Raw genomic sequence first — 109,685 nt, 5'->3', positions numbered from 1 at the left:
TAATATATCAGAATGTGATTAAAATTTGTCAATATAGATACTGACACCGAAACCTACTCAACACCAAGATCGAGCATTCAGCAGAATAAAAACTATTGAACCAAATTCATACTTTGTGCCTAAACACTCATTTCCCCTCCTTAAAATTACCACCATTTCATAATATAAGCGTTCTCATGCTTGTAGCCAGGGGGCTTTTTAAATGTAGTTATTTTAAAAAGTGGTTTGTTTAACCCAGGCACAGAGGCTAATATCGACAATGCAATAATGAATATCAGAACTTTGAAAGAGTGAGAATGGAGAGATCCAGAGAGGAGAGCACAGTGTGAGGCTCATGAGCTTAAAGGATGAATAATGCTGATGTAGAACTTAATAGAAAGAAAATGTTGCCATTTTTTCCAGTACAGTGAATTTTGCATATATTACAGCATATGGACAAAAGTTTGTAGACACTGGACAGTAGGAATTGTATGTTCTTTTTTTTTTCTTCTTCTCCATCATCCCATTCGCTGTTATAATATCCTCCACTTTTCTGGTAAGATGTTCTAGATTTTGGAGTGTGCTTGTGTACCTTTGTGCTGATTCAGCCACAGATTTGTTGGAAGTTAGGCACTGAAAAGGTGTTCAGTAGGATTGCGGTCAAAGCTCTAAAGCAGTCCAATCAGGATCTTACACTACAAACCATGTAACCCATATCCTCATGGTGCTGGCTTTGGACACAGGGGTATTGTCAAGGTTTTGGTCTACTAGTTAAAGTGAATGGATGCTGAAGCATTCCATTTCCCCATATGTTCAATACAATTGTGCCTTCAACTTTATGGTAACAGTTTGAGGAGGAACCAAAAATCGCAGATAAAGTGAGGTTTCCCATTTCTTTTGTCTATAGTATACATGTTGTATAACAGAAAAGTTAGAATGAAAGGTTGGGATATTGCTTTAATTGTTGATTAATCCTGAACTCTGTTGACACTTGCCTTCACAATCTTTCCATAATGAGATCATGGTTTCCCAGTGTTGCTCTTGAGGACAGGATATGCCAAAATTGTGTTTCAATACTTAAAAATCCAGCAAATATAATTAATCATTATGCAATTTAAAAATCAACCAAATTGCAAAAGCAAAAGATTGGCTTCATTAAGAAACATCACCGTATCTTCATTACAGGGGCAGCAGATGCAGATTCCTCCTGACATGTCTTAATCAGGTATGGATTAGTGTCCTGGAACAAAGTGGCAGGCAGATCTTAAAGAACCTTAAAGTCAATCAATAACCTGTTTTGGTCTTAAAACCTGAGATTATAAAGAACACAATACTGTCAAAGTAGAATCTATGGGTAAAAAAAAAAAAAAATCTGCATTTTTATAGTAGAGGACAAATTACTGAGATAACTAAAATGACTTTTTTAGTCATTTAGTCAAAATTACATTTTATTTCAATTATAAACTACATTAGAAACACACACAAATACTCAGTCAGCACACTCCGACTCAAACCAGTGGTAAAATCTCAAGCATTTTTTTATTAGGTTGGAACAGTTCCTTACTTAGAAAGGACATTTTAGCATTATATAATTATATATAATTTTTTTCATTATATATATAATTATATACACATATATTCAAAATTTTTAATAACACTATAAAAACAGATGCAAATTAAAAATAAGATTTTGAGAACAATAATACCAAACTTTTTTTTTTTTAAATGGAAAAAAATTCTAATACTTTCAAAAAAAACAAAATGAAGAAAAAAAAAAAAAAATGGTCCAAGTATAGTTTATTATACAACTGTATAAGAATCAAAAGAATAAGCAAGACAGCAGAAAAAGGAATGAAATATAAATAAGTTTATGTACAGAAGGGAACGTTTAGGATGATGAAAGTAAAGGAAACAAGACGTACACAAGATGGAGAGGCGACAAAGGCTCACATTAAAATGGGGATCGAATTTACAATGTGACCCAATCAAGGAAACAGAAGGGAGGAGAAAGGAGTGGAGGCGTAAAGACACTTAGGAATGGATGAAGAGCATGAGACGTGAAAAACAAGGACATGAGTGGAAGAGGGATTTCTCTGTTCTGCATTAGTTTCTCTTCCTGCAGGTTTTTTATTCTCATTTTTACAGACAGATGCTGATTTCCAAAAGTACTGGAAAATTCTGCAGTAGTGACCCCCAACTAGAACTAGCAGAATCTGAAAGTCAGGTGGTTTGATGGTTTGTATGTAGTTTAACAAGCAACCGTTGATGACAAATATCTTAATCTTATGGGAGGTCTCGTAGCGGGAAACCAAAAACGAACAAGAAACCAATTTCAACAGATTCAACTCACATCGGCTTAACCGAAGAATTTCCTGAAGAGGCATTAAGTCCAAAATGTTACCACTGAGAAGTTATAAAACAGTAAAAGCTGAGGCTCATCTAGCACATAGCAAATACACACATATAGCAGTGAAGTTAGTACATAGGCACTTGCTCAGTGATCCACACCTCCAGAAAGGCAGGACTAAAGGGGCAGAGCTTGCTAACAGGGGGTAAAAAGGCTTGGGTGGAGTTTCTTTGCTCAGAGTGTGTATTGGCACAGTGTTTCATTCAGAGAAAGAAAGAAAACAAAAAAAAAACGATAAAAGAAATACTCCAGCGTTTTACAATGCGATTGCCTCATCCGTTTTGTACGAGCGAGGTTTGTCATTTTTAACTCCAGGTTATGGAGTCATGACCGTTTTTTTTTAACCTCAGTCAAGGGAAATGTCTTGCTAGTGCAGGTACATTTTTGTAAAACAAAAATGGAATCTGCCAGAGTTCCTTTACATAAGGAAATTTGGCCTAACCCTGTTTTCTTAAGCAAGAAACAAAAACATTCAGACTGATGTTTCCAGGAGGAGTCTGATCTCTCAGGGCTCACTTTTCTCATCATCAGATACAGCGCTGATTTTAAACATTCACCCAAAAACACTGATAAGTCGCTGTGTAAGAGTTGAACTAGTAATTCCATGTGTTGTTGGCTATGAAGTTTGAAGCTATTGATTTATTTAAGAATTGGCTTTTGACCCTTCACAAAGAGAAAAAGAAAAATAAATCCTAATACTAGGCATTGTGGCACAGTTTAGTTTCCCTTGATCAAGTGTTTCCACTTTCCTCTTACACCTCAGAAGCCATGTAAACAAATGAACAGTGATAAATAAACAAAAAAAATAATAAAAAAATGAAAAGGTTCTTGGAAATGTTCCATTTGACTGGCTCAGTGGAGTGTTAAAAGACTGCGTCACTCGAAAGTGCTAATAATGGAATAAAGTAAGATGGGCCAGACAATAAAATGCAAACAGAACCATTCAAAAATGTGTAGCTCCACAAATCAGATAATGCTAAATCAACAATAACTAGCTTTCTTTTCTTTAAATCGGTTGCACCCCTGCACAGGCGTAGAAATGATCACTTGTTGTACATGTGATAAATGTTTTAATCTTGTAAACAGCCCAAGACTGAAGGTACAATCTTTCTGGGCTAAACGTTTCTAAATTTAAATGTTTGCTCTCAGAACTGAGAAGGGCAAATATTTCCTGTACATTCTCTGATCACACGTTCAAAAACCAACATCTCACTTCAATGATCACAGCAACGATTTTGTGCTATTTTTGTTTTGTAAGAAAGGAAGCACCTGTTCTGAAAGCCATAGGAGCCTAAACATACTGAAAAGTAGTTGTACTACATAAAAATAGCGCCCAGGTGCTGTAACAGTGTCCCAAACAGTCTTATTGTGCTACTTGAGTGAGTGTGTTTGCATCAGTTTCAATCCTCCATGAGAAACTGGAATGTACCTCATCCAATACATGCTGATTTTTCTTTACTTTTATTTTTTTCTCTTTTTTTTATATTTTTTTTTCGAAGGAGGATTAAATCAGCCCGGATTCTCCAGCGTAGACCTGCTCAATGCTCTGAATATTTAAAAAAAGAAAATGCAAAGGTAAAGAGGCTGTGTATTTGTGAGACAGGTCTGAGGGGTCAGGCCTCCATTACTCAGCTGCACAAAGAGAGGAAAAAAGGAAAATCACCCCACGGTCCAGCTGTTCAACTCAAAACCAATTTAGAGTCATATAACTCTGTTTATACTCATATACCTGTAAACTACATTAGGGCGGGAAAAAAAGGTCACTAAAACTTGCATTTAAAAACAAATAAACGATAGGGGTAGTATATTTACATTGGAATAATAATAAAGAGGAACATATTACAAGACAATACACGAAATTACAAAATACTCAAGAAGGCATCTTTTTTGGGTCCTTGTCCGAACAAAAATGCCATCGCTCGTCCTCTTCTGTTCTTGTTCCCTTTTCTGTGATTGCGGCCAGTCCAGTGCTGAGTTTGCGTGTGTAACTGTGTATGTGTGAATGTGTGTGTGAGAGAGAGGCTGAGTCGCTCACTCAGTAGGGTCCCTACTTAAAGTTTGCATAGTCGGAAAAGGCATCGATGTACTCCTGGACCACTTTGTAGCAAAATTCATACTGCTCCTGCATTGAAACAGATAGAGAAACTTCAGCCATGTGTGTGTGTTTATTAAAATATGCCACAAATAATAAAGAAAAAAACAGACTGCTTTTTCTCTGGGATGTTTTTACACTTACAGTTACTTGTCAAAAAGAACAAAAATGTTTTTCCCAAACTAAACAATATATACAATGTGGTATGTAGCTACAGTAATTTCCGGACTATAAAGCGCACCCATATATAAGCCCCACCCACTGAATTTTACAAATATTTTTATTTTGAACATAAATAAGCCGCATCTGTCTATAAGCCTGTCTATATGTCTACACTAATGTACTTTACACAGGCTTTAACGAAAGACACGTTACACACGGTGTAACGGGTGAAATATGTTGCGCTTCCTTTTGGAGCATAGCGGTATTTTGGGAATAGCACGCCAGAAGCGAGCTCTTTCTTTACTCTGACTCAACGCGTTACAACGGCTTGTATCTAAACAGTAGCCAACCAAGAAAGTCATTGTTCACCGTCTTCCTCCTTCCTTTCACAACTATTTCTCTCAGGAGTTTATCTTTTGGCATCGTCGTGCGTTTAAAAATCACCCGATGAAAGTTTTTTCTCCGGATGCCGTGCAGCTCAGAACACAGGTGAGGTGGTTTTTTCGTTTCCGTTTGGAAATTTAATTGGTCTAATGTTATGGGGTTCAGTTTTTTGGCTTGAAGTTTGTGAAACGGGGGAAAACCCATAAATTAGCCGCTTCGTTGTTTAAGCCACGGGGTTCAAAACGTGGGAAAAAAGTAGCGGCTTATAGTCCGAAAAATACGGTATGTTTAAACAATGTGCTTAATGGTGGTGCTATGTGTTATATATACAGCTATCTGTTTCATCTGAAAAGTTGGCCAAAGTTTGCTGACTTGTCATCAAGGTCACAAATGACTACAAAAGAAAAGCTATTAAAGAGCATAAGGGTGAAATTTCAGTCAAAATTTTCAGTTCTAAAATGAATAAAAAAATAAAAACATCTTCAGAGTTTGAGTCACAAAAAATCAGCAGTTTTGATAATTACAAAAACTAAGAAATGGAAATTGATTCTTTTAGTTCGAACTTTCGAATAAATCATTGTTACCTGGACACGACATAAGAGTTCGAAAGAATTAAATGAATGTGTGTTTGTGTTCTCACCAGTGTCTGCACCATGTGTGGTCTCTGCAGTCGCAGGCTCTTTACTGTTTGAAAGACGTCTAGAATGCCCTCTGCCTTCACACGCTCTAGAACCGTGCTCAAAGCGCAAAATGTGCCCGTACGACCTGCGCCGGCGCTGAGGAACACGAGCACATATACACACACGTTTTAACACTTCCTCGGATAGTTAACACAGCTTCAAATAGTCATGTACATCAAGTTATTAACTACACTTACCATAAATGTTTTACCTTTTTGAGACACATACATGTTCCTTTTGTTTATATGCACAAAACCAGGTAAAAGACACAAATAACACACAAATCTGGACAGTGAATGAAAGAAATCTCTGTTGACACAACAGTCCAATTTTAACATTTTTGGCTCTAACAAGAGAATTAACACAAGACAGAGAACAAGAGAGTTGATGTTAGCAGACTGCCTCACACCAAAGGTCATACATGGAGGTGGAAGCTTAATGGTTTGGGGATGTTTCGAAGCGAGGAAGGCTGGAGACTTATTCCAGAGGTAAGGAATGCTGAATCAACATGACTACCATTTCCATACTTTAACACCATGCAATTCTAATGGAACTGTGGCTAATTGGAACCAAATTTAACAAATCTTCATACTGTTAAATTACATAGTTGTTGCATATAAACAAATGGAATATGGATGTGTGTCTCAAAAATGATGAGACTCCAAACCATTTCCAAACTTTAGACTGGCACGGTATCCTGTAGTCAAAACCGAAACTTATACAGGATAAATTGTGAGAGGAAAAATATTTCCAATCTTTTGAATGAATCGTGTTCCACTGATGGGTGAAAGAGAGGCAGTGGACAGAATGTTTACCACATGCTGCAGTCATAACTGTTTTACTGTTCTATTTGGTGTACACAAGTTAGTGAAGTTTCATGGTAGCAGTGTTCTAACAGTTGCAGTGTGTGTGTGTGTGTGTGTGTGTGTGTGTGTGTGTGTGTGTGTGTGTGTGTGTGTGTGTGTGTGTGCATGCAGTCTAAGGCTTTTTGGTGATTGGTGGAGTAATGAGGTCAGAGCTCACCTGCAGTGCACTGTGATTGGGTGGTTTCCAGACTGCTGCTGCTGTTTCTGCACGGCAGCAATGATGTTGATCATGCCTTTACCGTCGGTAGGGATCCCCACCTCAGGCCAGCCGTGAAAGTGAAACTGACGCACAGCACGAGATTTATTCTCCTGAACGGAAGAACAGAAAGAGAGAGAGAGAGAGAGAGAGAGAGAGAGAGAGAGAGAGAGAGAAAGAGAGAGAAAGAAACACGATGGCACACAGTGTTTAACTGAATCTAAATGTTATTAGCAGTCTGATCAAGTATCTGTCTGTCTACTGTTACAAAATAGCATCTACCCCAGTGTCTCCTGAACATGTCACTATGCTAGTACAACTATTCATACAAGCATTGCATGATTAATTAATAAAAAGTGTACATTTTTAAAAACAATTATCAGTCAGTCCCAATGGGCAAAATCGAATATTTCAGAGAATAGCTAATAGCTCTAGTGAAAATGCTTTTGTTTCTTTTTCTCCAGTGTAATAACTGTAAACGATTACCAGCAATGACAGGTGAAAAGAACCTTAGTGTTGTGCCTATCGCTGGTTTGCTTTAATGATTCGTGTTGGTATGGAAATGGAATCCAAAAATTTCTGTAAAACTTGAAAATTCACGTTAAATCCAGATTAAATTCCGAACTTATCAGAAAGTTACTGTAGTGTTCAAACTTTCACCCTAGCGTCATGTGCTAGAAGATGGTAGAAATGTTTTTATTCAATTCGGCATGCCACCCTCCTTGCATTTCCTGTGTGGTGACACAACAATCATATTTCTCATAGCAGTCGTTTAATGACTGAGTAACATAAAACAACACTTTTCTTTTGTAAGTAAAGCAATAGTATTAGGACACCTGAATCCCAGCCATGTTACCAAACTGTTACCACAAAGCTGAAGGCACAAGATTGTATAGGATGTCCTTGGATGTGATATTGTTCAATTTCCCCTTCACTTCAACTAGAAGACCCAAACCTGTTCCAGCATGACAGTGCCCCTGTGCACAAAGTGAGGTCCATGAAGATATGATTTATGTGGTTCGGAGCTGAAAGTCTTTAGTGACCTTCTATAGAGCTCTGACCTTAACCCTACTGAAAACCTTTGGGAGGAATTGGAACGCTGACTGCTCTCCTGACCCTAAATCACTAACACACTTGTGGTTGAATGAGCAAAAATAAAAAAATCAACAAAGATTGATTGAAATTAATAAAAAATAACATTAAAATAAACAAATATATCTATGTGAATGTTATTAAACACAACGTTTATATCATGTATGTGACATTCAGCTGAAAGGAAAAAGATATCGCAGCGAGCTAAGCTGCTGTCCAAATTTACAATACAGCTAAAATATTACAACACTTTCCATGGTGCATGATACTCTTTTCACAAAACACAATGCAAACAATGATAAATTAGTGTTGGTAATGCTGCAAAAGACAGGATGCAATGGTTAAACAGTAACAGCTGTACCACTGCAGAATGTGGGCACATGCATGTGTACGTGTGTGCATGTAGACACTCACTCTCGTGTTGGTGACAAGCAAATCTCTGACAGTGTAGCTTTCACATTCCTCCTCTCTCTTCAGCTCAATGGACATATCACCACATGTCATCACTCCATCAAGAGGCCAGTACTGACCACACTTCTCCTACAGAGAGAGAGACGGAGCGAGACACAGAAATTAAACACACTAATTAATTTCAATACACAGGCATCTCCTTTATATTCTTTTTTTTTTACCTGCACATCAGTAAGTCTGCACATTAAACACCCCATTTCTACACCCCCTCTCCCCCTTCTCTACCTGTCCTCTCTCCTCCAGTTCAGTAAGCATCACAATAGAGCAGCTCCTCCACTCCCAGATCATTCTCCAGAAGTCCTCAATGGTGTGCTGCAATGGGCCCTGACTGGCCATGTAGGAGTCCTTCTGCCTGTATCCCTACACACAAAAATATTATAGTCAGAAAACAATGTGCAATACAAAATAGTGTTATTTGATGAAACAATAACATTATTCTGCTTTTTAGATGGCAAAAGCCATTAAACACAAAACCTACTGTTTCACAAAAATAGTATAGTTTTTACAAATTTAGAATACATTCATATTAATTTGGACTTTTTCTATTTCTTGTTTTATACATGTTAAATTCAAGATCTTTCAAGACATATATACGCACTAGATCTGCAACAACTAATCGATAAAATCCATAATGAAACTCGTAGTCAACGAACGCCGTTACCGAGTAGTCGGGCCGCAAGTTAAGAGTTAGCGTAACACAGCCCCCGAAAAAGGGTTAACCTGCAGGGTTAACCTGCTGCAGGAAAAAGTGTGTGTCCCGAGTCATTCTAAGCATGGAAACATTTTATATTAAGCGCAACAAATAAAACTGTACCTGGACGTTATGCAAAGCTGAGCTTGTGTGGCATGGAAGTACCACAGTGATGAGCGAGCGAGCAAAAAGAAAACACACGTGTGTCATGGATGAAGGCGAAACATCAGCACGGTACAACCGAAATAATCGCTGGTTGCAGCCCAGATATAATTACAAAACCTGACCTTACAATGTAAAACTATTACAATCCAAATATGGTGTTAATAACAAAAACAAACAAAAAACTTATTTTAATAAAACTTAAAGAATTAATGATAATTATTGTTATTTTCATTACTTGTACTATTATGATGATTATTATTCTTGGTAACACAATAGGAATAGCCTACAGTTATTCAATTTACAGCATACATTCAGATACTGTTGATATTAAAACTCAAAATGAATGCATGTCTGATAAACACTGATAAACCCATATGCATGGTTTTTATTGTGGGATTGTCACCAAGCACACAAAACAAGAATGGCAGAGAACATTCAGACAACAGAAACAAAAGACAAATCAATTCTTTTCTCCAAACCACAAATGCTTTCATATTCCTATTCTGCCACTGTCTAAACAGTTGGTGAAATTGCTTTAGCATTGAAAGCTGCTCTTGGTGTCACAAGAGGAAGGCACTCACATCGATGAAGGAGGCATTGACGTAGTCTGTGCTTTCCTCACCACGCTTTACAGGAATGATCACTCGGTTAAACTCGTCTGAAGAGCGGAAGAAAGTGAGAAAATGAGGGGCCGAGAATAACTTAATACGTTCATCAGGCATTGTTTTTTTAATCTTTTGTATACACAGCTTACATGGAATGATCTGCAGCACACGGTTCTTCTTCATGTTGGCTGGAAGGTTCCCTGTTCTCATTTTATCATTCTGGATCTTTATAGAAGTGAGTTTCTACAGATATTTAGACAGATACAGAAATAAAGAAGCACATAAATTGATATATATTTTAATTAATCATTCAATAAATCATCAATAATTAAAATCATTTCATATAAAAATAATAAATCTTCTGCTTGACCTGAACTCATGGAGCAGAACTCATGTGATGTTTACAGAAGAAACCAAAATTCTGGAACTCACCTTGAACTCCGCCTCCAGCCCACTACAACCTGCTCCAGGAAAAGGATTATACAGTTTGTTCAGATGAGTCTCTAGAGAGGTGACCTCCAGCTCTGTGTCTCCATACAGGTAGTGCTCTAACAGAGCCTGGAAAATAAATACGTACTGCATCTGCGGAGAAAAAAAAGGCACAAAAGAAAAAATGATAAATCGGCACAGATTGGTGCTGGTACTATTGGCTATCGGCAAATATACGTAGCGATAGTTTTTCCTGCTTCCGGTCCGCTGTCACCGCGAGTGCGGCCTCTAGAGGCCAATCACTGATGACATATGCGGTTTTGTTTTTACAAAAAAACTGGCATGCTGCATGGAGAGCACTAAATTATTTTAATTATTTATAATTGATTAATTATATGACTATATTTATTTATAAATATATATTCCTTTTATTTGGCACATTTTCAGAGATTAAATGCTGTTTTTTTTATGTTTGTAAAAAAGTTCACTACCATGTAACATGAAGTGCTATGTTTGTTTGTTTCTAATCGGATGATTAATCAGCTATCAGCAAGTACAATCCAACCAATCTATCGGAAAAGAACCCGCATTATCAGCTGACCTCTAAATAAGAGTTTTGACACCCTTTATTTTCTTGCATGATGAAAACCTAGATCCAAAAGATTCCTGATACATTTGCAGTTTTTTGAGGCAGAATTACTTACAGCAAACACACGCTTCTCATTAGAATGACAGGATTGTGAGAACTGCATGATTTCAGTTTGTACACTATAAGACAGTCATTGAACTAAATTATAAAAAAAAAAAAAAAAAATAAAGAAAGGAGGAGTTATTATTTGAGACAGATCTTTGACTGAAGCATTCTAGATCATTTGTCCAGGAATTTATATAGAATAGTGTAGGTTTATGAGAGTAAAAGCTACTAAGTTAGCAAGACAGGTTATACTCAAAGTATGAGGTTTAGGTACCGGTACACTCAAGGCATGGACAAGGGATGAGTCACATGACATTAAATTAAAAGTCTTTGTTCTAAGCCATCTTTACTTATGCCACCTCGACCTCCAAATGTATATCAGATCTTTAGGGACCTTGTGTACAAATGTGAAGTTCAGCTGCTCTGGGTTAATAAAATGTGAATAAAGCGAGATAGCTCAAGCTTTACACAGTTACAGTATGGAATCACAAAGAACTGAACTAACATCGGTCTGGACCATTTGGCACCGCTGGGCTCGTATTCTCGTGACAAAGCCGAACACATCCACCTTCCTCTCGGCACCCATCATATCCAACATTGCATCGATTACAATGAAGGTGCCGGTCCTCCCAACACCCGCACTGAGAGAGAGAGAGAGAGAGAGAGAGAGAGAGAGAGAGAGAGAGAGTGAGACAGAATATAAGAGAAATATCACAAAATACTAAATAATAAACCAGTATTAATAGTAAAATGACAGTAAATTCAATCACAAACTATGAAAATAAATCTATGAATGCTTTATTATAATTTATTTCACATTGAACATTAAGAGTGTTTGACTTGTTAGTATTTAACATTCAGGCAATGAAAGGGGTAAAATAACAATCCTTCAAAAGTCCTAGATGAATTCAATCTATTTCAAAAGGAACTGTTTCTAAAGCACTATATATCCTCTGCAGTCTGTTGAAAAGATGTGTTTACACACAGGTTACTTACAAGTAATACAAACTAAAATTATATGAGTGTTTGGCATATAGCAACCTTTTGGTGTTTGTAAGATCTTACACAGAGGGCAATTATTTATTTATTTATGTTTTACGTGCAACTGTGTTTCCATACAAACAGATTCCATTTGAATAGGTATTACAATTAAATACCAAAAATTAACAAATAATAAAAAAAAGATTTACACCGCTGTTAAATGGTTAATGTTTAATTAAGGATTAACAGCCTTGTTGGTTCAAATTAAACTGGACTGAAAAGGAATACAATTTAATATTAAAGTTCTCTTTTGTTCTTTCTCACATATGTAAATCTGAATTTACTATAGCTTCATTCATTTTACAGCTGCTAATGTTTCTCTTATGAAGACTTTTCATTACAGTACTGTATTAAAAGTCTGTCCTGTGAAAGTATATGTTGTTGAAATAAGATAAGATAAAAAAGCACCTGCAGTGCACCACTATAGGCCCAGCGTACTGCGGGTTGCACGCTTTAACCTTTTTAAGGAATTTGAGCATGCCGATAGGTGTAAAGGGCACGCCAAAATCTGGCCAGCTGGTGAAATGAAACTGAGTCACCAGCCTCTGGGGCTTCTTCCCTGATACATCCCCCACCTACAAACACAGAAACAAGACAGGACAAAGGTTTCAGGTTAACAAAGTATATTGGTCAATCAATTTACTTAAACAGCAGAATGATAGCACTTTTATTTTTTGGTTTCTCAAATCATAGCGTTTTGGAACCGGAATGGACCGAAGGCATTCATTGTATAATACCTGCTGAATGCAGAACTTGCGTACGGTGTAATCCACCAGCACGGTCATATCCTCAACAGACACACGGATGTTCCCGTACGTCCAGCAGCCCTGATCCGGCCAGTACTGAGCACACTTACACTGAAACATACCAGCCACATGTTCATCACTACAGGCATTAACATTATAAAAATAATCATAATTAATAATCATTAATAATCTTTTTAATAGAGCCTAAATACAAACTCTAAATAAAAACAGTTTATGACCTGAAACATTTCTAAACAGGTCTAACTTCAGTAACCTACATTAGTGGTCCCCAACCTTTTTTGCACCACGAACCAGATTAATGTCAGACAATATTTTCACGGACCGGCCTTTAAGGTATGGCGGATAAATACAACAAAATAAAATGATATTTTTTTAAATATAATAATAAACGTGACTCCACTGTGTTGTTTTTTGATCATTTTGCTCGCTTGGGGGTTTCGATTTAGTGGTAATGTATTGTGTTAGCGGCCGGAGCAGCACCTTTAAGAAGGTAGCGGATGGAGGTAAGACATGAATCAAGAGTGAGTCATAGACAGATGTGGTGGAGGAAATCCGGTAATTTTCCAAAGTAAAACATCATTCAGAATCAGATAATAAATAACACAGAATTAAAGTTATGTATACTTTCTGTGTGGCTCGGTACCAATTGACCCACGGACCAGTGCCGGTCCGCGGCCCGTGGGTTGGGGACCACTGACCTAAATCACAAATAATTTATACCATAAAATACTGTCCTTTTTTTTTTATTAAATAGTTTATTTAAGCAGTTGGTTCAGTGGTTTAAACACACTGTTAGTCTGCCAACACTAAATATTACTTTGACAAATTTGCATTTCTATCAAGATGTATGAAGAATGACACTGCACTCATATGCAAATTTTATTTGACTACTTACACTATATTACCAAAAGTATTCGCTCGTCTGCCTTCACATGCAAATGAACTTGAGTAACATCCAATTCTAAACCTATTGGGTTTAATATGATGTTTGCCCTTTGCAGCTATAACAGCTTCAACTCTTCTGGGAAGGCTTTCCACAATGTTTAAGAGTGTGTTCATGGGAATTTTTCTTCCAGAAGCAGCTGCTCGTCCATGGAAACAAATTCCATGAAGCTCTCTACGCACTGTTCTTGTGCTAATCTGAAGGCCACATGAAGTTTGGAGGTCTGTAGGCAGAAAGTCGGAGCAGAAACCTCTGTGCACTACGTGTCTCAGCATCTGCTGAACCGCTCTGTGATTTTACCTGGTCTAACACTTTGTGGCTAAGTTGCTGCCGTTCCCAATCGCTTCCACTTTGTTAGAATACCACTAACAATTGACTGTGGAGTTTTTATGTTTTTGCATAGTCTTACAATACAAATGCCTTTTAGAGGTTATCAGTTAGGCCATGGACACCCACTTACATCTCTATTAGTCACTTATCCCCAAACTGGTCAGATCAAAGGGTCTACCACTAATAATTCATTTATTCTTAGGGTTTTTTTCACTCTGCATTAGAGAAACAAGATCATACAAATATGCATGGTTTTAAAATTATTTCCCTGTGGGATCAATAAAGACCACAACTGTACCTCCTTCCGCTCTTTCAGGTTGGTCACCATGACAATGGTGGCAGTGTTCTGCTCCCAGATCATTCTCCAGAAGTCATTCACCGTCTCCTCTTTTGGCCCTGAGACATACGTGCACACAATCTTTTATTTATGGACTACACCATAATATATATATATATATTATACCTTTATTATATATTTAGAAATAAAGATATAATAAAGGTTATTCTGATCTTTTCAATGTATTTCCTCAATTCTTTTTATTTACCTTGGGCAGCTATAAACTTGTTCTTCTCCTGATAACCCTGTTCAGAAAAAAATATTTTATGAATTTTCCTTTTTTTTTTAAATTACAGACGGAGTATGTAAACATTATGCTATGACTCACATTAATGTAAGAGGCATTGATGAAATCTGAGTCTGGGACGCCCTCTAGAGGGGAGAGATGTACCCTGGAGTGATCGTCTGAGAGTGACAGAATAAAGATACAGGGGAGAGGCGAGAGAGAGAGAGAGAGAGAGAGAGAGAGTCAGAGTCTATATTATTCTCAGAAGTGGAAATAACAGCAACTACGGCACTGTTTGTATTGCAAAACTGTGCTTTATGTGCAATTATTTCAGTACAATTAACTTCTTTCCCTGCACGCAGATAAGAACAGAAACCTTGCTGAGTGGATAAATCTCACAATAGTCAGCAGTCAATATGTTTATATGAAACATTTCTGTAAAAACACCTAGGTGAATTTTTTTTTTTTTATGTTTGCAAGTTTTATAAGGTGTCTATAGTACAAGAAATCCTGGTTGCAACTGTATTATTCCAGGATTAAAATAACATTTGTTAAAAACTTTCACTTGTCACCAAAAGAGCTGTACTGTTGCAGTGTAAGATTTTGGAATTTATATTATATAAATGACATGTTTTGAAGGTTTGTTGCCTTAATTTAGCATCTTCCTATAAACTTATATTTTATAGGCATTTAGAATAAAAAAAATAAAAAAGTTCTTCCTGAGGTGATATCAAATATTTTGCTACACAAGTGCACTGCAAAAGTGATTATGCACTGAAAACAATCAGGTTGAAGCAAAACTAAAGTGTTTAGTATGTATTATTAATTGTAAAATGTTTTAAAACCATGCACTGAACAGAAAGAGAGCTGCATTGTGAGAGTATTTACAGAATAAGAAACACACATTAGGAACTTCTCTTGTATGATTGTGTACATGTATATCATCCAGACTCACAGGGCAGAATGTTGACGTATCGGTTCTTCTCCTTGTTCTCTTCCTTGGAGGCGGCATCGCATGAGGCCTGGATGGGGCAAACTGGCAGAGCCTGCAGAGAAGACGGACAGAAAGCCCATCAATCAGACGTCATGGGTGGACAAGGACCATGTACTAAGAACCAATTTTTTTTGCACATTGTTATACACTTAAGTAATTAGTATAAAATAAAAAATAAAAAATTAATTAAAAATATTACAGCACATGCACTTGCTTATGAGACCAAAAGTCACTCAAATGGCACTGGCCTGTGGGTTTTATACTAGGAAATAGGAAGACATTTATTTATAATAAAAGTTGCCATTCTTATATAGTCAATGAAGTGATTGAAGCTGACTAACTCAATAACGATTACATACTGAAACAAGGGTGTGTTGTAATCCGTGACCATATTTGGTATGTGCTCTTCTGTTGCAGTGAATCAGAAGTGACTGATTCACACTTATAATTGCTGACAGTTAAGAAAACAAATCGAAAGCCAACTGCCCAACAAACATCTGTTTGTACATCCTGCTTTAAACTCCGCTAAAGCATCCAGAAATGTTTCCACAGTTTTCAGATGAATAAAGCAACATCAACTGATTCATCTAATTTATGAGTCCCATCCTGTCTCACTGCACTATGAGAGTGTGATGCGTGTGGTGTGTTTACGTTGAATTCCTCCCGAAAGAGTTTATTGTCATCGGCCATGCGACGGTTCATCTCCTCCTCGAGTTTGTCTACTGGAAGGGGTGGGTACTTCCTGTTAGTGCTGGGCGACCGGGCTAACAGCGGCACGCTCTGAAGCTCTGTCAGGTCCGGGATGAAAAAAGGGAAAGGAAGAGCAGGAAACAGAAAAAGAAGATCAGAATGTTTCTCTGGACTAATAAATCATCCATTGACAACAATGTGTGTAAAAAAATCGCATTCATTATTATATCAAAATACAGCAGGCATAAAAAAATAAATAAATAAACTTTTTGCAATTCTTGCAATCACAGCTAACACATTGGCCAGTAGTGGGCACTACAGCCCAGTTTTAAAAAAGGTGGCCACATTAGGCAAGTCAGGCACAAGCATTAACACCTAAAGGCAATCAAGCCTGGACAATCCACCAACAGGCATGTTTCTGGAAGTTAGGAGGAAACCAGAGAACCCAAATAAATCCAGAGTAAAACATTCAAAATACCACAGGGTGAGTGTCTCTTTTAACCCCCAACTGTGTTAATATACTGCATATGTTTGATCTCTTTTGAAAGTAAAAGTGTATGGGTGCAAGGATTATATACACCAGGAACATCAGATAACCCACAGCATGTAACGAGTCCAATAAATATACCTAAATCATTTAACTGTCACCCTGCAGTAATTTGCTATTTGCTCCCTGCTGATATTTTATTTTGTGTTCGGGTTTGAGGAAAATCTTAAACTCAGAGTTTAAACGTGGATAATTTCACCTATGGGCTTTGGGTTATAAAATCAAAGCAATGACAAATGACCAGTTTCTATGCTGGACCATCTCAGACATCCTACCAAAATGCAACACTGCATGACAACTTATATACGTGTACTAAACTGGTATAGCATTTTTATTCGAAATCAACAGCCTATGGCAAGGATTTCCAAATATTTTGGGCAAATGGCTTTTTCAGTAGGGCTGAAGGCTACATAAAAGCGTGTTAAATGAAACCAGTGTGTGTTAGTATTCAGTACCAGTCTAGATGAGTTAACTAAGCAATTTGGGGCACAACGGTAATTTATTAGCAGAGGTAGTGGGAGATGAGCAGGAAAATGGTGCAATTTATTGTTAATTCTTACATTACTACTGCAGGTCAGGATAGTGAAAAAGATTAAGATGTAAACTCTTCACTACAACGAGGTGGTATCAAAATGTTTCGAGACTAGTTTTGTAACATGCCGACAGATGGCAGCACAAGGCCGCAAGCACAGTCACAGGGAGCACGGACCTTTATAAGTCAGTGTCCAAAAAGGCATCATTCTGTCCTGTGTGACTGGTGCTATTCTGACCACGAGTTACTATGTCGGCGATTTCTTCATGGACAGTAAGTAAAAACAAAGAGAAAACGTGTTCCTGGGCAAATCTGCCATCGAGACGTTTGACATGATTCGGCAAGTTTACAACGATGCTGCAATGAGCCGTTCTAGGTGTTTTGAGTGGCATGCGTGCTTTAAAAGCGGAAGAACACTGAAAGATGACGAGAGATCAGGAAAACCTTCAACAAGCCAAACCCCTGAAAATGTTGAAACCATTCGGCAACCTGGGCATGACAATCGTTGGAGAACTATCCATAAGATTCCTGCTATTGTCGGTGTGTAATACGGAACAGTCCAGACAATTCTCACGTGTGGTCTGAACATGCAGTGTTGCTGCCAAGTACGCCCCCAGGCTGCTGACCCAGGAACACTGCGTCAAAATGTCCACCAAGAACAAGCGTGCCGTAGATGAAAAGGCCTTCAAGTCGAGGATCATTACCCGAGTGTACAGGTATGACCCTGAGAAGAAGCAACAGGCTTTACATGGAAGAGCCCATTACCGGGGCAGCAAGTCCGAAGCTAAACCAAGTACATATTCATCGTCTTTTTCTACACTCACTCCATTGTGCATTTAGAATTTGTCCCCAGGGGCTAGAACGCCAACAGCGAGTTCTACTAGCAGGTTTTAAGGCGTCTGATGGAGGACATTCGCCAAAAGCGACAAAGCTAGAACAGAGCTAGTCTCAAAATCCATCACTTCTAAGAATCCAGACATCTTTCTCTCTCTCTCTCTCGCACACACACCTGTGTCATCAGTCCTGCCATTGGTCAGCCTGAAGGAATTCGAATGGCTTCCTGACTGCTTGTACTTCTTAAACCTGTCACAACACAGAGATACAAACAGGAACAAATAAATACAAATTTTCTCATGTACAACAGAAAGAAAATATGATATAAAGTATATAAAATTGCAGGAGACAGAATGATGCAGGTAATCATCTCTAATGAAGGAAAGGTTGTCAAGAGTTTAGCCATGAGGAATGCAAGATCCTTATCTCTCAACTGTGCAGCTCTATAAATATTATTTTGGCTGAAAAGCAATTTGTGAGTGTCGGTCACCTGACCTGAGCATGTAGAGTACGATGATGATAAAGATGATGACCAGCAGGGACGATAAAGCAACAGTCACGGCGATGATTGCCGTGTCTTTGTTTGAGAAAGGTCGAGTTTTGTATGGAGGTCCAACAGGTGGTGCAGGGAAGAAAAGCAAATAAGAAACCCATGAGTCAGTTGGACTGTTTATAAATATGCGATATGTGCTACATAAAACTAGAACTTGCATATACAGTATAATTCTATAGAGTATATAAAATGTTGGGGTTTTTTTTGTATTTGCTGATAGGCATATCATCAAAGAGTGAATCATAAATGCTAATTAAAGAACATCCACTATATGCATCTGTCAATTCAAATGAATCAAATCAAATCAAAAGATGCCATCAGATTTTAATTCCAGCAAAATATCAAAACCATTTATACACACATTTTTCCACCATTTTTCTTTTTTAGATTACACATTATTGGTTTAAGCACAGTTATATATATATATATATATATATATATATATATATATATATATATATATATATATATATATATATATATATATATTTTTTTTTTATTAAAGTCTATGCATTAAAGTATATTTAAAGTAACAATCATTTTTGAAGGAAAAAAAAGGACATAAATAAAAAATACATTGAAGTTTACCTTCACCACCTCCACCTCCACCTGTGTGTGGGGGAAAGAGCTCATATTTATATCTCAATTACAAACAATCAAAAATATTTGTTCAAAATAAATATTTAAATAATTGTGGCTGGGGTGATATGTAGGCTCTAAAATCTCCTATACTGCTTTTCGATGGATATTAACAATGAATAACTAACAATTGTACTATCACACATGGTCAAGAACCCAAACAGTCAACACACTCACCTGGAGGACTGCTGATGTATGGTGTGGTGATTTCAGGTGGTTCTGTCATGCCAGATGTAACATTATTATTATTGTCAACAGGGTCAAGATCAGGATCAGGTTGAATGGGATGGGTCAAATTAGAACCCTCAGTTGTGGAAGGAGGGGGCAGAGTTGTGGGATGAGGAGAGGTGATTTTCTTCTCCGTCTCTCCTCCTATAACGGTGGTTGTCCCTGGGGGTGGAGCATCAGTGTGATTAGTGTTACTGGAGCCTGGAGGCACAGCTGGAGCAGGAGCGGAAGGAGTCATGGGAACCCCTGGAGCTTGTGTCGCTCCTGTTACTTTCGAGGTGGCATTATTTGCAGAATGCTCGTTGGACGTGGTTGTGGTTGTGGGGTCGTGGTCATCAGTAAGGGGGACTGCTGTGAGAGGAGTAGTTGTGGGTTTGGGTGTGACTGTGATCGAACTCTGATCTGAGAGAGCGAGAGATGAAAAGCGGTGAGAGTCGTCCTCGAAATGAAATGAGCCAGGACAAACAATAAACACAGCATTGTTCGAATGAATTGCTTGCTTCGATTATTAAATGACACCAAAATAACACAATGGATGGCTGAATTAATATTAAACATTTAATCGCTCATATTTGTTTCACAGACTTATTGAGGAATGTGTTGCTTCTACAATTATAATAATATAATGCTACTAGAGGTTATGTGGTTTAAATGAATACAAATTATAGTTTAAACATTAAATGTTAAAATCCTAAATGTATATACATGTTAACCACCTCATATTTCCTTTTTACAACTATAAACTTTGGGATATATCATTCAGATGATCTTTCTGCATGTTTGATTAAACTACACTGAAGTCTAGTGTCCCAATAATAAAGATATTTGATGTGGTTTGTCTGAAACAAACCTGAGCATCACATAAAGGATATATTTATTACCACACTACGTCAAGAAGTCAGAAACTGTGTCTGGTGATGAATTCAGAACTGTGGACGTTACACATTAATAGTACAAATGCTGATCATTTGCATTAGTTTACCATTTTTGAACCTTTGTGCTAAACAATGCTATCTTTTGATTAAAAGTCTTAAAATGTTCTTTCCTGCTGGCTGCAGTATCTTTAAGTCTGGGATCAGATTTGCCTTTTGCACTGGAGTGCATACACACTTTTGTGCGCTGGTTTCCGATTTGAAGACTGAGACACAGGTAAGCATTTTCGGGCAAGCTAATCTGGATCTCTTAATGTTCGGTTGTAAACAGTTAATGGCGTATTAGTCATTCAGATAAAGCAATACAGAAGCAGAGGCTTTAAAGTGATTTGTCTTTGGTGTATAAATGAATGTATTTATTGCAGGAAGATTAATCACCAGCCAGCGTTTGCAGAAAACACACCTGTGTGATTGCTTTACCAGTGGAATTTTAATGGTGTCCATGCCAATAGTTCACACTAGTGTGCTTATATAGTGTGAATAATTCAACCATACTAAAGCATGTACATATCATATTATTATATGTTAATAATCAAAAGGCTGCAAATATTAGTTCAATAGTATAAAAACAGATCTTACTTTGGAGGTTGGGTGTTTCCTGGGCCAATCCAAAGGCCAAGGCAAACAACAGGAGCAGGGGACACAACCCCATACTGCCCTGAGAGAGAGAAAAAAGAGAGAGAGAGAGAAAGAGAGAGAGAGAGAGAGAGAGAGATCTGTCAATTCCATTTCCCTATATCCAAATTCATGTTAAAGCTAAGCATCCAATCATCAGGCTTCTTATGAAGCCTTTTTCCTCATCTTGACACTGATAATTAATCCCTTATCATAAACTAATACACTCAGATGCACATTAAACTCAATCTAAATATCAAAAGTTATATTAACGATTATCATGAATCCTGTTGTAACGGAAACAGGAAAAGGGTGTCTGGGTTGATCCACTAAAGCCAAAAATAACCAATAAAAAGGATGCCCTCATCATCACCTAATATATTATACTACTTGGCTATAAAGCTACCAGGCTCTGAATAGTACCAACATTACTAGAGCACTGGTTTAGTCTGGATATAATAAAGAATGGAATTAGGCTGCTCTTATTGGTTTATAGAAAATCAGCTCCAAAACACGAGGTTTAAAACCCACAGCACTTTGCAATACTATAAATGGTGCAATTGCTTTTGCCTTAACCACTGTGGTAACCGCTAACATAAGCTAGGCTGAGCTAGCTGTGCCCAAAACATATCTAATACAGCTTAACTTAACACGGTTAGCCGGGGAGCAAGATCTCCTGGTTGAGCTGCTTTAGCCAGAGTACAACAGATTCAGACAAGAAACAAGAGCTCATTAGGTAACTCAATCATCATTAAGATTTACTGTGTGTTCTGTTTAGAAAGCAGACCATGGCATGTGTTTAAAACAGCAACTTTGAAAGGATAAAATGTCTATATAGAAAAGTCACAGTTCTTTATAATTAAAAGAACACCATAAAATTGATTCTATACTGCCATCATAAGTACCAGAAAACCAAAGGAGACATGATCCTGCCTGGGGGGGAGGGGTTTGTTGGGGGAAGAGATCATATCATTTATAACTTCAATTATCTGAAATGCATGATCACATACAGTTTTTCTTCCCTTGTCATTTACAAAGCTTTCTGTATCAGAATCGAGCTACAAAGGATTTTAAAAGTTTGACAGACGGTTTAGGCCAGTAGCAGATGGCTGGGATGAACTAATAAACATTACATGTGAAACCCATTAACTAAAAAGTATAGCAACCGTTTATTCAATTACAGTGGGAACGATGGTGTTGGTCATCCTTTTTTGCCAATGCATAGAAGTTTGGTGTCGGTCTAGTTGGGGCAAATCTCAGGACAAATCTCAGGTGATTGTCAGTTAACTGGGATCTGTAGAGTGCTTTGTTGATGTTCACTGCTGAACAGCTGCTCACACTCGTTAATTTGTCTGAAACTGGCCTTGGTGCTTGGATCCTGAATAGTTGTCGAAAAAAAAGAAAAAATATTTAGCTGAGCCTGTAAATTGGCTGCTAACCTCTGAGCAGTAGTCCCACTTTCTTGCATTGACTGGTTGCTAGCAGAGATGACAAAAATACACGCATCCCTGACTTCAGTAGAAGTACAGATACTTATGGTTTAAAAGACTCCGGTAAAAGTTGAAATTTTACTTTTTTCTTTATTTTACACGCTGAAAATTATTCTTTTAATATTCCTTTCTTTGGAGATGTTATGTTTTCATAGTCCATAGTTATATGTTACCTTTTTTTTTTTTTACTGGTTGTTTTAATTGTTAAATATGGTACGTGGCTCCTTTAAGAATTATGTTCCTGTTGCTTTCCCTCAGTTTGTGATAAGAGCAGCTGTAGAAAAGTCAATGCTGAAATTGTCTGGGAAGGCGATGTTTAGTGATTAAATATTATTTTACGGTGGTTTATTTATTTATTTTTTATATACCAGTAAAGCAAAGGCATCGTGAATAAATTTGTGTTGCGTTGAAGGTTTTAATTCCACCTCTTTAATATTGAAATATATATATATATATATATATATATATATATATATATATATATATATATATATATATATATATATATATATATATACACACTATATATAAATGGTCAAACAGAAATGCATGTTGCGTTAAGAAAATTAGTTTGCATTAACGTGTTAATTATGACAGCCCCAATCAATACGACTTTCAAATTTTGTTACCTAATGAATGTATCCAGACTGAACATCCACCATATAGAACACAAGCAGAAAAAAGATGATGATGATCAGGTGATCAGAAATGTCTCTAAACTAACAAGTCTGTTATAAAAAATATTAAAAGTACAGATATACAGATAAAGTACAGATATTTGTGTAATAGATGTAATGAGTAAAAGTAAAAAGTGGTCTGAAAAATAAATAGTGAAGAGAAGTACTGATACCAGAAAAATCTACTTAAGTACAGTAACAAAGAATCTGTACTTCGTTACTTCCCACCTTTGGTTGCTAGCGTAGTGGAAAAGTGGCTGATATCCTATTCTTTGAAAACCGCAACAGTTTCTTGGCAAATAAGACACACGGCTTTTGTTTGGACTTCGGTGAAAAAATATTTTCATGTCCACTCAATAAAAAAATCGTCACTTACTATCAAATTTTCATTTCTTTGTTCTATTCATTTTAATGTAGGGTTTAATGCAATGGGCAAACATGAAGCATAAATACTATAAAAAAATAGACTCGGTTTTGGCTATGAAATCTCTACTGAAAGGGGAAATGAATGCGGTCATTAAAACAATTTAGTAAAACCAAATTACAAAATACAACGTTTGACAAAGACAGGAACAGGAGGTGGAGCTGGAAGTAGCAGAGCTGAAGATGTTGAGGTTTTTGTTGGGAGTGATGAGGATGGACAGGATTAGAAATTAGTTTATTAGAAGGACATCACATGTAGGACGTTCTGAAGACAAGGTGAGGTAGGAGAATGCTGAGGATGGAGCCACCAGGAAGGAGGAAAAGAGGAAGACCAAGGAGGAGGTTTATGGATGTGGTGAGGGAAGACATGCAGGTAGTTGGTTTGAAAGAGGCAGATGTAGAGGACAGGGGGGGTATGGAGACGGATGATCTGCTGTGGCGACCCCTAATGGGAGAAGCCGAAAGAAGAAGAAGAAGAATTACAGAATACAGCGCGGGCCGTAGTTTGCTCTCCACTGCCCTAGAGCCAAATATATCATTCGGAACGGAGGTGATACACAAAAAATAATCATTCATTAAAGTTAGGCGTGTGATATTTTCATTCCATTCTGCAGCAATGCGCAGTTATAAATAAATCGACACAGTCAACATTGACTTTATTAAAACATTCCATCGCTGTTTATCATCATAAACTGATACAAACTGTATACTTGTCTTTGTTGAGCAAAACATACACCGGATGACTTACACATTAATGATCTAAAATCCTTCTCCCCTTACAGGAAGCGAGTTTATCTATTAGCCAGGCCAGTGTGTGTTTTGCATGAAGGTTCTGCCGACTTACCTGCAAAAAAGTGCTCTGCATCACTCACTCATTCGCACAATGATTGCCTAGAGAGAAAGAGAGAGAGAGAGAGAGGGAGAGAGGGAGAGGGAGAGAGGGAGAGGGAAAGAGGGGGTGAATAGTATAAAAACGCAAGCAAACACATTCTCTCATTTGCTCAAGGCATACCATGCTAACACACGCATTTTCTTACTAATACGGTGTTATTGGCATGTGCAAGCTTGTCAACTCTTAAAAAAAAAAAACTTTATGGAAACGTATGGGCCGAGAATGTGCTGTCAGCATTTGTGCTGATTCTGAATTGTAAAGGGAAATCAGAACGCAAGCTCTGGATCTTTAGAACGGCACCCCGATAGTTCTAAATGATTGCCTTTTTTCCATGTGGCTTTATCAGAAAGATGATGTGATCGAGCGGGAGATGGAAACTAGATTAAAGAATAAGCGATGACGCAGCGCACACGTGTTGCAGTCCCTTCGTGACTGAGAGTTTGGCATACGCCATTTTGGTGATATCATCTTATCACTTCTGTTCAGTATGTTCAGCAAGACAGAGCTTTATTGTAGCACAAAGGCATTTAAAATTCTACAGCTGACTTCTCAGACGTCTGCAATCTCTAAAGGGCTCAGAAGCCCCCCCCCCTTTTTATTGAACAAACCTGTTAAATAAATATCTGTTAGACAAACCTGTTTAGTGAAAGCAAGTTCGTTAAATACGTTAACATGAACTACGCAATATAAAGCCGTGGGCAAATTCCAGAGAAAAGGATATGTGCATACCAACACAACACAATACCAGGTTTATATTGTCCTTCATTCATCACGCCATTGCCCAAAATGACCATGATGCCGTGTTCTAACAGAGTTTCAAGGAAAAGCACAGAAGTGCATGGACCAGCTTGCACTGGGATTCTGCGGTGCGTGTTCTGGCTTAAGCAGTGAGGCCCGTTTAGAGGTTTTTCCTCTTTCTTCTGGTTAGATTTTGGTGCACCTACTTGTGCAATAGCCAAATATGATTATGAGAGTCTATAACCTCACCAGCCACTTGTAAAGACTCACTCATGCAATTATCCTGTCAGCCAATCATACAACAGCTGCACAATACAGAAATTCACGCTGATGCAAATCTGCTTGAATTTATTAGCACTATGTTTTGGGGTACACTTTAAAAAAAGAGCATCAGCTACACCATATCGAAAACAGGACATTTTCCTTCATGTATCAGAGCAGGTGAACGGTGGACTGGAATGATACACTGTGCTGAATCAGTGCGAATATCACAAATACATCCACACATCTACACTGACATCAGCCTCCTGTGTCGGTCAGTAGAACTAGACATGTGCACGTACACCACTTTGCTGCATTCTAACAGCATTTCCCAGCTGATTCATTTCCGGGATAAAGTAATCATCGGAAACGACCGGGTCATGTTCTTATTCGGTATTGAAGATAGCAGGAGGCAAGAATGCACCACAGTGAGTCGGAGAGATACTGCTTTAATTACAGGTTGCATTTTGATGCATTCTTACACAGGTTTTGTTTGGTTGCATGCAGCTAATAGTTTAAACAATTCACAGAAACATGGTCATGCAATTATTGTACTGTTTGCATTGTTGGATGATTTGATGAATTGAAAAGGCACCTTTTTAAATCAATGCTTATATCTGCTGTATTAAAAACGTGTTGTATCAAGTCAGCACTGTGTGTGTGTGTGTGTGTGTGTGTGTGTGTGTATGTGTATATATATATAAAAATTGGATTTAGTATTTTGTGCATCACCACCATACATAAAATATATATTTCATAATAATTTAATGATATATGCATAAATTAAATATACGAACTACGAAAACGGGCATTTGAACGTAGTAAAGTCGCAGTAAATCACGTTTGAAAACATAAGTTAAGGTTGTAATTGACAAACGCTATAAAAAGAGAATTGAATGGTGTACAAATGAATAATCATTAGCTTAAATCCACAACAGTGACTAAAAATAGAATCGTTTACTGCTGCTGTTATTTGCTGCTTTTAGATTTAGTGTTTGTTCGCACCGTTTTATTTGAACCCATCACTATGTCGTGAGCGAGCTGATCGCGATCACGCCAGAACAGATCCAGTGCGACTGTACCGAAATTAGAAAAAAAAAACAGTTTACACAATAGCACTACATTAAACTACACCTTTTTTACATGATGAGGATGAACTGTATCACAGTTTTTGCTCACCGTGCTGTTCCACCTTTATCCGTGACACCAGTGCGTTTTCTTTTTGCACTCTGGACCACACAAGCGCAGCTTTGCATAACCTCCAAGTACAGTTTTCTTTGTTGCGTTTAATATAAAACGCTCCTATGCCTTGGGGACACACTTTTTCCTGCTGCCGGTTGACCCTGTACTGTCTGCCAGCTCTGTAATCTTTCAGTCATGCTAATCCGTAATTTCAACAGCCTAATTGATAACGGTGTTCGTTGACACCAAATTTCATTATCGACTTTAATGCAGCCCTAAAAATATATCGTGTAAGGCTCTTATCCAAGTAAAACGTAATAAATAATAACATCCATTTCTAAACTTCTAAGCTTCACCCATGTAATTTATTTAGTTATTCCATAGATGGAGTGTATACCCTCAACGGCCACTTTAATAGAAACACCTACACATTCATGCAATTATCTTGTCAGCCAATCACTAAACAGCAAACATGAGAATGTGGGGAAAAAAATCCCAGTGAGAATGAACGTGGAATTTTTTGTACTGGATTATTTCAAGAAATGCTGGAAAAATAAATAAATAAATAAATAATCGAGCTGAAATGATTCCTCGTGTAACTTGAGTAATTCGAATACAAATTATTTAGTTTAGACGGTTTAGCTACACTTTTTGCACTTTTTACCACACGGACCATTATTACTGAAGCCTTTCGCTAAAGTCTGGACAGGGAAACACAGAAGAGGCTGCAGAAGGAAAAATAGAGGAATGGGGAGAAAATAGTGAGAGGTGATGAGAAGATTCATGCCAAAGAAATTACAAAGTTTGGGATCATTTCAAACTAAAACAAAGAGAAAACGGGACAGTGCGTTTACCCTTTTTTAAAAGGGTAAACATTTGAAATTGATTTTTATATTTTCATTTATGGTTTTTTATTTATATATTTGTATTTTTATGTAATATGGCCATTAAATGCAATAAATATAAATGCGCGCGCGCACACACACACACACCACCTCACACTTTGAGTGAATTGTTTTTAATTATTATAATTAAACTTGAATACATGCAAGGGGTATAAAAAAAAAATACCATAAATAATATTTGTTTTATCCTAAAAATTCCACATATTGAGGGACTGAATAAATGAAAGATGGAAAGAATGAAGACATTTGTTAAAGTATGCTGAAATAAGTTGTTAAACAGTTAAGTAGATCATGTCTTTAGAAAATGAAATATTGGATGGAAAACGCACACATGTATGACCCAAATGGGGTCTAACAAACGTAAAACAAATACAAATTTACTACTAATTAAATTTTATTTTATCAATTTAATTTCTGCCAATTTCATTGATCACTCAATTAATTCAATTTAATGAAAATCCTTATTGGATCAATTTGATTCGATTTTATTTTTAAACTATTCAAATGATCACAAATGTTAAGAATAATAAACTGCATTGATAAATGACAAGCAATTTTATCTTGAACCGAAATTGAACCGAACCATGAATTTTGTGTACCGGTATACCCTTAATACTGACAGACAGACAGACAGACAGACTTAAACTAGTCTTAAACTGAAGAACTTGACTTTGTCTTCAACATACTCAAATATGTGACAAGGACAAATTGTCCTCAGTCAGCTGGCCATGCAGTTATAACATCTGAATGAGAAGCTTGTGATTTAATTTAGCAAATGTAATAAAAACAATTGGCCACTTTAGCAAAGTTCACCAATTTTTTGGTCATTCTCCGTCATTACCATCATTGTGCAAAACACATACAATTGCAATTATGATTAAAACAGAGCACAAATAAACTGTTGCTTCCTCTACACATGATCATCAGCAACTCATAGCACCTGACCATCATGCCCCACACACACACACACACACACACACACACACACACACACACACACACACACACACACACACACACACACAAACACACTTTCGTTGTGGTCATGTTTCTTGGAGGGATTGATCGTCTCGGTTTTAGCAGGCAGGATTAGTGTTTGCTTACTAGTGTGAGCTCTAACTGTGATAGCTATATAACAGTATACATAGCCTGTAACCAAAAAAAAAAAAAAAAAGTTTTGGTCTCATGAAACGAGACGTCGCACCAGACAGATGGGTCATTTTCATGAAAAACCTACTTGACTAACCAGAATTTTTCTGGTGATTAATCGCAAACCTGCAAGAGTATCACATTTCAGCAAAACTTCAACGCGATCGTTTTCAATCCATGTAACAATGTAATGAATACATTTAATTAAATCTCTTATTCATTAAGACATCTTTATAGATCTCAGTAAACAAAAACAAACACAAACAAAAAACAGACTTGATGGTGTGAATATAAGCAGCTACAATTTTATCTAATAGGAAGTAACTACAGGTTTTGACCCATTTAAGGAAGTGTTCAGAAATCTGATCCCAATTGGAAACTGCATGATTCTAAAGCTCACTGCCAGAAAAGTCTAAAAGAGACACAAATAGATGTGGGTAGAGAAACATCTTTAAAACTATTTCAGCTTTTCTGACAGCATATCTTCAGCAAATCTTTAGCTATATATATATATATATAAATATTAAAACCATATATAAAATATAAAAAAAAAATTTTTAATTACGTAAAAAAAAAAAGTAACCACAGCGTATGGTGTTTTCTTTGTGTTTTAGTGAAATTATCTAAAATTTTAAAACTTTGTTGTGTTCCTTGGCCTGAATCTTTTCCTCATCTCTCATTGATTCCTTCAAACTTTTTTGTATTCGCTTTACTCGAGGAATCGTTTCAGCCCCAATATAGTTTATATCCAAGTTTAGTTTATTTTTGAAACGACTCTAAAATAAAGTCAATGAAGGGCCAAAAAACGCCAAAAACTTGAAATATTGGTGCTTCATTTTAACTGCACGTTCTGAAAGTCTAAAAAAATAACCAAACGAAAATAAAATTTGGACGTGATTTTCAATATGGCTGATTGGATCATTACGTGCAAGACAAGAACGGGTTTTAAATAGGGCACTGAATCTCTTTCTCTCGCCCCCCCCCTTCGCTAATCAGGGTGAAATCAGCGAGCAGTCACAGGACCAGTGTTTTCCTCTGCTGCATTGTGGATCAGCACAATACACATTACAGCGATTCAGAATCAATTATGAACCTGTCCGACGTTATACAGGTGTCGTGTTCACACACTAAATACATTAGCATTTGTTTCCAAAAGTTTATCACATTTTCGGTTTAAGCAGTTTCCCCTCAGCCATGCCGGAAAAATCTTCGAATGAGAAATATGTCCTGCAGTTCTGAAATACACCCAAGTGGGGGTCAGAGGAAAAGAAAAGGGGCAGTCAGAAGGTAATAAGTAATAAAGGAAAGAAATGCAAAATATAAATGTATTTCTTTTTTACTTTAAATCTGTCATTCATCAAATTCCAAATCTGTTAAGAAAATACTGCACTCTGTATAAAAAAAACATTCGGAGAAACTAATCATAAATAATTCAAGCACAGACAAGTTACAAACAGTCTGAGGCAAAAGATAAGTATTATCACCTGCCATTGCCAACAAGCAACTGATTTCGATTTAAAATATGTTTCCGCTGTATGAAAAACTGTTGTGCGACTCAGGAAATCAGTTTATTTGTCGCTGATTAAGAAGACAGACTGGCGACAGAAAACGTCACAAAAAGCCACAATGTTGTTGAATGTATCGAGACCTCCTTAGAGAGAATCTAGGTACATATTATAATAAAATTCTGCAAACGATATAAAGTTTGTTTTTTTATGCAAATTTCCCGGAGGGAAGAAAGAAAAAAAAAAACCTACATTCCACAAAGCAAAACATGGACACCTCTTCATCAACCTACATGTGCTTGTTGAACAGCCCATTCCAGATTTACTTCCCTGTTTTCATAACTTCCACACTTCTGGAAGAATTTCCACTAGATGTTGGAGAGTGGCTGTGGGGTATATTAGGGAGGTAGATTTCACTGATGCCAAGTGAAAAAGCCTGGGGTGCAGATGACTTTCCAATTCGTGGCAAACTTGAATAAAAGGGATAGTGGTCAGGCATCAGTAAAGGCCACTCCGGTTCCTTTATCCAAAGCAAAAAATTTTTTTTCTTCAAATGGACCTCGTTTTGGGCCTCTTAGTTCCAGTGTAGAGAAATTATAATTCTACGTACAGCAGACAAAAATATTCTATACAACTGTGTGCTTCCAACTTTGCGGAAACAGTTAGGGAGATATAGGTGTGAGGGTGACGTGTCCACAGACATTTAGCCATATATTATTATTATAATATAATATTAATCTAGTCACGTACTGCACTACATGTGGTCTGATGACTACATCCATTCACAGATGACATCTTTGGAGCTATGAATAAGCACTGGCAATTCCTGTGTGTGATGCTCCTGCTGTTAGCAACAGTCACCTTGTGGTTACTGAAGCTGGAGAAAATAAATACGCTCTCCTTAATGCAAAAACACGGTAATGTATTTTGAAACAAGTGTTGGACAGTGTAAATACAGTGGACCCTCAAGACTCGCGACCTCGACACTTGCGACTTCGATAGTTTGTAACTTTATTATTTGGAATCAGAATAAGAGTAACTCGCAGAAAATCTGATAGTTCGCGAGAAACCGCGAGAGGCTCGAAAGTTCGGGGGAACATTTCAAAACAACGTTTGTACTAATAAATTACATCAAAATGTTTGAAAAACTTTTGTACCCATCAAAAAAATGAGTCATATTCTCGCGATTTTTTGTTACTCACGAGGGGATATCGAATGTAACCCCCGCGAGTATCGAGGTTGCACTGTACATACATTTAGGACTGAACTCCATTAATAATAATTCCATTAGAAAAATTCATTTAGTGCATCTAAACACAAAGCATCGTGTTTCCTACGGACCATTATTACTGACGCACTACCCGCAGAGGGGCGAGGAGAAGATTCTGGTCAAAGAAAAACGGCAGAAAGTTTCCAAAGTTTGGGATCGTTTCAAACTAATAACGTAAAGAAAATGTCGTACGTCGTTTTTTAAAAGTAATTTGAAATGGATTTTTAGAGTTTTATTTATGGCAGTGGCGGCGTAGAGCGGGTAGTGGAGCACGTGATTTTAAGCTGGCGATAAACACACGGATTTCATTCGTGAAAGATTTCATGTGGCTTTTCCAGAGACAGGAAAACCACATCGCTGATACTGTGGGCGATTTAACAAATAAATACATGAGCGAGAATAATTATGAGCTTCATTAAACAAATATTTTCCCATAAGGTTCTACACAGCCACTGCGGAGGAACTTTTGAAACTTTTTATATTTGTATTTTGATGTAATGTCTATTAAATGCTATTAACTAAATGGGTTTAGTTTTCAGCTGTATTGCAATTCCAGCAATAAAAAGCAAATTTTTCTAAAAAAAAAAAAGAAATTAGGTTAATTTTAAGAGACCCATCTAATTATTTCTTATCTGATTACCCGATGGAATAATCGTTAGAATACACTATTACTAAAACAATCGATAGCGGCAGTGGCATGCCATTTGAAATCAATATTACATATAAACTATACGAATAGTGACTTTCCCAGCCGTATTTGTTTTTCCCCAAACTGTTACCACAATATTTGGAGGCACGCAATTGCACAGGATGCCTTTGGACGCGCTAGCATTACATTTTCCCGTCACTTGACCCTGTTCCAGTAAGAAATGTTTTCATGAGTTGGAGTGGAAGATCTTCAGTGGCCTGCTATAGAGCTCTGACCTCAAACCTACTGAACACCTTTGGTATGAACTAGAATGTTTTTACTGAACTCCAGGCCTCCTCACTTTACATCAGTATTTGACTTTACTCATAACCTTGTGGCAAAATGAGCACCAATCTCCACGAGCGCACTCTAATATCTAGTGGAATATTTTCTCAGAGGAGTGGAGGATGTCATAACTGCATATGACTCTTACAAGTCAGTCTTAATGTCTTAAATAGAGTAAATCTTTAAATTGTGTTTTATTTCTAATAATAAACTAAGCTATAATGTTTAAAGTTAGCAGAATCCCATGCCGCCTGGGGCCGTTGAAACCGCGGGCACATTCTGGTTACAAAAGAGCGCAAATCTACCAAACTGTCAGCACCATCCGTGTATGCATATGTTACAGTTTCACTTTTCAGCATCCGATTTACTACACAAAATACTCTTCATCCCATACCTAGTGAGCAAGCAGGAGAGACATCATTGGGCACGACTCTGGAAGAGGGCAAATATGCAGTACATTTTGCAACCAGTTCAGTCACTTCTGCATTTTCACCCTTGCCTAATCTCCATGTTTTCTGCTGCCTTCAATGTAAAATATAAAGAATACGTCAATTTCAACATCCAAAATCAGATGCGCTGCATCATGTGTTATTTTATAGCCTGACAACTGACTAATGTGGGTGAAGGACGTGGATTAAGACATTTGCAGTTAGTCTTAATTATATTCAATGTTTTGAAACTCTATTGCAATGGCAAGCAAAGGAAACGGATTCAGCAATGGGTGATGTGAAATTAAATAACGTCTCTATATGCCATTCTCTAACTCTGAATACACACACGTTTATATGTTCACACAGTAAAAAAGAAAAAAATGACGAAAACCATTTCAATAAACATCATTTGTAGGTTGCTGATTAAACCTCAACATGATTCAGTGAATATCCTTAAATCTGACTTTATGCTGATCCTTAAATAATGAAGCACTAAAGAAATAAAGTTTATGTCCTTCACTATCATGTAATTATAATAGTAAACTAATTAATAGAGGAATTATGTTTTTAAATAAATAGGAACTGAACATAAAGGAGCCGAGTCCAACTTGAAAGCAGGACGAGGTCCAATCTCAAGCCAGATGCCAAAGATATGACAATGATAGTTACAGGAAGTCCATGTCTGCAGCGAATGGGCCGAGGTCACAAGTTTAAACCCGGCGGAGCATTTTAACTCCGGAAACGATTCTGAAAATCCTACACCGTGATCCGAAAACCTGATAGCGTGTAACCCTTTTCACATTATTCACAATTATTCAATGCAAACTGCATCCATAACTACAAAGAGCAGATGTTACACCACGCGTGGGCATTAACTCACAGCAAGACAAAACATGCCACAATACAACCAGACATATGCTCTGCATTAAGAGAACGCCTGTCACGCAGCCACAACTCAAACCGTAAGTACACACTTCATATGACCACACTGCAACACTGACCAGTCCCTGGTTTTCGTACGTGGATCGGGTCACAATGAACAACCTTCAAAACAACCACAAACTTGTCAAATCCAAAAAAACTGGTCACCCCAAGTCAAACTGGCTCACTGTAAAGCAAGCTTTGGGCTAGGGGACATTTTCACAGTGTGACATCATCGTCTAAAAATGTCATCCATTTCGCAGTACACATTTGGTGTGTAACACAATCAGCAACTGTTTACTGCTTCGAATATTTGAATGCGTATTCGGAATTAAAACACAAGTGGGCGTGGCCTAAACCGGAAGTTGAAACTAACCCAAGAGCAGAAATGCAGGCATTTCCGGCATGTTATACCTGACCACTGTTTAACCCTGTGTGTCCCAAGAGCTTCGTATAGGAACGTCACGTATCCTCCTTCCTGTCTGACTTCGTCCTTTCAAAGTATCCTGAAAAAACGCTTTTTAATTTAAAAAAAAAAAGAGCTGCTTTACGAACATTTCTAAAGTCATCTTTAAAGAAGTGCACCTCCTATTCATGTCTGTACTTATTTCAGTTCATAACACATTATTTGAACAGAGAAAAATTCCCACTGGAAATAAAATCCAACAGTATGTAAGGAAAAGCAGTGTTCTGGGAAAACAAACAAACAAGCCATTGCCCCCTGCTGCCTGGTGAAAAATTGATAGCCGTTATAATTCAGCTGTAGTCAGAACGGTCATGTTCGTCTAAGTGCTTGATAGCTACAGCATAAGTAATCACAGCCTTTGCTCAATACTTTGTTAAAGCACCTTTAGCACCAGTTACAGCCTCAGGTCTATTTAAGTATGACGCAACAAGCTTGGCACATCTGTTTTTGGCCAGTTTCTCCATTTTTTGCGGAACCCCTCAAGTTTAATCGGGTTGGATGGGGGCCATCGGCGTACAGCCATTTTCAGATCTCTCCAGAGATGTTCGATCGTGTTCGAGTCTGTGCTCTGGCTGGGCCACTCAAGGAGTCCTCCTGAAGCCACTCCTTTGTTATGTTGACTGTGTGCTTAGTCATGTTGTCCTGTTTGGTAGGTGATTTATACTTTTTACATGTACTTTACAGAACAGGGAAATGTTTTCTTCACATATCCCAGTTGAATTAGGAAGCTGGGGACAGAATGCAAGGTCAGCCATGATACAGCGCTGCTGGAACACAGAGGGTTAGGGGTCTTGCTCAAGGGCCTCAAGAGTGGCAGCTTGGCGATACCGGGAGTTAAACCCCACCGTCTGATCAGTAAGCTTCAGTAAGATAGTTCATAATGCTAAAACATTAGTCAGAGAATTAGTAAGAATGAAACATATGCACGCTTAAAATTTCCTCTGGCAGTTAAGTAGAAAAGCTGAAAACACAGACGTTAATTTATATAGTCTTATTGTCTCATCATAATGATTGAGTAATTTGGGTGTACAAAAGTTTTATCTTCAGGCATGTACATTTTTTTCCTAAAAGGTGAGTCAGCATGTAGTCCTCCGCCACACCTGATGCAGAAAGGCAAGGGCTTGAATACAAGCTCATAAATGGAATAAAGATTGACAAAGCAGAAAGAGAAAAAAAGAGAGAGAGAGAGAGAGAGAGAGAGAGAGAGAGAGAGAGAGAGAGAGAGACACTATTTGTTGTTAAGCCCAGTGAAAGCTTCATTATTTTGCCATTCATGGCTTGGCCCATCTTTTCGACACAGGAGTATAGACAGACAGATGTGTACTTTATTGACTGCTTTATTGTACTTGTCTAACAGGAAGATTCAGGTCACAAACAGCACACCAATACACAAGTTTGTGCCTTCTGAGACTGTAAAATGTCTGCTGAGCCTAGAAAATAAGCACACACACACACAAACAAACACACACACACACACACACATTGAGAACCCTTCGAGGACAGAACAGGGTGTTTTCTCCAGATGCCAGACTGAGAGGTGTGTATTTCGTAACCTCTAGGGAGGGCGAGCGCAGACACGAAGAGCCGATCGAGTAGAAGTGGAAGACGATGGAGAGCAGACCTGAGCAATCAAGAGCCTGAACCCTATCGACTGTTTACTATCGGCAAAAACAAAGCGCGTGTTCAATTTTAGTCAAGACAAAGCGTGAATTTAGACATGTGTCTTTTTGGAGATTCCAAATTGGGGCTGAATTCACAGCAAGAGTGGAGAGCGTTCCAATTTTTGTATGATGCCCTAATTTCGAGACGACCTTGACACTTTTGGGAAATGGCATCCTGATAGGTTAATTGCTCTGCGAGTTCCAGCACAGCTCAGTGAATGCGTATGGAAAAAAAGAAAGAAAACGAGAGAGAGAGAGACGGCAAAAGAACTCGGCACTGCAAAGAAGAACGGAAGCTCAGGGACAAGCTTGAGACATGAACCAGCAGGCAAAAAGACACGTTCAGAAAGACCTCGGTTTTCGTTTGGACTCGTTAAAATTGCATCTGCGCTGTTGAAGCAGAATACGGACGCTGAAGAAGAGCTTGGGGATTTAAATCATCAATTTTTACACGTCGCTTGAACAGGAAATAGGCCACGTTTGATCCTGAAGAAAAAAGAATTGGACCCGTTTTTAGTGTTCAATTTCCTAATAATTTTTGTGATGTTTTTATTATATTTTTAGGTACGGTACATTTAATATCATATCTACTTTCAGAAAAAGAGACAAAAATGCTTAAAAACTTGCATTTTAGATGTTTCAGTTTACACCTCATAATAAGCATTAGAAGTATTAACCAACATATAAAGATTATTTTATAAGGTTACAATTGAATAAATGATTAATGAATTCTCAGAATTCTTCCATTTCAGGTGTGTGTCTGTTTTGGACTGATCCCACTGTAAATCCTACATTTTAAACTTTGTAATTCATCAAACTTGAGAGGAAAAATGACCCAAAGAGAAAGCTGCAATGTATCAAAGTGAAAAGTAAAAAATTGTCTACAATGCATTTTTTCCCCCCACTGACAGATAACCAGAAAAATAATCAATAACCAGAGAAAGAAAAACATCTACTCATTGACATTCCGAAAGAACAAAACTGATGTATGTTAAGGAGGCAGTGCTTCAATTATGTGGTATGTCTCGAAATCCCACCGCTTGCTGCATCACACAGATCGACCGAACAGTGATCTGGTTCACAAAACGAGATAATATACAGGGTCAGAGAAAACCCTCATATCCCATGACTCTTTATGCTTGCACAGCGCTCACAACAGTTCATCGTGCTGAGAGCAAAAAAGCCAGGCCTCACAACCGACACTTTCGTCGAGTTAAAACACAGAGTTTAATACTTAGTTATTCTGTATTAACTCATGTAAATCCTAATGTTATTAAATTACATAAGCTACAATGTGTTTGCCTGGTAAGAGGTTTCCACACAACCAAGACATCCAATCACAGGCATTGAGAGCACATGTATGTGGAAGGGATGGGGTGGGGGGTTTCCTGAAGGAACTGTAGGGAGGTGACAGCTCATGGGCTGGGTTACTGATCGCAAATCTGGGGGTTCAATCCCCAGTATTGCCGAGCTGCCCATCTTGGGCCCTTAAGAAAGGCCCTTAAATGCCTTTGCTCCAGGGGCGATGAATCATGGCTGACCCTGCGCTTGCTGGGAAATGCGAAGACAGAATTTCGCTGTGATGTAAGGTACATGTGACAAGTTTAAAAAACAAAAACAAACACCTTATACCCTAAAACATGATACAGCGTCCTATGACACAGCAACTATATAAAAAGATGCGGTTGACTGTTTCACATGTCTTGTAAGAGGCACATGATGGCCTTCACCCATCTGAGATGGTAGCTGTCTTATGGTACAAAGAGCTGGTTTGTCAGTGAGAACTGGCTAAATTATGGAGATAATCTGTAAAAAAAAAACCTCATAAATCAAAACCCAATGATTTGGTCACCCATGACTATAATAAGTAGAGTTGTTAGGGTGTTTGTTGCCTATGGAAATATTCAACACCCAGTGTGTCTGTAGGAAAAACCCTCTCCACTGAGACAGAACTAGTTGGCCTAGAGAGTGTTAATATTCCATATATAGCACTGTTTACACGGGACCATGTTGTTCAGGTGACACACAGACACAATATAAGTCATGTGTTCTGAGGTTCTCTGCTTTTTTACGCTGCATGCTTCAAATGAAACACAGTCTTTCAGTGAGCACTTTATTCAGGTCAGGGTTGCGGTCCAGTTGGCAAGACTACCTGCTTCATTGTCAAGCTGCCTCGGCCAAACGACGCATTTCAAAACCAATTTGATTTTTATTAAAACACACATTATATCTACTACTATTTTGTTACCTCATGGTCTTACTTGGATTCAAGGTAATGTATACAAAAAACAAGATATCCAACATGGGTAAATGAATCTCACCAATCACAAGATTACATTAACTTTTTTAGTCCAAATAAAGCGACTAGTAATATTCATGAACCAGTAAAATCGTAACTTCAGTGATGTGAATTTTATTGTGTGGTAAAATATTGAACTCAGAGGTCTAGTTAAAGTAAAAAATACAAAATTTGGGACACTCTATACAGACAAAAGTATTGGGATACCTGACTTTCCCAGACAGATGTGGTTCTTCCCCAAACTGTTACCACAAAGTTGGAAGCACACAACTGTGTAGGATATCGTAGGATGCCCAAACCTGCTCCAGCATGACGGTGCACCTGTGCACAAAGCCAGCTCCATGAAGATATTGTTTACATGGACTGCAGTGGAAGACATTGAGTGGTCTTTTCTAGAGCTCTGACCTCAACCCTATGGAACACCTCTGGGACAAAGTAAATGCTGAGTGCACCCCAGGCCTCCTCACCCTACATCAGTATTTGACTTGTCTTACGCCCTTGTACTCCAAAATCTAGTGGAACATCTTCCAAGAAGAGTGGAAGTTGTTATAACAGCAAATGGGGACTAAAGATAGAATGAGATGTTTAGGTGACCTTCGGGTAAATACATCAGTCGTTCAGATACAATTCAATACAGTCATCAGGTATTGATTCGTTTTTAATTACAAAAGCTCTGTTAGACATCCCACTTAAAAGGTTTACACAAATGTGCACGTTCAAACACGTTTTGTTTGTTTGTTTCTATAGTAACGACGTCTGTATGCTATGGCCAACTCAACAGAAACTAACAGATTATATACCATCAGTGATTGCGGACATTGTGAGGCTTTGTAAGAAAACATTCACTTAAAACATGTGTGTAAGTGAGTCTTTAGTGTCAGCATTTTATAACAGGAAAAGGGAACACTCTGACTTTCTGAGATGGAAATTCTTCAGGATTTCTTCGCCTGCATTCTATCGTTTCATTGCCTTAAAGAGGCCTCCGGAGCGAAAGACTGTACATTGTGGGTGACATTCATTTCCAACAGGTATGAACTTGTTTTATGTTTGTTATACATCATTATAAACACGAGGACATGAAATGCACACACTTTTTCACATTAGTAAACTGATTTGGGGTTAAAAAGAGAAAAAAGACACCATGTTACACCTTAAAAAAAACAAAAAAACATTTTGGTATGCCAAAAACTGACCCTGCTCTAGGAAACAAATATCTCCTCTTTAGCTCTGAGTAAGTGTCAGACTCGCACACTTGGATCTAGTATTATTTCATCACCTTAGCAGGTACGGGAAAGAGGAGGAGCTGCTATAACAGGAAATATGTCTGGATCAGTATCCAAATTCAAACCCTACTTATACACGTATATGAAGCCAAAAAAAGATCCTCAAAGACCATATTAACTATTATCCTGCCGTTCAAACATGATACAATCCATCGTTTAATATGATGCGCAATACATGCTAATTTCTTTCTAAATACAGAATTCGAACAAATCATCGCACTGCTGCAATATGTGAAGGAGGTCGAACTCCTCCGTTTTGCGGAATAAAACGCGTGTGCGCCACCTGTTTTGGTTTTGTTTCAGGATGTAGGTGGATGCATCATCCCTTACTCACATGGCAGAAACAATATGAAGAGGTGTGATGAACACACTCGACTAGCATTGTTCTCAGTTTCGTGTAGCACATTTGGACGTGCGATATAATGAACGGACGGTTGATATGTGGTCATGAAGGACGTCTGACGAATGTGAAAACGTGAAGAAAGGAGTGTGTAAGTGTAAAAATGTTTGGCCCTGTGCAATACGGAAATGCGATCCCACAGTGCGACTGATGAGATGGTGCTGAAAACGAACGCTCTGATTATTACTGTGTTCATGACTGTATGGACATACAGTATGCAATGTGTTCAGGTAAAGTGAAAAGCAGGACTGTAGGTATCCATTATTTTAGTAATCGAGTATTCTACCGGATATTCCAAAGATTAATCGGACAATACAACATATAGAAGAGAAAATAAGACGTGTTGTGGGCCTGAAGTTTGGAGCTGTTTGTGTATGAACGTGGAGCTCTGGAGCTCTCCTGGAGTCTCCTCCAGAGCTGATCGTTAGACAGATCTCTCTCCAGGGATCAGGGGCTCATTGTTGATACCATGCGATTCTATTGATTGTAACCTATTTCACTTTCAATGTGCCCGATTTCTGGCACTGAGGCTGCCTGATTGGCTTAAAAAAAAAAATAAAATAAAAATAAAAAAATCGGAATTGTGTGAAAAAATCGGAATTTCGAAAGAAAAAACTTGGAATTGCCAATAGTAAAGTTGGGGATGCGATAAGTCAGAGTTGCAAGATTCTCCCAATTCCTCCATTTCTTCATTCTACAGCGTCTTTAGTGTTTACCTGTCCAGAGCGCTCAATCGTTTATCAGGTGGTGCAACAGTAAAAATGCTCCGTGGGGAAACACAGTGCCGTGTGTGTAGTTGAATGGACTAAACGAAGCACAATAATTTGCCTCGATTATTTTTTTGTATTCGAATTACTTGAGGAATCGTTTCAGCCCTACCACCCCTGCATCACAGAGGGTTAAGGGGCTTTCTCAAGGGCCCAAGAGTTGCAGTTTGGCAATACTGGGGCTTTAACCCTCGACTTTTCGATCAGTAACTTAGAGCTTTATCCCTGAGCTAGCACGTCCCTGGATGCTAAAAGGACAGAGTAAAAGGAAGTGTGTAATGTGACTAATATAACCGTGACTAAACATGACAGTGCAGAATGGTGCGGAAGACAATGCACTTGTGTCTAATGGAAGGATGTACTCTATACGCAGAAAACACCTCTGTGCAGATTGTGTCAGTTAAGAATAAAACTGAGTACAACTTTCTACATTCAGAATCATGTCGACTGGCCAAGTGTGTTGACACACACACACAAAAATGGTTCCAGGTTTAGTAGGTTCAGGTTTAATCCAATGTCAGAAAGCAGACTGAAAGTGTGATTTATGTGAAATGGAACTGAATGCAAAAACAGAGGAGAACAAGAGCATAGGATGAGAGTGTGTAGAATCGAACTGTGGAAGATCTGAATGTGTAGCATAGGAGTGTGTAGAATCAAGTGTGTAAAATGAGTTCATAATTAGTGTGTTGAATATGACTGTAGCATCTCTTTATAACAGGAGTGTATGACAGAAGTATATAGAATGTAAGTGTGTGGTTGTGAGTGTCTAGAATAGAAATGTGTGGGTTGTGAGTGCGTAGAACTTAATTAAATAGGATGCGAGTGTTTAGAATGAAAGTGCGTGAGATGTGAGTGTGTAGAATAGAAGTGCGAGTTAGGAGTGTGTAGAAGTGTGAGTTAAGAGTGTGTGGAATATAATAAAAGGGATGAGTGTAGAATAGGTGTGAGTTAAGAGTGTGTAGAATATAATGAAATAGGATGAGTGTGTAGAAGTGTAAGACATGAGTGTGTAGAATAGAAGTGTGAGTTAGGAGTGTAGAATATAATGAAATGGATTGTGTGTAGAAGTGTGAGTTAAGAGTGTGTAGAATATAATAAAAGGGATGAGTGTGTAGAATAGGTGTGAGTTAAGAGTGTGTAGAATATAATGAAATAGGATGTGTGTAGAAGTGTGAGTTAAGAGTGTAGAATATAATGAAATAGGATGAGTGTGTAAAATAGAAGTGTGAGAATAGAATTGTGTAAGATGTGAGTGAGTAGAATATAATGAAATAGGATGAGTGTGTAGAAGTGTGAGACGTGAGTGTGTAGAAGTGTGAGTTAAGAGTGTGTAGAATATAATGAAATAGGATGTGTGTGTAGAAGTGTGAGAGACGTGAGTGTGTAGAATAAGTGTGAGAATAGAATTGTGTAATATGTGAGTGAGTAGAATATAAAGAAATAGGATGTAGTGTACAATAGAAGTGTGTGGAATGTGAGTGTGTAGAATCGAAGCGTGTAGAATATAATGGTTGGTGTGTGTGTGTGTGTGTGTGTGTGTGTGTGTGTGTGTGTGTGTGTGCGCGCTTTGGCCCCGCCCTCCATTAAAATCTACGCCGTGCCTTTCCCCCGTTGCAGCGCGCTTTTATTATTCCACTCACACTGAACACATTTTCAGCTTCATAATTCTAAACTTCAATGAATCCATTTATTATATTTCAGGAAACCCGTGTGTAACTCACCTCACCGCGCTTTTTCACACACTGCACACCGTTATTAGCTGCACCGAAGAGCGAGGGTTTGTGAAGTTGGTATCCAGCACTCGATGTCCCGGCCCCGGACTCCTCCTCACCCCGAGTGCCGAGGTAGCGCTGTACACGGCCCGCTCGGAACCTGCTTCAAAATTACATGTCCAAACCAGTCCTAAAGTGCTCCGTTTATCGCCTTCCGTTCTCTTCACTTCCCCCAGGATCTGGTTTCGTGCTCTCCGGGACGCCGGGTGCCTGTATCCCGCGTTTTACTCGCTGTATCCGGGCGCTGTCGTGCCGCCTCTCCTAGTCCGCCATGTTGCGCCTGGCCGATAGGAATGGGAAAGCAGTGGATTTTCCCAGTGGCAAACCCCGCCTCCTTGCCAGTGCAGACCACGCCCACTTGCGCCCATTCTTTTTTTTTGGGGCTCGTCCCTGTGCTTTCATCAAACCACGCCCCCGTATCGCTCACAGGTGTGTCGCGCACCCTAGTGAGCATACCGCGCATTGCATTAAATAGACTGAGCCGTATCAAAGTGCAAAGCTCTTCAAGCAGGGCCATAAATATTTGGACACTACACATTCTTATATTAGCTGTCTAAGTCGATGGATGGAGTTCTTTATTAATCCCCAAGGACAAACTGCTTTAAGTTACAATCACTAATGACCTGTTTTTAGCTTCAAGGCTACATCTCTCTGTTAGTTTTACTAGATCTTAGTGCTGCATTCGACACTATAGATCATGATCTCCTAGATCGCTTACACTGGCTACCTGTTAAGTTTCAAATCAACTACAAACTACTGCTACTTACTTACAAAACACTAAATAGTTTGGCTCCCATGTATCTATCTGTCACGCCCGAGATCTCAAAACTTTTTACTTCTAGTAGTTCCTATAATAGCAAAGTCCACTAAAGATGGTAGAACATTCTCACATTTAGCTCCTAAACTTTGGTATAATCTTCCTGACAGTGTTCGTGGTTTAGACACACTCTCCCAGTTTAAGTGCAGATTAAAAGCGTATCTTTTTAGCAAAGCCTACACATAACACACATCATAACCTTGTGCTCCATTACATATAATCAAATGCACATTATCAACTTGTGCTGTTAATATGAACAGCAGCTACGCTAATTTCTCTCCACTGCTTCTCTTTCTCTTCCCATCCCAAAGCATCCTGAGGTTGCTCCAGCCCCAGTCACGTCCCACCTCATGAAGTTTGTGGACCTTTAAAGAATTAGATGCCGACCCCGCAAACATCCCGAACTATCTAGAGACGTACCAGCGCCAATTGGATCCCACTTCATGTGGAGTTTGGACACTGGACCTCTTTGAGTGTTTAAAAGCTCTGGCATGGAGAAGCTGGTGTTGGATCTGTGATGATCACAAATGTTGAGCTATTTAATGAGTTGCTCAGTAGCTCCTAGTTTTATAACCACAATGACTTAAAGACTGTAGAAGAACATTACTCATAATCTTACACTCCAGTGCTCATGTTAGTTCTCACTCTCCAGTGTTCTGGATTGTTTAAAGACTATAATCACAGTCTTGATATCACCCAAGTGAGGATGGGTTCCCCTTTTGAGTCTGGTTCCTCTCAAGGTTTCTTCCTCATAACATTTAAGGGAGCTTTTCCTTGCCACACTCACCATGGCTGCTCATCAGGGATAAATACACATCGTTTACCTTGTGTTAAATGCTTAATTGTAAAATGTGTCGAATGTAGTATATTTAAACTGTGCAAAAACAATATTTTACATTTTGTAAGTGCAATTTTAAACTGTGCAATATTGCCTAGTGCAATTTGCTTGAAAGTGTAACTAGTGTATTGTTTGTTTCTTCGCTTTTGTATTTATAGACTGCACTGTATATATTTGTACTGTCTCTGCTTTATATTTGCACATTTTACTGAAAACAAAGGATTAATAATGATAATTATGATTATTATGCATTGGTGTATATCATACCAATCCAAAATGCTGTAGTAATTACAATAATAACAACACAATTCTTAGTGGCAACATTTACATTTATTTGTTAGTTAATAACAAGCAAAACAACTTAATAAGTAGCTCAATTTCAAGTCCAAACAACTTTGTGTCATGCAATTTAGTCTCTACGATAACAGGAAATCGGGTGGGTTAGCAAATGATCCGAACTAGAGGAGACTTGCTACTGAGCAAGCATAAAGACCGAACAATAAAGATAGATCAGTGCCAGAACCATTCACTGAGATCCCCATAAGGATAGCGGAGGTGTGATGAGAAGAGCGCAGCCGATTGGTTAATACCCACGTGGTGATGTCGAGGTGGTTCTGTATGTCCAGCATACTTCAAATTGCTCTTCTCAATTTGCTAACAGCATCCAGATTATGCCACATGACTTGTTTTTGATTTAAAATCCCTTTAAAAAGAGCACTTTACAATTCAGACACCATAACATTGATTAGAATGATTTTATACTGTAAATATCAGCGTATAATTCTCACACATTTATATTATTATTAGATGAGAAGCAGAAACACCAGCATTTACACAACCACGTCGTCGATGACGCATGCTCACGCAGTAAGGTTGGAAATGACCGCTCGTGTGAACTCGTCGCTCGAAGCGTAGCCCCCCAGATCTGCTGTGCGAACCTGTGCCAAAGAAATACACCGTTATTTTTAGGGAAAAACACACAAACCCACACGTTTGGGGAGGAAGCTATTATTCGGGTGGCTTCACAGTCAAATAAAACCTAATTTGATTGTGTATGTAACAAACGTTTATTTGATTCTGAAGCTACCCGATCGACATTTCCAATTCCGACATGCAGCTTTTCTCAAATTTCCTCTTAAAAACACAACAGTAAGTGGAATGAATGTGCTAAAAATCCCACATGTATTTGTCAACGTGTGTGTATTTCTATATATAGTAATCCGACATGGACTTGTGTCTTCCGGCCTTGTTGCCAGGGTTTGCAAGATAGTATCTACTGTAGATTCTCCACAACCCCAACTACGACAAAGCTATGACTAATGCTGAATGAATAAATAAACAATTGTCCAAAACACCCAAAGCAAGACGTTTACTCATCCATGCACGCTTTATCCAAGTAAGGGCCTGAGAACGTGCAAAACTCCACACAGACAGTAATTTGAGCTCAGGATCAATATTCTGGACAACTTCCAGCTCCGGTTGTGTAAAGCATGTGGTATTAAAGGAGGAATTATCACCTTCACCTCAGAAATGATCATATAGCAGCTCCCGCAATCATGTATTTATATATAATATTTTAAATGATAAGAAGATTTATACAAGGACAGATACTTCATTCAATCGAAAGACAATACAGGGGAAAGTGAGGACATCAGAGAAAATCCTCAAGGTCTTTTTTCCCCCTCGATCGTCGACATTTTTTTACAAAACGTTGCATCCACATAGCCAGCAGCTTTGTGGCTAATCTCACACACACACACACACACACACACACACACACACAATCAAAACCACTGAAACTGCACAATTTGCTGCTAAACAACCATTTTGTATTTATTATTTTAGCAATTTATTTGCACACGTCTACTGTACTGGTTGATGTTTCAAGCCATCGTCTCTATTCATTTAATTCAATGTTTGCACAAGTGCACTTCATGTGAGTGTGGTCTATTTATGGCTGAACCGATGATCAAAGCCTGCTCGAGTTAATTCATTCACCATTTAATTGGCCAGTGCGACTTTATCACGGTAGAAATTGTATAATGATTTCCTAGCCATTGAGTTTTGGTTTAAAGCCTCATGCATATTATACTTCCATTTCCCCTGGCTGTAAAAAATAAATAAATAAATAAAAATAAAAATAGCAGCATGTGCATAGCTATTATTTTAAAACAATATCCTACGGTTGTACAGGACCAGACACATTCTGCATTTTGACACGTTCAACAATATTATCTCATTATGTAATATAATAAAAAATCTTGATAAATTGTACAAATGAGCGTTTGGTTTATAAATCACAGCGAAGCCCACGACATACTCCGCACAACACTATTCTCATATCTGGTGCAAGCCATGATGGGTTTCAAAATAAATTGCATGGATATAAGCATAGGAAATGTGCAGGGTGGAGATTTAAAGTGTTACAGCAGTAGCTGCCCAAAGCCCATCTCCCTAAGAGAACGATACACCACCACCCAAAACATGACCATGTAGTTTTTATTTGTCTTTTTTTTGTCTTTATTTTGTCCAGGGTGCAATTTCTTTCTCTCTTCCTTTCTTTAGAAGTATTTATTAGAAAAACACAAGCAATCCAATCAAAAATATGGATTTTCTTGCGATCATATGAAACACTTTTCCCCTTAATTCACATTGAAAAAAAGAAAGAAAAAAAAAAAAGAATGAAATGTTGAGACTTTAGCTTCTTAATCCTTTCCAATACTGTTAAAATGAGTCTAGAACAATAAAACGATTGTTGGTTGAACATTTTGTGGGGTGAGCAGGAAGCTTTGGCTTTTGCTGTAGATCAGAGCAACAGAGCTAAGAAGAAAAAAAATATTGATTTTTTCCAAATTTTGAATGAGCACCAGTTATCTATTAACCTACTTAGGTGCCCTACCAATTGCTCAAACATATGGAAATGAGTTCATGGGGTTTACAGGAAGTCTAAAAACAGTTCCTAATGATCACGCGTATAATACAGAGATTTAAACATGGCAGCATCTTGTACATCGGTTTACATTTAAAGCATTTGGCAGACGCCCATATCCGGAGCGACATACAATTATCTCATTCATACTGAGCAGTTGAGGGTTAAGGGCCTCGTTCAAGGGCCCAGCAGTGGCGGGATAACATTGAGGATCGTGTTGAGACGTGAAATGAAAATTTCTGGTTTATAAAGTGAGCTCACATGGCTGCAGGTCTATCACCAAAGCTTTGATGGTTGTAGGGGAATATTGGGTTGTTATGGCAAAATAAAAAGAATAAAAGAAAAAAGCCAAAAAATTATAACCAGTGGAAGCAAAACAGGCGGTAATATAGGCGAGGTCAACTCGTAGACACAAACAGCAGCAGTGTAAATGACGGAAACACAGGGCAGGAGGAGTGAAAAACAGCCCGCAAGCGGAGTTTTGGGATTGTTAATGGTCCTTAGGATACCGGTCGATGACGAAGATTGGCCACGACAGCACGGACAAAATCACCAGTAGTGCTGTAACCGCCGAGATCTCGTGTCCGCACCTGAGACACACATACACACACACAAACATGAAGAGATTTTGTATCTGAAGTTCGGAAGGGGAAAAAAAATAAAAATTACATGGAGAGCTTTCAGAGCGAGCTCATGTGCAGATCGGATTCAGAGTGAACATGCAAGAAAATGGCAAGGAGCGGTGAGACGTTATAAAGTCATCAGATTAGTAGTTATTAATACGGTTATGTCCAAACGGAATCATTTCTCATGCTTATTCCTATCTGAAGCAGACATCTATTATAGAAATGACGTTCAGTCAAGAAACGACGCTCAGATTTCCGCCCGGCATTGTTTACATTCAGTCGTTAAAGTGAGAAAGCAACTTGTCCTTCAAGTTCCTCCAAATAATTAATGCATGATGCAAGCTATTTAGGACGTAACGGACTAACAAAGAAATCTTCTGAGCAATGTTGTCTTCCTCTTCGTGCTTTGAACAGCTTTTTAAGCTTAAATAGAGGTCCAGTCAGAAGATGATTTTCAGTTTCACAAAGAACTTCCACGCTAATGCCACCGTGCTATTCCTCTCTAAAGTGCACTAATCAGCCATGCGGCTACCATAACTCGGCACCCTAACCATTGTATCTGCATTGCATTTAAATTTATGGCATTTGGCCGACGCCCTTACATTTATCTCATTCATACAACTGAGCGGCTATGGGTTTACGTCGCAGACGTGGCAGCTTGGTGTGGCTAGGATTTGTGGTCACAACCTTTCCCCAAAGTCTAATGTTTAATTACCTCCCATTGTATTGCATTGCTTGATCTTTATGAAGTTTCTACTACTTTTTTGTTGTACTATTGTTAATGTGATCGTGATGCCAACCTCCTGTATGCATGGGGCACAAGCACTTCTGATGGAAACTTTACCAAAAGTAAAAAAAAAAAAAATTAATAAATAAATCCGACACCTAAAAAAATCTCAAAATATTTAAATATAAATAGCATTCCATGTTATAAAAACACAAAATATTCACTAGAATGGAATAAAATAAATAAATAAATAAAGCTTCTTTAAATATACAATCCTCGTACGAAGTTTTAGGCAGGTGTGGAAAAAAATGCTTTCAAGTAAGAACGCTTTTCGAAAACACGTTAATTTATTTCGATCAATTAACAAAAGAGAAATCCAAATTAAATCAATGTTTTACGCCCTGTGAAGCATCAATTCTTCTCGGTACACTTGCATGCAGTTTTTTAAAGGAACTCAGCAGGTAACTTGTTGCAAAAATCGTGAAAAACTAAAATCGCACATCTTGTGTGGATGACATCTGCCTCAAATCCCGCAGTCTCTTCGAGAAATCCCAGACAGACTCAACGATGATGAGATCAGTACTCTGCTGGGGCTAAAACCAACATTTCTAGCACTCCTTGTTGTTCTCTAAGCTGAAGAAACTTCTTAATGACATCAGCTGTATGTTTGGGGTTGTTGTCCTGATGTAGAATACATTTTTAGCCAATCAGACACCTCCCTGATAGTTCTGCATGATGAATAAACATCTGCCTGTATTTCTCAGCAACGAGGACACCATGAATCCTGACCAAATCTCCAATTCCATTTGCAGAAACGCAGTCCCAACCTTTGTACATTTCAGCACATACTTTTATACAAAAGGGAGCACTTTAACTGGAGTAATAACTTATCTAAAGTATCTCTACTTTTACTGAAGTACATGATTTGTGTACTTAGTCCACTACTGGTGCTGGACATCTTCTGACGTTGAAGGGAGTAAGAATGATCCGTCTCTTATCTTCTGCATGAAGTTTCCTCAGCCGAGACCACCTTGTCCCTGGTCCTCAACTATTCCTATTTCTTTGGATTTGTATTTATTTTTTTTTTTTTAAATAGCTTGAACAGCACATCTCGAAACCCCATTCTGCTTTGAGATCTTTGCCATGATACATGACCTGTGACATGAAACAGTCTTTTACATCCTCACCTTAGTAGCATAGTTTGGCTGTTCCTCACAGCTGTTTCTGTTTACGGTAATGACTGTGTTTCATGACATATGAAACTGATGATCATGAGCACCTGCTTGGAATAACTGGTTAATGGTTCGAGTGTACAAAGTGTGAAAACGTAAGAATGCTAAGCCAAAAGGTCACACCAAATATTGATGATTTGGATTTCTCTTGTATTCACTTACGTTCCATTTTGTTTATTGATAAAAATAAATTAAGTCATGTTTAAAAGCACTTACTTTACAGCATTGTTACACAACTGCCTAAAACTTTTGGACAGTACTTTGTACAGTACACACACACACTGCTAGACACCACTAGAAACATTTTACTGCTCATCTGTGCTTATTTTGTTCAACTGACAGCATTATATCATAACAGCTATTCTAAAAGGAAGCTACAAAATGCCAGACGTTAACACTGGAACCATCCGGCTGCATCAATGGCTGCTTTAAAAATCTTGTTCTCCACATGCTAGCTATTTCACCAATAGCCTTTCACAGGAACACGAGGCACAAAGCAAAAATATAACAGGAATGAGATGCTGTGAAATTAGATCTCATTCATACCATGTAAATTCGTACACCAAGCTGAGGACCACCTTTCAATCACGACATGATGTTGCTGATCACTGGGCACAAGGATACGGAACACAACCTGGATGGATTGTCTTTGGTAGAGCATGTGGGGAGTGTGTGTGAGCTTGTGTGTGTGTGAGCGTGTGTGTGTGTAAACCTACTGGTATGTTTTTAGAGAGTTGAAAGAAACCAGAGCACCCAGAGGAAACCCACAGAAACATAGGAAGAACACGTAAAAGGGACAGGACTTTGATCTTAGCAGTGAATCTATTTCTATTTCTATATCTATATCTATATCTATATATATATATATATCTATATATATATATATATATATATATATAAAAAACACCACACTGTGCAACCTGAACTAATCTGTGCAAAATCTGAAATAACGATTGATTTAAAAATTCGGTTTGTTCAAACAGATTAGGAATAAAATGGTGTTATTAAGGAGTTAAAAAACAGAAAATTGCAGGTGAAGCACGTGTGTTAGTTCAACAAGCTGCATACAGGATTATTCAGGTAATAGAGGGATTTCATCATAGCATTCTGTCATTTCTTTTCTGTTACATGCAGACCCACAGACCCAAAACTCTCTCTCACACACACACACACACACACACACACACACACACACACACACACACACACACACACACACACACACACACACACACACACACAATACGCCACAATTCATGCTTATTAGTACTTTTCCAGGCATTGAGTCCACTTCCAAGAGCTGTTTTATTAAATCCAGTTATAAACATCAATTAAATTACATTTCCCAAGCATGACCTAAACCTGAACTAATGGAGTCAGGAATGAATGCTTGAGAGACTAAACAAGTAACAGTATAGATGCAAGTATACATTTTTGAGGCATAAATGTGTTCAGGATAGTTTTAATCCCATTCCCACTGAATGCTAAAGAGATTCTGACCAAGGATTTGTCGGGTTGTTGGATTCCTGTCCTGTCTCCTTTATTACTCCACTTTCCAGAATTTCTATAATGTCAATGTTTATTTATATATTTAATAAACAGGTATATCTTGGAATTGGACGTTAAGACCCTGCTACACACATCTCTCGCTCTCTCTCACACACACACACACACACACACACACACACACACACACACACACACACACACACACACACACACACACACACACACACACACACACACAATACCAAATGCTCCTTACCTTGCCCTGTTTTATAACCTTTTTAACCGCTTCAGACACCATGTTGGAATGATACTCAAGACTGAAACATAGAGAAGAAAACATACATGATTTTCATGCACACTATCTAAATCAAGTTTGTTTACACCTGACCAGAAGATTGCTTTTTGAGCATCCTATTCCACATTTATTTCCCATTTTCTATTACAATAACCTCCACTCAACTGGAAAAATGTTCCACTAGATTGTGGAGATTTGTGTTCACTCAGGCACAATAGTAAAATAAGGTACTGATGCATGGTGAGGAAACCCAGGGTGCAGTAAACATTCCAATTCATCCCACAGGTGCTCAGTAGGGTTGAGGTCAGAGCTCTACAGCAAGCCATTCACAATTCAAACCATGTAAACCATATCTTCATGAAGCTCACATTTTGCACAGGGACATTGTCATGCTGGAACATGTTTGGGTCTTATAGTTTCCATGAAGGGGAAAATTGAATGTTACAACATCCAAAAACATTGTATACAATTGTGTGCCTCCAACGGTGTGGTAACTGTTTGGAGAAGAAACACACATGCCTGCAAAATTCAGGTGCCCCAATATTTTTGTCCAAAATACTGTATTTTCCAAGCTACAGAAAAATCGGTGTCAAATCAACAGAAATGAACAATGAAATGCATCGAAATAAAGCTAGTAAATGTTTATTCGTCTGTACAATGCACACCTTTATGTTTGCATGCTATAGTGCACGTGGTATCGTCCATGTGTGCCGGTGTATCCTCATTCAATGGTACGAGCGCTGATCAAAGACTTGTGTCAGGACACTTCCGACTGATTCTAATCAAATTTGTTTTATATCTACTGGTCATTGTTTTTTGATCTAAAAAAAAAGTTTAAATGTAAATGCACACTATTGATAACAAAAAAAGTTTGATAAAATATCATTCAAATGCATTGTACAATACAGTGTATCAAGTGCAATATTATACAACCAGGGTTTTCAAATCGCTCACAACCAAAATACGCCCCCTCCGAGGCACGTCAAGCCAAACAACTGGATTTTTCCAAACTGCTGCTCAAGCTTAGTCACAGTAAAGCGGAAAACCCTCGATGACAAATAGTCATGTTATTCTTACAGATGACCACAAATGGCCGGGTCGTTTTGATTGACAGAGGGAAAGAGTATGCCATCCCTCCCACTCATGTGGAGTAATCTGAATTCACCTTTTTTCATTTTTGACACAACATTATGACTTCACTGCATTAACTGGAAAAAAGATCTAAAGCCAAATGCATGACACAATATACAACTTGACAAGACCTACAAGTGCTCTAAATAAGACAAAAAACGGCATTAAATTCCCAAGATGTCCGAAAATTGCATTTGTTCCTACAACATTTTTGCCAAGAGTCAGCCTCACTACAAGACTCTCATATAAGCCGGCTTGCTAATCAGTAACAGGTTGAATAGGGTGTAGGCCATAAGTAATAACACCAGTCACCAGTACATGGTGGTGTATAAGGTGTTGCTAATAATGCGTTGGAACTTACTTAAGATGCCTCAGCATGTTAGCGGCACTGAGAAGCATAGCAGTAGGATTTGCAATGTTCCTCCCAACAGCCTGAGCGAAAGGATGCCTTGCCCCCTAATAGAGAGAAACCACGAATTAAACATTTTTACTAACTGAAATTTAATTCATCATCATTTCAACTAGCAACTTTTAGGAATTGCGTTATGCCGTATACGATCTAAAACACTGACCGTCTCAAACACGGCATATTCAGCACTGTAGCTCTCTCCTGGCACCACACCAGCTCCGCCCACCAATCCGGCCGCCAGGTTGTCGATGATGTTGCCATAGAGATTAGGCATCACCAGGACATCAAACTGGTACGGGTTCTGGACCAGCTAACCAACAAAGCAAAGATCACACATTGTAAATGTAAAATTATTTATTTATTTATTTTTACAGGTTTAGTATTTTAATACAATTAAGCTACAGGGTACAAAAATCGATCTCTGCATGAAACTAACCAATGAAAGCAAACTACAAAGTGCAGTTGAAGTTTTTTAAATTATAGTTTAACAAAGGGTTAATTTCAGTACCTGCATGCAGCAGTTGTCAATGATAATGGTCTCGTATTTGATCCTGGGATACAGCTCAGCTACCTCAGCACAGCTCTGCAGGAAGAGCCCATCACCCAACTTCCTGTTCAGGCCAGCAAAAAAAAAATTATTCTCTCATATATACGGACACATACCTGCACACAAACACTTTGGTCGTACTGTTCTTGTGCGAAACCTCGCACCGACATAAGTATTAACACAGGTGATTAACACTATGTCTACACCATAATCTAACCCAAACCTCAACCACAGTAACCAAAAGGAAAGGAAACAGGTTTTTAAATAAAGTGGCCAAAAAAAAAAAAAAAAAGCTGTTCTTGTCATCTGGACCACACAAGGTTAAAAATGACAGATATTCATATGCTTGTGGGCATCTGGTTCCCCTCAGGATATAAGTATATGTTCACAGGCACATACACAAGCATGCAGACTAAACATCCCTGTATCCCAGACTAAGCTTTATCTAGGGAAAAAGTTACAAACGCAAGATTAAAATTTCAACCAAATATGCATTGCTTCATGATTAAGGTCTCTTTATAAAACATGAAATCGAAAAACTAATGTTAACATTATAAGTGAGATTATTAATCATTTCTTTGATAAATCAAATCCACTCTGCTTAATTTATTATACGTGATTAGATAGATAGATAGATAGATAGATAGATAGATAGATAGATAGATAGATAGATAGATAGATAGATAGATGGATAGATAGATAGATAGATAGATGGATGTTAGACCTCTTGCATTTTATATATAATGGCTCACATGATGTTGGCCTTGTGCACAGCTGTAACTTTGCTCCGGCCCTTTTTGGTGGCGTAGTCAAAAGCAAACTTGGCAATGCGGCGCGACTTCTCTCTTGTGATGATCTTTAGACACTCCACCACTCCAGTCACACTCTAAAGCACAAGCAGACAATAAAGAAAGTGAAAAAAAAATTGTAGTAAGAGTAAATAAAATAATTAAGACATTAGTTTCAACCATAAAAACATTCTTTAAAATAGTGGAAATAAATCAAACACAGTGGTCACTGATCTGACCACACCGTGTACTTCACCCGAGCAAATAAGCCCTTTATCATCAGAATAGTTTCAGTTATGACTTGCCACACGTCGACCGATAGTGGATTTTACTGATATCGATAGCTAGTTTGGATCTTACACGCCGATAACCGATAAATCAATCGAGTTTTTAAAATAGATACTGGATAAAAATGAACAAACAGAACACTCCATGTGGAAAAGTTCTGAACTTTATTACAAAAATACAAAAAACAGTAACGATTCATAAAAATGATAATGAATCAGAAAAATTTTAATGTATTGTTTATAATATAAAATATCGAGGAAAATAAAGAAATGCATTCAAACTAAAGCAAAAAGTAACATGCCAAATAAATAAGTACAGTTACATTCTAAATTAATGTTTAAAAAAAAAAAAAAAGCAAAATTCTTTAAAAACAGCACATGGTGTCAGTGTTTCGCCTTTAGAGGTCGCTCTCTTACTGTATATAATGCAACCCGGAAAAACTGTATAAATTCAAACAAACTATGCACAATACGGTGCTCGATAATCGGCTAATTGTATGAAACGACCTCTACACAGCATTCATTGAGTACACTGAAAAGCGCACATCGGGTCAACAAACAGGAGGTGGCAAGCACAAAATGATTAAGAGTGGGTATATGCCTAGTGAATGCCAAATGTCATGTAATAAACTCATGGACTAAAAGTAATGAGCAGAACATTCCAGGCTTCATCTCTCAATAAATATATATCATTTACCTCAATATAAGAAAAATATAGATGAATATTTAACACTCTGTTTGACAGGCTTCTTCAATTAAACTGTGTGTGTGTGTGTGTGTGTGTGTGTGTGTGTGTGTGTGTGTGTGTGTGTGTGTGTGAGAGAGAGAGAGAGAGAGAGAGACAGAAACCTCATGCTCCAGCGAGCTGTATTCGCCCTCAGTCTGCTCCCGAATGATCACCAGGTCTAGGTTGTTATGGCGTGTGTTGTAACCTGGCAGGCTGTTCACGTGAACCACGTTAGCAAACAGGTCCAGCTTTCTCCTGTAATTGTATTTACAAATACACAAACACTCAGCAGCCCCCAAAAATAAATAAATAAATAAAATCAATGCAATGCATCAAACCAACATGTTCACTAATTATCGTTAAAGCTACAATCGCAGTGTTAGATTTGAATATTCGACATTTCCACTTTAGCTCAAAATCAGAGATTTAAAAAAATAAATAAATAAATAAATAAATAAATAAATAAAAAAATCTGCATTATAGTCGATGTAAAATATTTAAATGTCTAACAGAGTAGTACCCTGATAAAGTTTACTTGGATGTCAGTTAAACCCTCTGATAATAAAGCATTTTTAGCATATTCGTCACACTATGGTAAAATGCCAAACTTCTACAAACACCCGTGAAACTTAATATTTCTGTAAAGCGACCTATAGTTCCCTCCATTTATATTGGCACCCTTGCTTAATACGAGTAAGAAGGCTTTTTGTTGTTTATTGCTTAAACTTTTGATCTTTTGTTCAAAGAAATTCACAAAAATACTATGGATATCAAACATTTGCAAACATAACAGTTTTATAAAAAAAAAAAATCACATGTTAAATATTTGTGCACAATTATTAGCACCCCTATGAATTTGTTTGGGTGAAATATATTTGAAGTATATTCCCAGTTATATTTAACAATATTTAGGGTTTTGTATTTTCAATCGAGGACACACATGAGAGTATTTTAGTGAAAACTTCTGAACAAAAGATCAGAAGATTTAACAATAGACAGTTTTTCATGGCCTTTTTTGTTCATATTTAATACATAAAAATAATGCTTTTAAAAGCTGATTTCTATTACAGAGATCATGTTCGAGCAAAATTAAGGTATAACATGAAAGGACTTTTCTCTCACGTAAAAAAAAAAAGGACAACTGGACATGCAGGTCATTTTCTAACATTTCCTCTTACTCCTTGCTATTGATCTGTAGTAACGCTGCAATGTTTAAACAATGTGTATGTTGTGAATGATGTAGGACCTTAGTCTCATCTCATAGGAAGCCAGCTCTCCTTTGTACTCCATTGGTGTGTGGATCTTTCCTACGTCAAGAAAGCAAACATACACATTATGATTTATTCCTTAATAGTGAAAACACTGAACTACTTAACAGTTGAACTAATTATATATATATATATATATATATATATATATATATATACACACACACATACACATACACACACACACACGTACACCATTGACTTTACTAATGCTTGTGTGACTGAATGAGAAAGAATCTCCACAAGCACACTACAAAATCTAGTGGACCATCATTCCAGAAGACTGGAGGTTATAGTAATAGCAAACCTTTGTCCATACAGTGTTTGGATATCACAATCTACATTGACATGACTGACATTTTTTATGATGCAGAACATGTAGTCTTACCTTTAATGGCAACTTTGTTGTTCTTCATGGAGTCCAGAACCAGGTCCAGCTTCTCCTCACTCGCCATATTCTGCACCTCACTCAGGTGGAATTCCTCAAACTCCACAGGTACATCGGCACCCTGTAAAAAGCCAAATGTTTAAGGTTCTAAAACAAATGGTCAAAGAAATCACATCAATCACATCACTCTTAGTCTTCACTGTAGAAATACATATTTCTCACTATGTACGAACAAACGCAATATTAACTTCATTGATTCTTCAAATTTCTTTGTCACAACGTATCCTGCCCCGTCCCTGCCCACCTGGCCAACGCTTTAAAAAGTGGAACTGTAGGTATTAACCTTCGTCTTATGTTAGCTTTCTCTTACTATCTCTTATGTTAACGGGTCGGTTTTGATCTTAAAACAGTCATAAAATACCCTCTAAACTATTATTTATCATCCAATCTTTTTCCTACCTCTTGGTTACCTTGTTAGGTTTCCTTACCCATAAAAATATTGCTTTTAATATTTTTGGTGTGGCCCCCTGGGCCTTTCATTTGATAGAATACCTCTCATTTTCAATAAAAAAAAAAAAAAACTGTAAATAGAACCTCAAGAGAATTATATAAATAAATTAAAGATTGTTATGTTGCCTGACTATTACTGAGGGGTATTAGAAAACATCTCTAAATTAAAAAAAATAAAAAATAAAAATTATTTTAATATTATTAACTATAGTAACATCCATGATGTTCGGGTCAATTTTGACCCATATATTTTTACTCCAAAAAAAAGGCAAAAAAAAAATGTATTTATTTATTTATTTTAAATAGAGCTTCAATAGAAATACTAAATTAAACTAGTAATAATAAAAAATATATAGATTTGCAGTCAAACAAAACAACCAATCAAGCAAATCAAGTACTAGCCCCAAAAAAAGTCTTTGTTTGCAAAAACATACATGTGTATGTGTGTGTTTAGATGCATGTGTGGCAAAAACTTGCAGAGATATTTTTTTCAGTAGAAGCACAATATGTTTGTCTTTCTGTCCTTATTGCTAGGGCAGACCTGACACCTCTTTCTTTTAGAATCAGGTGGCTTCAGTGGGGTTGTGGCTGTTGCTGTGCTGGTTGATGTTGAGGCAGGGCTGGCTGAGAAGGATGCTGGGGCTGATGCTCCTTGAGTTGCTGATGGCATGGATAGAGTGCTAGGTGAACTCTGCAGCTGTCTAACCATGGCTGCGTCTCAGCTTCGCTCAATGGGTGTCTTGACTAAGGAACTTTCTAGCTCCTCAAGAAACATTCTTTGTTTGGTTTTTTTTTTGGTTGAGGTACACCCTAGCTGGATGTGGTGCCACAACACAAATGATTTGTATGCAGACACATCTAGGATGTTATAAAACACAACCACTAAAAACCGACCCTAACACCACAAAGGTTATAATTTTAATCAGAGAAATTTATAATTTAGTTAAAGAGATTTTTTTTGTTTTATTTTATTTAAATAGAGGTTCCTGACAAAGTAAAAACCTTGATGCAATAAATAAATTTATGTGGTACTTCTGTGCATTTAAACCTAAAAACGGGTCGGTGCCGACCCTAACACAAGAGGAGGTTAAACGCTACTGTTGCAGTGGTCCTGCAAAGAAGCTTTATATTTACCTTAAACACTTCTTTTACAGCCATCATGAGTTCAGGTCCGACTCCATCTCCCGGCACCATTGTGACCTTGAAGGTGCTGTCGGCCCGCGCTGGTGGAGTATCTGACGCATTCTGATTCGTTGACAGGCTCAGCGAGCGCACACACACTGGCTTAACGACAGCCCCGCTCAGGCCCTGTGATCAGATCAAACAGGAAATGTAAGCATGGGTGAAAAGGTCAGCTAACCACCTGCTAGGCTCTCAATTAAATCCATTTATGCAATATGGCATAATTATAACATCATTCCATTTCAGCACATTATTATAGACTATAGATCACAGAGGGTCTCTGGATTCCTGCTCAATAAAAGGGCCATTCGAGGGGATTTTTCACCTTACACACTATATATACACATGTACACTCTATGAATAACACTAAGAAATAATATGGGACATCATAATGAAAATAAACATTCTAGAGAAAACCTTGATGCCGTTTTCCACACTGTGCATGTGTGTATGAGTTAACATGCCTCAAACCACTGTATTTGGTGGAGTGGAGCACAATGTCGGTTTCTGAGATGCTTTTCTACTTAACCTGGTTGCAAAGAGTGGTTTGAGTTACCATCTAGTATGTGTACAATAAAAGTGACAATTTCTCATCCTTTGATTGGATGACCAGAGAGCAAACTAGTCAGAGCAGACAGCAGCCAAAATATATTCATGTCTAGTTAATAGCTGGTTTTACATTTGACAATGGCTGACAGAGGAAAAGGAAACGATTTGATAAGATATACTTATAAGACAGACTTTTCAAGAAAAGCTGGACATCGTGTTAAGCTTTTTTAACAACCATTTATTCTTTTGCATTCTCTTTCCTGCAGAATTTACACGAAACCCCACAATTTGCCTTCATTTCAAATCCCCAGGAAAACAGGTGTAAAAAAAGGTACTACAAAAATGCACAGAAAACACTGTACTTTTGTTATTTTATGAATTAATATTGATACTTCTACTAGAAAGGATCTTTGCAGGTGGAGCAGCTGTGGCTACAGTGAAAGGAGACTTGTTTGTGTTCATTAGGTTCCATGCTTTAGTAATGGCATTCATTTATTCATGCTGAATGTGATATCAGTCTCTGCAGTGGCATCATAATGATGGTATTAAGAGGTGGTCTTTCCAGCCTTTCTGTCACAATCTTGCGATCAAGTGTAAAGGTGTTCCGATCTATCTGTCTCCACAAGTGACTGGTGCCTTCTAATAATATACTACACACCTTTCAAGTAATTATATGCCTTATAGGAATATCCATGGACGAACAGGCACCATCTTCCACTGCACTGATAATGGAGTAATTCCTCAGGACAATAACAATACAGAGCAGCAGCTCCATGTTTATTATTATATCTAAAGAAAAAGCTAACATTACATTACACGTTGCCAAGGAACCGTTAGTTTGACGTGAAGGACTGCATTCAATTTCTATGCATCTTTATATCTAAATAAGTTCATTTTCCTCGCCTAAAAGACCCCTTTAGTATTTAGTATTAAAAATACAGCAGACTAATCTCTCACCTTGGCCAATGATACAAGTCTTCCCCTCAAGGCGGCGGCCATGTTGAAGTAGAAACGGGTGGATGCCCTGTGACGATCATACAAATAAATTGCTGTTCCCACCCATTTTCTAAATGACCACGCCCACAAACAGGAGCACTGACCAATAGGTGACATCAGTGTATCATTCAGAAAAGAAACCGCCACCCTGAAACACTCTTCTTCATCGTTTCCACAAGCGCATGTAGGAGTCTCTACCGCCACCTCATGCTATTATAGCGCCATTACAGTGTATTAATCCTTTACTTTGTGAGCTCTGTGAATTGGTTGTCAATAAGGAAATCTCAGTAGCGTATTTTTTAATGAATGCAGTGTTGGATAGTTTTTTTTTATGTGGGGCCAGTCTCTCAGGCTCTTGCAACATAGTCACAAGCACTACCGAGCTTTGAGTTGGGTGCGTACAAGTTTGGATTATTCCTTATTTCTAGGAAGAAAAATATAGACCCTTTTCTCAGCAGCACTTTCAAGGGATGAATTCAAGCCTGCTTGGTCATGTCTGCTGCCAGAACTGTCAGCTTTCATGTCAGTAATAGATATCCTTAAAGGAAACGCCTAGTTCATAGCCATAAATGAAAGGCTTCTTGGCATTTTTATTGATCACACGTTGTTGTAGGGACGCTTAGTCTAGGAAATGTGGTTCGTTTTCACAAGTAGGCTGTATTACATTTTCCTTTCACAGGAATTAGGGGGGCTAGCTCAAACCTGTTCCAGCTGTGAAAAAGCATGGGCCATAGAAACATAGTTTGCCAGAGTGTTTAGGGTTTAAGAAGAACTGCAGTGTTCTGCACATAGTCCTAAACTCAACCCTAATAGACATCTTTGGGATGAACTGGAACACAGACAGACACAGAACATCTGACTGAATAAGCCCAAATTCCCACAGCTCATGTACATTCCAAAATTTAGTGGAAACCTTTTCCAGAAGGGTTACTATACCATCAAAAAGGGAGTAAATCTGCAATGAAATGTTTAACATGAATATATGTTTATGATTGACCCCAAACCCTAGATTTGGAGTAGAGCTGCACACGTCTTTAAAGAATACTACTCATTCTATCTATAAATAAAAGACTGTGTCTTTGAATTAGTCTTGCCTTTTAGATCAGGACCTAATCGAGTTAAATGCCTTCTCCATCCGGCTCTCTATACATCCCCATATGTCAGTTTACCACATATACTGGTGTATCCCTCAATCAGAATATGTATACATGTGTAGACTGCATGTCTAGAAGAATTGATGACAGCATCAAAATCAAAAGACTGGTGGGGATAAAACATTACTATGAATTCAGGAGGTGCGGAAAACCTTCCACGCTGAAAGGTAAAGCCTACATTGCACAGCTGAACCTGCGTCTAAAGGAAACGTGACACAAGGATCTAAGCAACCGAGGGTCACATTGCAGACAGAAAATCGATCGGAGCAGGGAATACAACATGAAACGCAATACCCAGACGTTATTGCTTTCCAGGTGTCATTTGAAAATCATCACACAATAAAAAGTAAAATTTGAATTGCATTGTTTTCCTGCTCTCTCATCTCTACAGTGAAGAACAAGCGCCAGAAGAAGTAACTGATTATTTTTAAATCAGAAATGAAATTTGATTCCTTTTTGCACTGCATTAAATTTCACTTTAATCTGTGTGTTGAAATCTAAGATCTAGGCCATTCTTGTAGGCTTGGCTGGAATAAGAGCTAGGCTTCCAATTCAAGACAGTGATTTTGCTGACTAGAGCTCTCAAAGGGCCCTCAAAAAATGACATGGGAGTGACTTCCCCTAGTGGTTCATCTCTAATAGCATGTATGTGGTCAGGTATTATGTCTACCTCTTGGGCAGTTTTACTTTCAAAAATGTGGAACTCAGCATCTGCCTTTTCCATATTTTAAAGCATAATTTCTACCATAAGGAAATGGTGCAATGCCTGGGCATTTCCCGCACGTGAGGCCCATTTTTATTACTTTTAAAATCAGTTTCCTGTTTAAAAATACTTTGATCTAGTTATATCCTCCCCAATAATGTGCCACAAGTGCTCAGTTATATCATGAAGTGCTGAAAATGAAATGGTATTAGAGTGCTAGTGAGCTATTCAGTGTGTTTTCTATAGTCAAGAGGAGTCAGATATTTTTTTTAACAACATTTGTGTTCTCCACGAAATCACATTAATCACTAGTCACATTAGGTGTTGCTAGATTACATTTTCAACTTCTATAGCTCTCTGGTACCTGCAAGTCAGACTGCAGTAATAATAGTAACATTAGTAAACCTCATATTTACTCATATTTAGGGGTCAAAATTAAATTGCATATGAAAACAGCAATGCTTTGCAAATCTCATAAACCCATATTTTATTCATGATTGAACATAGAAAACAAATGTTTAAACTAATGAAATTAACCATTTTAAAGAAAAATACATGTTTAATTTTGAATTTGATGGCTGCAGCATGTATCAGAAAATTGGGACAGGACCATGTTAAACACTGTGTAACATCTCCTCTTCTTTTAAAAGCAGTCCATAAGTCTGGGAACCAACAAGACCAGTTGCTGGAGAGGAATGTTGCCCTGTTAATTTCTTATACATAATTCTATCTGGTCAACAGTTTTGTGGGGTTTTTTTTTTCCATATTTTTGTGATGACCCTGTCCCATCATGTTGCTACCATCAAATTCAAAATTACTTTTATGTTTATGAGATTTATGAGATATATGTGATTTGCAAATCATTGCATTTTATACAGCATCCCAATTTTTTTGGAATTGGGGCTCTACAATCACCAAGTATAATCATCATAATGTAGGTTTTGTTCTAAGTCTTAGGGATGCTTCGGATGATCAGTATAGATCTAAAAAAAAAAAAAAAACACTTAAACATTGCAAATGGCATCTTTAACGTTTCTTGATTCAAAACAAAAAAGAACATGAAAAATGTAATGAAATATACAGTATACAAGATTCAAACAAATTTTTCAATATTAATAATATATTAAAAAACTGACACATTGATTCCATTTCATTTAATTGACATGTACAAGTAAATGTTTTCAGCACAGTAATCAAATACTACTAAAAATAATAATAATAATAATAACAGCTGACAACAGGTATCCAGCAAGTCCTTAGGCCTTGAGAGCACTGCTTCTATGGAACATCATTGGACAACTAACAGACAAACAAAGACATGAACTAATTAAGCATTTGTACATAGTAGGCTCTATGTGCTGGTTTAACACACTGCATATTCGGGGAAAAAAGGACAGGAAATGAAAGGAATAAATACTTACAGTCTCATAGTCATTCACATAAGTAAATTTCTGTTCTCTGTAAAAGTGCCTCTTTTGCATGCAAGTTAGAGAAATCCAGTCACACACCACATTTACCTGGACAACCACAAAAGTCAAACGTCCAGGATGAACTTCATATCTTGTTTTAAGCTGTTATAATAGAATAAATGCATACAGAACAAAGAAATGCACAGAAACTATTTATTTACACATTTTCTCACTATTGGTTATTAACCAAAATGCCAAGTGTAACTCTGAGGAAGATGAAGAGATTAGTAGAACAGAAAAACAGCCATAGCCTGGACACTACACAAAGGTAGGCTTTAAGAAAATGGTCAGCAATATAAACAAATATAGAGCATTGACATAGAATGCTACATTTGGCAAAGGCCAAATACTGTTTATCACCTTAATGATAATTAATCCCTGTGAAGCATAGTGGTGGTAGCATCAGGGAGTTAACCTTGGGCCCTTGGTTACTTCCTTGTGTAATGGTCTCCTATCCAATCACAAACGTTTGGTGGAAAGTTGTAATGGCACAGCGAGTAGGAATTTGTCCTGGCTTAGCCTTTTTACTCTTTTCAATTATACACTATTCCAGTAACTTTCCACTCTTTACTTCTTAAGTTTCAAGATTCAAGTTTTATTTGTCATATGTACAGATGTCAGTGACAGTTTGTACAATGTAATTCTTAACTCAGGCTCCAGGCAAACTACAGCAATATTAAGTATTTACATTAAACAACATAAAAAGGTAAAAGTAAAAGGTAAAAATAAAAAAATAAAATAAAATAAAATAAAATAAAAAAAAGGTAAAGGTAAAAAAAAAAATTAAGGTAAGAGGTAAGGTAAAAAGGTTTATTTTAAGATTCTGTCATTTACAAATCCATACACTTACCAGGCCAAGGAGTGCCAAGCCAGCTCCGATGTTGAGCAGGGTTGGGATAATGTTGAATTTTCCTGCCTGTATAAGCACAAAGAAAAAAAAAACAGCTATCAATTATAAATCAATTCAGTAATTTTTGTAACAGACCTGATTAAAAGTCTCACATTTCCAAAGACCATAACATCAAATCGGATGCCGTAGCCTTTGATTAACGTCCTGGTCTCCTGGCCATCTGCATTGGTGTAATATTTTGCAAATCTGTCATTTAGACAGACAGCAAATGAGAAAAATGTAATACAGAAAATACAGTTATTGTGACAAATATCAGAGATACATTTCTGTATCTCTACAAGAGTAAACCTGAAGTTGTATCCAGGGGCAACGTTGTCCGGATCCTTATTATCCAATCTGCGGAAGGCATATTGAGGGACGCAGGACTTTTCAGACAAGTCCAGATTGCAGTGCCAGTGGATCTGCACTCCCATCACTCCTCCCTATGGACAAAATTTGATGCATTAATGTCTATAGTTAGCACATTTATTTCCAGTCATCTTCTATATTTTAGGAATGATTTCAATATTTGAGCTTCCAACATCTATAAGGATAGAGCCAAGGTGGATCAATTTGGATCAATCCACTAAAAAATGTTCTACAGTTTAAAATAAAAACAAAACTTTCACTCTTTCATCAAACATCAAAAACAGACTGCTGACTTTCTTCGTTGGTGCTTCAAACTTTTCCACAGTTACAGAGAATTTGTAAAACCAGTCATTGTACTGCTCATGTATGAATTGTTTTAATGTAGTCATGGCCTTAGCACAGAAGCCTGTGTTTGGCAGAAACCCAGTTCTGCTTATCATATGACAAAATGATAAAATTCCCCACAGTGAAGCATGGTGGTGGTAGCATCAAAGAGTTAACTTTGGTCTCTTGGTTATTTTCTTGCCTGATTCCCTCCTTATCTGATCACAAGCCTTTGGTGGAATACATACCTAAAGCACTGAAAAATACTGCCTTAATACTAACGTTTTTTTACCATTGGCGCTTTAACCCCTGAATAATGAATTGGTAAAACCCTGGTTATTGTACAGCTTCTGTATGAAGAATTTTTTTTTTTATTCCTATCAATTTATTAATTTACTTTTACAATATATAGTTTTTAATTCATATAATTGTTTATATGTAGTTTTTGTTCTCTTTTCTCATATAATAATAATAAAAAAATTAATACCCTGAGTTAGCTTTTTTCCTACCTGCACTGCCATGGTCTGGAAATCTTCATTGGCTTCAGACACAATGTCTTTGAGTCTAAAGATCGGGCAGTCGGGATCCGCCGTACGGTTAAACACACAGTGCGAGAGGTAGGAGCTGTTTACATGGGGCAGTATGTTTCGCCTGTTACAAAAAAAAAAGTCAGATGAAATGACAATATTGTTACTGTTGAAGTATTGTGTTGCCTAAAGTCTCAACTTACTTGTTGAAATTGAATTTGGGAAAGCGAATGTTGTTCTTTATCAGGACCGTGAAGTTTTCTGCTTCTGCTAGCATTGCAGGTCTAAGGGACAGGAAAAAAGGTTGAGCGTATTGCACCGATTCACAATATTCACAAACAAGTCTATTAGTCATTAATTACAAGTAGAACAAATAAAACATGAATTCATTTTAATCAATCTACTAGACATTACAACCAAAGTGAGAGAAGAGAGAAGATTTTAGTAGACTGCCTTAAACCCACATTCAAACATGGAGGTGAAAGCTTAATGGTTTGAGGTGAAAGGAATACTGAAGCAACATGGCTACCATTCCATACTCCTAGACTTCACGTCTTCAGATTTTTGGTACAATTTCACTGAACTAGACAATGACCCGAAATATTATTTAGAAACCAAACCGTCCACTGGAGTGTTATCTCTCAATCAAATGACCTGCCCAGTCCCCCAAAGTAAATCTTCACATCATTCAATGACCTAGTTTGTTGCATATAAAGAAAAGAAACATGAATATCTCTCTCAAAAACACAAAAGGCGTTTCCAAACTTTGACACGCACTGCAGATGTGAAAAGCCGAGGCTGTAGTTTATGTTGTATTGCTTCATCTGGATGCCTGACATAGAGCCCATAAGCCCAAATTGAGTCCATCATGTAATACCTCCAAATAAAGTCTACCTACTTTAGTGTGCAGCACTTCTATCTTGTACTATATTTTGTTTTGCAACTAGAGAAAGTCACATTAGATGTTATTGAGCTTTAGTGGAGCTGCCATGTAATGATTTATGAATACAGGGACATATTCGGCAAAGTGCTTATAAGAAGCGCCTCAGACACATCCCCTGTCTTCATTTTATTTCTGTCTCCTTTCCAAGTGTTGGAATCAGGTGCTCTTTGTCAGAAAAGATATTGTGAGTAGTAAAGTGATTTAAAATATGAAACTATTAAAATATGATTTATTTTGAGAACCTTATAGGCTATAATCGAAAGCACTAAAAATGTGCATTAAAAAATATATATTTCATATACTGAAAAATGTTACTTCATAATACATACAAGCTGAGCAAGAAAATATATTTTTTTAATTAGTAGAAATGTACTTTGGTGGACTATTGTCTTTCTCCAGAGGACACCAGGCAAACACCTCACACGTCTTCTCTGTCCTTGAAAAGTCCACACACCTGCCTGTTTGCACACCTTGAAGTAAAAAAAAAAAATCATTATATAGACTGTTATGAAACAACACTGTTCTACAAAATAAAACAAAAAAACTGTTATATATATATATATATATATATATATATATATATATATATATATATATATATATATATATATATATATATATAAAAAAGACATCTGTACCCGCTGTTCTATAAAAGAGATAAATGTCAGGGTAAATTCCTTAGGAAACAGTAAAGCATTCCTCTTTGTTCATTTTAGAATAACTGGTCATCAACTCGTGACCAAGACCCCATGTGGAAAGCCGGTAGCTTGTATGTGGGAAATTTATTTTCATTGTTATCAAACCAAAATTTTCCTGGAGGCTCAGTGACCTTGGCTCAGCTGCAGAACCATTGGTATATATTATTATTTCTATGTACTACTTGGTCCATTTCTGTATACTACAATCATCAGGAGGGTTTGCATCAGATCCAGGGATTGTAGTTCACCTTGCCAGACATTAACAGACAGTGCTGATAAACAGTAGCACTGAACTTTGAGGATTAAAATAAAAAACAAAAAACTGTTGAGGACACAATCACTCACTGCACTGGTAATCTTCATTGCATAAGATAAAAATGACTGAAACTGACCACAGATCACAAGAGCAAAAGGAATGTCAGCAAGTAGTATTTCTCTTTGCGTGTCCAGGAGGTAGCCATAGATTGCATCAAAGAATGTACATATAACCAAAGAAGACACTCTAGCTATGTTGAAGACGATTGCTTCAGTTATGGACTAGGCTAATCTGACTTTAGACCTGAAGGCCTTTAATAGTTCTCCCAAAAGCACACAGACTTACTAATTCGTCATCTTCCGAATAGCACTCGAGTGACTTGACTGGACACAGAGCTGATCTAATCTTTGGCAAAAAAGCTGAGCTCATGACATGATTTAAACATGTCGTTAATGCAGACAATGTGCTTACGATAATTCACAATCATCTGGCTATAGTGTTGCCCATCAAAATATTTATTTGTAACTAATTTGTAAGACAGTTTTAGCTGCCACTACAAGAAACAGAGAAAGAGACCATTTAAAAACACTGCTCACAGTAGAAGATAATTGTTTTACACCCAGTATTTCACACCAAATGTTCTTTATTAACTTCTAACCACACACTCAACCCCAACACCAAGTGGTTTTTAAAAAGAAAGCCAGTTTGAGGAAGCTGCACGACTACTTTCTTTGTTGGTCAAAGCATTGCAGATGACACAGCAATTTTATAAAAAAGAAGTCTAATCATATATTCTTCTTATGCAAAATCCAGTCAGGTACTTTTATCATTGTATTATATCTATGCCTCTTTCTTGACTAAAGACTACACCTCATCCAAACTTCAGATACAATTCAAGGGACCAATTTTCTCCTTTGGCACTGAAACCTGCATAACCACATCTTCTATTGTGGTAGAGGTGAACAGAGTGTTGGAAATTACCACCTTGAAATAGGTATTTAATCACCTATAGTAACGCATACAAACTTCAGTTTTTCTTAGGGACCCTTAAGATCAGCCTGCAGTGGATGTGGATCATTAAAAAGCTCCAGGCTAACAAACTTTATGTTTGGAGATTGAGAGGCAGAGTCTGTTTTTTTATTTGAGGTGGTGTTTTATTGCATTGTACCCAACAGTTCTTGCATGTGTCTCATGCCCAAAGCCAGCTCCTCTTCAAAGCCACATAATAAGGCACTAATTCTTCTTGACCAAAAGCTAAGCCACCATGCTATCTCCATTTCTTTTCCTGATTTAACTATTGTAATGAAGGAGATTACTATTTTTCTTTAAGGGCATCACACCTTACTGTGACCAGGAGAACATCATAGGATGAGTTTAGATGTGATGAAGAATGAATATTCAGCAGTATTTTGATCCTAATGCATTCTATTGCCATTATGCTGCACTTAGGATAAGGATATCTGCAAGCGCTTGCCTCAGTGGTCTGTCCCAAATACTCAGTGATTATTAGGGTGAACAGTTTGCAGGGAAAAGGAAAAAATGTGTGTGATGAAGCAGGGAAGAATGATTTTCTAAATAATCTCCATGCACTGGGAGGTGGACGTTACCATTTCTGCGACTGTCTCGAAATCCTCTCCTACAATCTTGATCTGAGCTGCATGATGTTTCATTTCCAGGATTCTAGAAGAGACAATATGTAGAATGATTTTATTAAACAAAAGGATATTGAATAAAAATGAATCTTGAAATGTTCTGCTTTAGGACTATTGGGCAATAAATGGCAATTTAATGTGCAATTCAGATTGTAATAATCATTTAAAATCTATATTTTAATAGAATTGTGGACTACTGTAAGCATTATTATTAGCACTATTATTATTGGCATAAAGCTTCCAACTCATATAACACTGTGCTCCTTAACTAATTTTTAAACCAACTTTTATCTGGAAAAGAAAAAAAAGAAATAAAAAATACCAGTCTCTAATTAATCTTTATCTTCTGTATCATGGGGCATGTGTTTGTTTTATAGCTATACACAGTCTAGTCTATGCTGTAACTGATTAGCTGGTTTTATTCGTCTTAATTTTTAGGATTCTGTTGATGGACTTTTTAAATATATTTTTTAATTAATGCCAATAATTAATTCAATAATTAATGTAACTTGATCATAAGATGTAACAGGTCGTATCATATCTGACAGTATAATACATATACAAGTACAGAAATCATTTACATTTATGTAGCTGTCTTTATCCAGGCCAAAATTATAGAAGTGTTTATACAAGAATTTTGTTTATACAAGTGAGCAGTGAAGGACCAAGGAAGAGCAGATTGCATCAACCTGTTGGAAACCTAACTTTTTACAAATTTCCACAATTTTCATAAATACTTTTATTAATTTCTTGCATAAACCTCTCACAAATTCCTCTAAACAATTTACATATCATCTTAATTTATGAATAAATTCATATCCAGCTCAAGAAATGTGGTTTGCTGTGTATAAATAGGAAGTATATAGTATACACATTGAATGAATTTTGAATTATGAAAACAAAGAGTCTATATACTTATTTCCCCGTTCATACATAGAAGCAAATTTGACATGTTTTGGACAGTGGGTGGAGACCAGAGGAAAACCATGTTGACACAGGGAGGACATGCACAGGAAATGGACTCTACAAATATGAATCTATGTTCAGGATCCAACTGGGGCTCGGACTGTGGAGCTGTAAAGTGAAACCACTACTCACTTAGAACCGTGTGAAATCAGTGTTAGAGCAGAGCCTCTACCCAAAATCTTCTGTTTAAGTAAAACAGCACACACTGCAGTGACTGCTTTCTGTTCACCTCTTGCTAAGTCCTGCTAAAGGGCAAGAAGCACAGAGCATGCAGCAAGCACAAATACTACTTAAAGTTAATTTAGGACTATGCTATCATTGTAGATGATTTCCGTAACTATTGTACTGCAGTATCACAGGGTATTTCAGTAATCAGGAATTAAACCCACCTCAGCACATCGTGATTGTGTCTGGTTTGGTGTGATGTTCAGGTTTGTCAAAACAAAGAATGAATTCTCCTCCTGACAGAAAAAACACACACACACACACACACACACACACACACACACACACACACTTCATCTCTCAATTTGAAAATGTCCTTAAATGTCTAAAATTGCCTTTTAAAAGAAACAGAAATCAGATTATTACAGACCAATAAACTTGACAAACCTACTAACCAAAAAGTACAATCTTCACTTCCTTTTGCTATCTACAATGGTACACACTGTGGTAGCAGTAGAATGCAAGCAAATGCATCAAATGAAACCACTAAACATGCCAAGAGATTAGATATATAGTTCATAACTTGCTGCTTGGTGAAATATGAAATCAGCGATTGTAATTGACTTGCCATTAAACGTGATGACCCATGTGGGGAGGAATGTGTAACAGAGTGGACTTATACAAAAAGATAGTATTGCATTACTGATATGCAGAAACCATTGCCAAATATTTAATTAGTAATTAAGCGCTAAATCTAACTGCCTGTTGCATTTCACCTTTATCTTTGCATTGCAGTCGTGCTACACTGAAAAGCAATCATTGTCCAATTCTCCTCAGCTGAACTCATGTATTGCAGCACTGATTACTCATCTCGATCACTTTTCACTAATAATTAGTTTAAAAAAATGTCAACATGACTGAAATACTTGAATCTCAAATCAGAAACTAGACATTAGGTTATCCTAATATCAAACATGTGACTGCTTATCTGTCTTGCACAGTGCACAGTGTGAGAAATGCACAGTGAAATGCAACAGAATGGTGTAGACTGCAGTTAAAGATAAATCGCATTTATTGCTAAAAAAAAATAATATGCTTTTTTCATTAACAGATCAACTGATAAGAGCAACTCTGTGACAGGCTTTTTTTTCTTTTTCATGGTGCAAATTCTATTTATTTGTGTAGTGTTTTTAACAATGGGCATTGTTCCAAAGAAGTTTTTACAGAAATAAAGAGGTTATAAAATCTGAATTCATATGTTAGTGCCTGTTTATCCCTATTTTTGGCACTGATGACAAATGTAACAATACCATTTGTGAATTTTAGGGTTTTTTTTACACAAGTGTGAATTTGTTTCACTTTGGCACACAGTGCTCTCCAACACCACGAAGCTAAAGTTAACTAAATAGTAACATTATCTAACCATGGAGTTCATCTTCCAATAAGTTTGTGCTTAACCAAAACCTGACACCCAGTGTAGCTTATGATGTGGATCCTTGATATTTAGCAGTTCCAACAGATCGATCATCAGTGCTAGCGTGTCTGTTAGTCTTATGTGCTACCACAGCCCTGCTTTACAAGGGACAAGGGAAAGGGAATTGTTGATTCAGACTGCATTACAACTTTTCTCTGGCACTGATGTAATAACTTCCAGATTGTATTGATTTATTAAAAAAAATTAAATACACCCGACATGGAACACTTATAAAAGTACATCATGCTTTTATGGGGTATAAAAAATGATTAATGTTTTATAGCCTAAAAGCATTCATACTATAGAAAGCCTAACCTGTCAAAAGACCAACATGAAGTCTGATTAAATCATTCTGAAGCACCCTGAATCAAATTCATTCCCACTCCTTCATCCTGAATTCCAAAGCTGTTTTACCAACATTTCCTCCTGTTCAGTTTGCCAGTAAAAATCTTTTCATGATGATTGTAAAGGGCCTTCCAACACCTCTAATAAACCAAAAAATAGTTAGTCAAATACATAACACTTTAATAAAATAGTGGGAATTTTAGTCAAATAATTGCTGATTAATATTATAATAAAGCAGATTATTGCTTGAGCATTGTAAATCAACAAGCTTCAACATTAGTATGCCAAAAGATACAGTATATGCTTTAATATAGTAATCAGTGTTTAAAATTAGCTTCTATTTTAGCTAAAAAAAATTATATTAGCCTCATTTTGTCAAGCTTGTGTAAAAAATAAATAAATAAATAAATAATTTATTTAAAACCAACTAATTATCAGTACATGACAACCAATACATCACTCTGCCTGGTGTTTAGCACATTAACTATTTAGCAAGCGAAACAGAAAACTAAATATTAAAAAACGTCTTTACTTTAACTCTACTTATAACATCTTATTAAAAAAAACTTGCTTCCCTCTACACACTTCTCTTCTAAAGTAGTTAGAGGAAGTTGAAAACAGTAGTGGAACACAGGGCTTGACCATAACCCAGAGTGTTTTGCTAACTTCTCTTTCCTCAGCACGGTACCTTTTCTTTCTTAGAACAATGGACTACCTGAGGGGGAACAATGTAGTCGGCCTCGTCCCAAACCCGCAAGCCCAAGTCCGATGTGTTGGTCAGAGCGATACCTTTCACCTTGATAGTGACTGAACTGATGACAGAGTCAGTGTCCTGGTAGCCCTTCTTCAGAACACACACATATCTGTGCAATGATATTCAGATCAGCAGGCAGACATTAGAAACATGTTATACAATACAATCAAAAATATTATTGGTGGATAGATGGATGGTAGGATGGAGTTGAAAGGAATGAGAGAAATTTTGGTTTTCGTAATGTAACATTCCAGAAACTCAGATGATGCAGAGGGAGGGGGAGAGGGAGATGTTTTTGGACACAATTATACCTGTAATATAAATGAGTCATTTAAAATGACATTTTAAACAAATTCACACTAATACCAGACTTTAGTTTTAGTAGTCTTCTATTGGCAAATAGGTTTTAGGTCATTTTAAGCTCTCTATCTAAAACATTTGAGTTTTTTGTTGTTTATCAGATGGATCTGTACCTATGTTTAAAATATCACTGCATTTTAAATACATATTTGTACATATCTGTGATCGAAACAGCACCACAATTATAAAAATGACCCCCCAAATTAGCTCCTTTAGTCAGTGTTGTTAACATTAAACCTTCTTTCAAGCTTTCAAGCGATTTCTGGTAAACTTCCTGAACTTTTTACTGGTTGTGACTGGAGGTGAATTCCAAGTCGTTTTTTTTTTTTTCTAATTGAAATCAGTGCAAATTCTTAAAACATAATGTTGAGATTTTAAAAAGACACTTACCCTACAATATAAGCTATAACCAAAGCCTGACCCAGGCGGTTAATCGCTCCCACTTTCTTGCTCTGGATTACCAGGATTTTAGGAGTGAAGTAGTCGAAGAAACACCTGGTAACGGCAGAACACGCCATGCTGTTTTTTTTCTATTAAAAAAAAAACTTTTTCCAGTTCAATTAGCTGAAAGGAAAAATAACCGTGTAGTCAAATACACAATTCCTTCTCCTTCCTTTCGTGAAAAAGTCACATGTTTAGCTACTAATTAACACAAAGTGCAATAACAAACCCCGAGCACTATATACATCCTGCTGATCTCTGTGCCTGACTGGAATAACTTCCTTTAGCGTGATACTTTACTTTCGGTTTCGACGAAAAAGATGATTTGAGGGGGGTATTTATTTAAAAAAAAAAAAAAAAAAGGGGGATTTTAAAATGGCCTCACTTTTTGTACTACATAAATACACTATTTTGTAACCCAAAGTTTGGGGATTTGTTTGATTGCAAAGATAGAGAAGTGAACAAAGGCGCCATGTTGTTTTAATTGAACTAAAAATCTTTTTGTTTCGCTAAAAAACATCGCAATAATATACAGCATTTGGCTCTGTTTTATTTATTTAAATTATTAAATTCTTATTAAAACGCTTGTGATGTCGCCGGTAGATGGCGATATTTCATGATTAGTTGGTGTATGTCCAATACTTCTCATTCTACTCAGGCTCTCAGAGGAACTTCGAGCCTGTCCCACAGAATTCAGAGGGACATGCTGGGCAGGGTGCCAAACCTTCATAGGCCACGATTTCACACACATACAGTACAGACCAAAAGTTTGGACACACCTTCTCATTCAAAGAGTTTTCTTGATTTCATGACTATGAAGTCACACTGAAGGCATCAAAACTATGAATTAACACATGTGGAATTATATACATAACAAAAAAGTGTGAAACAACTGAAAATATGTCATATTGTAGGTTCTTCAAAGTATCCACCTTTTGCTTAGATTACTGCTTTGCACACTCTTGGCAGTCTCTTGATGCCTACTTTGAAGAACCTACACTTTTTTGTTATGTATATAATTCCACATGTGTTAATTCATAGTTTTGATGCCTTTACTGTGACTCTACAATTTTCAAACTTATGGTCTGTACTGTATATACACACACACACACACACACACACACACACACACACACACACACACATACACTATGGACAATTTGAAAATGGCAGTCAGCCTACAAGCATCATTAAACTGGGGAGGAAACCAGACTACCCAGAAAAAAAATCCCAAAGCACAGAGAGAACATGCAAACCCCATACACACAGGGCTAACCACTAAGACCACCAGTTTGTGGTAAAAGCACATACTACTAAGCATACATGACCCCTGTCTGTGAGTCTTCATCCACAAGGTGGGAAAGTTCTTGAATGCTACAAATACTTGAAAATAAATTTTATATAGAGTTAAGTGGATTGGGGAAAGAAACCAGAGTACCATAAATCCCAATGCACAGGCAGAACACACAAACCCCATGTACACTGGGTTAACCACTAACTCTCCATATTTAAAGAAGAAATCGAATATAGAGCCAATTCTAATTATTGCCTGATCCATTCTGAGGGGGATCATATCAAGTGGAATCCACTCGCTGCACCTGAGAATGGTAACACGTGCAGCATAAAGATGTGGATGGAACCACTTAGTAATCATGAAGATGGCTTTCAAGTTCCACTAATACAAACCGTCTTACTACAATAGATAAGGATTACAATTGTAAACTACAGTCTCCATCACTGAACAGTTCACCAACAAAATGAACTTCATGCTTTACACAATTTTCTAAATTCCTGGTTACACAACTGCACCTTTTGAGCATATAGTGTACAGTTATAGAAGGAAATTGTGTATAATTATACCTTAGATTATAATGATGATGATGTTGCACTGTCTTTTGAGTTTCCCACCATCTCTGCTTGCACATTAGGGAAACTTCTGGGGATAACTCCATAGCAGTTTCATATGTATATTTCCAATTTTTTTATTTTTGAAAAGCTGCACATAAAATTGAATGTAATTTAATTAAATCAAATCCTAATAGAGGATTTATTCTCTCTTCAAAGCCCTGTTAAAATATTTTCCAAAGTTTTATACAATCAGTATAAACACAATAGAGCATTAGAAGCATCTGAGAGTTGTTTCTTGATTACCAATATTACCTGATTAAATTCTTAAAAATAGATATAACTCATATCAAAAACCTAATTGATGCGAAATATTGCATAATTGTAATATTATGCATCTCCAGTCATAGCATATAAGAATAATGAGCAATTGTGGATTGTTTTTCTGCTTATATTAAACAGAACAAGAAAATTAATATAGCATGTATTTGAATCGTGATTTATGTGCTTATTATAAACCTTGTCTCGCATAAAGATTTTTCTGCTTGAACTTTTACACATTGTTTCCTGAGTTACCTTTGGCCTCTGTTTACTTTACTGACTAATGCCCTCTTGAGTAATGACTTTAGTGTATGAGCTCAACTGTCTCTCAAAGCCATGGCAATTTTTTTAAATAATGGAATTAATGGTGATCCATTATATACCGTCAGAAAGATACTGACTCTTGATAAACAAATCAGTTTCTATGTTTGATTTTATATGTAGAGAATTGTATACATTTGTATACAACTCCACCTCCCTTCTTACTTTATATTGCCTCATTCTTATTTCCTGCTCTGAAACTATTTTAAGGTACAATCATCAGTCATTTTAATAGGAATGCTGATATATTTATGCAAAATGTTTGAGAAAAAAAAAAAAAAACATGCCAACTAGCCTACTATTGTTATCCATAGTTTGGTCCGAAAAAAGATTCAGTGAGCAGTGAATCTGTAAAATGTCTTGTTGATGCGAGAGGTCAGGGAACATGCAGATGCAAAGAAGAATGTGGCAGCAACACTAATAATCACTCTTTAGAAACCATGGAGGGCCGAAAAGCATCTCAGAACACTTAACATACAGAATTTTTTAGATAACAACTGAAATCAGCAGCTATGTTAAAAAAAAAAAAGACTTAATTGCTTTCATGATCATCTACATGAATAAGATGTACAGGTTCCAGCAACATGGATGTGTAGCAATAAAAATCTTAAACTAATAATTATATTTTTCTCTTCAAACTTTAGTTGTAATACCTCAACTGATTATTAGTTATATTGAATAAAGTTTTTTCTTATGCATTTCATTTGATGCAACTGATGCATCTGTTGCCTTCTAATTATTGGTGTATCAGCTACAAATGAATATATTCATTATTCATTATTGAATGTCAGTTTAAATACTGACCAAAGTCACTGTTCAGCAGAAGCTTTGCAGCAACTAGACATATTCTAGACCTGAATCTTTCTCTGTAAAATGGCAATTGTGTTAAATACTCAAAATATATACTCATAAATGTATTTTGTATGTTGAAGTTTACCCGTTTCCTTGATATACTGCAATTGTGTGACAGATTTCACATGAAATTTTATCAGCCAGTCAAGGCCAGTCTTGTTTACAGAACCTGCCATTGCGCATATCACTTCTGGCCTGAGACACTACAGAGCAAAGTATCAGTATCAGATGTAAACTCGCCTTTACCCTTAATATCTGATTACTGCCACTCAGGGTGACATTATTTATTACTCTACATTCTTTCATCTCCATCCTTCAAAACCTTGAGTAGAGCAGATCTTACACGACGGATGAAATGCCCGAGAGCTGAGACACTGCAGAAACTGGAAAAACGTACACCATAGTCTGATCACTGTAACAACACAGTCCTGTGTTTTCTTTCAGAATGTATTTTGTTTCAGGGAATGCAATAGAAGTACTTTGCTGTACAACCAAACGAAATGATTTGTCCTTGTCAGGGGAACTATTAAGACGAAAAGAAAAGCCACAGCTGTTGTTTTTCTTCTCCAATATGGAAATATGCATACGAGGCTGATTTAACATCAGCTGTCAACTGCAGGAAACACGTTAAATTCACATTCACATTCCTTACCGCCCAGCTCTTTCCCCAAGAGTAATGACAAATTTCCTGGAACAATACTCTGAAGACTGTCAGTCAGCTTTATGGTCAATAAGAGCACAAGAACTTGAAATAGGAGGAAATTAAATGGGTTAAAGAAAATCTGGGGCAGATTCACAGGATTTAATTCTATGTGCAATACAAATGTAAAAGCACATACATTATACTGCCAAAAGTATTGGGTCACCTGGTCATCAGTACGGTATGTGATTTTTGAGCATTGCATTCCACATTTAGTCCCAATTCGCTCTTAAAATTCCCTCCACTCTTTTGAGAAGATGTTCCACTAGATTTTGGAGTGTGCTTATGGATATTTGTGTTCATCACCCACATGGGTATTATGAAAGGCAGGTACTGATGTAGGTGAGAAGACCTGGGGTGCAGTCAGCATTCACATTCATCCCAAAGGTGTTCAGTAGGGATTAAATCAGAGCGCTATAACAGGTCAATCAAGATCTTCCTCTCCAAAACATGTAAACCATATCTTCAAGGAGCTCACTTTGTGCACAGGGGCATTGCCATGCTGGAACAGGTTTGGGTTTTCAAGTTCAAATGAATGCAAAATTGTATTATAGCGCATCTAAAGAAGTCCTGTACAATTGAGTGCCTCCAGTTTTGTGGTTACAGTTTGAAAAAGAACCACACAAAGCAGGAAACGTCAGGTGTCCCAATACTTTTGGCAATACAGTGTATCTAAATTCTAGATATAGACATATGTCTATAGTGTACAATATACTGTCAATACTTTAATAGATATTTTATAAAAACATCTCAAAATATTGAAAATCCAGACAACTTTAAAAACAAGAACAATCAACTTCTAATTAAAGGTTAAGTGGGTTGGTCATGATATGATGTGAAAGAAGACAGTGGTTGTCCATTTCAATAATGATACACAAACGAGCTCAAGTACTCCTGCATTTTTATTGATTCATAGGAACATTTTGAGAATCTTGGGTTTAAAGTGCTGCAGAGTGCTGCCGTCCATGGTTTGGGCCATCTCCTGCGCCTGGAGGATTCTTTCGTGAGCTTCGTCGAACAGTTCGCCGCCGACAGCAGCCCGAACTCGATCCCTCCATGCGCTCAGTTTGGGCCGTCCTTTAAAGACATCCAAACCAGAACCTACAGGCTGAGAGCCATGAGAAATAAATAGTGGAAAATATACTGGGTTAGGCATCGTTCATAATGCTTATCAAAAGTTCCTAAACCTACTCGTCAACCTGAGTGTCCAAGGTGCTTTTTCTTCAGAACTCACAGTGCAAATATTACTTTACTTTATTCAAATTAAATCACTCAATTTCTATTAAGAATAAAAAGCCCTTAACATTTTTACAATGCTCTACCAAAGGAAAAAGCTTTTGCTTATAATTTATTTTCATTTTTTGGGTTATATACTAGATTCAGCTGAATGTGAGGATCACTCAAGCTCTAAACACAGATCACGCAGCATTGTAAACCCGACGTAGGTGCCAAAACTAATAATAATAAAAAAAAGGATGCATTCATCTCCCTGTTAATGTGAAAGCATAGAAATTGCTTATCATTGAACTTTAGTGTTACATTTTTTTTACTTTACATCAACAGCTCTGCCTTTTTAATCAGTTACAAATGTGAACGAAGCGGTACACAGAGTTCAATGAATCTGCTTTTTATGTTCGTTTGGACGGAGTTGGACATTTCTAGCTCTTCAGTTTGTGCAGCATGATCAGCACATTTGGTTAAACCATGTAAATGATCCAAACAAATCACTGAAACTGAACAAAATCAGACAATAAAATCTGTTAAGAGACTCGGTTAACCTTTAACACTCGTAGGCAACATTTCAGTCGGTTGTGAACAGAAGGTGGCCTGTCAAGCACGTGCACCAAACACACGATGGGGTTTGGGTGTCAGAAGGCAGTGTGTGTTTGCATAAGGCTTCCAGCAATGTTGTTTGAATGAGCCAGCATGTCTTCCATCTCAAGGATGGATTTGGAATGTAGTTAATGTCAACAGTTTGCTACATCGACTCAGGACTACTTTTTGCTTCTGATCATCATCACTGTACCCCGCAACATTGTATATCTGCAATAAATGGACATTCAGTGCAACCCAGATGAGGATGAGGTTCCCTCTTGAGTCTGGTTCCTCTCAAAGTTTCTTCCTTATGCCATCTCGGGGAGCTTTTCCTTGCCACAGTCACCACCGGCTTGCTCAACAGGGACAAACTTATACTTATAAAGAACATATTCACTTTTAATCACCACATTATCTGTGTAAAGCTGCTTTGAGACAATGTTCATTGTTAAAAGTGCTATCCAAATAAAAATGAATTTAATTCTCATCTGAGTTAACAGTATCAGTGATTTACTACGCTTTACCACTGTAGCATACACTCTACCATTGTGTCTGTATTTATGAGCATTACAATGCTCTTAGTAAACTGAAAGAAATGTTAAAGATTGAAAGATATGGTAGTCATATTAGATTTAGGCTGTTCTGGCTTCATATTTAGAAAGTAAAAACATTTGCTAAGAAATATGTGCCAATTATTTTGTATTATTTTAAAATATAGATGTACACATGAAAGTGAGGTCATCCTCAGGTGCCAGTGTGTGTAACTAGAGGGCAGAGCTGGGGGAATATGTATGTATGTATTATGTATGTGTGTGCGTGAATGCTTGTTTGTGCAGTGCAACTGAAAAGTTACACCAAACTGAGTATTAGCCAAAAATAAATAAATAAATAAAAACAAGACATTTCTTAGTTATAATGATGCCTGCCTTCAATTTCTTCTTTCCCAATCTCTCTATAAAATTTTGTATTAGTTCATGACTGTGTGTGAGTTTGGCTTGCATTGTCTCAGGCTTGCATTGCCTCTTTACATGGGAACAATACAATTAGGTTTATACCTGCATGATTTCCACAATAGCGACCAGGTCAGCCAGTGAGATCTGCTCTCCGGCGATGAAAGGTCTGTCGTCAAGAAACTTTTCCTCGATAAGCTTCAGCGAGTTGTTGAGATCCTCTAACGCCGCATCCATTTTTTCTTTGGGAACCTCCACGCCCAAAACTTTTGGAATCATGAGCTATAGACCAAAAAATGTATCATTTAAAACACTGCTGTTAATAATTCTTTATAATCAAGCAACTGAAATTTACGATTAAAGCCTGAGAAATTCTTTCTTGGGATTTAGATTAGAATGATGACCTCTCACCCTTAGCCAGAACACCTTGGACCCATGGGGTCTCATGGCTGAATGCTGCCAGGACAGATACTCATTTACACGTGCTCTCTTCTGCACATCGGCTGGATACCAATGGTCCGGGGTGCCATACTTCTGCAAGGTACTGCATAATGGCAACGCTGAAGGAAACACATGCAGAGAATGTCTTACTTTGCACTAGTCTTGCAGCAAGCAATAGTGAGAGTCTGGTACACTGCTAATAAATACATGTTTCACTACAATTCAGTTGATAAAGTAGATGACGGAGGCCTTTAAACCAGCAAAAAGTACAACAAACACTAAAGATTATATTCTTAAAATAAATAAATAAATAAATAAATAAAAAACTGTAATAATGTTTACAAATAGGATCGTATTCCAGGGTCTATATCCTTTTCTGAGCAATTTATTAAGTTACAGTGTTCAAATGCTTATTTTATGCTGCATTGCAAGTCATTGTAGCTGTGAAAATATAGGCTTGCTTCAACTTTATAGTACAGAGACTAGACAATAGAGGTACCAGTATTATGCATGTAACGTAGAAGACATGCAATAGATGGAGATGTACAAATAGCAATCTAATACAAATGAAATATATATATATATATATATATATATATATATATATATATATATATATATATATAAAAACCTGGACAATTACAGTAAAGTGCAAGAGCTTAGTAATTGAATAAAGGCTACCATTTAAATGTATCTAACATTTAAAACCTAAGATTATTAAACCTTTTGGGTATATATTGTTTTTAGAATAAGCAAAATGTTCTGTCAATAGAACAAGATTGACAATAAGTACAAATGACTTAAAAATGACTATATTCAAGATATTAGCTATTGTTAAATGTCCTATTCTGCAATGTGGAGAAGGACAGAGAAACAACAGAACTTAGCGTTTGTGTATTCGCTATGTAAAAGACGTCTTAAGCTGAGAGTCCAACGGCAACTCGTTTTGCAATCATGATGAGCAGAAAAGCCTCTACGAACACAAAAGGCTTGAAGCGGATATGTAGGATACGTCTATGCACATTTCTTGCGCATGATTTCATCAAACCCGAAATTCCTTTCCGATTCAGTTTGAAGCATAATACACAAAGGCCTTGTTTGAAACAAAAATTTTAACATTATCTCGAAGAACAAAATGCTGCACTGAAATGTAGCACTCAAGAGGAGAAAGCTACAGTATGTCACATTTGGGCGTTCTGCTTAATTCATTTAACACTTTTCCAAATGTAGTACAGATAAGATTCAAGGCTATACTCAGCTATAGAGACTAGAACAATATAGTCTTTATAATTATATTATTGGCTGAAGGTTCACTGGTAGGCTGTAACTGCAAAATCAGAAAAAAATGTAAAAGGGATTTAAATCCAGTTTCATTAGTGGAAAAACTAGACAACAGTGTTAAATGTATGGTGTAATACATTATTTCTTGCAAAAATACTTTAACAAATTATTTTCTTTGTTTGTCTTGCTGATTATTGTGCATACAGGAACTGGGCATTGGGATGGAGAGTTGACTATATCTACTTCAAACACACTTAATACCAACTGAAATCCACCACCAAGCAATGAAACATGAATCCGTCCAGAAATGTATCCATGGTCTTTATTCAATGTGTAGGTTAGACTGGAGCGCCATGTCTGTTTTTGTATTTAAAATAAATTGTGATTTATTATTGTGATTAAAACACAAACCTGCTTTCCATATGATGGTTTTAAAAAAACGGAATAAAAATTTAGCTCCATCGAGGTTTTGTCAAGGTGGAAACAGACTGTATAAACTTGTAATTATTATCAGGGAATGGTTTTGTATCTACTGAGCATTTTGAGTTGGGAGAATGGCCAAAATATAGACCTACATCTTGTACATTAATCATATGGGGAGCCTCTTTGCAGTTTCTGGCCTTCTCATCCACTTATTATCAGCTCCCATTTTCATATAAATTATTCTCATCACCTTTCACCCAGACAAAAATCTCCATCTCGGATTGCAGGTACTTTTCTCATTGGGTTGATCTTGCCAAACTCTTCATTATAGTGCTCGCCTGGAAATGAAACACATAAGTCAGTTTTATTTAGAATCTTTATACATACCAACACACCACAACTCCAACCTGGCAACTTGCTAAAAACAAATAAATGGGCAAAGCTGATCATTTTCTAAAACATTGACATGTCCTGCATACACCATTAAAATCTCTATGAAATGGCTTGAGAGCTGCGACTTGCTTCCGTAAGATAACATGTTAAGTCTGACAAAGAGGCCCAAGTCATGGTGTGTTGATGTGCTTCACTGATTTACAAAACAATCAAGAGTATTCAAGAAAACAAGTGACAGCCAAATCAACATGAAGAGCATTTTGGACAGCACAGTGGTGAGCACAATGTCGAGGTCTCAACGGGGGGCATCTATAACATGCGAGTAATAGGCTTCTAGCTCAAGAGTGAATATTATCTTTATATCCATTTTTCCAGTTCAGTGTGCCAGAAGATCATGTTCACTATTACAAAGCCAAAATATACATGACCTGGAGGGCATTTCATAGGACACACACATAAGCTATGCTCATGTGTCTATAACACAAAAAAGCTCTGAGACACCCATTAGGTGGAAATCTGGGTCATGTTGTGTACTGTTTTATACTGTTGTGCGAGATATACAGACATGTGCATTGCGTTTCGATGAAAATGAAGTTTTGAAATAGAATGAACTTTTTATTAGTATCACCAATGACATCAATGATTTCTAGTTTAAAAGAAATCTGCATAAGGTTACATTCATACAACATAACATGGTTAACACACACACACACAGTAGTTTTGGACAGAACTAACAGAACAAACTTTTTTGCAGCCTACCTGACATCAAAGACAACTTTTTGTACTCAAACTGGATGTTGTTCTTTTTGGCGAAAATGTAGACAGAGCGACAAGGCTGAGAAACGAGGTCCAAATAAATTTCCAACACCATTTTCACTCGTTTTCACTCGTCCGTCTCTTCACTTATTCTTCTGTACGAGGTACCTTAGGAACGTTTACAGATTTGCAGTCAATGCAAGTAAAAGAAAAAAAAAAAGCCCTGAAAAAAAAAGACCACGCCCCCTTTCTTCCATTTGACGAATCCACTGTCAATCCAACAGGAGTAATTCCCACCCACCTAGTAGATTTATGCGTGTTAACTCTTAACCCTGGTTACAATTTCACACACACACACACACACACACACACACATACATAGATAGATAGAGATAAATCAATTAAAAAAATGTATAATAAAGAAATATAGAAGAAATTGGAAAGATATATAATTGGTAGATTTGTATTGTGGACATTTGTAAAAAAATATATATATATTTTACAATTAATATATGCAATTAAAGAGATTTAAAATTAGAAATTTTAAAGTAAGTGATTTGTTTATACTATTACTTTATACACACACACACACACACATACACACACATATACATATATATATATATATATATATATATATATATATATATATATGTGTGTGTGTGTGTGTGTGTGTGTGTGTGTGTGTGTGTGTATGTGTGTATAAAGTAGTGTATTTTTGTATTAAAAAAAAAAAAAAATATATATATATATATATATATATATATATATATATATATATATATATATATATATATATAAATATTTTTTATTTTATTTATTTATTTATTTGTGTATTTTTATTGTTGTTATTAAACTTGAAAACATACACAATGCCAGGGGAATAAAAGACTATAAAGTTAGCACAGTCACTGTGGCTACTCACTCTGTTGTACCGGAAATACGATTTGTTTTGCACATACAAAAACGCAAAAAAAATCCATAGCGTTAGCGTTAGCCCCTAACCAGAAAGTGGCTAGCGTTTTATGCTAGCGATATTGATTCTTTAGTCCAGATTTAGGAATTTCTCTTACAAGGAGAAAATCATGACAATTCTGCATCTCGAGGGAGTGAATGAATGAAAGATGGAAATTTGTAAAAGTATGCTGAAATAAGTAGAACAGTTAAATAGATCATATGTGTATAAATTAAATATTAAATGTAAAACAAACACACGTACATATACACATCTGGGGTTTTTTATTTACATTTTATTTAATCAATTTCATTTAATTGATTTCATTGATTGCTCAATTTAATTAGTATAATAAAAATCAGTCATAATATTAAAACTACCTGCCTAATATTGTGTATGTTTCTCTGACCTGTCAATAAGCCATGGATGCCCATGATCCATGATCCATTTTCTAGGTACTAACCCTTTGACCCCTGTCAATGTAACTCAGACCATTACACTTGCACATTTTTTCCTGCTTCCACCACATCAAATTCAATCACATGACACCAACCCTGGATCCTGAACTTTGTTAAAGTTTGTTTCTTTTGCTTGGCATTTTAACTTTGATATTGAATGTGTAACTTTTCACTTATATTAATTTGTCACACTATGAGATGGTTCTGTTTCTCATGATAGAGACTCTGACACGCTCACCCTCATCTACACTAGTGCACCGGAGCCTCCCACTTCTTTTTCTATTCTGGTTAGAGCCAGTTTGTACTGGTCTGGAGTAGTACACACTTAGTAAAACAACTACAATCCCTTGGAAATTTCTCGCATCAAATAACCTGCATTTCTCAATACAATATACTGGCAAATTTCGAAAGAATGCTTTTTCTTCCTGGCCTTTTTGAGACCAAAAATGTTAAAGTTCTGCGACGTAAGACCATTTGTTTTACTTCCTTAAAAAAACACAACTGTTTTCTGCCGTGCTTCCACAGACGTTTTCTTATTATAAACAAGCTTTTTAACTTAAGATTAGCTCAGTGATGGTTGCTGAATATGGGCCTTCTTATGCCTATGTAGAAATTCAACATCTACAACATTAGAAATGTCCAGGCCGTATTTCTACAAATAATATTAACATTTAATTGACAAACAATACAGTGACTTTCTTTCAGAAAGCATTGCAAATTCTGATTTGAGTGATTCCAGGCCTGTGAACAAGTGTAGATTAGATTGTGTCTCTAACACAATCCTAAACTGTGCTACTGTGAATCAGTGAAGTCCATGTACAAGTTACTTTTAGTCCTCCAATGAGGAAATTAACTCCCTAAAACAGTTAGAGGCTCAAATAGCTTTTTATAAATGTCTGAAAACTTTGTCTTTGAAGCATAATTGTTGCACACTGAATACTAACATCCTGTGTCTCAGATTGTGTTTATGTCTAATGAGGTGTGCATTCTTGTGTGTTGTGGTTACCATTTCTGTTGACCAAAATTTCTCACGCTTAAGACCGTGGCACACCATGTTTTTGTAAGTGTAATAGCAAAAAACCGATGGAGCTCTTTTTATGTGTCCTCTCTTAAAAATGTGGGCAATGTATGTATTATGTATGTATGTATGTATGTATGTATGGATAATATCTTTGAGTAGTCAATGTGCAGCTTGCATAGCAGAACAGATTTACTGTCTTCTAAAAATAACTCAACATACATCATTTTAGCCGACCACAGAACATGATTCCAATATTTTATGCTCTTGTACAGGTTGTCTTCAGCAAACTGTTTGTGGGCTTTCTTGTGAGCCAGCTTCCTTCTGGGACGACCGCAATGCAAACTGACTTGTTGCAGTGTGTGGCATATGGCCTGAGCACTAACAAATGAACCCTCCACTTCTGCAACCTCTAAAGCAATGCTGGTAGCACTTTGATGCAGCATCTGCACCTGAACACAGCATGAGGACTCAACTTGTTTGATCAACCCTTGCGAGGCCTGTTCCCGAGTGGAACCCGTCTTAGAAAATCCTCACATGGGTTATCTTACCACTGCTATGCGGATGAAACTCAACTCATCTTTTCTTTCCCTCCCTCAGCTTTCGCTCAGATCTCGACATGCTTGACAGACATACCTTCATGGATGAGTGCTCATCAATTAAATGTGACTCATCTCCAGGTCAAAATCTCCAAATAACTCTTCATGACTCTCTGCCCTCCCCTTCAGCCACTGCATACAACCTTGGGGTGACTATGGACAATCAACTGTAGAGACTGGACTACTGCAACTCTTTGCTGGCAGGTCTTCCTCTGAACACTATTCTTTCATTGCAAATGATTCAAAGTGCAGCTGCACGACTTAATCTGCCCAAATTCTCCCACCCCACTGCTGCGCTCCCTCCACTGGCTTTCAGTAGCTGCACGTATCAGATTTAAAACACTGAGGCTTGTCTACAAGGCCAAAAATTGATCAGCACCATATTACCTCAGAGACCTCAGAGACCTCATCACTCATCGCACTACACCACACTGCCTGAGATCCTCCAGCACTGCTCGACTGGTACACCTTCTCTCAGAATGAGAGGTAAGTATGTATTTCAAGGCTCTTCTCTGTATTGGCCCCGAGGTGGTGCAATCAACTTCCCCTCTAATTTAATCCAACGCTTCTAATCCTGTCTATCCTTGTTACTCCCAATAAAAATCTCAGCATCTTCAGCTCTGCTACCTCCAGCTCCACCTCCTGTTTTTTAGTCAAAACCACTGTCTCCAAACCATACAACATCGCTGGTCTCACCACAGTCCTATAAACTTTTCCTCTTTCTATCACAAATCGCTCATACCACTCTTCTCCATCCACTTCTCCCTGCCTGCACTCTTTTCTTCACTTCTCTAAAACACTCTCCATTACTTTGCACTGTTAAGCCCTTAAACTCCTCCACCTTCAGCACCTCTTCTCCCTGCAATCGCATCATTCCACTGCCCCTTCCTCTCATTCACACACATGTACTCTGTTTTACTCCTACTGACTTTCATTCCCCTTCTCTCCAGCGTGTACCTCCACTTCTCCAGGCTTCTCAACCTGTTCCCTACTCTCACCACAAATTACAATGTCATCTGCAAACAGGCTGCTGAAATGTGAGATACTGTATATATATATATATATATATATATATATATATATATATATATATATATATATATATATATAAATAAAAACTGTACAATGGTACCAAGGCTGTGTATGTACAGCTATATCTACATGGTATACCCTTTTATCAAATGAACGTGGAAATGCTATGAATTTACAAAGTTGGGACACTGTGCAAATTGTGAATAAAAACAGAATGCAATGATGTGGAAGTTTCAAATTTCAATATTTTATTCAGAATACAACATAGATGACATATCAAATGTTTAAACTGAGAAAATTTATAATTTTAAGGGAAAAATAAGTTGATTTTAAATTTCATGGCATCAAAACATCTCAAAAAAGTTGGCCATGTTTACACCTGTGTGGCATCCCCTCTTCTTTTCATAACAGTCTGCAAACATCTGGGGACTGTGGAGACAACTTGCTCAAGTTTAGGAATAGGAACGTTGTCCCATTCTTGTCTAATACAGGCTTCTAGTTGCTCAACTGTCTTAGGTCTTCATTGTCGCATCTTCCTCTTTATGATGCGCCAAATGTTTTCTATGGGTGAAAGATCTGGACTGCAGGCTGACCATTTCAGTACCTGGATCCTTCTTCTACACAGCCATGATGTTGTAATTGATGCAGTATGCGGTCTGGCATTGTCATGATGGAAATTGCAAGGTCTTCCCTGAAAGAGATGACGTCTAGATGGGAGCATATGTTGTTCTAGAACTTGGATATACCTTTCAGCATTGATGGTGCCTTTCCAGATGTGTAAGCTGCCCATGCCACACGCACTCATGCAACCCCATACCAATCGGAGATGCAGGCTTCTGAGCGCTGATAACAACTTGGGTTGTCCTGATCCTCTTTAGTCCGGATGACATGGCGTCCCAGTTTTCCAAAAAGAACTTCAAATTTTGATTCGTCTGACCACAGAACAGTTTTCCACTTTGCCACAGTCCATTTTAAATGAGCCCTTGCCCAGAAAAAATGCCTGCGTTTCTGGATCATGTTTAGATATGGCTTCTTTTTTGACCTATAGAGTTTTAGCCGGCAACAACGAATGGCACGGTAGATTGTGTTCATCTAGAATGTTTTCTGTAAGTATTCCTGAGCCCATGTTGTGATTTCCATTACAGTAGCATTCCTGTATGTGATGCAGTGCCGTCTAAGGGCCTGAAGATCACGGGCATCCATTATGGTTTTCCGACATTGACCCTTACGCACAGAGATTGTTCCAGATTCTCTGAATCTTTGGATGATATTATGCACTGTAGATGATGATAACTTCAAACTAATTTTCTCTGAGAAACTCCTTTCTGATGTTGCTTTACTATTTTTCGCCGCAGCATCGGGGGAATTGGTGATCCGCTGCCCATCTTGACTTCTGAGAGACACTGCCACTCTGAGAGGCTCTTTTTATATCCAATCATGTTGCCAGTTGACCTAATAAGTTGCAAATTGGTCCTCCAGCTGTTCCTTATATGCACATTTAACTTTTCTGGCCTCTTATTGCTGCCTGTCCCAACTTTTGTGGAATATGTAGCTCTTAATGAAATCCAAAATGAGCCAATATTTGGCATGACATTTCAAAATGTCTCACTTTCAACATTTGATATGTTATCTAGATTCTATTGTGAATAAAATATAGGTTTATGAGATTTGTAAATTATTGCATTCCTTTTTTATTTACAATTGTTAGTTGAGTGGCAGTTTCACCACCATTTGCAGGGATTTTACACACTGCGGAGATGCCATGCCACACTTTAATGGAGTTAGTTAGAACGCACACCAAACTGAATTTGAGACACAGCCAGGATCATGTGTTTCTGACTTGTTTTTTAACTGGTCACTAATTTCAATGCAATGTTCAATCAAATGTAGTTAAAAGTGATTTATTTGCATACTTATTTGCATTTACAAGTTTCCATCCTTCTGTTATCAAAGGCGCAATGTTTGCGTGAATAATTAAAGGAAGATAAACTCAATTTCATTTAAGAACTCATTTATTCAAAAAGAACCCATTCAACTATTTCTTGCTGCAGAATTTCAATTAGTTTAGAAATTAAAAAGAATAAAAAAGTGAAAAAAATAAACAAGGGTGATAAAACTGGTTTTAACAAAAAAACGTGTAGGCTAAAACTTTTCTCAGGACTCCATAAAACATGATCAATTTTGCATTGTTCAACAATATGAGTTAATAGTAATTTATAATAAAAAATATGAAGGTTACCACATAATCAACTGGACTATGGATCAGAAGTAAAATAAGTTTAGATTCATACGATGCAAAACTAATTATAAAATAGCCACAATATGACTACACTGCTTGCTTGCCTTTTAGGAAATCTTTCGTTTTCTTCTGTATGTGTAATATAATTACTCATAATTTCAACGTTTTCTATTACTAAGAAAAAAAATAAAAAGATAACAGCTCTTACAGCGTGTCCCAAAAGGTTATATTCCACTTATACCACAGCAATTTGTAACTAGTTATTTTTTTTGTTTTAATAATGAATAACGTGCCGGTTTATTCGTATGGACTCTTTTTCTCTCACTTGAAATGGATAAATGTCCAAAACAAAAATCTTTACCAAAGGCTTCACCATAATAAGGATCTTTTTTTGTGTGAAATGGCATGTTTTATAATCTGCTGATTATAAGTATTAGCTGATTTGTCCACAAAGTCCCTGTGTATTAGTTGTTACTATGGAAATTAAAACATTAGAATGTGTGCCTTCATAGGGGAGTGGTAGCCCAATGGTCATGGTGCTGGGATACTGATCGGAAGGTCGTAAATTCAAGCCTTAATATCGCCAAGATGCAACCCTTGGGCCCTTAATCAAAGGCCCTTAACCCTATGTGCTTCAAGGACACTGTATCATGGCTGACCCCAGCTTCTAAACAAGTATATGCAAAAAAAAAAAAAAAAAGAATCTCACTGTGCTGTAATGTATATGTGACAAATAAAGGCTATTCTATTAATAGAAACTTGGCGTTAGAGAAAATGAATCAGCACGTTCTGCCAGTCAGATTTGATGTGGTATAAAGCAGGAACCCATGGATTTCCTTAGAAACGCGTGGAACATTTTGTTGGTAAGAATTGCATATATTGTATATTACACATGCATTTGATGAGGTTACAAATGTTCACTGAGATGATCTCTAAACGAGAAGAAAAAAGTACCATCCACCAGATCTCTAGCTAAAAATGAAAGCGTTTCTCAAAATGTTCTGTTTTCCCATACTCAGAACACCAGAATAATGCTATAGCACCTTCTCTTTTCTTTGTTTCCTCCCTCAATTATTTCTCATAAAGGACGTTTACATGTAGTCCAGCTACAAACCAGCTTAAATGTTTATATATACCCGTTACCTGGATGATCGATGACTGATATTATGTGGTTGGATAATTGTTTGAGTTCGTAATTTGCTTTTCCAGCATCTGCTTTATATTTGACGGCCTTCCAGCATCGTCAGCACAATTTTTAGATGTGTTTGTGTGTGTGTGTGTGTGTGTGTGTGTGTGTGTGTGTGTGTGAGGGGGTTGGGGATTGACAATTCCCCAAAGGTTCACAATTCCTGTTCAAATGTTTAAACCCCTGCATAATGTATCATGTTGCCTTCTTGAGAATGAATATTTGAAACTTCTGTAATAGTGTCTAGTATCAACCTAGTGTCTCAGTTGCCCTGGGTGTGGAAAGATGGATCGCAAAATCATACAAGCACTATTGAAAAGAGGTCAAACATGCAAAAGATTCTTGAAAACCAAGTTGCTGGAGACTTTTTTTTTCCAAAGTAGAATGAGCAGTTTAACTACTAAGGATAAACAACTATCACAAAACTTAAAACCAGTCATTGATCATCCAGTATGGAGAGACAACTGTATGAAACTTTACAACCAGTTCAGTTATTTTGTCTTTTGGAATAGATACACACATTTACTATGTGAAATAGCTCATTCCAGACAATACTTAATTAAACACAATGTAATTTGTATGAGTCCCCTGTTTTATTTATTAACATGTTACTGTAGTAGGGTGTTTTCCTCTACAGGAAGCTCATCACTGTGCCTTTCTTCCCCACCTGCCACGGCTCCAGCGGGTAGAACCTGATCACCATGCTACACAAGAACACAGGAAACAAACAAAACCAGTGACAATCAGATCTCTTTATGATGCAACTACAAATAATACACAATAACACACTGATACACATGCAGCCTGCATATATACGCTCAGGTCCAATATTTCCTTTCAATACTTTATTAATAATTACAGAAGTAGGAAAGGTGTACTATTTTTTTTTTTTAAATCTTTTCTCTGAACTTTTTTTTTTTTTTGCGTAACAATTATTACACACTGAAATACTTTGTGGCGTTTTTGTGTGTTTTGTCACCACTGGAGGTTTGCAAGGACCACACAATTGTCATATTCATGATCTGATAATTCGAAACCTAGACTTGAAGATGGGTGTACTTTCTTTTCCCCTTGGCTGCAGGTGGCTTTCTTCATTCTGAGTTTCTCCAAGCTTGCTGATATCTACAACCTTCTTTTCTCAAGCAAGTGAAGAACTCCATATCGTGAACCTGCTTGTTATGTGCTTTATAAGCAAAAACTTGCAACCTGGTTTCCTAATACATGCTGGTAGTACATCATGCACCATACAGTTAATAGTTACCTCTGAACTACAATATCCAGGTGGACACACACACACATACATACACACATACATACATACATACATACATACATACATACATACATACAGTTCCACCATTCAGCATGTTCAAGTGATTCACTACACATTCACATTCATCCAAGCAGATCTAAAAACCTATAAACTTGCCTTTTCAAACACATTCCAAATATTTCTCTGAAACTATAGTTGCATTATGTGTTTGGATAATATATTTTTGTGGCACTTATTAATTTAATAAAAAAATGGTTAATGTAAAGCATTAGTGACCACCATGTACTTTGGTTCTAACCTTTGAAGGGGTGATTCTTAAAGATTTCTTAAACCTACATCAGACATACTTTATAGATTGACAATGTTATCTCAATATTACATCTGAAGGCCAAATTTGGTTCTGAAGAAGCCAGAAGAAGTTTTCTGCTCAAAACATATCAAAAGGTAAGCAAAATTGAACGAAGGTGTTAAATCAGTGGTGCTACATCTTCTACTGACCGGTCCTGACTGAGTCCCAGCTCCTGGATAAGAAACTGGAAGAGTTTGGCGCTGTGCTCCTTATTCTTCTCTGCAGTGTCAGTCACAGCAATGGCAGAAACAGAGAGCAACACGGCTGGGGAACACGAGCCGGCAATAAGCATGGGCAGATCAGGCTTCACCACTAAATTCATCCTCTGAGGGGAAAAAGGCATCATCAAAAATGTCAATTTAATCCAAAATGTCTATTGTAACAGTCCTAAAAGCTCTAGACTGACACCTAGTGGCCTGTTTACACGGACACATGCACACCAATCAGCCACAACATTAACACCACAACCCTAATATTGTGTAGGTCCCTCTCATATCATGAAAACTTCTCTGACCCGACAAGGCATGGACTCCATAAGAACTATGCTATGTGCTATGATATCTGACATCAATACATTAACAGCAGATCCTTTAAGTCGAGTGATTTGCGAGGTAGGACCTCCAGCAAATTCCACAGATTCTTAATCAGATGGAGTTGGACTTTCATCCATGTATATAATGTAATAGAAAATGTGTTTCTTCAGGCCACCTTCTTCCATTGCTTCACAGTCTAGTTCTGATGGTCACGTGCCAATTAAAGGCATTTTGATGCCAGCATGGACTCTCTTTGCAACCCCATACACAGCAAATTGTGATGCACTGTGTTTTGCCACGTTTCTATTATAGCCAGCTTTTTTTTCAGTAACTTGTGCCACAGATGTTCTGCTGTGGGATCGGCGGAGCTTTAACTCCCCATGTAAATCTATGAGCCTTAAATACAAATGACCTGTTCCAAAAGTTTACCAGTTGACCTTTAATCAACCAGTTGTCTCAGGAACTAACCACTGCATACTGGAACCAGCCGTTTCAGACGATTATCTGAGTCGGTCATCGAGTCAACACAATTTAGCTAAAAACTGTCAGACTCTGACTGTTTACTGGACAGGTGCCATTGTAACAAGATAATCAATTGTTCACCTTTCACGTCAACTTTCACTGCTTCAGATTAAAGCAAAATCACTTCAATCACAGATTCCCAGCCCCGGTACTGGCACAGTTTTCTGTTTACCCCGTTCATAAACCACCAGGTTCAGGTCAGAGCAGGGAAAACAGTAACTTGTGCAGGACAGGGGTCAATCCGGCACAGATGGAAGCATCTGGTTTAAATGCTATGTATTCAGTAACTGATATGGCTCCTGGTGGAAGCTTTTTTTGGCAACAAACTTTTGTTTCAGCAGTTATAGTTTTCTCTAATTATTGATTTCCATGATATTCTTTATATCTCCGCAAGTCAGTCTCTTCAGGACCCTCCATAAAAAATCTTTCCATAAAAGTACACATCCTTCACTCAACAAGCACAGATACTCATGTTTTCAAAGACTCTACTAAAGGTTGAAGTACTGACTACACTTTTTTACTCAAGTTAAAGTAAAGTAGTTTGGGCTCTGACATGTATTTAAGTAAAAAGAAGCCATTACTACTACCTGTTTTAGTGTCACACTGATAACTGAACCTGACATCATGTCATATATTTTATATATAACCTTGCAAAAAATCTGCAAGATTTAGCGACTTCTAAGTGGCTTTAAAAAAGGCCAGATTTGTGATGGTTAGACAAATGCACCAGCAAGAGGGTCACGCTTCTAAGACTTGTTGATGTAAATAGGGGGGCGAAGACTAACGCATCTGGTCCAATCTCACAGACGAGCTACTGTAACACAAATTACGACAGTTTACGACATTAAACGTAAACGCAACTGTCACTCCGTGGTTTTCATTCTGACTTTTCATGACCTTATAGCATTAGCTAGCTTTTAACTGGTAGCTTCACAATACTCACATCCTCCGGTTTTCCCAGAACAGCCGCGGTGGTGGAGCAAAGCTTTTTTAGAAAGGCTTCAGAAAATTTACTTGCGGGCAAATTGCTCTCTAAATCGATGAACGGCATTTTGTTTTTCGTTTGAAAGAGCAATGTGGTTGATTTTCTACACTGGACAACTTCCCTACAAACAAACTGCAGCCAAGTCCCGCCCACGGACCGCGTGATTGGTCAAAACGCAGAGACGCCTGTTCATTCTTATCTGTGATTGGTCAGTGTTGTTGAAGGCACGTTCCAGTAGCATGCGGAGGAGACGTGGAATAGGCAGATCAGGAAGTGTCATTCAAAATATGACATGCAGATTTCACGTGTACTGCTGAGCTGAATTTACATTTATACGTTTTTTAAAGTTAATATAGCTCAGTTCTTCAGCTGCAGGCTTTGGTTCTACATTGTGTCTTGATTAAAAATGAAAAATTAAAAGTGAACAATGACTTCTTCTTCTTTCGGTTTCTCCCATTAGGGGTCGCCACAGCGGATCATCCGTCTCCATACCCCCTGTCCTCTACCTCTGCCTCTTTCAAACCAACTACCTGCATGTCTTCCCTCACCACATCCATAAACCTCCTCTTTGGACTTCCTCTTTTCCTCCTTCCTGGTGGCTCCATCCTCAGCATTCTTCTACCGATATACCCCATGTCCCTCCTCTGCACATGTCTAAACCCTCTCAATCTCTCCTCCCTCACCTTGTCTCCAACACGTCCTACATGTGCTGTCCCTCTAATAAACTCATTTCTAATCCTGTCCATCCTCTTCACTCCCAACGAAAACCATCTTCAGCTCTGCTACCTCCAGCACCACCTCATGTTTTTAGTCAACACCACTGTCTCTAAACTATACAACATCTCAGGTCTCACCACAGTCCTATAAACTTTCCCTTTCACTCTTGCAGATGCCCTTCTATCACAAATCACTCTGGCCATCACTCTTCTCCACCAGTGAGAGACTTAACAAAGTTCAAAATTCAATAGCAAGAAAAAAAACCCCAATAATTAGATGCGAGTTAATTAAATTTAATTTGGTTATATTTGTATAGTGGATTACAGTAGACAGTCTCAAAGCAGTTTAACATACATTATGTAAATAATTTAACATATGTAATTCAGTCCATATATGTTTATCCCATATAAGTTTATCACTAATGAGCAAACCAGTGGTGACACTGGCAAGAAAAGACTCCCTGAGATGGTATGAGGAAGAGACTTTGAGAAGAATTGGACCCAAAAGGAACCCATCTTTATCTGGGTGACACAGAATTGTCCATTCATTACAGGTCCATCATTGTTTAGGTTATCAACTGTTGACTGATGGACACTTGAATTGCAAAAGACTGTTCATGACAGCTGTAGTAAGTCATTGTACCAGACCAGTATATTAATTACAGCCCAAATTAATCTTCAGTCTCAGACTAGAGCCCTACAACCGGGAAAAAGGTGTAAAATAGATGATTGGTGAAGCGTCTATCATAAGCAGCTCTTTTTCTTTTCCCTATTGATCAACCATGTGATTATCTTGTAATAATGGCACTTGTCAGGAAGTGGGAATACAAGCGAGCAAAAGAGTTATCGGTTTTCAAAGTTGTTTAAAAAGCTAAAAAAATTTGGGGAATAACCATCATGGTCCTATCCATGTGTGTGTGGAAATGCATACAGTAACTGCAGATCAGTCAGAGGGACTCCTTGAAAAAGTACTCAATGCTGCTCCTGATCAACCATCAAAAGTACCTACATTTGTCATGTTAGCATCAGTGCTGGACCTGTGATTCTCTAACAATGTCCAGCTGGAAAAACGTGGTCCTGTTATGCATGTGGATGCTACTTTGGCACATACCACCAACATAAACATTGTTGCAGATCAGTACACAACTTAGTGAGAATCATGGGTGTGGCCTTTATGTAATGTCACACTGCTAACATTGTTCAGGAAAGGTCTGAGGAACGAGAGTTAAGGCCTCCAAATTTCCTAGATCTTCATCTGATCTAACTTCTTGGTGCCAGATTCCATAGCACACCTTCAAAGAACTTGGTGAGTTCATGCCTCAAAGGGAACCTACACAACATAAGGCAGGTAATTTTATTTATTGTAAATTGATGTATAAAGTGATGTGAATTGCTGGATTTTATTTTATAGTTTTGCATATTTTGTCACACATCAGTTCATCAAGCAAATTTTGATAATAAATTAATGTAAATAGAGAACATATTTTAAAAATTATTTCCTTTACTAATGGAGTTAAGCTGGCCAACCTTGCCTGGCCTATGTGAAAATGTAATTGCACCCCAAACCTGATAACTGACTGTGCCACGCTTGGACAACATCTGCAATCAAGCATTTGTGAAACTGGCAACAAGTCTTTACAGCACTGTGGAGGAATTTTGGCCCACACTTTTGTGCAGAATTATTTTAAATCAGCTAGACTGGAGGTTTTTTTTTTAAGTGTGAACAACCTGTTTCAGGCCACGGCAAGCATCTTGTTTCGGATTTAAGTCTGGACTTTGTCTAGGCCAGTCAAAATAAACAATATCAGGAAGTGGGCAAATAATTTTTTTACAGCAGTGTAATTGAAGCATGAAGCAAAATAAACCAATAACACAAGCAAACATCATTTACATCGTCCTTTACATCGTCCCACCAGGCGTACTTAATTTGCATTCTGTTTATCTAGTGTTCTGACATCTCTCAAATCTCCATAGCTTGGGGTCAGAAATAGTAAATGTAAGTGCAAAAAAAATAGTTGTTTTCCACTTTTGCGTCTTGACACAGTGTTCAAGATCAGAGGTCATGAGTAATTTAGTATTTGATCGAACATAACAAATAAAGAGACAAGGATGTGAATAGCAGCTGTTTATTTTATCTTACAAACACACGAGTCAAAACCCGGAACAGAAACAAATTAAATACAGATCAAGTGCCGGAGGGATCGAGAAGATTTGTACAGAGAGAACAGATGTGTTCTGTGTCTTCTTCAAAATGCTCCTCACACCAGGGATGACACACCTAGAATAAGAAAAATGGAAGGAAGGAAAAGTGAAAATCAGAAAGAAAGGGAGAAAGAGTGAAAGTCAAAAAGGAAGGGAGAAAGAGAGGAAGGTGGAAAGAAAGGGAGGAAGAGAGGAAAGAAGGGAGGAAGTATGGAAGTCAGAAAGGAAGGGAGGAAGAGTAGAAGTCAGGAAGAAGGGGGGAGGAGTGGAAGGAAGGGAGGAAGTATTGAAGTCAGAAAGGAAGAGTGGAAGCCAGGAAGGAAGGGAGGGAGGAAGAATGGAAGTCAGGAAGAAAGGAAGGAAGGAAGAATGCAGGTCAGGAAGAAAGGAAGGAGGAGGAAGAGTGGAAGTTAGGAAAGAAGGAAGGACATTACACATTTATTTGGATTACATTACATACTTTTTACAAGTTTTATGAGAAACTATGAAGAACATATTAGAAAAAAACTGCAAATGCTGGAAAAAGTACACAAGTTCTGTCTCCAGTGCAGACTGAATAAAAGAGTTCAAACTTCTCTCTGTTTGTGCACTTTGCTCTATGAAAGTACATTTTGGAAACCGGGTTGCATGCAGAGTGCTTCCAGGAAGCAATTTAAACTTGTTTAGTGTTCCTGATATTATTTTCTTGCCCTTCCATATACGCAGGTCATAGGGAATTTAGGGGTGACCCCAAATAGTCAAGATTCGATGCTTGGATACGAGGAGCCTGATTTAACTAGCAATCGAGGATCATCTCATTTTGGTTATATAGGGGTGCTCAAGGTCCGAACTACCGGTTTTCTCCCAATAAGTTAATATACGGCCCATTATGATAATGCTGTAAATAAAAATGTGAAAAGAAATATGCTTTGAATACATATTTTTATAATGGGTGAATAAATACAGCCACCCCTGTGACAGATTGACGTTTCACTAACCTGATCCATGGCCGACACAGAAGCATCTTGGTACATTGTGTACATTGATGCTGTACTTAGCGCATGCTTTTTTAGGTTTATTGATCCAAAATGTTTTTTTGACATTCTCTTCTATATCTTTGTGTGATGTTCTTCTGTACATCATGGTTTTAAAATGTTATATATATAAATATAAAAAATGCAATGTGCATACCGTGGGAGAATTTGCACTGTTTGAGAGCTTCGTTGAAGCCTTCGCACAAGCTGAGGTCTGTCTGTGTGGTAGCACAGTCGAGAAACTGCCTCACTTCGAAAAGACACGGCCCGGCCTGAGGTGGAGCAGCTCGAGCAGGCTCCTACAAATCAGACAGAGAGATTATTATTATTATTATTATTATTATTATGAATCCATATCATAGACTAACATCACTCTATAATAAATGCTGTATACCTTAATTTGATATTTTCTGCTTTGTTTCTTTTTTTTATTTTTTATTATATCGCTATATACCTGCCCTTCACATTAATAATTAATCTGTTTATCAATCTGTGTCTATCTATCTCCCTTTATTTCTTCAAGTGAGGACTCACTTGAGGTGCAGGAGAAGGTCTGGGTGCATCGGATGAGCTGCTTCCACTGAAGGCACCGGTAATGGCGCTACCCATCACGTGGCCCACCGCCGAACCCACAGCAACACCAGCTGCCGTCGTGGCCATCTGAGCCATGAGGCCTGGCTGCTTGGGCTGAACAGGAGCCGCGGCCACCGCTGATGGAGGAGGCACCACCGGAGCCGGAGCATAGGACTGAGCGGGAGCACTGTGAGAGATCAGAGGTCATTAGTGATATAGTAGACTCCAGTACAAAATACTATACTGCAATTAAAAGCAGGTATTTATGAAATATTAATAACCATAATGTGTGTGGGTAATATCACCAGGTGTCTTCTGTGATTTTTTTTGACAGAATTTTTTTTGTGCTCAAGGTTACATAAACTGTACAAAATTCTGGTGCCAATTCCCATACACTTCATATTTACCCTCATTAACAGCCATCTCAAGTGTATGACCTTAAGTAACCCTTGGATTTAGGGAGTAAAAGGACAAACCACTAATTCAGTAACCTTAGACCTTGTCTTTGTCCTTTCCCCGAATAAGGAATCCGTTCTGGAAAATCAATTCAGCCATGGATTTAAACAGTTTCAACATTTAACACACTACTCTTCTGTACAGTCAATTATCTTTATTTATTGCTTTATTTTATTTTCCTAATTTTTTTTATTGCAGCACCACATCATGATAAATAAATGCAACCCATAATTTTTGGCAAATAAAGGATGATTCTGCTTAAAAAAAAAAAAAAAAAAAGGCAGTTACACTATTTGTTAGATCGGATTATATTCCCCCACCTGTATTTGGTATTTCTGCATGATGATTGGCTAGATCATAGATCCGTCTGGGAAAAACCGCACAGAGCAATACCAACCAACCAATCCTAGCGAAGTAGGCGGGACAATATTAGCCAATCCCGATGGTGAACGGTGAATGTGTCGGAATGTGGGTAGGGAAAGTTATATCTAGTGCGTCAGTTTTTAGGGACCTAGCTAACTTAATTAAAGGTAATAATTTCCGGCCAAAGAGTCAGTTTTACCTTTCTGGTGCTGCAGAACGACTGCGACTTCCTCTCGCCATGTTTTCAGTCACGTTGCTGTAGCTCAGCTGTAGTTAATGAACGCTGCTTCACGCAGTTTGTCCCCTGAGCGCTCATACAGCACGAACGGACTTCTGGTAGCCGGTTGCACGTGAAGTTGACCTTGTGTATGCGCGTGGAGGGGACAAACGCGCATGCGCCGATACGCTCTCCAGCAAATCCGGGGAGCCACGTGATTTCCATGTCTCACACTCCTTGGAAGAAGCTCGTGCTCATCTTCAAAGTGAATGCTGATATAATGAAATAGCAGCTGAAGTGTGTGTGTGTGTGTGTGTGTAACCGTAATGTTTTGATGTCCAAACGTCCAGTATCAATAAAAGGAACAAATCAGATGTGCACCAGCTTGATAACTGTCCACATAAAGAACCTGCCCTCTAGTGATGGAGGAAAGAAATGCACATATGTTCAATTTAATGACTAATTTCAGTGGTGGACGAAGTACACAAACCATGTACTTGAGTTAAAGTAGATACATGTAGGTAAAATATTACTCCAGTAAAAGTTCTTCCTTTAAACTTTCACTTGGGTAAAAGTACAAAGGTATTTGCCTTCAAATGTACATAAGTATCCAAAGTACAATGATTTATTATGGCTATAATGTTTCTATTATAATTTTTGTCACAAGGCTCATACTTAATCAACTCAGTTTATGTAAAAAGACTCTAATGCTACCCCTAGCACACCAATCTATTAATAGAATTTTGTTAATTTGTCAAACACTGATTGATATCTAATAAAATGATCTACTTAATCTATAACTACTTAAAAAATAAGGAGTTTATTCCATCAGACGCTATGTTCGCTATCAGCACGTATGTTCGCACTTAGTAGATACCACCAAGCAGCAATCAAAACAGATTGCGCTCTACCCTGATTGGTGGTTCGCCGCATGCTTGACCAGTTACGTTTTTATTTACTCATGAATTAAAAGGAACCACCATTTTTGTAAAATGTATTTAGGTAAAAAGTGAAAGTCAAACAAAAATACTTCAGTAAATTACAGGCATGCAAAAAAGCTACTTAAGTACAGTAACAAATTACATTTACTTCATTACTGTGCACCACTGATAAACTCTGATTAGATGAAATGTCAAGTGAAAAAGGCAAGGGTTTTCATGAAGGGTTTGTAGAATATGGGAAATTAACTTAACGATCAAACATGTCTTACTAAAATGCTTTCAATTGGTTCGTTTGTTCATTCACTCACCCTTTTCCTGATCTGGGTCACCACAGATCCAGAACCTATACTGGGAACACTGGGTGAAAGAATTTACCCACATGGGACAGCAGTCCAGAATTGACACCAGTAATGACTAAGGACAATCCACTATGTGTAATCTGCTTGCCTATGTGTCTTAGGGAAGAGACCAGAGAACCCAGATGAAAACCTGCATAGACATGAGGCAAACCTGGAAAACTTCACAAAGACACTATCCTGAAATCAAACCGGGGATCTGAAGCTGTGAGGAAAAACTGTGTTGGTGTTAAATTTGGTGTTCGTGATACAAATGCAGTCAATCAAATATCAATATATATAATAATAAATTGGTACCAATATACTGACCAACAAACCAAATCTGAGAGTTGATTCCCCATTTTCACATATTTATTTATTACACTGACAAACCATCATCTTAAAAGCTTGACCTGAAGTGACCCCTGGATTTGGGTAGTGATGATAACACTGCTTATGCCACAATTTACAGATCCAAATGTGAGGTGGGAATACTAACCACCAGTTATAATATAATAGTTGTTTAAACCCAACAAGGAGAAACTTCTATTGCTTTCCTTAGCAAGGAAATATATATTTTAGCAACCGTAAATGATTAGATATATACATTTTTGGGAAGCTGTCAGGAAGATGTTCCACCAAATTTGGGTGTGTTGGTGGAGATTTGTGCTCATTCAGTCCCAAGGGTGTTAGTAAAGTCGGGTAATATTGTATGGCGAGGAGGACTTGGGTGCAGTCTGCGCTCCAGTTCACCTCAAAGATGTTTCAAAGGGTTGAGGTGAGATCTGTATCTGGCTTTGTGTACAGGTGCATCGTCATTGGCAGCAGGTTTGGGTCTCCTGATTCAAGTGACGGGAAAATGTCAATGCTACCACGTCCGGATGTTCGGAGAACAACAGCATATGGCTGAAAAAGTTGTGTGTCCCAATACTTGTGTCCATTTGGTGTATACTCTTGTACAAGCCATAATAGGTGATGCAGGATCAAGTTTATTAGTTTGCGATGAGCTAAGTTAAGTCACCTACAAGCAGGAGTGTGCATATTGTTAGGGATGTTTAATGGATGTTTAGGATCTTGAGCTTGTTTAAAAAAGGGGTTTTGCCTAAAATTGAGATGTTTCATGTAAGAATTCCTGCACTTTTTGCATGTTGCACCCATCATAGAGCTGAGAAATCTATTGATTTGATGTAAATAAACAGCATTTACAGGGTACTGCGTATTCTGAACTACCCAAATCACAATTAAAGCTGCAGGGGCCTGAACAATAACAAATACATGGCAGGAAGTTACTCTATAAGTTACAACCCCTTTCTAAATGATCCCAACCTGCAAAATATGATTGTGGTATAATTTATTCTGATATAGAAATGATATCACAGAGGAATGGTGTATTGCTTCGCTGCCAAGTGCACTGACAGTTACTAGTATAACCACATTGTAAGGAAGATGGGGTGACGATAATATTGACCTAAATCATATTTATGTAGTCTCACCTCATCAATCCAGGTAGGAACTACATGTAAACTAAATGTGAAAGACAGGTATGCATTTCTTCCCAAGCTGAATCCTTCAAACTGGTTTATTATATTACTTTCCCACTTTATTGAGTCTGGTATAGGAGAAGCAAAAGGCTCAGTAAAGAGAAAATATATAGAAAAAGCGCTGTCATGGTTTAGTTTTCTACCTGCATGATCTCATATCAAGAGCTGAATGATATGGAAGACTTTTGAGATGTTGGTGAGGTGCGTCTTCTCAGGGTTCGACTTATCAGTTCTCCAATCAGCTTTAAAATAGCTGCTACTCGCCTATTTAGAAAAGAAAAGAAAACGTAACAAAAAACACTACTAGTAGCACATTAAGTAGTCCGTTTTCGTATTTTATTCCTGTGTTTATACAATAAATATACAAAACTTAAACTACTCAACATGCGACTGCAGAGGGAGACAAGAGTGCATTTGTACAGTACGATGAAATTATTTAGGACAACAGGCAACCACTCGTCAATTATTATTAATTATTATTTTTTACAAAATATACAAATATCCCTTAGGTTTGCTCGGACGACGTTCGCGTCACCACCTCCTCAGTGCTTCAACTAATAATGTCATTTGAGTTCAAAATCACAACTTAAAAGCCACAATCCGACGCAACACATGCACGCACAGGCTCACGCTATAACGCTTTCGATGGATTTTCCCGATTTAATTAGTATCTACGAGGAACAAAATTTCAGGTGCCGTTTGTTGGAACAAATTCTAAAAATAAAAAATAAAAAAAAGGAAGAACGACTTGCAGCTCATCGTGAGATGATCGAACTGGAAACCCTACAATAGCAAAAGGAAGGGATTAAAAAACAAAACAGGATTTTAAAAATAAAGCTATGAGCAAAACGTCTCATAGTAACATAGTCAAGTGACAGTGAGAACATCCAAGTGTCAGTTCTGAAGTCAATACTGTAAAGAGGTGACTGTAGCTACCACCCACGCACACGCACACTAGCGAGAGTTGTTTCTCTGACAGCTGTTTCTTAGTGCTCATGGCTACGAGGATGCATTAATTAATACGCAATTTTGAAATGATAAGACTTGAAAAAGTGAGATCACTTGCTGTGGAGTTCAGACCGACTCAAATACACTCCACACACACACCAACATCTAACACGAGTGCTAGCATGCTATAATCGTTGCTCTATTTTTCTGCGTCTCTGAAGCGTGCCGTTAGAAAAACAGAAGTGAAGGATTTCACTGCAGGTAGTGTTTACTTCTTTCAAGGCTTTTACTTCTCACTGCACCCTAAAACCTCAGATACAGGACGTGAGCCGAGGCTTAGTCAGCTTCCCGAGCACGTCTAACCCAACTCGTGTGTTTGTAGGTCATCGAACAAGCCTCAGAACCGACGTGACGGAGCTTCAACTTATTATTATTCTTTTTTTTTTTTAGAAAAGCAGGAACAGCATGTAAGGCAGAATTGGAGATTTAAAAAAGCAACAGAAGAGCCACCTGAATCTCCCATTGGGTGCATTGAGTGAGGGACATTCCTACTGGCCGATGCGCGGCAGGAAGGAAATGCTTGTTGGTATGAGATATTTGCGGATCGTGTAGACGATTTGGATGGCAACAACCCTCTGTTCACTCATGTTTGGAGCAAGTGGACAGGATCCTTGCTAACATCACTTCCTGTATAGTTTTTTTTCAAGATTAAAAACTTCAGTCAGCACATGCTCAATCTGAATGGACAACTGGAAAGTGAATGGAGTATGACAAGCGCACACACTCATACGCACCCACACCCACACCCACACACACACACACACACACACACACACACACACGCACACAATCTCAGCATTAGTCAGTTGAGTGCATCTTCTAAATGAAGGGAAGAGAGTCATAGTTAGCCAATGGAGTGCACCGAGGCAATGAAGGGGCGGAGTCTGGGATCCTCCACATCTGAAACAGGCTTACAGATGACTCACAAGTCAAAGGAGTACAATAAGAAAGAATGATAAAAGAGGAGGGGGAGGGGGAGGAGCTTGAAATCTGGCCTGCTCTCTTTCGGCCTATTAGAATTGCTCTTTGAATGCTCCACGAGCAGCGGTCGAGGCGGCGTTAGCGGCCGCTGTTTGAACCGTTTTGTTGGACATGACGCCGGTTGCGAATTCCTGTTGGGCCTTTTCAAAGCTTGCACCAGTGGTCCGATACAGCCCATGGACCTACACACACACACACACACACACACACACATTATAGAATGCGACTGATGTAATGTCAATACATTGACTAGTTCTTTTTTTGGAGTAAGAATTCTAAAAAATACAGCAACAAACATGCCACGTTCTCTTGATCCATACGCCTTATTTTCATTTCAGATTTCCATTTTTTACCTTTTTAAACATGATGAGAGAGATGACAGCAGAGGCGGTAAACAGAGCAGCAATCAGGATCATAATGATGCCGACAGGAATGCTTTTGTTAAGGCCAGTCAGTGCTGAGATCCAACCACTAGACACACACACACACACACACACACACACACACACACACACACACACACACACACACAAATATTTGATTCTATTGTCATGAGAGAATAAAACGCAAAAGCAATTCTAAAGCTCTAAAATGAAACCAGCGTGTGAGAATACCTGACTCCCCAGCCCGTGATGCCGATGGCCTGCATCACGTGAACACCGAACTGACAGATATAGATGAAGAAAAACACAAAGAAACGGAAAGAGCTGTCACTCCTGCAGAGAGAGACAGATGGAGACCGAATATCATTAAATGTGTCCGTGTTTTTATGAGTAAACACACATTATACTGATTTTGCGCACTGCAAAAAACCTCCTCATCCTGATTGATCTTATTTTAAGAGTTAAATATTATGCAGGCGCAGATCGTGTTAGTTTATGATGATTGTTACGATTATTCACCTTTATTTTCTTACTTAGTTATTAGTAAAGCTTAAAGTTAGTTATTTTAGGAGAAACCTTGGGCTCCCGACAAATAGTGATTTTTTTTTCCTATTTCTCTCAATACAGGCAAAAGTTGGCAGATGCGGAAGAGGTATTCCCGCCGGACCCTCGCAACACCTCATAAGTGAGGGAGATTCATTGGCCCTGCGGCAGGAAGACCCCGAAGACCTACGTGCCGATGGTGACCGTGGCAGAGACAGTCCGCCTGTCGGGACCTGAGGCATCGGAGCTTTCAGTTTTAGTTCCCTAATAAAGACACTTTAACCCCGATTTCAATTTCCCGTGTCTGTGTTCAGCCCGACGCGGCGGCGAGTGACCACAATATAAACACCAACACATTTTTTTATAACCTAATAAATTATAAGACGGTATGTTTTAAATGTTTTGGAACTTTACTTATTTATACAAAGTACTTATAGCTTTTTACTAAGTTGTTCTGTAGTCTGATTTCAGTTTCTTAGGTTGAATATCTTTTAGTGGCCAGTAAAAACCAAAAATAAAAACATTTAATAATGTTTTATGTTGCAAAAAGTAATTCAAAGTCTTCATTTGAATAAATAATTGTTGACAATACACATGCATGCGTGATCTTGGTTTTAATTGCAATCTTGTCTCTAGTTTAAATGCTTTGTCTTGTTTTAAAACAGAATATATAATAATGGCAAATCTTAAATTTAAGGCATTCTCTTGTTTAGTAGCTCTGGTTTTAAGATCTTTTCACACATATTAAGGAAAGCAATAATAATAAATACAAGAATAACTTTCATCTAGCTTGTTAATGTTTATTAGACTACATTGAATGCTTGAAATAGGTGTTTTATTGCTTATTTTTTTAAAACATTTAGTTTTTTCTAAAGCCTAGATATGTTTTTTATTTTTTTGAAATCTCAAGTGTAATTATCTTATTGCACTGGCAGAACATTTGACTTGTTTCTAGTCTGTATCTTCCTAAATCACGCATGTATTTCTTACATTTAGACGCTTATTATTTGCAGTGTGCAAATTTACGTGTACGCTGATGTTTCCTGTAATATACACAAGGCGTAGCAATATTTTGTTCAAATATCTAATGTCAAAATCGAATCTTTAAATCTAAAAGAACGCACTGATTACGAGTGAGTACTAAACGTCTACGGAACTTTAGGCTGAGCTTGTGTACGTTACCTGAACGCCCCATACAGTGGTCTGTACCAGCAGACGAATGAGCAGGGAGTGAAGAGCATGAACCACAGCATGGCCAGGCCAAAGTCAACACCACGCGTCGCATCTACACAAAACCACGCCAAGCAGCCGAAGATGTTCAGGAACAGTGTTGCTGTGTGAACTGGGGAGAAAAAAACAAAACAAAATATACTTCAGAACATTGAAACTTGGAAATCATTACCCATATTTAGCACTGGGAGGTAATGCGGAGAACTGGTGCATGTGACTTGTGGTGCGGGTTTTACCCAAGCACACACTTTGGTGAGAATAATAAAGAAATGATGACTATATGTTGCCAATCTGTATAATTCCATAAACCCATAAACGGCTGTTAAAAAAGAAAAAGAGAAATCCTTTTCACATTTGCTCGAAAGCATAATGATTTATATCAGTAGTCTCCTAGAAGAGAGTGGGTTCCCTTTTTCTTTTCCCTTCGAAAAATATCACCTCAGACAACCCCAGGCTTGTCCACTAAGTATCTAACGCTATACATCCGAAATTAGGTTCATTACCGCCTTTCGGAAGTAATTACACCGTGTTAAACCGATAGCGTTTTGGAAATTAGATAAATATTAATAAAATGACAACTATTTAATTGAGCAAAGACACAAGCCCCAAAAATAAAGCCTCATTTCTCTATATCCATGTCAGATACAATATTAATCCTTCTGCCATTATCAGCCTAATGGAAAATGAGAAGGAGAGGAGAAAAGGCTCATTCAATTATTCAGTGCTGTAGAAATAAGCCCAGAATCCCACATTAAATGAATGACTCCCTGTTGAACACTGACAGGCTGGAAAAGTTTTAAAATGAAGCATTGACTATTCATTTTATTCCTCCCATTCATATACTCCTTTGCTAACTAAACTGCTTATATAGAGGAGTTAAATAGTGCTGTAAAATGTATTATAAGACTATACTTGATTATTCTATTCCAAATTGATCCCCCACCCCCCCATTCGAAATTTTGGCGCATGGCTGTAGGGACTTGTGCTTATTCAGCAGCATTCAGTGAGATCTAGTGGCTCTGTGCAGATCACTTAAGGTCTTCATTCTATCCCATGTAAACCATATCTTCATGGAGCTCGCTTTGTTCGCAGGGGCATCGTCATGGAACAGGTTTTTACCCATTAGCTTCAGGAGAGGGGAACTTGTACTATTACTGCCACAGCATTCAAATACATCCCATACATTTGTGTGCTTTGTTGTAACAGTTTGGAGAAGAACCCTAAGCATGTGATTATCAGATGCTCACAAACATTCAGTGGTACAGTGTGAAACATCTAACTTTTTAACCCCATTCACGACTAAAGAAACTAAAGTGCAGTTCCTCTCAGGTTGCAGAAATCGCTTTAGCAACTTCTATGTACACAAGAGTGTCTTATCACAAATGTCACACCCATCCTGAGACACTTCAAACAAAACTTAGATGACACACATTTGTGTAACAGGCACACAGTGTGGTACAATGCTGTTTGGATCTCTTGCGTTGCTCAGAGGTGGACAAAATCACCAGCCCAGGGGCCTCACGCAAGTGTGTCTGGGTAAAACTAGTTATCCGTTTTGCATTCACTACTTCCTGGCCACTAATCAGGTTCAGTAGCCTCCTTTTATTTTCTGGAAACATTATTTATCCAACAGAAGAGAAGACTTTTACTCCAACTAACTTTATGAAACACTGTTCAGCTGAGGTTTTTTTTTTTTTAAAACACAATTTCTTAATAGTAAAAAACACACACAAAAAGATTTCATTAGACAATTTCATCACAATCTCACTCCAAAAAAAAAAAACAAAGAAAAAGAATGAGCCATTTGCACCTACAAAGGCTTGTTTTCACCAAACAGTCCCATTTTTAGGTTTGATAATGAAGAAGGCATGTTACAGCAGATCTAATTTAGAACTCAACATAAGGAGTGGGATCATCCGTGCACCAGAAATAACAGTCACAGAAATGGAAACGTTGAGAATGTTAACGTTTGCATGCATGGTGCATCAGCTGTGTAGTACAATTTGCAGACGAGATTTTAAATTCACGACCACTTTCATAGGAACAGCTGGATTTATGTGGTTATTTATGTAGCAAATCAGCCAATCGTGTAGCAGCAGTCCAATG

The 109,685-nt window shown here is 37.6% G+C and overlaps 7 protein-coding genes across 9 annotated transcripts in view; all 7 read right to left on the bottom strand.

Annotated features, from left to right (window-relative positions):
* Positions 1-3,831: 3,831 nt before the first annotated feature.
* ptpra (protein tyrosine phosphatase receptor type A) lies at positions 3,832-42,888 on the bottom strand. Of its 2 annotated transcripts, XM_046867658.1 has the most exons (23): positions 42,536-42,888; positions 24,556-24,602; positions 21,086-21,164; positions 19,524-19,976; positions 19,296-19,316; positions 18,650-18,731; positions 18,330-18,403; positions 16,203-16,339; positions 15,513-15,603; positions 14,660-14,736; positions 14,540-14,576; positions 14,293-14,390; positions 12,692-12,811; positions 12,363-12,529; positions 11,419-11,554; positions 10,223-10,372; positions 9,940-10,033; positions 9,767-9,843; positions 8,555-8,689; positions 8,273-8,398; positions 6,728-6,879; positions 5,665-5,800; positions 3,832-4,508 (listed from the first exon to the last, which is right to left on the bottom strand). In XM_046867658.1, exons 2-23 carry the CDS (start codon positions 24,574-24,576, stop codon positions 4,434-4,436), a joined length of 2,538 nt encoding a protein of 845 aa, XP_046723614.1. In that variant the 5' UTR covers positions 24,577-24,602; positions 42,536-42,888; the 3' UTR covers positions 3,832-4,433. The 2 variants fall into 2 exon arrangements, with proteins under 2 accessions (XP_046723614.1, XP_046723615.1); XM_046867659.1 differs by lacking the exon at positions 24,556-24,602.
* Positions 42,889-44,552: 1,664 nt separating this feature from the next.
* On the bottom strand, positions 44,553-60,459 carry idh3b (isocitrate dehydrogenase (NAD(+)) 3 non-catalytic subunit beta). 2 transcript variants are annotated; one of them, XM_046867843.1, is made up of 12 exons: positions 60,303-60,459; positions 58,749-58,922; positions 57,105-57,225; positions 56,695-56,755; positions 55,571-55,703; positions 54,399-54,532; positions 53,608-53,710; positions 53,263-53,409; positions 53,052-53,146; positions 51,521-51,581; positions 47,680-47,760; positions 44,553-45,179 (listed from the first exon to the last, which is right to left on the bottom strand). In XM_046867843.1, the coding sequence occupies exons 1-12, from the start codon at positions 60,456-60,458 to the stop codon at positions 45,102-45,104; spliced, it is 1,344 nt and encodes a 447-aa protein (XP_046723799.1). In that variant the 5' UTR covers position 60,459; the 3' UTR covers positions 44,553-45,101. The 2 variants fall into 2 exon arrangements, with proteins under 2 accessions (XP_046723799.1, XP_046723800.1); XM_046867844.1 differs by lacking the exon at positions 47,680-47,760 and having other exon boundaries at positions 60,303-60,458.
* A 2,878-nt stretch (positions 60,460-63,337) lies between these two features.
* p2rx4a (purinergic receptor P2X, ligand-gated ion channel, 4a) lies at positions 63,338-74,128 on the bottom strand. Its single transcript, XM_046868115.1, has 12 exons — positions 73,780-74,128; positions 72,964-73,138; positions 70,681-70,752; positions 69,281-69,353; positions 67,093-67,189; positions 65,980-66,060; positions 65,759-65,900; positions 64,866-64,999; positions 64,670-64,763; positions 64,518-64,583; positions 63,620-63,715; positions 63,338-63,497 (listed from the first exon to the last, which is right to left on the bottom strand). The coding sequence occupies exons 1-12, from the start codon at positions 73,905-73,907 to the stop codon at positions 63,477-63,479; spliced, it is 1,179 nt and encodes a 392-aa protein (XP_046724071.1). The 5' UTR covers positions 73,908-74,128; the 3' UTR covers positions 63,338-63,476.
* A 4,625-nt stretch (positions 74,129-78,753) lies between these two features.
* Positions 78,754-84,138, bottom strand: gstt1b (glutathione S-transferase theta 1b). Its single transcript, XM_046868678.1, is given in 6 exon segments — positions 78,754-78,977; positions 80,740-80,916; positions 81,046-81,172; positions 81,174-81,194; positions 83,030-83,117; positions 83,932-84,138. Coding segments are annotated over 6 exon segments (723 nt in total). The 5' UTR covers positions 84,044-84,138; the 3' UTR covers positions 78,754-78,779.
* Positions 84,139-91,986: 7,848 nt separating this feature from the next.
* ddt (D-dopachrome tautomerase) lies at positions 91,987-95,238 on the bottom strand. Its single transcript, XM_046868685.1, has 3 exons — positions 95,036-95,238; positions 93,187-93,362; positions 91,987-92,119 (listed from the first exon to the last, which is right to left on the bottom strand). The coding sequence occupies exons 1-3, from the start codon at positions 95,141-95,143 to the stop codon at positions 92,047-92,049; spliced, it is 357 nt and encodes a 118-aa protein (XP_046724641.1). The 5' UTR covers positions 95,144-95,238; the 3' UTR covers positions 91,987-92,046.
* Positions 95,239-97,903: 2,665 nt separating this feature from the next.
* On the bottom strand, positions 97,904-100,793 carry chchd10 (coiled-coil-helix-coiled-coil-helix domain containing 10). The gene is made up of 4 exons (XM_046867691.1): positions 100,600-100,793; positions 99,543-99,768; positions 99,166-99,307; positions 97,904-98,071 (listed from the first exon to the last, which is right to left on the bottom strand). The coding sequence occupies exons 1-4, from the start codon at positions 100,638-100,640 to the stop codon at positions 98,052-98,054; spliced, it is 429 nt and encodes a 142-aa protein (XP_046723647.1). The 5' UTR covers positions 100,641-100,793; the 3' UTR covers positions 97,904-98,051.
* Positions 100,794-105,141: 4,348 nt separating this feature from the next.
* Positions 105,142-109,685, bottom strand: part of scamp1 (secretory carrier membrane protein 1) — a 22,930-nt gene continuing 18,386 nt past the window's right edge. The window contains exons 6-9 of the mRNA XM_046867690.1: positions 107,532-107,691; positions 106,038-106,139; positions 105,777-105,894; positions 105,142-105,605 (exon numbers count right to left, since the gene is read on the bottom strand). Coding sequence (XP_046723646.1) covers positions 105,456-105,605; positions 105,777-105,894; positions 106,038-106,139; positions 107,532-107,691 — 530 coding nt within the window. The 3' untranslated portion in view covers positions 105,142-105,455. The remainder of the gene's footprint in view (positions 105,606-105,776; positions 105,895-106,037; positions 106,140-107,531; positions 107,692-109,685) is intronic.

The sequence above is a fragment of the Silurus meridionalis genome, chromosome 15, assembly GCF_014805685.1.
Source record: "Silurus meridionalis isolate SWU-2019-XX chromosome 15, ASM1480568v1, whole genome shotgun sequence".
NCBI classification, from domain to species: Eukaryota; Metazoa; Chordata; class Actinopteri; order Siluriformes; family Siluridae; genus Silurus; species Silurus meridionalis.
This window is presented reverse-complemented; position numbering and strand designations above follow the sequence as displayed.

Bases quoted from the DNA above. Each gene is read 5' to 3' on its own strand.
- ptpra (XM_046867658.1), bottom strand. From the start codon at position 24,576: ATGCAGAGCACTTTTTTGCAG. The intron at 19,977-21,085 runs GTAAGATCTGTT...TCGCTCTCTCAG, and splicing joins GGAAACACCCAACCTCCAAA to ATCAGAGTTCGATCACAGTC. The intron at 19,317-19,523 runs GTGAGTGTGTTG...CCCCACACACAG, and splicing joins ATACATCAGCAGTCCTCCAG to GTGGAGGTGGAGGTGGTGAA.
- idh3b (XM_046867843.1), bottom strand. From the start codon at position 60,458: ATGTCACCTATTGGTCAGTGCTCCTGTTTGTGGGCGTGGTCATTTAGA. The intron at 57,226-58,748 runs GTAAATATAAAG...GGCTTTTTACAG, and splicing joins CTGTAAAAGAAGTGTTTAAG to GGTGCCGATGTACCTGTGGA. The intron at 47,761-51,520 runs GTAAGGAGCATT...TGTGTGTCTCAG, and splicing joins AGGTTATAAAACAGGGCAAG to GTGCGGACACGAGATCTCGG.
- p2rx4a (XM_046868115.1), bottom strand. From the start codon at position 73,907: ATGGCGTGTTCTGCCGTTACCAGGTGTTTCTTCGACTACTTCACTCCT. The intron at 66,061-67,092 runs GTACATTTCTAC...CCTGTCCCTTAG, and splicing joins AAAGACAATAGTCCACCAAA to ACCTGCAATGCTAGCAGAAG. The intron at 64,584-64,669 runs GTGAGACTTTTA...GTGCTTATACAG, and splicing joins ATGTTATGGTCTTTGGAAAT to GCAGGAAAATTCAACATTAT.
- ddt (XM_046868685.1), bottom strand. From the start codon at position 95,143: ATGCCGTTCATCGATTTAGAGAGCAATTTGCCCGCAAGTAAATTTTCT. The intron at 93,363-95,035 runs GTGAGTATTGTG...TTTTCCCCTCAG, and splicing joins TTCTGGGAAAACCGGAGGAT to AGGATGAATTTAGTGGTGAA. The intron at 92,120-93,186 runs GTCAGTAGAAGA...GTTCTTGTGTAG, and splicing joins CTGGGACTCAGTCAGGACCG to CATGGTGATCAGGTTCTACC.
- chchd10 (XM_046867691.1), bottom strand. From the start codon at position 100,640: ATGGCGAGAGGAAGTCGCAGTCGTTCTGCAGCACCAGAAAG. The intron at 99,769-100,599 runs GTAAAACTGACT...GATCTCTCACAG, and splicing joins CGTTCTGCAGCACCAGAAAG to TGCTCCCGCTCAGTCCTATG. The intron at 99,308-99,542 runs GTGAGTCCTCAC...TCTGATTTGTAG, and splicing joins GACCTTCTCCTGCACCTCAA to GAGCCTGCTCGAGCTGCTCC.